Source organism: Tachysurus vachellii, chromosome 4 (assembly GCF_030014155.1).
Source record: "Tachysurus vachellii isolate PV-2020 chromosome 4, HZAU_Pvac_v1, whole genome shotgun sequence".
In the NCBI taxonomy this organism is placed as follows: domain Eukaryota; kingdom Metazoa; phylum Chordata; class Actinopteri; order Siluriformes; family Bagridae; genus Tachysurus; species Tachysurus vachellii.
Window position 1 is genome coordinate 19,019,660 of NC_083463.1, and position 121,896 is coordinate 19,141,555.

General features: G+C 39.4%; 1 protein-coding gene across 7 annotated transcripts; it reads left to right on the forward strand.

Moving 5' to 3' along the window:
* Positions 1 to 16,662: 16,662 nt before the first annotated feature.
* tox2 (TOX high mobility group box family member 2) lies at positions 16,663 to 119,439 on the forward strand. 7 transcript variants are annotated; one of them, XM_060868213.1, is made up of 10 exons: positions 16,663 to 16,975; positions 57,725 to 57,814; positions 70,360 to 70,419; positions 87,710 to 87,970; positions 103,986 to 104,219; positions 108,259 to 108,489; positions 113,081 to 113,161; positions 115,448 to 115,837; positions 116,354 to 116,490; positions 117,434 to 119,439. In XM_060868213.1, exons 1-10 carry the CDS (start codon positions 16,874 to 16,876, stop codon positions 117,474 to 117,476), a joined length of 1,629 nt encoding a protein of 542 aa, XP_060724196.1. In that variant the 5' UTR covers positions 16,663 to 16,873; the 3' UTR covers positions 117,477 to 119,439. The 7 variants fall into 7 exon arrangements, with proteins under 7 accessions (XP_060724196.1, XP_060724197.1, XP_060724198.1 ...); XM_060868214.1 differs by having other exon boundaries at positions 16,664 to 16,975; positions 87,713 to 87,970; XM_060868217.1 differs by having other exon boundaries at positions 16,840 to 16,975; positions 57,730 to 57,814.
* The last annotated feature ends 2,457 nt before the right edge of the window (positions 119,440 to 121,896 follow it).

A 121,896-nucleotide genomic window follows, 5' to 3' on the forward strand; every position in this document is an offset into this window, starting at 1 on the left:
AAAATTCCTTCTGTTTCACCCCTCTTAACCATAAAGACTGTTGAGAATCATCTCTACTTCTAGTGCATATTAAATTAAAATGGATATATTCACACGGTTTCCTCTTCTTATATCATTCTCTATGTTCGAGAGAACGTTGCTTGCTCTCACAAGAAACCCACTACATTTCCAACTCCCTTTCTTAACACTTAATCACTTGATATCTGAATATCTGTGGTGTAATTGTATTTATTGTGTTTCTGCTGTCCAAATGTGAGAGAGATGCTGGGATTGTGGTGCTGCTCTGTGGGTGGTAAGGATTGAAGGGTGGTATTTTTCTTTCCGGTGTTGATTAGGGCAATTCTTCCTAATTGTGTACAGAAGAGGGTAGTTAGCATCTCCTTTAAGCATGTTGAAGCAGGCTTCCATGAGATGCTGCATAAACTACAGTTTGAAAACATGCAACTAGAGACCCAAATGATGACAGATAATAATTGAAATAATAAAAAATAGCCTTAAAACTATTTCTGTAACTTATATTTTAGATATCTCACATAAATACAAACTGATACATGTCTTATGCTTGACTGATGCCTGAAATCAAATGCAGCATGAATTTGTAACAGCTTTCCTTTTTATGGGAAGACATTCCACTAGATTTTGCGAGGACTTCGGTTGTAGTAGGCTACATAAGAGGTTGTGTACTGATGTAGGTTGAGAAGATCTTGGGTGTAGCCATCATTACAGTTTATCTCCAACATGTTGGGTAGGGTTTAGTCAAGGCTCTGTGCAGGCCACTCGAGTTTTCACACAAAGAAGACAACAAAGAAGAGTCTGGATTCATACATACCTTGTACCATGTGAGACAGTGGGACCAATGGAGCAGTGCTAGAGGATCTGAGGTAGCATGGTGTGGTGACGTGCATATTTCCTAATTACATGTATCCTGTTGTTGTTTAAGCGATCTTTCATTTTACATATTAAATATAGCCTTATATCCTATATCTTAACTTATACCCTATTTGTAGCCTGAAAGTTGCCGCTGTCTGATCTAGTACAGATGAAGACGATCACTGTGTTATTCCTCCTTATACCAGCCCCACCTTTCAATGTCAGTCCTGTCCATCGCAGGAGTTTCCAACCCCTTTTCCAACTGACATCACAATAACGATTCAAATATTATTATAGCCATGAGCCTTCGACCATTAAATGACTGAATGGAGTGACAGAGGTGAAGGGAGTTAGTTTAAAACTCATTAAAAATGCAATTTGTGCTACTTCACATTCATTTTATTCTTTAACCAAACATTTTACTCTGATGTGTTTATCATTTGCTGTTAGTAATTTGTTAGTCATACAGTCTGGTGTAAACAAGTACATGGGCCTGATTAAGCATCTGTTTTAAGCTCTTTATTTAGATTTAATGGGGTTATGTTTTGTGTTAAGAGTCTTTAATATGATTTGCTGCTGGTTAGATTCAAAATATTCAAAAACCAAAATAATTGATAGATTCAGGTCTAATGGATATCAAGCTTAATTTATTTAGGAGGATTTAACATTTTCACACAGGACATGGAACGTTTGTTTCAGTAAGAAAGGCTCAGAGGACTCGAACTGGCTCGTTTAGAAAATAGGAGCATCGATCTCACAGATAAATCAGCAGCTGGTTTATAGAGTGACCCAGCTGCTGAGCAGAAACACCTGATAGTGATGAAGAGGAGGAGGGGAAACCCAATTTGCCTTTTCTCCACTGTTCAGAGAGATTTAACCAGCCACTAACCCAATAGCTGGGTTAAGAAAAAAAATGCTTTATCCTAGTGTTACTGTGCATTTGGGAGCACTGGACCTGAGGTGGATGGGACAAATACCCCAATAATAACTGTCCTTAGAAATTTCTCATGTCTTACTCTTGAAATGAAATGAAATGAAATGAAATGAAATGAAATGAAAGACTGTATCCTGCTAAAGATTTAATACCCTCCTTTACCTTGACTGTAGCATAATTGCAGAATGTTATGTTCTCTGCTCTGAAAAATAACAGCCCTATCTTATGAATATTTATGATAAATATAGCTATTTGTGATAAATATTTAATAGGAGCTGTTTCTGAAGACTCAGGCTTTGCACACAGAGAGAGAGAGAGAGAGAGAGAGAGAGAGAGAGAGAGAGAGAGAGAGAGAGAGAGAGAGAGAGAAAGGGGCTTGCTTACCCTTCTCAACCATTAGCTACCAAAATTAGGGCAGACTATTTCGAATTACCACTGACTGAATATCAGAGATTCAGCTCACAGCCCTCAGTTAGTACTTAACTCTGTCTTCATCAGTCTTATCGGGACAATGCCTTCTCCTATGAGATATGAGTTTTAACTGGCTATAGCAGAAATTAGTAATTCATAAAGACTTTGCACTTATTGCTTTTTCTATTTCTTGTTTAGTGTACCTGTTTGTTCAGTTTTAGTCCCTGCTATTTTCTGTAATGTAATGCATTTTCTGTGCTGTGTATTATCTTGCACTTTTACATGCACCTTACTTAACTGTCTGTGTTTTCTATGTCTATGCTATGCTGTTATGACACACATGAAAGCAGTGGGAAAAAAAGGGTCAGCGAAGAGTGAGAGAGTAAGTAAATGAGTGTGTGAGTGAGTAAGACTAAGTAAATGAGAGTGTTAAGAAAATGAGTGAATGAGTGAGTGAGTGAGAGTAAAGGAGTGAATTAATGGTTAGTTGAGGGTGTGAGTGAGTAAATTAGTGAGTGGTTATAGTACTAATAAATGAGTGAGCTAGTGACTGAGACAGCCAGCAAAGAAGTGAGTGTATAAGTGAGTGAGTGAGTGAGTGAGTGAGTGAGTGAGTGAGTGAGTGAGAGAGAAACAGTAAGTAAATGAGTCAGTGACTGAGTGAGTAAGAGAGAGAGACAGTAAGTAAGTACGTAAGTTAATGAGAGAGAGAGAGAGAGAGAGAGAGAGAGAGAGAGAGAGAGAGAGAGAGAGAGAGAGAGAGAGAGAAAAGGGGTGAATTAATGGTTAGTTGAGGGTGTGAGTGACTAAGTGAGTAAATTAGTGAGTGGGTATAGTACTAATAAATGAGTGATCTAGTGACTGAGACCTGAGACTGAGCAAAGGAGTGAGTGTATGACTGAGTGAGTGAGTGAGTGAGTGAGTGAGTGAGTGAGTGAGTGAGTGAAAAACAGCAGCAGAGAATGTGAGTCTTAAAATAGTGAGAGAGAAAAGTAGGGGGAAGCTGATGTGGTAATATAAACACACAAGATAAAAGGAAAATCCTGTAACATGTGCTGACACACAGCTAAAAAGCAGTGGAAGAAATGGGGAAAATGTACTGTATATGTATAATAAGAAAGCCTTGTTACTTTTAAAATATTAATGCGTCAATGAAAGCCTTGAACACTTTTGAGCCCCATCCTCTCTGAATCCTTAAGCAGGGGCCTTCTACATTATGTTGAAAATAACACTGCCGACCCATCCCACCCCCACACCCCCTTCTGTGTCTCTGCTCAGTGTGCCACCAAAATATTGTAGAGTGTTTATCAAGGTGTTTTGCATTTTTGTTGTTATTCACAGTGCAATGACTGTTTGAAACTCTATTTTTTTTCTCACTTCTTTCCTCCTCTTACTTCCTGTGACTCAACCATGAGGGAGGAAATGCCAGGCAGCTGTACATTATTTTTGATGTGAAAACATGTCTTAATGTGGGGCTCTGAACAAAAGCAGGAATCTGCTCTGACTTTTTTTTTTCTCTCTGCTGCTCTTAAAAATTCCTGTACACCTACTTAATTTGCCTGGGCTATTGAGTGGCAAAGTGCAGTGAAGGGCTTTGTGTAATCCTTTGGTTATTTAAGTGTGTCAGGAGCTTAAAGTAGCTTATATAACTTTACTAGATGGCACAACTACGTAGAGTGCTCCTATTGCTTTTGATCTAAAATTTAATTCACGTACAGACTGACCCTGAGAGCCTTGATGTAAAATTAACTGACTTTTCATTTTTTAGGATAATTGTGACTTTCATTTGTCTAAATTATCAAGTAGATTAAGTGCCTTTAAAAGAGTTAAGTGCCTTTAAAACAGTAGATAAAAAAAAAACAAAAGTGACAAGCTTGAAATTCACTCATATTTGCAAAATTCATTTTACTCCTGAGCTGCACTGAGTATTTTGTTTAATGGGAATGGTTGAGCTGGATACCTGTTTTTTTCCTAAATGTGCCAAAGGAGGTTGGCGTGAACAATGAGAGCTTGAGGCTACGATTTTCCAAACACTTGCCATGCTCTATAGAGAACACTGTGTGATATGATAAACTTGTTTGTTTTATATTCTCCTGGATAAACTGTTGGAACTTTGCCAGCATGTTACGCAACCCAGAATGGCATTCCTTCAAAACAGAGGCTCTTGGATCAATCTGACAGCACTATTGTTTATACAACATTGCAATTTTTTTATGGAAAAAAAAAAATGTACATAATGTAGCACTTTGCAGGACTGAAATAGTAATTTATGTTAGTAATAAGCATGTTCGCTATGGGTGCAATGCTATGCCGCAATCTGTATCTGCGTTAGTTTAGTGTTCCAAATATCGGTATCTGTGTTTGGATTTAAGCCTAAATTTGCACCTGGTAGGTCTCAGCTACAGCACTTGAGTTTGAAATTCTCAACTAAAGATATGAACTGTAATGTTTTTATTTGTATTATCCAGCCATTCTTCTGTACACTGCTTATCCTGCTAGGATACCTGGGAACCTGGAGCCTATCCCAGGATACTAGGGTACAAAGGCAGGGAAAAACCTGGACAAGATGCCAGTTTATCGCAGGACACAATCAGTCGACAGAGCATGTCTTTGCCTGGGGGAGGAAACCGGAGTGCTTGGGGTAAACCCCTGAGGCACAGGGAAAACATGCAAACTACACACACATATATCAGAGGCAGGAATTACACCACCAAACCTGGAGGTGTGAGGAACCTTGTCCCCCACCTTTTGTATTATTATTATTATTATTATTATTATTATTATTATTATTATTATTATTATTACTATTATTTGTACCTACCAATGTTCATTTGGAATGACTTGTCAACAAAATAACAACAAATCAGTAACCTAATATAATCCACCGCTAAAAATGCATGGCAGAGTGCTACACAGTCTTATTAATTAATGAAGTTTTACTTTGTCCTGTGAATTTCATATCTGACCACCCACTGGCACCTGCATGAGCTTTCTGTTCTACAGGATCCAAGTCTTAAAGTGTGACGCACTATGAACCTTAATGGAAATGTGTACAATGTACAATTCCTGATAAGTGTATGCTTGAATAGTAGAGTGGCTTGACGGTCTATCGACTGTCCCACTCTTACACTATTTGATCAAACGTATGCAAATATCTGACCATTACAGCAATATTTGAGCCTTCTTCAAACTCTTTCCTCAAAGTTTCAACCACACATTTGTCTAGAATTCCTCTCACACAAAGTGAGGTCCATAACACTTGGTTTTCCAGTGTTAGAGGAGAAGAACTACCTGGACAATCCCTGACTTCAATCCCACTAAACATGTTTAGAATGAACTGGAACACTGGATGCACCCCAGGCCTCCTCACCAGACCTCACACATGCGCTTGTGTAATCCCTGAAGCGGCCATAATAATCCCCAAAGACTTCCCCAAAATCTAGTGGAAAACCTTCCCAGATAAGTAGAGGTTACTATAACAGCAAATCTGGAATCAGGTGATCAAAAATCACTTTTTGTTGTGAGGGTCCGGAACTTTTGTCTGTCTAGATATCTTCTTGCATGTGTATACCATGCTAAGACCTTCAGCAAAGTCAGCAAGTAACCTATGGCACAGTATTTGCAACCACTAACATACATTTGTTTTTCACACCCTTGAAGCAAGATAGACTGCATGTACACTGTCTGCGTTATCGAATGAGCCTTTCCTACTGTACTGTGTGTTGTTTTCTGATGACTGTGATATCTTACCTACATCCAGCAACGTCCAACCCTAGGGCTGGTGACATGTTTCCCTGTGTTCACCAATCTTTCTTCCTGCTTTCTTCCTTCCTTCTTCCTACGTTTTTCTGCTGTTATTTACAATCTTCCAATCCTGCCATTAACTGACTTTAACAGGCTTTACCAGCATGGTCAAGTAAATGTCAAGTACACGCTGCATGCTAGATATACTAGAGCTCTGTTTAAGCATGATTCTCCACACAGGGTCAGATTCTCACGTTGTGGTTTTTAACACTCAGGTTTGCATTTGCACCCTCGATAGCACCTGCAGAAAGATGCAGTACTGTCGATGATGGTGTCTTTCAGACAAGCAAAATAGTGTGTGTGTTGTCTGGTTTTGTGAACGTTTATGAATTTGCAATTTGGGGCTTTCTACCAAAAATTGCAAAACGCAGGTTTGTGTCTGGGTAAATAGATTCATTTTGTATCTACAGTGGGATTTGCAAAACTTTGCTAAAGTCCTTTTGCATAAACAAATTAATACGTCCACTTGTTTGATTTGCAGAAATTCATTTTCACCAGATGAAGACAAAATGATGATTAGTATTTTTAAAAATAATCAAAAAGCCAAATGAAACGATGTCTTAAATAAACTGCGGCAAAGTTAATTTCAGATTAGGGCCTGGTGAACTACAGCAAGCAGAATTATACTGTATGATTAAACTTGCATTTATAGAATGTTGTTATTATCAATTGTTTATTAACCTTAAGGCCTTTGACCAAATGTGGGAAAGAATAACATACAGGTAAATTATTTTTATATAGTTTTGCTGCCTGAAGCTCTAAGGCAGCAAAACTATATAAAAATAATTTACCTGTATGTTATTCTTACATTCTTATTCTTAATATTCTTATTCTTACACTCTGATAATGATAAAAAAAGACTTTAGATTGAAATTTAGCTGAATAGCCTGATTGAGGACTCTCGCATTCAGAGACTCCTGAAGCTTTTAAGTGTATCGAGATTTTGTAAATAAATGTAGTAAATATTGAAAGATTGGTCACTATATCTGTTGTCAGGACTGAGAAGCCTTTCTCATCAATGCTATTAAATAACCAAATAATCAAATACAGTTTGGTTATGCATAACAAAAAACGTGCAAAAAATGTGTATTTAACTAATAATAATAATAACAATAATAATAATAACAATTATTATTGTTATTATTATTATTGTTATTATTATTATTATTATTATGCATTCATAATATTCAGGAAATATTCTTGAAAAATTTTAATGCATACCCAATCTGGTGTGTATGTGTGTGTGTGTGTGTGTGTGTGTGTGTGTGTGGGTGTGTTTGTGCAGGCATAATGAACAAGCTAATCATGGTGAGTGTCTGTAGACCCAGCAGATGCTTTGCTGAGCTCTACATTTAGCTTATTAGTTTTAGTGAGGTGTCCAGTGATAAGCCTCACTGCTTTTACCATCTGATAAGTGGTGTGTTCCTGCCTCTGTGTGTCCTTACCATGACTAAATGCTTTAGCTTTCCTCTGGGGACAATGGGACAGAAGAGGAACCATCTCTGTTCTTATTAGCTACACTGACGAGAGAGAGAGAGAGAGAGAGAGAGAGAGAGAGAGAGAGAGAGAGCGAGAGAGAGCGAGAGAGAGAGAGAGAAGGCAGACAGACAGACAGACAGACAGACAGAGGGAGAGGGACCGAGACAGACAGAGAGAGAGACTGACAATCAGACAGACAGAGAGAAGTTTGCTGGACAATATATGATGCTTTAGAGTTAATACATTTTTAGTTTTTCTGGTTAAATTCTGTGATGTAGCAGGAAACGGCACTGCAGATAGAATGACATTAGCAGAAATGTGAACTCTCATCTTTTCCGCATGATAGCTTGACAAAGGCAACTGATATGAAGCATAATAACTGATACAGAATCTTTTATTCTGCATGTTGTAGGCTCTTTGTTAATGGCCTTACGTCCAAACATTTTAATATGGCTTCAGGACTCGTGCTTTATGCTATCATGAAGGATTTTTTTTTTTGTAGACATTTTCAAGATTGAATAAGATCAGACCTGGTAATCTAATTTAGCAGCAATCCAATCGGAGATATATATGGGTAATTTGATTGAATTCCAGTGAGTACCATCCATTTTGTCCATAACACAATTACAAATATCATAATTCCGATTTTCTGTGCCTCTTCAAATAGGTTCACATAAAAAATGTAGAGATGTTGACTAAAACAAAACCTTATAAATATTGTGAAAAAAAAGTTGTTTTACTGTGAACAAATATTGTGACTGAGGCCTAACAGGTACACCTGCATCAACTTATTTTCAGCTATAATTTCAGCAAATATTACTGGAAGATCACTTAAAAGACAGTAACAGTATGCTAACACTATAAACCCCATGCCATCTCCCCACCACACACACACGCACACACCAGTTTGATGAAACTGCGTATTACTTATTAAGCCTTCAATGTTTACACCTCTGTATTTCCTTTTCTTCCAGAATAGCCTCTAAATTGCACGACTGCCAGCTAACGGATTATTTGTGCAGGATGGTGGCTTCTTTTCTCTGGCGCTCCCCTCTTCTCATGACCTTTACTGTTTAATACTCCATGTTTGGTAAAGGTCAAGCTTGTTGTGGCTCCTCACTGTGGGTTTTGATGTACAATTGAAAATGCGAGGAGAAGCACGCTGATGTATAAATATTTCCCTGATTCTGTCACAAACACAGAAAGGCCAAATAATCATGATGAGATTTATGGCTTTCTACAAATCTAGCTCTCATTCCCTTCTCACAAAGGAACTTTCTATGTCCTGAAAAAAAAAAAAAGAAGACAAAGCAATTGATTATGCTTAATATCTTTAGAGCAAATCTCATAAAATAACACACCTGCTCGCCCCTGTGCTTTTCGGTTTTGCTCGGAATTGTGAAACTTGTGCTATGTTTAGAATGCTTACAGTGTGCAAGCATTGGTTTGCAAGTTACTTTAATATCACTGTACACCAGCAAGGTCTGCTTCAAGCTGAAAGTAACAGCTAGAATTGTTCTCTCATGTAAACCTCAGGTTTTTGTTGAAATGCTCGGTGCTGCTTGCTTTATGCTTCCTGTGCTTCCTATATGACACTTTACTAGCAGTCAAAGAAAGTCAGTAACTTACTACAACATTAGACATTAATGTAACGGCCTGGGGATTTGTCATCTTGTTATATTACTGCCAGCTGATCAGAAGAAACTTCAAAGAATAATATTTTACAATGAAATATTTTAAGGCCAGTCTTGTAATGTCAGAGCAGCACTAGCTCTCTGTTTGCTAACTAGCTAAAATCACTATTTCACAGCTAGTACTTAGCTACAAAATCCACAATTAGGGAAAGCTAACTTACTATTGATTTTTGAAATCAATAAAAACCTCCTTGAAAACATGTTTTGAAGCTGTAGCCATTTCTCTTCCATGTCTATTTATCTTAAATGTTATATCCTGGTCATGCTGGTTATACGCACTGATTTGAACACTGTAAACTGAATCTAAGTGCGTGCACACACACACACACACACCACAGTGAATATTTACAATTACAGTTGTGTTATCTAGAGAAACTTCCAGAAGTTCTGTGAAGTCTTTAGCAATAAAAATATTCTTACACCGGTTCCTTAGCTCATGAACAAAGATTAGAATCAATCTTATATAAAACATAACAACAAACAAAGCCAATCTATTATACTCCTTTTTTCAAGGCATAACACTTACGTGCTATGTTATAATCCTGGTTTCACACCTTCACAACACTCACTGATTGTACTGATCCTTCTACCTTCATGTGTGTATCATAACATCTGACATACAGCATAAATCCAAACAACTTGTTCCAACATCTCTTACTTTAGTGTTTCAGGTTGTTCTTGCTAACTCAATGCAGTAGAAAACACTGGGCTTTACGATTCCTCTTCTTTAATTAATGTATGATAAACTCCTGAGATTAGCTCACAATAAAGTTGAGGTTGTAATTATAACAGCGGCGGTTCATGGTTGTCACATTGTTATGTAGGCGCAATTTAACACAAATTTCCTGTACGCTGCACTGGTCATCCTCTGTAGAATGTGTGTCACAGTTGTACTGAATTTGTATTCAATTTGTGTTGATACTCATTTAGTTGATAGTAAAAAATGCTTTCCTGTTCTACAACATTCTGATAATTATGCTGTTGCTTCATGATGTGTTACAAAAGGATGCCAGACACAATGTGTGTGCATGTGTGTGTGTGTGTGTGTGTGTGTGTGTGTGTGTGCGTGTGTGTCATGCTGTCAACTAGAGAGGTGTTAGTAACAGTTGCACTGTTAAAAAAAAAAAAATAAAAAAATAAAAATAATAGAACCTAATTATTTTCTCACCATTGTACATACTGTAGCCATGTGTATAACATTAAAATGTACGATAATGAGAAAAGTATTTGAAGGAAACTTTAATGCCATATTTTAATGCAAATGCCCTTAGGAGAGCATGAAAGGATCCATTTGCCTTTGATAAAACTCCTCTAGCAGTAAAAGCACTTTTTATGAGAATGTAAAACTACGTAGTTTTGAAGTAGGCAAAAAAAAAATAAAAAACTGCTTTTGTGTTCCATTTGTATTTAAGACTCTGTCTGCTAACAGAACTGGAATAGATTTCTTCAAATAAACTCGAATTATCTCCCAGCATTCTCTAAATAAGGAAATTAGATGAGCACCAAAGAAATTAGAAACAGTGGTCACCAAAGTATACTGTATATTTAGAGAGAGTTGAGTTTGAGTAAAAATGGTTCCGTTACAAATCAACACATAAATTCAAAAAGTCCTTATGTTTTCGGAAAAATATTTACATTTAGTTTTATCAAAGTCTATCGATAATCCATTCAGTTACCTGTTTCTTTCTTTTCTAAGAGATTTCTAAGTAACGTGTTTATCAAACATACAGTACTGCAACAAGAGTTCTTGCAATGTGCCTGTAATTCACCTCTCTTTCTCACTGTGTGTCTTTCGCACGCTCTTTCTTCTCGTCCTCGTCTTCCCTAGTTTAAACACGAGCCCGTTGCTTGTGTCAAAGCAGATTTTCTCCAACTTCTACTCAATAGAGTGAAGACAGTCATCAAATACATGAGGCTTGTGAAAAAAAGGGAATGATACGTCAGTCTTTAATTCTTTCACATCAAATTAAATGCACCGTCGCTTTTTTTATAACACCCTCTCTATTTCCTGTTTCCCCTCATTCTATCTGTTACACAACTAACAAATGGACTTACTGCTTAGGTGGTGTGTTAGTGTGGCAAGCTTTTGGAAATAGAGAGAATGTCTTGGGGGGGACTGAAGGGAAGACAGAATGGCAAAATAGAGAGAATATGCACATTTTTACCCAACAGCAACTTTCACTTTCAGCCATCTGAATCTGCCACCTTTTTCTCAGGTTGACAGAGTCGAGTGGATAAAAGGCAAATGTAAAATGGCAGAAAGCCTGACAATAACCAAACTGCTGATCTTAGTCATTTCATTGGCTCTGAGTCAAAGCTTTTGTTGAGGGAAAATACGACTCTTCAGTGAGTGGAGTGCACTCATCTTGATTTTTAAATGTCACAGTTATTACAAGTAAGCAAGCCCCTGCATTATTATTCATAATGCAAACAGTATGAGTGTTATTTAGAGGACATGAGAGTACAGACTGAGACTGAGAAATGTGAGTTATGAGACATGTCTTCAAATCAGTAATTTCAAATCGGGTTTGTAAAAAAATAAAATGATTCAGAATCAAACTCTTGTCAAGCGGATAGAAAAAATACTAGACTTCATTTAAATACAGCAGGAGCCTAGGTTTTTCTAATTCGGCGGTGTTTTCATATTCTTCATGCCTTAAATAATAGAAACTGTTGCTTTGATGGTCAATTTTTGCATACAATGTTTAAAGAATATTTTTGACTTGTTTATAATACATGAATCATTTGCAATATTTCCCTTTTCTGACTGTATACGTTGTTTAGTTTATCATCATTTTCACTTGCTTAGACCACACTAATATTCTTGCACGTTATTTTTTTCTAATTTCAGTGTTAACTCTTAAAATAATATCGTCTCCTATTCTACAGGAGACAATATGATGAAAATCATTATCAAATATCACACAATTTTCATAGTAGTCTACTCAAAAATGTCAGATTTGATCTAAAACACTGGCTTTAATGACAATTAATAATAATAATAATAATAATAATAATAATAATAATAATAATAATAATAATAAAAAGACTCTCATCCTCTAGTTTCCCCAAACTTACCATCTACCATTTTATGATGCTCCGTTTGACACAATGCTTTTTGGAAACTTTAGGGGAAAAACCCAAAAACTGAACCAAAAAAAGTGACATTGGATGAGAATGGTTAAAATGGTATATCATTATCTGGCTGCTTCACTTATTCCCTACTGCCAGAATTGACTGCAGTGCTTTAACGCACCCACACAGTAAAGCGGTTCACGGCGTATCCAAGCAGAGCAGCTCGACAAACTTCTTGAGCTTCTAGTTCTTGGAGGAACGGCTGCAAAATCGGTCTGTCGGTATGAAGAAAGTTATATTGAAAGTATTGAAAGGATTGTTCGTTTTTCTCAAATTATTTTTGTGGTTAGTTCTTAACTAATTTTTGCAAGCTGCCTATATTTATGCTGATGATTAAAATGGTTCAAACTTTTGGCTTTTTTCTCAGAAATTAATTTCATGTTTTATAATTCAAATTTTTCTATTTCCAAATTCTGCAAATCTTGTATTTAATTCACACAGGTCCAAAAAAAAAATAAAACAGAAAAAAAAAAGAAAAAAATTGGAATGCAGCTAATGATGAAGCACAATAAGTGTAATGTGAACACTGGATGCTTTTGTTCTCTGAAGCGAACTGTGATGGAGTTGACAAGCTCAGCTCAGATAAAGCCGGACTTCCCTGATGCACTCATCATTCTGACGTTAAATAACACTTGTGTAACCTTTTTGTATGTGTTTGTGTTTATCTAGGATGTACAAACCTGGAGAGGAGTCCACGCATGTAGACACGGACACAGAAACACTAATCTATTCACAGAGGTAGAGAAAAAAATGTGCAGATCTAAGCAGGGTGTTTATACTGTATGTTTGAACAGAGAGAGAGAGAGAGAGAGAGAGAGAGAGAGAGAGAGAGAGAGAGAGAGAGAGAGAGAGAGAGAGAGAATAACTGCATTAATCTAAAAAAGTTCATTACTGCCATTTTAATTATTTTGGAAAAAAAAATTTGTCCCCTAATGTGGTCTGTTTCCTTTCATTCAGGCTATAAAAGGCGAAGCTTCATTTGTTCTTTTAATTGGCTAAATGGTGGAGTGATTAAGGCAGACTAAAGCCCGCTTGTAATTGGTTTCGGTTGGCTGTTGCATAGCAGCCGATCCATTGTAGTAAATAAAACAAATTTTTTGAATCCCTTTGCCAGATTTTAATTTGTTCTGTTTAACAGATGGATGCAGGGATTTAAGGAACCATACATTCCAATCCCATGATGATAAAGCACCCCAAAGCTTGTTAAATCCATTAATGTCAGCAAACATGCAACATGTAAACCATACAAGACTTACACGACAACACACACACACATATATATACACACAGATATAGTAGATATATGTAGATTTCAATGCCATTGTGTTGTAACAACACAGTATGGACTTCTGTTTTACTGTAACTGACTAATGTGATGCTTACCTAACACCTTACTAAAGGTTTTTCACATTAAAGCTTAAAGCACACACACACGCACACACACACACACACACACACACACACACACACACACACACACACACACACACATCTAAGCTGTTGCTTCTGGCTTTGACTGGCTCCACACACCCATGGAGAATTCCATCTGTGACTCTTATTAAGCAGGTTCCCACTCCAGGACCATGTCTTACACAGACACACACACACAAACGAACCCTACATGCTGCATAAAAAGAAGCTTGATACACGAGCACTATCCTAGAGAGAACACAAGCATCCCACTGTGATGACAATGGCAGCTCACACATGCTGCCGTACACACAAACACACATAGAAATACATTACCTTTGCAAATATTCACTACTTTTAATAGCTGGTTAGCCTTAGTTTGATTAAGGTGAAACATTTTACCATTTTATTCTGCACCTATATCTTAAATATAGAATAGGTATAATGCATTTGTATAGGGAGTGGTGCACTATTTCAGGCACAGGGCAGCTGCAGATGATTATCCTAGTTTCTCTGTAATAAAAGGGGATGTGTATTAGCTCCTTAATAATTGTGTAATGACATACACAGGCAAAATTGACTAAAAGTCCATTGCACATTTGCTGGAGCCAGATTGCTAACACATCAACATGGGGCACAAATCGGTTTCCCTCCGTTTCATCCCTCATTCTGCCAACTGGTTAGTTTCTTACCAGAGTTTTTTTTTTGCTCAGAGATTTCCACACCCCATCCTCTGGCTGACTAGTGAACCCGTGCTTACATACTGCTCAAGTGTTTAAGTGGCTTTTCCCTAAACCACAACAAGTACTGCATGATTAAATGATCCAATGTGCAAAACACACTCAGGATGTCAGTGTTTGAACAATTCAGATGCTGCGCTCAAGACCTTGGTATTGGCCATCTTAAAGAGGCAGTGTTTAGTTCAGACATTCCCTGTGCTGACTGTGTGACGATGCTGATGCATACACGGTAGACCATCTGAGGGATTTAGACTGATTCAGCCTGACTGATTAGACTGATTTAGATGATTGTTTAACGATGACTCAAACAACTTACCAGTCATAATGGCCACATACAGCAATGACTGATAATCACAGTATGAGGTTAAGAAAGCAAAGTGTATTTCTGGATGAGTCTGGAACTGAGATAACACAGCTTGGAAGGTCCTATTCATCTTCAGCTCTTCCTTATAACTTGCATATCCTTAGGAAGAAGTTGTTCTATTGTTGGCATGCACCGCATCAACTAGCATGTACTTCCTGATTCCTAAAACACTACTCTTTCTTCACAGGACTGTTAGACAAGGGCAAGTCCATCTCTACACTATGATATACAGTACTTGGCGGCCATTGCAATACATGTGGTCCACTGTTGTAAGATCACAACCCATTAAACAACAGGAAAGCACTGTAAAATTCCATAACACTATAAAAAACCAGGAAACTCAAATTCCTCTATTACACAGGCCTTTCGTTTCAGCATGCACCACATTGACCAGATCTGGTAATATTAACCAATTCCATAAACCAATCGATTAACCTTGCAGCCTTCTATGGTAGCAAACCTCCAGAGAATTCTTTGGTGTACCCATATTGCATGCCTTATGGTGCTGCCTAAAGAGCATCTGATCCTCAGACCAGCGCTCAGTCATGAAGGAAAGGAAGAACCACTACCAAAACAGAGGTTGGGTGCCCACAAGGCCCTTAACATGATATGCCATATCTGGACTGTCTCCTCTTTATGACTATTACCCTGCTTCAGGAATTCTGCTCTCCTGCTTCCTGATTCTACATGTTTAGCATGATTGACTGCCATCTTTCAGCAACACCTTTCCAGTCAGTCCAGCGACATTGTTGCGTGTGTTATTCAGACAATTGTTACCACTCCGGGTTGTTACAACGTGGTTATGCGAACTGAAACCATGACAATACAACAGTAGCTAGTTTTTCAAATGTGTTTAATCAATAAGCTCAAAATCCAGTCCAAAAGCAGACCTCACGTACACACGTACTGTGATATTTAACGTCGTAATAATACACAGTTAAATGCTGTCAATCATTCTTTAAAATGCTCTCAAATTATTATATTGTCAAAAAATAAAGTATATTGCCTGATACACATGTGCATGAATAATACTGCGAAGCATATAGGCATGTATTTATAAATATAGATATAAGACGGGGCAGTCTGTAGGGGTTATGATTTGGGCATAATTCATTTCATTTTCTTAACTGTAAATGAATTCATACATAGAGGACTAATTGAATGAAGGCCAAACAAGAATCCATTGAAATAATAGAAATCCTAGAACGTTATCAGTCTGATTAGGGAAATCAAAGTGTAGCCATATTGTCTTGAGCTTGTTTAGCCGATGCACTGTCCACTTCCGGTTTCACCTTCTGCTAATGATGTCTGTCAAACCGATCTCTCTTTCTCTCTCTGTATCTCTCTTTCTCTCTCTCTGTATCTCTCTCTCTCTCTGTATCTCCCTCTCTTTATATATCTCTCTCTGTGTATCTCTCTCCCTCTCTGTATCTCTCTCTCCCTTTCTGTTACGTTTCCCACCAGCAGGGGTCGCTTGGCGTTTCCCATGGAACCTGACCGCATGGACGCCGGTCTCCTGCTTCTACACACCGAGTGCGTGAATTAACACCAAAAACCCAAACACACCGGATGTCTGCGCTGTGTTTATGAAAAGGACACACGCAGTAGTAGTTATCAGGGTTGCAGTGGTGCTTTACATCCACTTTGATAGCAAGGTGCAGCATCTCTTAGCTTCTAAAAAGTGAACTTCAATAAACACTTAGCGTTCGGTCCGAACCTAAACAAGTCAGTACAACCTCCTCATCCTCATCATCCTCATCCTCAGGCACAACCGATGTGTTGATCGTGCTGAAGTGAAAAACCGCGAACAGAGAGAGAGAGAGAGAGAGAGAGAGAGAGAGAGACTCAACCCCTTTTTTTCTTCTTTCAATCGTTCTGTTTCTTTTTTGTTTGGGTTAACAATAGAGCAAGCGCGCGCGCTCGAGAGAGAGAGTGAGAGAGAGAGAGAGAGAGAGAGAGAGAGAGAGAGACTGAGAGACTGACTCGTAGACGCTGAACCTGTTTTCATGCCTTCAGTGGAGCGGAGCAGGCGATGGATGTGAGATTTTATCCTGCACCCCCTTCGAGCGTGGGCTCCTGCACGTTATCCACCGACTCCAGCTTCGCCTCTCTGGACTATTACCACTGCAACAAGGTAATAACCAAAGTGCAACAATGCTTTGCTTCTTCTTTTTCTTCTTCTTTTTTCTTCTTCTTGCGCACCGACTTACTTTTTATTCTCGTTCGTTCCCGGAGCCTCCATAACCGCGCGAGCCGAACTCTTTGTGCGGAAGTTGGAAAGCTACTCTTGTCCTTTTCTCCCCTTATTTCCAATTGTTTATTTGCGCATTTCAGGATTGCAAAACGCCCGCGAGACGCGTCAATATAGTTCCGTGTAGGGGAAAAAAAAACAAAAACGCGTGGTCTGGGGACGAGTAACAGAACACGGGATGTAAGGAGAAAGCATGTCCAAATGTCCATAAGTTGGACTTTAGAGGAATTATGTTGGCGGAAAAAAGCGAGCGCTCGGTGCTCTCTGACTATTGGCTAATTGGTGGCACAACAAAAACAAGCGCGCGTGGCTGAATTTGACGTCGCGTCTCAGGGGAAACGCGGCTCCCCGAAATAAGAAAATAATCGCAGGGTTTTCGAGCTACAGCATTTCCACGCGTCCGGTCGTGTCGAAACATGAAACTTTCTGTTTTTGTTTTTTTCTTAGAGGAACAGAGTTGATGGAAACGAAATTTACAGCAAGGTTTCGGATGCTTAAAATGACTTGTCATAAATATCACGGCACTTTTTTATTCCCGGGTGATTTTTCCCTTTAGAACGAGGTATTTTACGGTGCACGTGCATTACAGTGTCTTCATGCAAACGATTCCTTTTTATTTGTAGTTTTTAAACGCGTCGTGTTTAACGCTATTCTGTCTCTCCTTTTGCTACAGTATCGTGAGTTTAGTGCTGATGCCACTTTAACCCTGTAAACGGCGCTGCGGTGACGTAGTCGTAGCTCCACGTGCTACACAGAGTCCAGCAATTAATTAATTACCGCCCGGTCTAATTCGTTCCTAATCGGATTCAGTTATTGGTCAGCGAAAGGGCGATGTAGAAAACACGGGACTACGATGAACACAGTTCAAGCTTCAAATAAACAACCATAAGCACGCGTTTCTCACCAGATCCCATCATCTTATTTAGTCTGGTATGGTCAAACAGGCGTGCACGCGCGCTCCTGCTACCTGTATGTCACTAGGACTAAATCAAAACAACACTGAAGTTATACATGTGTCGTGTTTGGCACGTGCGTCCCGGACAGATGTATAGTCACAGGGCGTAATAGTCTAATACATGTTATTATACTGTATCAGATGAGAATAGGTGTGTGTTCCAAGTGTGTATCGCCGCAGGTCCTTTAAAGCCGAACAGATACACGGCTGTGAGACAGTTAGATGTTAACACGAGTGGGATTTTTACGCATTGTGTTTATATACTATATGTATATATGCTGTTTTGGGCACTGTTAACTTCGAGTGAATTCAGCTTTCACTTCCAACCAAAACACATCGCCATACACAGCGTTGAGACGTGTTTAAAATGTAGTTTTAGGCTCATTTGGGCTTTAAAATCGGATAATACGCTTGTACGTGATGGGGAACATTAGTTTAAAGCTGGTTTATGTTTTTATTTTACTTTACTTTACTTTACAGAGCTCTGGTTCCACTTGTATTTACTGTCTGTCTTTGACTCGCACTAAAACTGTCTGTACCTGTAGATATTTTTAACAGAATGAGGAAAATAATGTTTTTTTTTTTTTGGTTTTTATTTTGCATGCAGATATTAATAAAGATTTGAATGCTTTTATTATGCTTAATACATTGCCTTAGTTTTTTATTTATTTATTTATTTAATGATGTGATGAAATACAGTAATACATATATATACATTTTCCCCTTGGGGATTAATAAAGTACGTACACTCTACTGTTACAATTCATATTCATTTGACCGAATGCAACCAAAGCCCAGATTGTGAGGATTGTACTTACTGTTGTTTTAAGACCGATCGCATGTTTTAATTAATAAGCCGAATGATTCAGTGGTGAAATTGCATTTGAACGTTTGAGGTCAGTACATTAAGCAGAAAGCCATCTGAGATCGATATGCCACCAAACCAATCATGTTGTGTCAGCTGTCAGCGGTTCATCCCGGTGCTATGTAACGGTTATTCGCAAGAGAGTTTCTAGAGTCGCATCCAAGCTGAAGTCTGATACATGCACTGGACATTTGTTAAAGAAAAATCAAGGCTGCAAAACATACTTTAATAATATTAGCATATTTAAACTTCCCTGAGCAAATAAGATGTGAGCAAACATATATAGTCTCTTAGATAAAGGACAATAAATAAGTCAGAAACATGATGAGAGAACTGTAAGCAAAGTGATGTACGATACAAAATGGATGGAAGGTTTTGACGTACAAGTCGTATTGCTTTGCTCTTCACCCTGCGGTACTGCACTTAAAACTCCCCATTTCCCCTGTAAGTAACTCATAATTTGGTGATGTGTGTTTATAGAAGTGTGTCGCAGAGTTTAGCTTGTGGGTTGGAACATATGGAAAAGATCAGCCGGCGAGCCAAGAGTGGGTACAGTATGCCGACTGCACATGCTGAAAAATGATCTTTTTCAAGTGGACATTTTGCAGCAAATTTGAAGGGAAACGTCTGCTCTCTCTCGGCCACAATAGACCCTTTATGCAAGCCTGCATTAATAAAGCAAATGTTCAAATGTGGCCGGGAGGTTGTGCATCCTATTGGAGCCCGCATGTGCATAATAAGAACATCTAGATATGCATTGGGGTTCTGTGGTATCCCTTGAACCGGAAATGGTTCTGCAAAACTAGGCCAACCATAATAGGTGGCTCTCATTTCCTGTTGCTAATGTTAATGCACTAGCTGCTGTGTTTAAACCTCTACACATGAACACCGAACACTGGCTCTTGCAGTGGAAATGGCGGTTATGGACGTATAGAAACCCAACACTAGCAAGAGCATGCCAGTTTCTCATTTTAAGGTAGAGAATGAAAAACCTGGATTAGTTCTAGCTCACCTGAAAGCGATGGATGTTGAGGAATAAATAATGTCACACTTATTGCTATAGTAAATTCAAAATACCTTTCTACAGCAGCATTTGGATGGAAGTGATGGTAATTGTACACAAGAACAGATATAGGCTTGCACACTCTAATAAAGGCCTAGAACAGGAATCCAAAAACGTGTGCATTACATAAAAAAAATATAGGAAACAGCTTTGCATGCACATAAGAAGCTTAAACTGCTTGTATTTCACAAACACAAGAAAATAAAACTTCTTTGTCGAACTTCTTTATTCTTTATAGCTTCGAATATACCAAGTGCAGTGTAGCTCACGCTGACTTCCGTTACACAGAAGACCCAACACAGTTAGCATTACAGGACATCAGTATGCAGTAACTGAGGAACTGATCGAATAGACAACAAGCAGTCAAATGATCATTTGATGACTTATGTCATACATCCTGTGAGGTTCATGCTATGAGACAGCTTGTATAGCTTAAACTGTAAGATGCTGAAAGCAAAAAAAAACACAAGTTTCTAACAACAGAGTCACATAGATGAGCTGGATTTTTCAAGTTGACACATATTTCACATTCAAGTCATGTTTGTTCCTGTGTAGATTAGCCTAAACTGAAGGAGTTTAACTGTAGGCACTCTTCTCTTTTTCTGATCTGTTCAGTTGCAGTTTATCTATGCGTTCATGTTGAACTCAGTTTTGCTGGAACTGAGATTAGCTAGCAGCTATAACAGAGTGGCAACCATTTTGTACAGTGGTAATATAGAAAGCTATTATCTCTCTCAAATGCACAAATTCATTTTATATCTACTCTCTCTCTCTCTCTCTCTCTCTCTCTCTCTCTCTCTCTCTCTCTCTCTCTCTCGTGTGTGGGTGTATTGTTTGTTAAGCATACTCTCTATGCATTCCTCCAGTAAAGGCCATCTCTTCATAAATGCATGTTTTGTCCAGAGAATATTTGCTGAATGCATTATGATTTGTGCATATAGCCTCAGGCTTGTTCACTTCGCAAAAAATACGAAGTTGGAAAGTTTAGGAGAGGCGCCCCCATAACAGCCTCCAACCCAAGCAACTGCCCCCCCAACCCTCCTCAGCTCCCAACCTCCCCTCCCCCCACTCCACCTCATACCCCACCGTTAACCTTATTGTATAGAACCCGAAATGCACTACAACCCAAACATTCAGATTAAATGAGACAAATCAGGCAAACATAGCATGAATGTAATCAGCCCTACCAAGCTCAGCAATATCGTTACGCAGTTATGAGCATGCTAAAGCACTTTTGGCCATTAGCAAGGATATTTAGACACAAGAGTGGCAGTACAAAAGTTTTTCAAACATTTACAGTAAACAATAGAACCTGAAACCTATTTTGAGATATAATCCTCTCTATTATGAAGTGTAGGAAAACAGTACCATATGGGAAAAAAAGTGCTTTTGTTTCATGTTATGCTGGATATAACGAAAAGAAGAAGTTATTAACCAGACGCAAACTACGAGCCCACTGTTTAATTACATACCAGTGTCCAGCTGTCAAAACTGAACCTAAAGCATATGGCCCAAGTTTCTCCCATCAATATAAAGTTACGCTAAACTTTAAATGACAGACCAGATTTTTTTTTTCTTTACCCCGTTGTTCAGTCTGAATCACTAATCAGAGTGTGGGTGGGATTGACAGGTTCTCTGTTACCTGTCTGATGACTGTAAAAGACCTTGATTCATTTAAGGATACTTTGAAGCCCCATTAGTGAACTCAGCACATTATTCAAACCCCCCCCCCCCCCCTCTCTCTCTGTCTCTCGCTCTTTCTCTCTAGCTTTTACTTGTCCACTTAAGCAACTAAAAATAACTCCAAAGCAGTGCAATTACTGGAAAGGGGTAGCAGAGCACTGAATCTAGCAGCATGTATATATGGCTCCTTCATATAAGATGTATGTAGCAACTGTAAAATGACAAACAACCAATAAAAAGCATCCAAAGCACCCACACTACATTACATGATTTAATAATGGATCTATGACATCAACAAGAACAATTTAATACTAATAATTATTATTGCTGCAAGGAGTGATTTAGGGGTCCAATCACCTTGTGCAAATGCTAATTCATAATTGAGTGTTTTTGAGACCAACCTTATGACGATACACCAAAGATCCTAGGACTTGCGAAGGATTTGCGAAGGAGCGTTCTCATATTCTGCAATCGAGCTGAAAATAGAAATAGGCAGGGCTTAATGGTCCAACTTGTAAGTTTGTTCCCATTAAGTCAAGATATCGGAGGAAAAAAAGAGTCACGTTTCTCAATAAATGGGCTTAACGCTAAAACTCTGCCTGACGGCACCACCATGAGACTGATCCAGCATATGTCTCTTTGCTAGACTAGCTATTAGCTACTGGTTTACTTCTGCTTGGCTTGCAGTTTGATCTGCACAGTTCTTACTAGAGGAGAAAAATCCTTTTAAAAATGTTGAAGAAAATTCTCATGGAAACTCAGAGGTTCCATGCACCTTGTGTTTAACCCCCTAATCAGAATAATAATGCACACTGCTGTGCGTGTGTGTGTGTGTGTGTGTGTGTGTGTGTGTGTGTGTGTGTGTGTGCATGTGTGTGTAATGTGCTCACATTGATAATACACCCTGAGGCAAGATCTATGGAGCATATGATTCAATCGGAATAAGCCCCAGGTGTACAATCGTACTGATTTAAAACACACACACACACACACACACACGCACACACACACACAAACACACACACACACACACACACACACACAAAACATTCCATTTTCTATAGTTTGATACCTTCTTCTTTCCCTATTCTATAAAATCCAGGAGTCTGTTTTTTTTTTTCTTCTTCCTGCTCTACATCCAGCCGGTTGCACTCGCTATCAGCTAGTAAACTGCTGTTCGTGTACAATTAATGTGCTTGTTCCTCTTTTCCTAAACTGATTGCCTGCAACCATGTTTACAGTCAATATGTCCCCCCATGACTCAACCATAGTGGAAAATAAGATGGCATTTATATTTAGATACTTTTGCCAGATCCTTTCACCTCTGAATGAGGCCGATACAATGCAAGTGCGTATAAAATGAAGTGTTGGCCCACAGCTCTCCACTTTACACATGGCAAGGGTAATTAGGCAGAAAGAAGCAGTCTAACTGACTGAGAGACAGACTAACTGAGTGAAAATTGAGGCTGCTTTGGGTTACTCATTCATTCTGAGTGGAGAGAAGCTTGTTATGCTCACCAGGCAAAGAGCTAAACCACTCATATTATAAAGCGAGGAATACACTACTGGATAAAAACGGTAGAGACAGAGCACAAAAGGATCAGCTCTGTTAGGAATATTTATGAGTTTGAAATGATAGTCATCAAATTCCTCTTTTCGTGTGAAAATGATTCGGTGGGCCTTCGAGAATGTTAGATAAAACGTCCAAAATACTTGTGAAAATCTCTGTCTCTAAGCCAAATTATATGTTGTCACGTATTTCGCAGTGAGCAAATTATACCTTTCATACTTCTATAAAAAAAGGAAACCATAAAGGTGTTTTGCTTCGAAAGGAGTAGTAAACCACATAGTGTGCAGTTAAGGGGAAAAGTGAAATGTTACGATGCGTATCCTACGTCTGGTGACACTTTTCCCATGGTGAGAACTCTGCATTCGGCATGAGTCAGAGCCATTCACTAGTGTGTGTGTGTGTGTGTGTGTGTGTGTGTGTGTGTGTGTGTGTGTGTGTGTGCGTGCGCGCTATGCCACTCGGCTGAGATATGCAGGGCCATAAAGTTGACCTTACGGGTCCTAGAGGCTAAAAATGTCCACTTCATCGATCCCCTCTTAATTTGATGCATGCAGCTGACAAATATTATCAATATAATCGATTATAGAATTATTTAAAAAAAACTTGTTCCTGTTGATATATTTTCTATATATTTTTTACTAATGTACTCTTAAAATAACTCTAATTTTCTGTTGTAAAACTGAAGAATTTTTGTTGCGTATCCTTTAAAACGCTCGTCTACCCTGCCCAGGGGTATTAAAGAAATTACTGCCTTCTCTAACGACATCATAGCACCCTGAATTCGCCCCCATTATGTGGCTTCTTTCCTCTGAAATCTCCTGCTGAGGTAGATGTGAAGCTGAGTTTCCTTTTGACAAACGTATAAAGTTGCTTAATCGATCCGCCCAAGCTTAACGTTTCCACTCGCTCAGCATAAACTACTTTGGAAGTCGTTAAAACGAAACCTTTCAAAATGTTCTAGTTTGAAGGAAAACAATGACCAAACATTATCTAATTGCTGAGTGTCGCGCGAAATCTCCGCTGTTATCGTTCACCTTGTCGGCCACTCAGACATTACAGAGTAGACGTACACCTTCCACCTAATATCACTTAATATTAATATACAGGACGAGGAACATGTTGAACGTGATATTGTGAACATCATCACAGCGGAAACTTGACTCCGGTTTTAAAGGTTTTGAAGCTATCATTTCAATAAATTAGTGTATAACCTGTGGGTTTTGTTCATATGTTTAATTATATTTACAGCAATACACGAACAAACCGTACATGCATCTAAATATTGCAGCAACCTTAAGAGATACCTTTAGTGTTTTTAGCATAAATACATTTTCTTCTTCTTCTTCTTCTTCTTCTTCTTCTTCTTCTTCTTTTTATTATTATTATTATTATTATTATTATTATTATTATTATTATTATTATTACAAAGCAATCAATGACCAAATCTGTCATAAGAAAACTTCATTTGAAAAGTTAATTTATTTCATTAAAGTTTAAACTTTATATGTTTTAAATTATTTTGACATTATAATATTTATATAGAATTATATTCATTCATTCATTCATTTTCTACCGCTTATCCGAACTACCTCGGGTCACGGGGAGCCTGTGCCTATCTCAGGCGTCATCGGGCATCAAGGCAGGATACACCCTGGACGGAGTGCCAACCCATCGCAGGGCACACACACACACTCATTCACTCACACAATCACACACTAGGGACAATTTTCCAGAGATGCCAATCAACCTACCATGCATGTCTTTGGACCGGGGGAGGAAACCGGAGTACCCGGAGGAAACCCCCGAGGCACGGGGAGAACATGCAAACTCCACACACACAAGGTGGAGGCGGGAATCGAACCCCGACCCTGGAGGTGTGAGGCGAACATGCTAACCACTAAGCCACCGTGCCCCCTAGAATTATATTATTTTAATATATTTTAACAGTATTTTCGATGTATAGGGTGGAATTATTTTCTATGGTTTATGCTTCAAATATCACTTTTTAATTGAAAGCTATTCGTTATTGTATTGTGAGCTACTGTACAGTCTTATCTAAAGACACGCAGCAGATATAAACTCTAGCTATCAGTAAATAAACATTTGAGACTTTAAACAAAATCACGCAGTCGTGTGTGTCTCAGTCTTAACACATGGTCACGCAGTAATTTAGCTCAGTGTAACAGTACGTGATTCAGCGCAGAGAGAATTTTTCCACCCTGACTGTACACACTGAGATACACACTGTACACCGGTGTGTGTCACTGGGTGAGCTTTGAAAGGTGAGTTGCAAATGAGGTCGATCTTAAGTTTGATTAAACTTTAATTATAGCTGCAAGGTGTAAAATCCAAGGCAGGACTCTTCTCTCTCTCTCTCTCTCTCTCTCTCTCTCTCTCTCTCATTTCAGTGTATCCATTGTAAAGTAATTTGGGAGCTCATAACTATCTGTGAGGAAGCACAATATAGTTCCTGTTACCTTAGCTAGTTAAACAAGATAACTCACCTCCACACCACTCTGTTATGAAACTAAAATTGCAATGGATAAAGGCTTAATAATGTTTTGAGGCTTATACTGTATGTGTGTAGATGAAGGATCAAATATTCAAATCGATCACTAGCCCAACAATGAAATTAGGGTTGATTAATGAATTATATCACAATCTCTAACAATTACACACACACACACAGACACACACATTTGGAGACAGATAAGTCTGAAAGAAATCTGCATTCATGATTTCTAATTTTGTTTTAACTCTCTAATCCCCCAACTGGCTTCATGCCAGGTTTCCTCCACATACCAAAAATGGTGAACGGAAAAGTTGTAACTGTTAAATAAAAAATAAAAAAAAATAAAGAAATCCCCCAAAAAAACCCTCACTAAACTGTTTTGTCATCTGTCATTTTGAGTAATTTGTACTTTGACTAGACAATATGTGCATAGTCTATCTGTTTTTAGCTTCTTTTCCAACGACATTTGAGAATAAAGGATGATAATAATCCACCTCTTTCACGTTCATTACCCCATGACTATATTTTACAAGCGCCTTCTCAATAACCGCTGATGACGTGTTATGGATGCAGAAGCAAAGCAAACTACAGGGCGTTTCACTCTGTGTAATCTGTCACTGATAGGATTGATTTATGTCACATTTATGTAACCTGTGGCCTCGGCTAAAACAAATCAGTCGCAGCCTCCTTTCTTCATATATTTTTATGTATTTCTTATAAACATGTCGTGCTGTTGTGCTCTTTATTCACGTTAAGAGATTTGGTGAACAGCAAGTAATCTGATGTGCAAAGCCAGAAATGAAACCCTAGAATGGATAGAAAAAGTCTTCACACCCCCGTTTAAAACGGTAGGTTTTTAAGATGTAGAAATGAAACCAAACTGAATCAACTGATTCCACCTTTAATGGGAAATTGCAAAGTATGCAAATAAAGCGAAAAACAATCAGACACTTTAGGGGAAACAAGTACAGATAATAAACGTTCAATAACCTGGTTGCATAATTGTGCACACCTCTAAACTAATACTTTATTGAGCGGTTAAAACTCTCGGTTGTTGATCAGAGGATTAGGGTTTAAGCCGCAGCACTGCCAAGCTGCCACTGTTGGGCCCTTGAGTAAGGCCCTTAACCCTTTCTGCTCCACAGGTGCTGTATCATAGCTGACCTTGTGCTCTGGGATATGTGAAGAAATACATTACAGCACAGTGAAATTCTTTCTGACAAAATAAAGGCTTCTATTCGATCAGTTTTGGTTTTTATTACACCACCCAGTGGTTTTGGGTTTGAGTCTATCAGCATGGCCCATCTTGACTTGGCAATATTTTCTCAGTCTTTCTGTGAAAACATTCTATATTCATCAAACTGTCATGGCTTCTGCACACAGCCCACTTCAGGTCAGCACACAGAGTTTTAGTTAGATTCAGGTCTGGGCTCTGGTTAGGACATTCAGAAACATCGATCTTCTTTTGGTTAAGCCGTTCCTTTGTTGATTTGTATACTTTGGGTCATTGTCGTGTTAAAAGGTGAAATTCCTTTTCATCTTCAGCTCACTAGCAGACACCTGAAGGTTTTGAACTTAAATTGACTGGTATCTGTATCTATTCATGATTCCCACCACCTTGATAAAAAAAAAAAAAAAATCCCAGGTCTGACTGAAGAAAAGCAGCCTTACAGCATGATGCAGCCACCACCATGCTGCACCCAAAACACTCCTTTTGTAATTTTGGATTTATTAAACCATTTGGAACATGAAGCATTGTGCCATGTGGTTTGGGGTGATGTTCTTTTGTGAGAAAGAGCTTCTGTCTAGTCACCTTAGCCCTTATCCCAGACATGTGAATAACAGGAGATTGCAGTCACATGCACAGTAATCAGTTCTTGTCAGATTTTCATGCATCTCTTCCTTTAATGTAGCTGTAGGTCTCTTGGTATATTTTTGTCTTGTTCTGTTATAACCTTTGGTGGGACGTCCTGTTCTTTGTGATTTTACTCTGTTGCTCCAGTTTCTCTCTTTGTTGATGCTGATGGTTTTCACAGTGTTTCTCTGTATATCTAATATTTTGGAAATCCTTTATACCCCTCTCCTGATCGATGGCTTTCAACAAGTGAGATACTGTACTTGCTCTGTAAGCACTGTGCCATGGCTCAGGCAGTCAGATAAAACCAAGAAGATGTAAAGTAAATCCTACAGAATCGGCTGATCTTAATTTGCGATTACTCAAAATAATTGAATTGATAACAGCTGTATGATAATTACTGAGAATGAGAACATGAGAATGAATATGATTGGTTCATTCTGAACACAACCGCATCCACTAGTATAAAAGGATATGAGCATACTGTATATAGGGATGTGGTAGCTCAGCGGTTAAGGTGTTGGACTACTGATGGGAAGGTCATAGGTTTGTACCCCAGGACCAAGCTGCCACTGCTTGGCCCCTGAGCAAGGCCCTTAACCCTCAGTCACTCTGGATAAGGGTGTCTGCTAAATGCCGTAAATGAAATGTAAAATGTTGTAAAAAAAATATATATACATATATATATGTGTGTGTGTGTGTGTGTGTGTGTGTGTGTGTGTGTGTGTAAAATCTAGCGCATGTTTCTGCTGTTTTGCCAAGGCTCACCAGTAGCAGTAGGAGTGCTAACCCAGCGTTGCACTAATTGGCCTTGGCAGAAAGACAGAGTTGGAGCCCTCGTGTGTGGGGCTTGGGTTTTGAATGGCTGCTGGCTGGACGCTGAATAGCACACTGATTCACTAATGCACACTGTAAATAATAATGATTTCCATCCATGGGGAAAAGAACACCATGGGCTTCTGTTGAAATTTGCTGAAATTGCAGAGGTAAAAAGAAAAGCCTTTGAATCTGTAGAGATGCCAAGGCCAACTGAGAGAAGATCTCACAGCTCATAATCTAGCACAGTAGCTCCTGGTGCCACAAAAGCAGAATACATTCTGTCTTGATGACTGGGAATGATTTGATTGGTCAATTGTGAATCTAAGCGTTTGCATTGTAAAGGCCTTATTGGCAGTTAATGATGCTGTGTGTGAATAGTCCTTGTATTTCGCGAGGTAAAACTCCATTTAAAGGATCAAGGGAAATGCTTGACCCTTGTAGTTTCACTCATAGTTACATTCCGCAGAATGAAATGGGACACGAATGGGATGCGAAGGCTGATGCAAGGGCAAGCAATTTATTAGGTAAAGTGCAAACAAACAACCCTCCAAACAATACACCTGAAACCAAGAGCTGTAAACATGAACGTAGAGGAAATACAAGATACAAACAACAACTACAAAGACAAAAGCTCGACAACAAGAATATAAATAGTGCTGCTAACTATTTATAATCGACACAGGTGAACGAGATTGGTGAGGCATGTGACATTCAGCGGCTGATGGGTAATGTACAGTAGTTCTGGTGCTAGCATGATTAGTAATGAGTTGGTTCCTTCAACAGCCATTTAATCATCTATTCAGGATTTTGCAGTGATCCAGTGATGTTTACACTTTTTATTATATAACAATATCTGTCCAGATTAATGCTTTTTTTGTGTAGAAGCACTGCAGGTGAACATATAAAGGCAAGGGAGCACTCTGAAGAATTTTCTGAAGAGGAGAGGAGGCAGGTTAAAATATTTGCGCAGCCGGAAAAGACAATGAAACCTTTGGTTGTAAAATGTTGTAACAGGATATTAAAAAGAAAAAATAATAATAATATGATGTTATGATTTAGTACGGTTTGCTGCACGTTACTGCAGAACCGAGCAATATTCAATGAACAATATTCACAGCCCGACAACATTCCTCAAATGGTGGACATCCACATTTTCCTGTCTTCTTTTAGCATGTCTGCTTTAGGAACAGAACATTGTGAGTGAAAATTCATCTCGCTTAGTAAGCTTAGTAATTTGCTAGAATATGACCCCAAAGTAAACAAGTCAACTAAAACAAGGACAATTAATTTTCGGTCCCCTTTCAGTGTTTTAAGGCACTTTGATCAGGATCAGTCAGTCCTTGATGTGGGCCTGCGTTTCCTACCCATTCGTCTTACAGCTACAGTGGTATGCCATGGGGCTCTAACACACCCCCACCAACTCCAGGAAGTGGTGATGGGTTCAGCAGTAGCTACAACAGCACCCTTAGCCACCCCCCCCAACCCTGCAACCTCCCCCTTGCCACCACCTCCCCCGCATCACATTTCCCCTGCTCCTCATTATATCAATGGGGGAAGGTGAACCTTGGCGAGTAAGGAATTTTATTTTTTCATAATTTTTCTGCAGTGTCAATCAGTGGGGTGAAAACCAAAGAGGAAGAAATGGCGGGTCATAGACTGTAGGGCGTAACAGATATTTTTTGGGGCACATTATTTTTTCCGACGACTATAATGTCAATCAGCGGTGTGGAAACCCAAAATGAGCCCTGCCACCAGATGTTGCCACACTCCGACTGTCACTTTAAAGACAGAGGTTTATTGTTCTAGTCCACCCAGCGTGGTTAAGAACTCAGAACCCATAAAGTGCTGACTGATGTCTCTTCTCTCTACAGAGGAACAAAAAGCTAAAGAGGCTTTAACTCGTTTGCGCCTCAAGAGAATCTCATGCAAAGCTGCCGAACACAAGTGTTGCTGTTTAATAGTACTGACACAGGTTTGTTTGATATTCCTTTCTTTAGTATTAAAAGCATGCAGCGTGTCAGTCGTGATGAACGAGCAGACGGGCGGCGCTGTTATTGTGCAGCCTTTCAAACCGGTGCCATGGACATGAAAAGCATTTATGTGTGCTGGTTTCCGTTATAGGCAAAGCCATTGTTTTGGACCGGCTGGTACATATGGCTTCTTGGCTAAGTTTGAAATGGGAAATATCTTTGTGGCAGCAGAGCCTCAACCAAACAGGATGGCATCTCGCAGTTAGCACAGTTTCTTTGTCACCCACGTGTATGTGGCTTTCAGTATTGCACTTCTTGGTCAGGAAGTGTTTTAACCCCTGCACAAGTGTGCGTGTGTGTGCATGTGTGTGTATGTGTGTGTGACTGTATGTATGTATGTATATATATATATATATATATATATATATATATATATATATATATATATATATATACAGGTAGGTGTGTGTGTTTGTGTTGATGTATGTATATACAGTATAATATATACAGGGGTGTTTGTGGGTGTGGGTGTGGGTGGGTATGTGTGTGTGTGTGTTGAAGGCATGTAGAGCTGCTGTAATTCCAGAATGGGCATCAGGGATGTTGACTTGGTAGCAGATAACTGAGGTTTCTAATGGCCTTCCTATGATTTACGGCCGTCGCTATTCCACCCCGTGTAATCCTCCAGTTGTTACAGTTCTCTTTCACAATTCCTCTAGGGGAAATAAATAAAGGTAATGAAATAAAAGTCTATATAAAACTAGGCAAGGAATGCGAGTATCAACTTCTCACGAGTGAATATTTTTACATAATCGCCCCCATTTCACCATAAACATAATGGCATCAGTATTAGCCTTTAAAAAATAAAGGAGGAAAAAAAATACTCAAATTTACCACTGTATACACTAATCGTGTGTTTTCTTCCCAGCAAATGATTGGTAGTTCTCAGTGTTGTGTTGCTCTGATGAGGGACTTTTTAAAGGAAGCGTTACATAAATACAATGAAACTGCTCGCCTTATTTTAGCCCACCCGCTTGCAGACCTTTCTCATCTGTGGCTTTTTCAGCGAGACCTGCAAACTTGTAGTTTAAGCTTTTGAACAGTGTTTGCTTCAATATCTTTGCTCAGTGCTTTTTTTTTGTTCTGCATTTTCTGTATTTTTTTTTTTGTTTTTTGTTTTTAAAAACACAAGCTTACTGCTTTCTATCCTGAAAAGTTCAAATTGTTTAAACCTTTGTTAGATGTAGCTTTTCACATGAAGAAGGACTACATTGTTCTGGGACCGTGTGTGTCATGAAGTCATGAATTCAAAATAGAAGATTAAACATAGCGCAAGTATGCTAGCTCATGTTTTTCATGCTACTGTTTAAGCTGTAGCTTATCTTTTTTTGGAAAAATTAAAGATCTGTGTCTGGTATTTAAAAAAAAATAAATAAAAATACTTCTTTCAAACAAGGGATTTGTTGTTTACGAATAATTCCCCCGCCATTAAAATGTATTTTTTTTAAATGATAACATTTATATAATAATAATAATATTGAATGCTGTGTTTGTTTGGAGTTTTATGTGCATTAGCCTGATGAGTGAAGTTCATGTTTTCATTCTGCTAACAACAGTTTTTGGTTTTTGGATGTTTATTTATTTATTTAAATTATTTATTTATTTATTTTTAGATGATGATTGTGTTTTATTAACCATGAGCCTTTTCAATATAAAAAGAATAGGTTTAGCCCCGAACGAGCTGCGTGCAGCATTAGCATGAAGTAATCGCAGGCTTTGGTACTGTTTTATATGGAGGAGTTATTTCGGTTACTCGCCGTCAAAGTGTACCATAATAGAATGTAGCTGAACAGTGTGAAATGGACTCTCATCATCCTCTTTTATCAGGAACTAAAAAAAGGAGAGGAAAATGTGTCTAGTGTAACGAAAAAAAGAGTGAGAGAGACAATTTCATGGAGGTTTGACTACCTGTAATGTAGCAAAAAGTTTGACATGAGTTGAACGTTGCTGATAGTCTGTCTATCTCTGCGGATTATCAAAACATTTGACCGGGAGAAATGTGAAGGACATGTGGTAACTGTTTGACATGTACCCAAGAGAGCTTGACCCAAAACATTACACTAATAACTAACAGGGAACAACCAGAAAGTTTGCAAGTTAAGTTGAACTGTGACCAACAAGTTTCACATGATGAGGTTTGCGCTACTCTAAGAGGTTCATGCTACATCCAGGGCGTCTCCTTCTTCTTCTTCAAATGATTGCAACATTTGTGGCACATTAAGAAGACAAGGACCTCCAGAAATGAATAAACGTGGAACTTCAGTGCTCTCGTTTCTTCCCAGTGTTTCTGAGAAGTGGACAGACAGCTGTGGAGATTCCATAGGCTGAGCAGGAGAATATGGGATAAATAAACAGAGCGGGCAAGTGGTGTGGACGGAGGGGAGGAATGCACTGCCGAGCTTTATTGAGGAAAAGAGAGAGAGAGAGAGAGAGAGAGAGAGCAGGGTTTGGGCAAACACAGGCAGTTGTCTTAGCTTCCTATGGCATGTCCTGAGCAAACAGTGGCAGAGCTGACTGGCTTTAAGCCTAGCTTAGGATCGCCTGGGGCCTCCAGGAGGAGCTACCCCCAAGGCCACACACACACATACACACACACACACACACACACACACACACACACACACACACACACAGTCATGCAAACATACTTATTGTAGCTTGCTGGCTTACTGTACTGTACATGCTATTGACTAACTAACTTGCTTTGTCATCTATGATCCTTTTTCTGCTAAATGTTCACATATACAAAATTTACATTTATTTGCTTATGGATAACTCTGTCACGGTATTGCTCATGTTATCACGTTTATAGACTGCTGCCTATCTGAGACTCCAAAATGAAAATCCCCTTTACGCTATTATTAGTCTATTCACAGATGACTGTCCTGCTGAAGTGTGAACTTTGGGCCGTGCAGGGACCCTCCCAGGAACACACAAACCACCTCAGTGTGCCACTTACAGCATGAGCATGGCTATTAATGACACACTTTCTGTACATATTCTCTCTCTCTCTCTCTCTCTCTCTCTCTCTCTCTCTCTCTCTCTTTCTCTCTCTTTCTCTCTTTATGCCCATGTACATATCTATTCTTTTCAGTGTATCACAGCATTGCATTAGGAAATAGAAGGTTTAGTTCTAATTTTTCTTTAAGTTTCAGCCCATCAATGCTGTAGCTCTCACTGTGTGTTTTTGTGTGTGTGTGTGTGTGTGTGTGTGTGTGTGTGTGTGTGTGTGTGTGTGTGCATGCACACCGGTGTGTGTACTAGTGAGGAATGTGATGTGTTGTTGTAGCAGAGATAATGTACGATCACAGTGCAAACAGAGAGCTCTCTCATTCCAGCTCACTCCTAATCACTCCTAATCTTTGACACAAAGACACTGGAATCTGTCCTTTCTTTCTCTCTCTTTATCTCTCTCTCTCTCTCTCTCTCTCTCTCTCTCTCTCTCTCTCTCTCTCTCGTGTGAATGGCAGGATGTTGGGGTACGTGTGGGTTGGTAATCACATAGAGCATAGAGGCACTATGGCACAGGAACTGACAGCTGTCTTTATCATACGCTCGGCATCCTGGGAAAGCATTTTAGTTTTTTTTTTTATACAGTTTCACTTAATTGGCCAGTAAATGCCTTTTTGTTAACGGTGAAACAAAAAGGTGCAGAGGAAGATATTTTTCTGTAATTATTCTTCACAGGCAGTGAAGATGCATAGTTTCAGATACTGATCAGAACTATATATACTATGTCTGTCTTTAATACTAGAGCTTTGTGCATGTGTGTGTGTGTGTGTGTTGTAGAACCATATTGTCTGCAGGCTCTGGTAAAGAAATCCTGTGGCTTTTTTTTCTTAACATTTTGTTGGAGGTACAGCTCTGCTTTTATGTAAACATAAAGACAGTCAGTCAGTCTGTCTGTCTCAGGACAAATTTCCAGTCTGTGATTAAGACTTCTTTGGATAGCGGCTCCACCGTATTTCTTTTTTTTTTCACCTACCTAGATTCCAATCAAGCTCTGTTCTTTTTTCCTCCTTCATTACTGTATATTCAGACTCGACCCACTGCTACAATAGAGTAACTCTGCACGTTGTTGTTCTGTAATTATATCGAACCCACAGCCATGCATTTTTGTAGAAGGCTCTCTCCTCCGCTGCCATGTTTTTCCTCCCAGGCTGCACTCTCTCCAACCTCTGACCCTCGTGAAAACGAGATAAAATGTTTGTTTTTCCAAGTGCGGTTACAGCTCTCGGCAGCACAGGGTAAACTTCAAATTACAAGAGCCAAGCGAAAGTGGCACGGCTGCTGCTGACATCTGGTCTCAAGCAAGTCCTCCTCTGGCTGAGTTTTTTTTTCTTAACATAGCAGAGCCAAACAAACAGGTCTCTTAACACTTTTTTTTTTAAAAGAGACTAATCAATAAAGCCAGATTGTACTAGCCTGCTTTGACTTTTAATCTGTATTTTCATTCTTTTTTTTTTTTTTTGCTTCTTTTGGTCTAGCAGTTCTTTTTAAGTGCCCTTAATTTACTCCCCTGCTGTTGGCTATGATTAGGAGAAAAGAGGGGAGCATGTAATGCAGCGCAGTCGAAGCATTGATGAGACGCTCTTATTTTAGAGCCCGTCTAAGCCGAGTTGGACTAAACCACAGCACCTATGGCAGGGTTTATGTCAGGCTGGATGTTCTGGGTAGTTTTGGAGTGTTTCATGTCCAAACTGGCAGCTTGCCAATATGCATGCATCCATCTTATATACTGACTGTGTGTGTGTGTGGGTGTGTGTGTGTGTGAGAGAGAGAGAGAGAGAGAGAGAGAGAGAGAGAGAAGGAATTTTTAAAAAAGTGCTGTAGGGGGAATTGAATATTTAAATTCTTTGTTTAGGTTTTAAATGAGTTTAGAATTGAGTTAGTCTCCAGCAGTACTTTGACATTTTTAAGGTACAAAGTCAGTACTTTTTCTAATCTGTAACCCATTACTTCCTTTCCTTTTTTTTTTTTTTTTTTTTTTTTTTTTTAATCAATTATTGATGTATGGTTGCTTTATAAACTCGCTTCTGTACTGCTGCATATTGGAAACTGTGACGCAACTCTTTAAAACATTCAGTTTTTTATTTATAGTAAATCTCTATTATCCTCTTTTTTTTTGCTTTCATTCATTACTAAACATACATCCGGTGTGCGCTTCTTCAGCACTGTAATATAGCTTTACATGAATAAAAAAACACCAGAAGCTAAACCAGTTGCTGGAAATGTGCAAAAAGACACCGACGTGCTTTAATGACAGAGTGCAAGTAGCCTTCTGTAGCTGAATAGAAGAAGTCAGGTGAAGAGGGAAAATAGCAGCCCTGCTCGAATAGCAAGGACACTATGACAATGTTCAGATAGACTCTGGGAATTGTAATAGGTAAGAAGTGCAAGCTCAGATGTGAATGTGCTTTCTCAGCAAAGTCCTATTAAATACGCTGCGTTTCTTCAGGCCCACTTCGCTCTGACGCATTTAATACGGCATTTAATAAACAGATGCTCTAATATTGATTAAGGGCTTGTAAATATATTTCAGCTGAATCTGTTAGATAAAGCACCGCGATTATTGAGCACTATTTAGAGCATGACGTGAAAGGCTTTCTAATACAAATATATCATGTCTTTCTTTTCTTTCATTTCCAAGCTGCTCAACACGGCCTTTATCGTACGTGATTTTATTGACCACCCGACTGCGGTTTTAAGGAAGTTAGAGGCGTGTCAGTTGAAAAGGTGTCAGATAAGGACCTCTGAAAGAGAGCGAGGCACAAAGAACACATACACGTGTAAACAAATGCATTTATTCCAGGCTTTCTTTCAAACTTCTCTCACTGCAGTAATAGCATTCTTGTGTCCCTGTCCTATCAGATAAGCTCAAGCTATTTTAGTGATATAAGGTTTATTTTTTGGCTCTAAGGGGTACTGTCTATGATGCCAGCTTTCAGTTCAGGTAATGAAGAGTATCTGGGGCTGGACAATGAAATTAAAACAATTGGTTTTAGACCACAGTTATTTATTAGTATGCGGTAAGGTCTCCTTTTGCCGATCGTCACAATACGAATTCTTTGAGACTTTTCCTTGAGGCTTTAGTCGTGCTTGATTTTTAGGAGATGTCCATAGTTTGTACCTCTGCTTAGAGCTCAAACATGTACCTAAAAGCTTTTTTTTGTTTGTTTGTTTGTTTGTTTATTGTTCCAAGTTTGAAGCCTGGCCAAAACATGTAAACATACAAACACATGTTTATCTTATCGTGTGAGTATCGATACACTGAAAACTAGGTACAAAACCTCTTTTTCACCATAGGACATAACCGAAACTTTTCTGACATAACAATTCGAATACATATAGATTTATTATATGGGGTTTCTTCTAATGTGTTTTTGTTGAAGTAAAAAAACAAACAAAATAGATCCGTGTTTTTAGACATGCAACTGGCCACCTTGTAAAAGAAAAAAGTTGAAAAATAAAGAAAAAAATGACTGACATGGTGGATTTGGTGGCTTATTATTCAGAGATGTTCTGGTAATAAGTGCAACATGTAAAACTAATCCAGACACATGATGATAAATGCACAAAAACACACAGGGAGAGGTTGCACATGACTGACACTGAATAGAATGAAAATGATGGCTGGTGCTGACTTGTACGGTGTATAGTGGATCACATACAGGGACTATTGTGTGCAGTCAAAATCACCACACAAACAACTCGTGAAGCCCTTCTCTTTATTAATGTTGCGTACATCACTGTACAACACAAAGCTGCTTTTTTTTCTTCTTCTTCTTCCTTTTCTGACGGTGCATTCTCTGTATTCTGATGAGAAACCTATACTATGTCTTAATCCAGCAGCCATCTGGAATAGCATTTGAAATCAGACATCAAAAGCCATTCGCAAAGCCGGTGTTTCGCCTTGAGAATGCAGTTCCTACAGCGATCGAATGAGAGAATAGCTAGCTAATATTTAGAGAGAGAGAGAGAGAGAGAGAGAGAGAGAGGCTAAAGTGGCGTATGTTTGCCAAGGCCCTGCGGGTATGCGTGGGGTGATGCTTTCATGTGCCTCAAACACGCACCGAGAAAAACACAAACACAGAAATACTCACTAAAGTCTATGGAAGTGTTGCTATTGTCATATTTTTGGCCAAAGGACACAAAGAGTGATCATGTAAAAGAGACAGACAGGGAGAGTGACGAGGGACAGAATTGCTGAGTGAACGGTCTAGTAACAAGGCACAGCTTATGAGGAAACAGAGAGAGAGAGAGAGAGAGAGGGAGAGAGAGGGAGAGCGAGTGTGTGTGTGAGAGAGAGTGAGAGAGAGAGAGAGAGAGAGAGAGAGAGAGAGAGAGAGAATAATGCTTGAGCCCTGGGATTAGAAGCGTAACAGCTGGTGTATAAAGCCAGGATACAAAAAAACCTTCAACAAGCCCTTAGGCTCATCATTCACTCATGAAACTGTAAAACACACACATACACACACACAATATACCTATAATGTATAAATGTAATATCATCAAGGCCTTATTTACATGCTCATGACCATTTACAGCACACACACACACACACACACACACACACACAATATACCTATAATGTATAAATGTAATATCATCAAGGCCTTATTTACATGCTCATGACCATTTACAGCACACACACACACACACACACACACACACACACACACACACAATATACCTATAATGTATAAATGTAATATCATCAAGGCCTTATTTACATGCTCATGACCATTTACAGCGCACACACACACACACACACACACACACACACACACACACACACACACACACAATACACTTTTCAAATTAAAATTAATTAATTTTTTTTAATAAAAGTTGTTTATATTTCTACAAGGTCTAAACTATTACTACTTATGTCTGGATATTTGGTCTCCACTGAAATATAATATAAAAACATTATTTTATTCTTTTTTGTATTTTTTATTTTTTAGAAAATAATCTTTAGACAAATGTATAATGTTTCTATGCTTATTGGTATGTTTGGTCTCCAAAAAATATAAAACACACACACACACAAAAGGAAAGGAAGGAACCCACGCAGGATGGTACATGTGTTTGTGCTGATTGGGACTTTCTCTTTTCTTGAGCGAGTACAATACAGTGTTTATGCATTGTATCATTTGGTCTCCTGTGACTGCTGTGAATCATGACCATCTCTCTGAGGTCTCACTCCTCTCCGTTCTACTATTTTTATCACCAAGGTCATTAGGAATAAACGATACAAATACAAAATGTTCCCAAGACCCTCCTCACCTGTAGCACACACTTCTCTCTCAGTAAGTCCTCACTTCTCAAAGACATGCTAGTGCTGGAAGAAGTAAACGTGTGCGACTCGCTGGCAACAGCGCCAGCCGTCTCACGTTCTTCCAGTTATTAAAGTAATCTTCTGTGATTAAGAATGCTAATTTCTGACTCATTCTGGGAGTTTACATATTTTGTCTTATTACACAAATTAATTACACAGAAAATAAAACAGGGTGCAGCTGATTAAATCTTTTCGGAGCTCACAATCTGATTATGTTTACAAAGGGAAATCAAATATGATGGCAGCTAAAAGTGTGCGTGTGTGGTTTTTTTTTTATGAAGGTGGAATGCTACAGCCCAAGTTTAATAGAAGGGTCTTGCCTAGAAACATAATATCGGGGGAAATAGCAGAACCAATAGTTTCAACATTAATCCTAATTTCACATCTGGGATTTGAACTCGTGACCTTTGGGGTCCTGAAGGGGGCCTTAACCGAGCTGCTCTATCACTATCACCTCCCTCAATTATACTTACAGTAGACTTTTTGACCTTATCTCCCCAGAGCGTATCACACATACACACCTCTAATGTTCCTCTTTGAAAAATGAATAACACATGTTCCACAGCTAGCGACAAGGGTCATCAGAGCTTGTTCATCTCGACAGTGGTTTGTCTCCTCGACTGCAGCGCCTTCTCAGATATTTTAACACGGTCTCTGATGCTGAGGTGATTTGTTATGCCTAAACACAAGGTTCAATCCGTTCCACCTGCCATCGTATTGTCTGTTGTTCTCGTTGACCTTTCGTTTGGCCGTGCATTAGCCCGCTCGAGCTCGTAAACAAGAAGAATGCCTTACTGTAATAAAATTGGTTCAAAAGTGCTCAAGAACAATGCAACTTCTGTTTTGTCAAGAACTTTCCTGCTTAAGGCAGTCATTGTATGTGTGCTGAATATTTGTGGTTTTCTTTTTTTTTCACTCTGATTGGGCAAGAGATTCTGTTGTGGGGTTTGATACATCCTACAAATCCACGGGTGAGTTTTCATGGCCGTTTCCAGCGAATTGCAAAACGGATCTCAGACTCCTAGAGAATCAATTTTTTTTTTCCCCTCTACTAGGGTTGTTAGTGATCACAGTTTTGTTGTTAGTTACAGTGAACGTTGACTCTAACCTCACCACTGACTGATTGTTTGTTACTGTTCCTTACTGTTGGTTGCAGTAGTAATAAAGTTTATCAGAGGTGCTGCAACTAGTGTTAAAATGAACCATACTGGAGGGAAATTTAGTGTTTGCATAGAAAATTTACCAGTGTGTGTATATATGAATCCTATCGTACGAGATGAAGGACAAGCAGTAAACAAACTTCTCGTTCCCTTTACTGTCTTCACTCCCATTCGTAATCACTACATCAAGTTGCATAAAGTTCAACTGTTATCAGCTTTGTCGTGTCCCTGGACACGCCCACATCTACTCGCTGTCCTCGTGGCCCCGGATGTCGGCCGCTCTCCTTGTAAACGTGTCGCTTTGTCACTGAGAGTCACTGAATGTGTGAACGTAACATAAGCCAGTTGCCTGTGTAATCCAACACTGTATATAACATGTTACTTTGCTACTTTGCTACTCCGCTCAGATTCACATTCAGATTCCTTATTCGTTTCGATTACTTATCGATTTAGTATACTTATCGATACTTATCGATTAAGCAGCATGGGACAGCACCACACTATGTAGATTCAGACTTTTTGCTTTTTTTTACCATGCTACCTTTCCTTATAGCCACACTCTCTTTCAGCTTAAACCAGATCGCTCTAAGAAATGCTGCCACGGATCACGTTCGCTCGGCACCTTAGAACGAAGGATGCAGAAATCACGACCAGAAAGTTTTTCCCCCCCCCTTTTTTTAATTGACTGTCTGAATGATTTTGGAGCAGTAATATCAGTACTCTCCAGTGCGATCGTCAAATCAACAATTCATGGAATATCTTTTAGAAGAATCATGTTTTACACACTCTAATGAAGCCGTACAATGAATAACACATTACTAATACAATTTGTCCCCCTATTCATTTGTTACTGTTCTGTATATACTCACATTCATTAGTATTCTTTCTAGTTCGGTTTTCTCATTTTTTAAAACTACAGAATACATTTTGAACTTTCACTACTGCATGTAGAGATCTAGAGATGTATTTTGAATGCTAATTTGGAATAATCAGCTCTTTTAATTCCTATACAGGCAGATAGATGTCTGTTATTGTGTGCACGTTATTGTGTTTGACGTAACGTCCAGGTGTATTATTATTATTTATTTGTGTTATTGCTATTATATATATTTTTTTCTCAATTGCTGTAGCTTCTACAGTCTATCTCCTCCTTGTTTCTCAGGCTGCACTGCTCTTATACACCTCTAGAGGGCGCGTGTTCAAGTCACTGTTTACATGAATGCAGATGTTTGCGGTTTGGACTAAATGAACTTGCTGACTCATAAGAGTGTTGTTCTGGTAAAGCATAACAAACAAACAATCTAGGTTACGTTAAAAACAGGTAGCTGCTGAATCTGCCGTGCGAATTGCTCAGCTTTGTGTTATTAAATAGAGAAATTTAGTCGTTCACATGCTATTTTTTTTCTTCATAAAAATTAGTGGGTTGTGTTTTGCAGTTGTATCTAGCCCTATTGCACTGCCCTGGGCTTTCCAGATGTCTCACTCATAGCAGGCTCTTTTTTTGTGTATGCTCGTGTGTGTGTGTGTGTGTGTGTGTGTGTGTGTGTGTGTGTGTGTGAGCGCACTACACTTGCTGACTGGCCCCTAAATGGGTCATCCAGCCCTCACACAATGACCCTACTGTTCAGCCCTTATTACTGCTCACCAGGTGGCTGTTTGGCAAAACCATGTCCAAATCACATCCTGACACTGGATCATATACACACACATATAGAAAATTACCTGTGCTCTAAGCATGTTTTGTGCAGACTTAATTCCTGTTTTACAAATTATTACTACCTTTTCAAAAAAAAAACAAACGTACACAATCTTCGATTTTTAGACCACAAAGTTAATTTCTTCTTTTCTTAACCGAACACACACATGATGTCACACACTGGAAAATACGAGGTCACTTGCACATGCCATGGGTGTGTGCTAACTTTAGCTGCCTGCTATTGAGCTGGCATACGCAGAGACATCTCATACGGGGAAAATCACCCGAAAGTGTCTGGAGTATAGCTGTACTTTGACAGATACTTTTTGACGAGTAAAACCAGAGTCTCTCCATGACTCCGGTGCTCACTGGGTTCCCTGCCATATCGTAGTGTAGTTGTAGTGCCGTATATTTTTCCTTAGATGGAAAACACTGTTTGTTTTTAGATTTGGTGTTCAATTACTTTTGGAGTAATGATAAAATCCCCTTTTAAAGCATATCCGCTATATGTTTATATTCAGGTTTCTTTTTGTGTCATATTGCTATTTTTTTGCCAAAAAAAAAAATAAAAAAATACAAAACACTACAGCCTTGCTTTGCCCTAATAACTACTGACTGATATTGGCATTTCTTACTAAGTGTAATAGGCTGTACTTGAGTCAGCCCTCTAGTTTTTTTTTTATTGGTAGAGGAAGAGCTGGTGTCAAACACAAGCCAATTATTTCTTCTAGCAAATCAGTTAATCACAGAAGCATGACAAGGCAGGATTTTCGACTGTCAAGCGAGCCATTTTGCAGCGTTCATCACGAACGCCACCAATCAGTTTCACGCCACTCAATTCCGCACCGAAGCCGCGCTGCATCCGAGCCTCCTTTCACGATTCAAGAGGGCTGGAATTGAGATGAAATCAAAAGAGCAGAGAGGTCCTAAATTGAGAAATCCACACATGTCTCTGATCTGGACAGGGGTCATTTATTTATTTATTTTTATGGTCTGAAACTGTGTATGTGTAAAGCATTGCCAGATAGAGAGGTTTATCTCTCTTAATGGAGTTGAGTGTGTAATTTAAGATTTGCTCTTTTCCTGTCACTCATGTCAGATCTCTTGTTGAGATTGCTCGGACTTATGCGCTAAATACAATAATGCAATAATGCAGTTCACTCTAATGCATCTACCGAGAGCCAGTGTGTGTGTGTGTGTGTGTGTGTGTGTGTGTGTGTGCGTGTGTGTGTGTGTGCGTGTGAGACAGAGAGATAGAGAGAGAGAGAGAGAGCGAGAGAGAGAGCATGAGTGAGTTACAGTGTGATTATATAGCTAAGAGCTGCCATGTTGAAGAGCCATGCATACTCACATGCCTCATGCTGCACAAGTCCATTAACATGAAGAGACTACAGGAGAAAAAAAACTCTACTGAGGAAAATGGTTGCTCTCTCTCTCTCTCTCTCTCTCTCTCTCTCTCTCTCTCTCAATCTTCTTATAAGTATATAGATTTATTCGGTATCTACTTCCAAACACACATTCAAAGCATTTCTACTGGTAAAATCACAAATGTCACACACACACACACACACACACATATACACACACACACACACACACCACACTCCACATTCTCGCAGGCTGTCCAACTGTGGTCAAACTAGTTGAAGTTTTCACCACTATTTAACCTTCAACTCGCTCTTCACACTTCTTCTTCTCCTTTTTTTTAAAAATTTTATTCCACCGCAAAGGCCTTGAACAAAGCCAGCATGATTTTAGCCAGTCGCTCTTTAGAGAATGAGGAAGCTCTATCGAAGTCTTCGAGTGTGTGTTCATTGCTTTATTTACTGCGCTCAGTTCTCTACCCAACGTGTTACACATGACCAAGACACCAGCGATGACCGAATTCTGCTGTGGGTGCGAGCTGTCAGTACACGGTGGTTTGTGTGGCAGGATTATTCTGAATGGGTTTTATTAGTGAGCCGAAAGACATTCTGAGCATGAGTAATGTCAAGATTTAAGAATCTCCACATCTGCCTTGCAGATTTGGGAAAATTTGTATTGACGGATGTTCGTGGGATTAGAAGACATTTGGAGATGATTCCAGAGCAATACGAGGACATGCTAGGACTCCTACAACCTGGAGATTTTATCCATACAGCAGAAAAAAATTGGGAGACAAGAAATACAATCAGTACATGTATTTATTACAATTTCTATACCTTCAGCTTTTTTTCGTTTATTTTAGAAGTAACCGCTGCAATATTTGTTGGGTTTTCTGTGTGGATTTTCTGTGCAGCTTCTCTCCATGTTTTCTGGGTTCTGGGTCATCTGGTTTCCTCCTGTCTAAAAAAAAAAAACAAAACCATGCAGTTAAGTGGATCACAGATGCTTGTATGCCTCTAGGTGTGAAAGTGTCAAGGCATTTTTGAAATAAAGTTTAGATCCAACATGAGCCACAAGATGAATGAATGTTGGTTTTCTTTAATTCATTTTATTTTTTTATTTTTTTTTTGCTTTATCTGAACACATCTGTCTTACCAGTCGTGTTGCTCGGCGTATTGTTGATTCTCTCTCTGAATTTTCTTTCATCCAACACACTGGGATTGGATTTCAGCAGGTCAACCAGTTACTGGAGAGCTCTAAAATGAATATTTCAGCAAAACTGAGTAGTCTATTGATCTGAATTATACAAAGTCATATTTAAAGACACGTAAAAATGAGCATCTGCAGCTGTCGAACTCACCGATGAGACTTTAGCACAGAAAATAACGCAGGATCTTTTCTGTCGCTTGATAAGTTGATACTTGGCCCGAATGACACTTTTATATGCTCATGCCTATAATCCAAATAGTTACTGATGTAGGCTTTAGTGTGTGTTAACCCCTTTTTACCGTACACTGGCATTCCTTTTCAGCGGATATGGAAATCGACTTATCAGACATTTTCAATATAAACTAACGAATTCTTTTCTTGTCAAGAGTCTGATCTAAAATTAACCAGGACACTCTTGGCTTTCTGTGTGAGATTTTAGTGGTGAAAGCATAAAATGTTGGGGCATCTCAGAGATCGTGCATGGGTTTGATATCGGTATTTAATTTGAACATCTAAACGTTAGCTGTTTTTGTTTGTTTGTTTGTTTGTTTGTTTGTTTTTATTTTTTGCCCCAGTAGGCTAGGTACCACAAAACAGACTAAAGTACTTTTTAGCGTTTGGTAAAATTGATCTATGATGCCATGCTGTATCCATTAAGCTGTATAAATCAGTGCATTCCTTCCTCAAGATCGAACGATTGTTACGTCTTTGCATGGTAAAAACATTGCCCGTTTAATTGAACGATGTAATATTAGTGCTTCAGGGATATATTGAATAAATATTCAGATGGTGCAACTGTTTCTGTCATCATAGTTCAGATTAAAAACTATCCATGACCCTGAATGACTGATTCTAACGATGCCTGAATCAGTCTGGTCTCTGCTTAACGCTGAGGTTGGAGAGCACACGTGAAGCGTTCACGCTATCTATCATCCTCTCCTAACGCATTTCTTCTAGTCATTCAAATCAACAGAATCTAATGCTTTTAAACCTGAAGATTAGCTGAATTGTCTCTGGGGAGAAAAGCCTATACTGTATGTAGTGTGCTTGTGAGATCCATACCTCTCACACAAAGAGGTAACAGTAGCAAGGAATGGGGGTATTCCCGCTTGAAAGCCGGTGTCGTGGAGGTATGTCAATGGCAGGAAGTGTGTGTGTGTTAGGAGGAAAAGGCTGCTTCGGGTACTGGTAAAGGCAGGGGGTAAAAATAGGGCATTGGGCAAGCAAGCAGGAAACCAGCGAACTGTGGCCTCGTAGAGGAATGTCTTCTGCAGCCCAGAGATAAGAGTTTTAACTCTCTCGACTTCGTTCCTACACAGATGCTCACACTTTGCACATCACACACACTCGCACACACTTTGTTTTGGATCTAAAGGCCTAAATGCCACCATCACAGCTGTGGAAGAGCTCCTGTATAAAAGCTCTTAACTTTAATACCAGCTGGAGTCTGTAATGAGACGGGCTTCATGTCTTTGACATTACAAGGGTCGTGTCACTCTGTTTCTGCGCACATGTTTATGGTGGCAGATATACAACCTAGACCTAGACAGAAACGGACAACAACGGTTGCCACAGATTTATGCATAACACCTTCTTTTATCCGTCTACAAAGATCCTAAATCGTCAAACTAATCAAGTCCTGCACTACATAATCCGAGCCCCTAAAGCTGCCGTTTAATTGCAAGCGGAACATTCCTCGTACAAATAAAGCGTAACCAAAACAAACACTGCATCAGCGGAACTTGCCAATTTAAACAGATTCATTTCTGTTTTATTGCAGTTTTCCATTCAAAGGAAACCGCTGTACAATCGCATCTCGTCATTTCATCACGTCCGCAGAGCGGCATGAGACGCCGAGAAACCGACATATAAAGCTTATCGTTCTGGAGCACTTTGATTGATAAGATGCAGGAGAGTGGAGCCTTGGGCGAAGCTGGAGGTAGAGAGGAAGACATGAGAAGAGTAGACAGGAGGAGACACAAAAAACTCAGTTGTATTTACATTTTGCTTTGTTTGTGGCAAGGTTGTGAGAACTGCCAGAGAAGCACTGACGGGCAGCCAAACAAAACCTTTCACCCTCTTCTGTAGACTTTGATTGCCTCAAGTCATTGCTTTGGAGGATCTTGTCTTCCAAATTCCTATAATCATTCTTCTATATTAGCCACTTTACCCTGGTCAGGGTCGCTGTAGATCCAGAGACTTGTGCATAAAGAGTGCCTTAAGCATCTATATACTGTACAATGAAATTCTTGTGCTACGTTTCTAAACTCCTACCCAGATACAGCGCAGTCATCAAGTGGCAAAGTGGAAGATATTGCGTGTATTCAAGACTATAAATTATTAACATAATATGGGCAGTAATGCACATATATTTAGAGAGTAGTATCTGTGGATCTCAGTAAGTGATATTGTAAATGATCACGATAAAGTAAAGTACAGTGCTTCAATACCGTCTCCCTGATGGTAGCAACAAGAACAGTCCATGATATGAATACACCAACTGAGGGAATATCTACTTGAGAACGTTCTCCTCCTGTACTTCTACATTCTCCGAACTTGAAGAGTCTCATCTAGGTGGTTTGTGGTGGCGTAACACATTCCTTTATACTGTTGTGTCTCCCATGTGTATGTTACTTAAATGTCCTGTAATGATGAGCACACCAAAGCACCCACACGTCGTCCTGCATGGTGCTGTAGCTTTTTTTATTATTGTCCTATGTGGATCATTATCTCTCTGGGTTTAACGAGTGTGTGTACAGTGTCGCACGAGCTGCAGCGGCTCGGTGGTTAAAGCAAGCTGACCAGCAGTTAATAGAGATCAGTGCAGCTGGAGGATCTGTTTAGACATCCGTTTTCGTCTCCTGCAGGCCACATCCTCCTCCTCACTCCGTCCTACTGTCACTCTCCGCTTACTCCCTTTTTCTTTTTGTTTCTCAAGGAGTCCACCTTTTTCACTCCTTCCATCATCCTGTACTTGTAGCTCTCTCTCTCTCTCTCTCTCTCTCTCTCTCTCTCTCTCTCTTTCTCTCTCCCCACAGGCTCAGTGGCATGCCATTACAGGGCTAATGAGAGCTGTCCACAGGCAGAGAGCTGGCGCGGCCGACACACACTAACCAACAGTGACACACTCATTATAAAACTGGCACCCGTCGAGAGAGGGAGTCCCTCTCTTGCCCTCTCTTCTTTCTTCAAATCCTCTCCTCCAGTGGATTTTCCTCCTCGTGCCATGTCCTTCTCTCCCTTTCCCCCTGTGCCATGTGGAGTTCCTTTAACTACCTTGAAAATACCACACTGAGATTTGTAAATGGCAATCAATGGTGACATCAGCGTTGCTTTTCACATCTCGGAGCACAGCACGGTTTTAGAAGGATGATAAGTTTCTGAAAAAGAGAAGGAGAGAGAGAGAGAGAGAGAGAGAGAGAGAGAGTAGTTTGGACACAGATTTAATTGATTTAATATCTCAGTGGAGATAAATTGGGGATAAATGTTAGATAAATACTAAGAAAATTTTAAGCTTGACATTTTTTATGCCCCTGTAAAGCTGCTTTGAGACAATATCCATTGTCAGAAGCGCTATAGAAATAAATTGAATTGAATTGAAATAAGTGTGAAATGGAGCCTGCATGTTAATTTGCCCGAGTAAAATGCGAACCTGTTTACCTCACAGTGCAGTGAGACGGCTCTCATACACTAACCACACACAATGTGACAGCATGTTTCATGTCTGTCTGTGTGTTGGTTCGCTTTGCACGCTCATTTCCCATCGCATTCTACAGGTCTGTGGGGTGGAATCTTAATCTTTTCTACCTTGAATCTTTCAGCTGGAGCGATAAGGCTGTAGGTTACCTGTAGGTGACCACCACAATAAATGCTACAGTTTAGAATGTTTTTCTTTAAGCTTGACTGGTAAAAAAGTCACAAGAAACAATTGTGCATATTCTCAACATTGATAGAAATTAAAAAGCTTGCCATGTTGTATTGTGTGTTTGCATGTGTCCCCATAAGGACAGGAAAATCTAGATTTGACTGACTGTCTTTCTAAGGGCTAGGTGTGGACACTGCATTAAATCTCTATGTTAATTATTAAGGTCCTTATTAGGATAATATGACAAATGTGTGTGTGTGTGTTTGCTAGGGACTTCCCTCTCTGCGGTCTGAAAGGTAAACATGACATTATTGCCTAATTGAACTGCCAGATATTGCTGACCAATCAGCATGCGGGACGGTTGCCACGGCAAACAAATAGGGAAGGAGGGAGCAGTAAACGAGTGCAGGGAAGGATACGGAGGCAGAACAATGAAGCCTGGGCAGCAAGCCAAAAAAACAAGCAGAAACGGATGCCATATTGCTGTAGCTTATCGCTGGTGTGAGGAGATACTTACCAGGCCAGAGTGATGTGTGCATTCTGATATTTAAGAGTGCTTTCCTTTTTGACTTTCCTCCAAGCGCATGCTAATACAGCTAATAAAGAGTAACTTCTCAAGCAAAAAGCGGGAAATAAAAAAAAAGCCAGCGCAAGCAGTTCAAGAGAATCGGTTACTGTTTTACTAAGTTTTGCTCCGTAAGCTTTGGAAAGCTGCCATTTAGTTTTATAACAGGGTTATGTAGCAGGTGTAGGGACCTGGTTTCAGGGTTACAATTTGAACTGTGTAAAACACACACACACACACACACACACACACACACACACTCACATACACACACTCACTCACACACACACACTCACACACACACTGGCTGTTTGCTGTGTGTGTAGCCAGTTATGCGAGACCCTCAAGAGCAGCTGGCTGGGTAGTGTTACCTGAAACATAAGTCCTCTCATGTTGTATCATTTACACCCATCTGCATTAATGGAGTGTGTGTATGACAGACTAGGTTCTGTGTGTGTGTGTGTGTGTGTGTGTGTGTGTGTGTGTGTGTGTGTTCACCAATGAATGGAATCTTAAGCATTGCCCTGTCCACTTGTTTCCCTTCAGTAGCAGATAAAGAGCTTCTTATAGTCCTTACATTGTGTTAAAACACACACACACACACACACACACACACACCATTTATTAGCTCTGTGTGTGTGTGTGTGTGTGTGTGTGTGTGTGAGAGAGGGTGTGTGTGTGCTTGTGTGTGAGAGAGGGTGTGTGTGAGTGTGAGTGTATGTGTGTGCGTGTGTGTGAGAGAGGGTGTGTGTGTGTGCTTGTGTGTGTGTGAGAGGGTGTGTGTGAGTGTGCGTGTGTGTGTGTGTGTGTGAGATGGTGTGTGTGAGTGTGTGTGTGTCTGAGGATGTGTGTGTGGTGTTGGATGTCTATGTATGTATGATGTAGAAGAAGTAAACAGAATAAACATCTATGGCTTAAGATGTTATATGACGTATATTTTTCTTTCTCGATCTGTTCTTTTAACCATAACAACATAAATTTAACACTACTGTACCGTTCGTTCGATATATTCTCAGATTGGGAGCGAACGCAAAAATTTGAGCTTCCTTTGTTGCTTGCACAGACCACAGAATCTTAGCACGCACTTTCAGTGTTGCACAAGCCGTTTATCATTTATATCGTTGTGAAGGGAGCAAAGTGCTGACATTCAACAAGAGAGGAAAAAAAAGAAAAGAAAAGAAAAGAAAATGTGAATCATCTCTCCGAGCACAACTACACAGTGTCCCCACATCCCTCTGAACATCCAGCTGTGTGGAAGTAAAAGGTGGCTCCAGGTGTGCTTGCTGTGATCCTCGGTGCTTATGGTCAGTGTTATAAGCGTCATATACAAGCGAAGAGAATTTCATCTGCCTATGACTACAGTAAGCCTCGCTTATGTAATAGCATTACTCATAAAGTAAACATAAGCCTGCCAGGCTTCTCCTTTCTTTTCTTTTCTATTGCACACTTCTCTAAAGAGTTGTTCAAGTTTACTTCTGGTGAACTAACTCTCAGGTACCAGACACACACACATACACACACACACACACACACACACACACACAAAATCACTCTCTCTTAGGTGAATCTTCAGCAGACATGTTTGCTAGCATTCTGCTGCCTTTCTGCTCTCCATCCTGTCAGTTACGTTCAGAGAAGCAAAACATTTTTATGGAGTTGATAAAAAAAAAAAACATTTCAGTTCTTCATTACCGAATGTTTACATTCATGTTAGTCATCTTGTAATTTAATCAGGTTGCTTGGTGGACTAGAAATGATAACTGGCGAGTAATAATCATTTGTTGGTGGCACTGTACTGAAAACACACACACACACACACGCACACAAACAAAATAAACACTCTTCTTTGTTATACACGATTACTTGACACTCATGAGCACACATCCAATCCTCTTGTGTTTTTGTGTGTGTATGCGATGTTCTTCCATTAATTCATGTTTATCTCTCTTGGTCATTTTTCAAGACTCCAAGGTAGACATTTTTAAAATCCAGTTTCAAAACATATTTATCCTCCCAGTCATTTCAGCCTTTTTACTTTTTATTTTATTGATTTTTTTTTTAAATTGCTTATTCCAAATATAATGACTTTCCAATTTTTTTTATTGTGCATTTATTTATTTAGTTATTTATTTATTGTCTTTTCTTATGTCTTTATATATATATATATATATATATATATATATATATATAAAAATATTGAGGCACAAGATATTGCTTTAGAATTTCTGCGTTATTAATTCCATAAATAAACCCAAAAACATGTCAGAAGTCAGCGAATAACACGTTAATGACCTGCCGTGACTCTTTTATAGGCATGTGGAATTGATTTCTTGTTGTTTCCGTGTCCTAGTAAACTTAGTACAGCGCTTTCTGCTTTAATATTAACCTTAAGTGCACTGTAGATGGTAACTCTCTCAGACCTTTCAATCTTCTTCCTGTCAGAAGACAAACCGTTTCACTGTGATTCCCCAACCAGCGTGGATCAAATACATCTGTGGTTTCTTGAAAACCTTTGATTAAAACACCCCAGATGCCTGTGGTGGAATCTACCCAAGTCGAATCTCATCCAAATCTTCACTCGGTATTAAGGGCAGTACCAAAAAAAATCTGATCGCATCACATCGCAACACTCGATGCATCAGGAATACAATTTATTTTACAGGTTTTCTGACAAACTGCCTTCAAAAGAGTGAACAAACTGTGCCAATGTTTGTGGGTTGACAAAATGAAATAAATTGACAGCTCAATTAAGGGAGGATAGAATAGATATTTGACCGTTTTACTATTTAGTACAACATTTGGATTTGGATTTGTTTATTGCGATACCCTTGATCTCATAGAAACCTGTGACATAATTGATCGCCACGGTGATGTTATATCTTCATACAGCAAGCGGAGCAACAGGTAGCAGGACAATTCGGTGTCTAGTTTCATCACAGGAGCAAGTGTGTGTCTGTCTGAGAGCTGAGAAAGCTCACTGCTCTAAAGACAAAGCAGGAATTTAATCTCAGCACAGGGACGACAGGTCTGATAGGGTTAAACGACCAAAGTTTTCCATCTGGCTCCTGTTTGATGAACAAATAAATTGGAATTGTCAGAAGTTTAGGGACAGCGTTTGTCCTCTCGGTTATTGCAGTGCGGCTGATTACGTTTGGCAGATGCAAAATTTTTGCTTTTTTTTTTTTTCTTTTTTTCCTCCCAAGCACCATGGCCGCGATTCAGTCTAGGAACAGATGGTTGTAAGTAGATTGCTTTAACGTTTTGGGCGACTCTTTCCTTCTTTTGTGTGGCATGAGTCATGCAAATGGGAGATTATTTTAATGCAGCGTGCATGTTATTACTGCAAAGGCAATAATCCCTAAAGAAAGGAACAGAGAGCAAGGCTCAACTGATGAAAGCACCTTCTCAGCTTAATTTGTCTTGCAACTGTCGAGAAACGCAGGTGTGGTGCTGGTTTATTTTTTTTGTTTGTTTTGTATTTTTTTTTTTGAAAGAAAGAAAATGTATTTCAACTTTTCACCAGCGCAGTATTGCTATCTCAGGGGAGCGCCACCTGTCTGCCACGATGAAGGCTGCATTAATTTCCTCAAACGCAAACGCGTTTCCTTCGGATCTGGACGGTTCACACGCTCGCGTCGTACACGTGACCGCACGACACGTCGCGTTAGAGATCAGGCGTGAGAACCAGAACAGCACCAGTTGCTCCTCAGCTGCGGCCTTGTCCGATTTCACCGGGAAAGAAATGACTCGTGTGACATAATTACTTTATTTTGTCTTCCATGCGTAATGAGCTCTAGGAAAGAGCTGAAGCAAGCAGGATCCTTTTACTTCCACAGATACACACAGTCATATTAGATTCTTGTCGGCGCACGTCGTACGTTGACCTCCGGACCCAAGACATAAAAATCGCACGTTTTGTATGCGAGAATAAAAAAAGAAAAACGTGCAAGCTGAGAAATTGGTAGATATTTAGGTATTGTCAGGAATTTTGGTGCTTAGCTGTTTTGAAACTCGAAATGCACCCCTGAAAAGTCCCTCTTTTCACCGTTCTCAACAAAACCACGCCTTGTGAACACAAGTTGCAACGCTGTCTAAAAGTAGAGCTTTTGAATTGACAGATAATCTCACACACTAAAAGAGAGACACACTCTCAATAATACCTACCCATCTCTTTAGTTTTCTGTCTTTTTTCTCTTTTCTTTTCGTTTTTTTTGCTGCTGAAATCTAAGCACAACTTTACTAAATAGTACAAAATGTGTTCTGAGTGTCAAAAAAAAAAAGACTAATCTTTAATTGGCTGCTTCACAAAGATTATTCTTTTTTTTTTCTCTCCCTAGACCTGAAGGAAGAGTGTGCTATTCTTACACTCCGAATACTGAATCATTCAACAGTTCTTTCTTTTAGAGTGATGCAGACAGACACAAAGACAGAGAGACAGATTGAGGAGTCGAAAGAGACGAAATCTCTCATTTATACCACATCATTACTAACAAGCTCGACACGTCTATTATTCTTGGAGCCCAGAGCTTGATTCCTGGAGAACTAGTGTGTGTGTGTGTGTGTGTGTGTGTGTGTGTGTGTGTGTGTGTGTGTGTGTGTATGTGAACGACAAGGCCTTATTACTCTTATGCTGTACAACAGAGTACTAATTTATGCAACTTTCTCACCTTCACTTAACTGCTAACCTTCAGCATTAGAGAACGTTGTTGAAGGTGCTCAGCGTTTTTCAAACCGAGTCCAAACAGCAACCACATCCTGGCCACGTTTTTTTTTTTTTTTTTATGGATATGTAACCCTGGGTTACTTGTTCGTTCCTATGGCAACGCCCATCAGCAATGTGTTCCAATCAGCTATGGATCCAAATAGTGAGTGCAGTGGCCTGTGTGCTTGTGTGTGGGGGCTCTTTAGAAACTGCAGTATTGAATTGCAGGTGCACTGCTCAGTAGGGCCCCTCCTCCCACAAACCCAGCACCCTCATTCCCTGCGTTATCTTAATTAGAACCCGCTGACACACACACACACACACACACACACACACACACACACATACACATACACTGAGCAGCTGAAATGCAATTTTCTCAATTTGCATAATGAGGATTCACTGAGCCTGGGAAAAGCTGCAAGAGAGAGAGAGAGAGAGAGAGAGAGAGAGAGAGGGTTTTGGTTGCAGTTGTTTTGATGATGCATATTTTCCTGTTTCTCCCTCATCTGTTTTCGTGTGTGTGTGTGTGTGCGCGCACATGCTAACAGGTCACACGCTCCGAAAAGACCTGTCTTTACACCAGAACGACACCCTCGCAAAGTGTGACATACACTCAGAGTTCACAGCTGTTCAAAATCAGACTATTAAACCTGAGCATCGCTTTAATAACGTGAAGCTCGACTGCTCCAAAGTTCTTTACTTAATTATAAGAAAATCTGTTTGCGTTTAACATAACACAACAGTACCTGTGAAACCTCCCTCCCTGTTTTTTTTTTTTTCTTCTTCTGTGTGTTTGTGTAAAACGTGTAAAACCTTCAGTCACGTCGCATAGATGATGTTTATGTTGCCACACACACAGGGAGATTTATTACACCTATATTACAGTGTTGGATTTGGCACATAGCCACACACACACGCACATATATATATGTACATGTACAGGTCCATACATGCCATTTAACTCTTGTGCAGACCATACACAAATAAAAACACACACTTACGCACACACACACACACACACACACAAGTTAATACATGCATTTTACTGCTTGTGCAGACCAGACACAAATAAACACACACCCACACACACACAGTTTCATACATGTACTTAATTATTGTGCAGACCACACACAAACACACACACACACACACATATGCACATTAACGCTTACATAGATCACACAGCACACACACAGCCTAATATCTCAGTATCACAGAGGAATCTGATAGCACTAAGAGCTTCATGTCCCCGTCGTGTCCCTGCAGGCAGAGACTCTGAATATAGAATAATTCCACTGGCCTCCATGGCTTTCAGACCATAATTGCAACTTAATCTCTGGCCCTGTGCAATTTGCATGGTAATAATATCCAATATTCAAAATGTAATAATGCTCTTGTGGTCGAGGCCTTGCATTTGCATCCGAACTCGAGCAGCTGCTGTTCCACTGCACTTCTCTTTGATGCAGATGTTTCTCTCTCTCTCTCTCTCTCTCTCTCTCTCTCGCTCTCTCTCTCTCTCTCTCTCTCTCTGTGTGTGTGTGTGTGGATGTGTGGATCGCTTGTCAAGCGACTTCACTGTATTTTTATTTTATTACATAGTACCACAGTTCCACAGTGCTGCTGTTAGTATGCTTTATAGAGTTCTGGCTTACCGAGTTTTCTCTGTAGAGGTGAACTGGGCGTGGCCTGGGGGTACGAATGGGGCAAAGATTGTGATTGGCACAAATACGGCAGCATGTTATTTCCAGCAAGGTTATTCCTCTCGTTGTATTAAATATAAGACTGCTCCTTTAGCGGAATCATTCATTCTTTACTCATCCTTTTTTTTTTTTTTTTTTAAATCTGTATGTACAATTTCCTTTGAAAGAAGTCATTGTGTGCAGCTTGTGATAAAATGCCATAGAATTAATAATCACTGAAATCTAATGATAACTAAGTAGACAAGTGTAGCTAATTTCACCATTATAATTCATTGTGACTAGGTAGTAAATAAATAAATAAGACAAAAACGTTGATTGTGATTAAAATGTGATTTCATCGAGCAGTTCTGATTAAGACAATCAGCATGGGTGTAGTGATAAACCTTTCAGGATGATCTCTATCTGTCTCCAGTGTATTTGTGTGTGTGTGTGTGTGTGTGTGTGTGTGTCTGTTTAACTCTAGAGCTGGTCCTTTGTTCTCTTGTGTGTGATTTTCTGTCTCATGTATTTCCTAAACTTAGCAAAATCTCCTGTACGACTAGTTCAGACGACGTTTAGTCTCTCTAGTAGTGTAAAGCTACAAACTAGTGCGCATTTGTGTGTGTGTGTGTGTGTGTGTGTGTGTGTGTGAGTGTTTGTCGTAAGAGTGGCTGTTGTTGCACCGAGCAGTTACTGTAAACGCCTTGGCCTTACTGACACGTGCGGTGGTTAACAGGAGGTGTGAGGAAAAGGTTACATTTCTAAGTATAGAAGCATGTAAAACTGCGAAAGAGTCTCATAAGTTGCAAGCAGTGACCACATTCGACAATGAACACCGTCAGACTGTTAATAACAACACATTGGAGATGTTTACTTCAGTTTTTTGTCGAGTTCCACTCATTCTTGGATATCACTTAGGTTGATATTTATATACAGTATATATTAATCAGTCAGTGAATCATTACACAAGCGTGTTGTGTTTCTCTGTCAAACATGAAGACTTTTCAGTGAGGGGATTTGAAATGGGCAATTCCACCACATCATGGTTCAGTCATTACGAGCGGTGCAGCTTTAGACCCGGACCGGGTTTGTATTTTTTCCCCTGAACTCCCACTGCACTCTGTTCCAGTTCTTTCCACAACCTTTAATTCGGAGTGTTTACTGGATGTCTGCATTGTTTGTTTCCTTTTGCACTTTGGCACAAATCGTTACTTTACATAGACACAGAAGTATCTCTGCGTTCGTATTTATTTGCACGTTCACCGAGCGCTTTAATACTGTAGGGACACCTAGACGTCTCGTGAACGCAGTTATCAGATCGGCACAATGCATAAAGTCGTGGAGATACAAGTCGAGTGCTTCGGCTAACATTAAACATCAGAAGGAAGAAAAAGATGCAGTCTGGCATGACAGGGTTGTTGGTGTTGGCTGGTGGGCTGGTTTGAGTTTTTCAGAAACAGTTTACAGAATTCTGCGGTTGAAACTCGTCACTGATGAAAGAGGTCAGACGAGAATTGGGCAGACTGACTTGAGCTGGCAGGAAGGTTGTGGTGACCCAAATAATTACTCTGTACATCCATGGTGAGCTGAAAAGCATCTTATATCTCTGTTCACTCTGGAGGTTTTTTCTTTTCTTTTTTTTTCTTTTTTTTTTCTTTCTTTGTTTCACACCATTCTTTGTAAACTCTAGAGACCGTTGTGTGTGAACCTCCCAGGAGATTTTCTGAAAGTTTTTGAAATACTTAAACCAGCCCATCTGGTACCGACAACCGTACCACCATCCCATGTCCCTGAGATCAGTTTTTCCTTTATTTTGATGTTTGTGTGTTTCGCTGACTGGTTATCGTTTTTCTACTGATTCATGCATCGTTTGAGTTTATTTTCCAGTAGATAATGTCTTAATCCTAGTTATTTAAATGACCTCATGACATTCTTTGAGTAAGAGTTTTCCTTATTCTGTCCATCTATAATAGACAAACACAAACAGACGTCTACGGAATGGACAGAAAGAATAGGATAGAGATTCTTTAAAAACTTTTGCCACTAATTCTTGTACAGTGCATTTGCAATGAGCAGAAGTGGACTGTGTGTGTGTGTGTGAGGGAGAGGGAGGCAGAGAGAGAGAAAGAGAGATTGATACTGGGCAGACTGGAGGCTCTAATTACTTGTTGCCACAAGCATCTGTTAATCTTTTACACTTCAATCTTTCTTTAGTTGGCCAAATAAGAGAGAAATACAAGTTGCATGAGATATTTCGAAGCCTCTATGCAGTGTGTGTGTGTGTGTGTGTTTGGCACAGAGTGCTGTGTGAATCATTAGATGCTGGATTGCTCGGGCTCCCAAACCTAGTCTGCCAACCCTCCCGCCGCTAGTGTTTTCCCAACCCGTCGTCACTCACGGCGCGATGTTGAGGAGATCCCTCAGTGCGGGGCCGTGCCTCAAGCTCCTCCCGTCACTCGTACCATAGTTCGAGACGTCGGGATACACACCGGTGTCATCATTTTATTTGTGATTGAAATGTCTAGAGCTGTCAATGGACATTACACTGAATTGTCCCTGTTCTTGTCCTCTCTTTCCTTCTGTCTCCCTTTCTCTTTCATTTTGCATCATCCTGTCTGTCTGCGTCTTGTCCATCCCAATGTCTCTGTCTTTCTCTGTGTCTTTCTGTGTCTCTGTCGCTGTCTCTTCTCTACAGAACAGATACAGTGTAGGAGATCGTGCTAGGCTGTACAGCGGTTTGCCCGTGAGGCCCAACCCTGACGGGAAAAGACTGCCCTCTTCAGGGGTGAGACCCTCCATCTCTTCCCCCCTCTCTCTCTCTGTCTCTGTTATGTGCCCCGTGTAGATGGTGCTGCCTTTCTTGGGTGGTTTTGTGGTTATAAAGCTGCAAGGCAGAAGGGTCATGTGATTGACTGACAGCCACCACCAGGCGCGTCCCCATGGGGTCACACTTCACACCCACGACAGGTTCCCTAACTCCCCATCTACCACCCACTCCAAACACACACACACACACACACACACAAACACACACACACACACATTTCTAGCTTGAATCAGAAATAGAGGATCTCCTGAATATAAATAGCATCTGAATAGACAGTAGTGGACATAGTAAGTTAATGATAATTCAGTTACACCAGTGAGTCCACATGTTCCAACCTTGTGTGCTTCTTCTATACTGTATCTCACAGCACACTAGGTCACGTGACCGTTTGTGACCAGTCCCCGAATTTACATCCAGTTTCAGCTTCAGCTTCACTAACTGTAACATTTCCAAAGTGGATGCTCTGTTAGATAAAAAAATCTTTCGCTCTTCTCACAGAAGTTGAATTCCTGGTGCCATTTTGGCACAAGTTTAACAGTGACCGTGCCTCCATTTTATATGTGAGCAACAATGCATGAGGCCGAACACACATCTTGGCACACACACACTTTGTTTATAGAGCAGCCAGTATAAACAGAAATCCTGTTTTTCTCTACCTGAGCTAGAACTCCTGAGCATTTCCCTTCCCCCCCCCTCTCTCTCTCTCGCTCTCTCGCTCTCTTTCTCTCTCTCTCATTTTTTTATGCATGCACACACACTTAGCTTTGTTAAATATTTCCATTCACATACTCTAACCTTCAGGACTCTTGGTTCCTTTCACCCTCTACAGCACATACTGTAATAATGATCCGTCATCACTCAGAAAAGTTGTAAAGTTAACTTTTCTCTTCTCCTTCCTCTAAACAGAAAGCTTTGTTTAAAAAAAACAGCTAATTGGGGGAAAAAAAACAGACGAATAAAATGTGAAGCCGGCAAGATCTTTTTTTGCGTTATGAATTTATCAGCATGCCGTACATATAGAAGGACAGACAATGGGAATAAAGAATTCCTTTTTTTCCAAAAGACTTTTTCAGGACTATCGGAGCTTTCTGAATTATCTTTTCACTTCGCAGTTGGCGCCGAGTCCTGCCAATGCTACTTTGTGGGTGGCTTTTTTTTTTTTTTTTTTTGTAATTATAAAAGAGATTGTATTGATGTTTCAGGCGCCTTCTTAAATCATTTATCAGCAGGAGAGTGCTAACAGAGCACTTCCTCCGAGCCCACCGCTCCGCACCACGGCTATCGGTCATACGCTATCTCAAGCCAATATTGTAAATGCAATCTGCAGCACGATACGACACAAATCATTCCAATGAGCTGTGTGTGTGTGTGTGTGTGTGTGTGTGTGTGTTTGAGAGAGAGAAAGTGACAGAAGGGGAAGGTATCAAAGGTGTTAGAACTGTGTGTTTCAATAAAGTGGATTATTTTTGTCTATTAAGTTGAAGTTCATTTTGTCTTAGATCTCTCTCTCTCTCTCTCTCTCTCTCTCTCTCTCTCTCTCACATCATTTCATCTCAGCCTTGGAGGAACAATCTAAATAAAGTTTCCGGCACGCACATTTGCATATGAATGCATATGAAATTATCTCCCTTTTATCAAACATCTCCTCTTCCTTCTTTTAAGAAGTCTAACCAAAGCGGCACATGGTTCAGCACAGAGCAACCACTTAAGCAGCTTTTAAAGGAAATGTGTCTCTTTTTTTGTTTTGTTTTTTCCACTCTATGTCAGGTGTTGTGGTGGAGTAGAGGGGAGCTGAGGGGAGGAGCATGAGCTTTAAGGCCTTTGTTCCGTATCTGTACATCACTCCACACGGGCTTCGGTTAAATATGGGTTCAGCTGAACATCCGCTCCTTTGCCAAAATAACCTTCTCCTGCACGTCCCACCCGCTCATCTGTTCACCTTCATCACACACACACACACACACACGCACACACACGTATAGAGATAGAGATACACAGCCTCTTGCAGAAGCATGCACACATAGTGAGTTTATTCCATTATTTTATTTCTCAGAACTGTGCTTTTCTCTGTCTTTTTCTTTTCCCCCATTTATTTATTTATTTATTTATTTATTTATTTCCATAAAGGGCACAACCTAATGCTTCATGCTATCTCTATAGCAACTACAGTGGCCTTATCCTGAGGCAGAAAGTTCAGCGAGCAAACCGACGGCTGACAATTGCGAGCCAAAATCACAGAAATATTAGTTTTCTAGAATATAAGCTCACATTTTTATAGTCTCATATATATCGCTGGACTGTAACGTGAAATTTCACTGGTCTGGATGTGATTGGACCTCTTAAAGCGGCGATAATAATCAGATATCAGCTTTCAGGCTTGCTTTATTAAATATACATTCGAATAAACAGAATGATTTGTTTTTTTGTTTTGTTTTGTTTTTGTTTTTTTTTAACCACAATAGATTTTAACCACAATAGATTTTAACCACAATAGATAGAAAGCGACGTGGAAAATATCTGGAACGTTCCCACAATGCACTGAGATAGCTTAGTATCCAACAGATGACTATTATAAGCTTCCCATAATGCGTATTGATATTTGTAGGGAATATTCAGTAGGGCACCATTTGAGGCCAAGCCAAACTGTATTAAGAATTAAAATTTGAATCTACTGCCATATGATTATGTGAGAATCTATAAAGGGAAATAAAACCCTCTGTAGTTGTTAGCGCTAACCTGGCCTCGCGTCCCATGACGATTTTTAAGGTTTATGATACAATCAAAATGAATTATTGATAGGTGCATTTGTTTTGCACCCCCACACTCGCTGAGAATTTAGTCACGCCTGTCTGTACTGAGACACAGTGAGAGTGGAGTCGTGCAAAGGTTTTCGCATCCACTGACCAATCACAGCAAAGCTTAGGCTCACCGATGACATACTGTACATATGGTCCATTCAGTGAGCTACTGATCCCCAGGAGGAAATCTTTAGCTTCACCAGACATCATCTAAGACTAATGCTCTCTTTAATACCCAGCCATGTCATTTAATTCCACATCAGTCCAGTGTCTTGATATTCTAGCCCAAGCTACCACTGTGGGTTTGTAGGCACTTGTTTCTGGGTTTCAAATCATTTTCCATACTGGAGTTATCCCATTGTTTAATGGATCGTCAGAAACGATGATGGTTGGGCTTTTGCTCCACCATATTTGTGACGTCTTTCTGCCAGTGGTCTACCTGCATATGGTGCGCATTTACAGTATGTATATCAGCCATTTAAAAAATATTCATCCCTATAAAGTCTTCATTGAGGGAATGGTGGCTTAGTAGTTGATATCTAGCTACACCATTTCCCCTTGCATCCTTGGTGTGTGTGTTTGTGTGTGTGTGTGTTTGCGATTGTTCCATGCGATTTATTATCACCGTGTCCAGGGTGTTGGCCGCCTCGTGCCCCGAGACCCCTGAGACAGACTCCGGGTTCCATGTGACCCTGTGTAGGATAAACGGTACAGAAAATAGATGGTAGGATGTCTTCATTCACAACTGCATACATTTTAACTTTTGTGAAATTGGTGGAAATTCTGATTACCTCTTTTGAGGAAAGAAACTTTTTGCTTTTTGACAGATATTTCAGAAAAAAAAAAGATCCCGAATCTAGCCTTTTCAGACGTTACACAGTCGTAGATGTTTTTATTGCAAAAATGGAAACTAGCCAGCGTTAATTGAGGCGCAGTGTGGATGGAATCACCGAACATCAATAGTGAATGATGGTTGATGACAGGGTTGCCAGGGTTAGTGTTTTTAAATCAACTTGGTTTAAAATACTCCATAGCTGCCAAGATCTTGTTTTATAGCAAGTAATGTCTAATGTGGGTTAAACATATTTCTGCAAACTAAGACATACAGTACAGTCAGCGTAGACAGGATGTCTATTATATACCATTTATATTGTAAGAATTATTGCAGAGATTGGAAGATTATGGGATGGAATGGGATTATAGAATGGATAATGTCTGTACATGAGAAATGTGAGTGCCAGCAGTGACCTTGTTTTCCGTGAGGAAAAGAAGAAGAAAAATGAGTCTCGTTTTTCCAGTGCCTTAAATTTTTTAGGCTAATTTCAGGGTTTTTTTTTATTTTTTTTATGTGTTTTTTTTTTTTTAAATGTAGTCAGACTGGAAATTATGCTAAATCTGGCAACCCTGGTTATTTATTTGAATGACTTTGTCTCTTCTGCCAGCGATGAGAAACACACTTGCTATGTTGAACACAGCTGAATAAAATGTGTGTGTACCTGTGCCGAAAACAAGCCGTCAGACCGCACGGATGATTGTATGCTGACGATTCTTGACTGTCTGTTAGTCTAAAAATTCACTGGATAGTAGCCTGTAGTACGAGTCAAGTGTGATTGCCTCTTGAATTTGTCAGTATTAGTGTCCTCTTGCACCACCAAATCTGAGGTCACGAGCCACTGCTGGTTTCTGCTGTCACCTCTGTGTTGATGCTGCACTTATATTAGGACATATTCTGCACACACACACACACACAAACTCACAGGCTTGGCAACGACAGACAACCTGCTTTTATGTTGCCTGCATTATAAGGTTTTTGAGCTTCGGGCCAGTTTTTTTTAGACCAGGGAGATCTGAACCTGTCTTGCAGACACAATAACTCGCACTTCTGGAAATAAGATTGATGTGAGTTACGGTTTGTTGCCCTACAGAACTCAGTATCCTCAAGTTTCAATAGCGTTTAAAACCTTTATTGGCTTTTACACGCCACAACTAGAATCCATATGTCCGTGCATGAACAATGAAATGTAAGTGACAGATTAAGACGGTAATGGAGGATTTTGTTAAGTCTCACTGGTTGAAGATTAAGCCAGGCTTCAAGGTTTTGTCTCGGACAAAAGCCCACAAACTTACAGTTTAAGTTTAAGCAAAAAAACTTAACACAGGTGTTTCTGTCTTTGGTCTGAGAGTTGGCAATATTCCTTATCTAAAGCTAGCAGGGTCTGTTGTTTTGTGGCTACTGTATGTGTGTGCGTGTGTGTGTGTGTGTGTGTGTGTGTGTGTGTGTCTTTAGGGAGGCCAGCACCTTTTTTTTTTAGTTTCCGTGTTGCCCTGATACCATCAAACCAAACATCTGCTATTCGTACCTTTATTTTCTGCTCCTACTGCCCCTCTTCTTCTTCTTCTTCTTCTTCTTCTTCTTCTTCTTTCATGACATGCTCCTCATATTCAAGTAAAAATCCCTCCCCCACCTCTCCTCTCCTCTCCTCTCCTCTCCTCTTCTCTCCTCTCGGTCTGATTTGGAAAGCTTGCATAGTCAATTGCGTTAGAGTTTGAGAGATGGAGTGAGTCGGAGTTGCCATATTTTTGTGTAATATTAATATTTCATAAGCGCCATTCTAGGCTGCACATCTAAGAGAGAAGGAGCCTATTAGATTCTGCAGTGCTAGGACATTATTCAGCCTGCACGGAGGATACGGCAGCTCGAGTGACTGTCATTACAGCTACTGCTCTTTATTTTTATCCTGATTGAGGTAGAAAAAAAAAGAGGAAATGATGAATACAGTACTGGCAGCCTTACTGTTGTTTGATGTGTGGAGTTGAAGTTTGCCCCTTGAGTGTGTGTGTGTGTGTGTGTGTGTGTGTCACCAGATTGGCACGTGCAAGACAGGAGGCTTGTTGTGAATTAAGGAGGTTGCCAGGTGTAATACAAAGAAAGGCAAATTGATATTTGAAGCCAGTTTAATGCAGGACATTGCCTTGAAACAGAAATGATAGAAATGTAAAAAAAAAAAAAAAACAAAACAAAAAAAAAACCAAACACCCAAATAAATAAATAAATAAATAAACCACAGCAGATGAGTTCGGATAAGTGGACAGTGAAAAAACGGAAAACCAGATTCATTCGCTCGGCATCATTTCTCAACCAAATGAAACAGAGGTATGCATTACCAATCATGCGCGTTTGTGGAAAGACAAACACACACTCCAGTAAACACACAAACACACCCACACACACAGATATATAACAAACACACAAGTGCACACACTAATGCATGATGCGCAAATGTATTAATGTAGTCTCTCAGCTTTGTCTGAAATGGAGGGGGCCATCATTATCATCTCTCTCTCTCTCTCTCTCTCTCTCTCTCTCTCTCTCTCTCTCTCTGTGTCTCTCTGTGTGTCTCTCAGAAAAAAACTGTCATCTATCTATTAGTGTACCGTAAATATTACATGAGCATTGGATCTCAATGGCTTTGGCATGATACCTAATGTTTGTGTGTGTGTCTTTGTGTGTTCAGAGAGAGAGAGAGAGAGAGAGAGAGAGAGACAGAAGGAAAAAGAGAGCATTATTTTATTCCAGCGCAGCTTGTTTACTGCTTCTGCTCCTGACCTACTTCCATCCTTCCCTAGTCAGCGTAGCACACACTCCGATCTGCCCCTGTCTCAAACGGCTGTCCCCACAGTACAATTACCACGTAAAAGAGAACCCGAATGGAGATGTTTGTACTAAATAACACATGTGTAATTAAGACCTAATGAGCTCTTGTCACTGCGGAATGTGCAATTAGACTGGTAATAGAAAATCTCGCCACAGCATGCAGCGACAGCACGAGCGAGAGAGAGCGAGAGAGAGAGAGAGAAGAAAAGCAAGTGGAATACTAAAGCAAGAAGAAAAGAGGAGAAAGGATCAAAAAAAATGATATGTGAGAGGTTGCAATAGAAATATCGAAAACTACATTAGAAACGTCTGCTATTGATGTCTTCCATTCCGTTCTCCAGAAAAAAAGCCAGCAGGAGCCTAAAAGCCTGGGTCACACTTTTTTTTTTTTTTTGTTTAGCATTCCTTTGGTTTTTATAAACACATAGTGCGCCACATCCGTTGAAACATTTGAAATGAAACGCTTCGCATGCCTGCTAGAATGGAAGCTAATATAAACCCATTATGGCCAATGAGCTCAGCCGCAGTAAGTGAACTCCTACTGCGATACATTTACTCCTACAGAGCTATATTTGAATACATTCACCTCCGTCGGAGTTAATCAAAGCAGGACGAGCCTGAATTCTCTTCGCTCCGGCCGGTGTGAGGAATCTCAGCTATTCCAGCAACAGTGTAGAGTTTAATATCATTAAACATTCTCACCAGTCTGTACATCAGAAAGATGTTTATGCAACATTACACATTATTCATGCAGGTTACCAGGCGAAAGGACCGCTAAGGATTTTACCGGCATGCAAAAGTCATCTACGCAAAATACAAAACGTAACGGACGATCATAAGTAGTCGTGCACGGTGCTCATGCAGGGGAGCCATTACGTTAAACATGTGCAAGGAATGAAATGGATGAAAAGTTCACACACACACAAACACACATGTGCACACACACACACATGTACATAGGGAAAAAAATAGAAAAGAAATGCACTTTCCATCAACTCCTCAAAGGGATTGATGCTCTTGATGCTCTAAGCTTCTCGTCACATACATATGAAAGAGAACCATTCTGTCTGAAGTGCCTCTTTCTCTCTCTCTCTCTCTCTCTCTCTCTCTCTCTCTCTCTCTCTCCTGACTTGGGTACATATGCTATATGAAATGGTTTGACATTTGTTGTCCTTATGATCTAATGTATGCAGCTTTAATCGAATGATAGCAGCTGAAAAAGCTTCTACACACACACACACACACAAACACAAACACACACACACACACACAGTATAAAGAATTTTTGTAAATGACTTTTTCTTACACCTTCACTAAAAACTCTTCGTGCCAAGATTTATTTTTTCTAAAGTACATTTCCTACATTTACAATAAGGCCATCATTTTTGAAGGGAAAAAAAAAAATCCTCATTGCTTTGACCAACCAATCAAATCAAGCCAAATGCAAATACGTACTGGTTCAATTATGTAAATGCTGCAAGCCATTTAGATAAAATAATAGCGATGGTGCGTATGAACATTAGTTCCTAACATATTTAGGAATACAGTTTGCTCTGTGTTTATGCCATGTTAGGACAACACCTTGGTGCGACTGTGTGTAACTGGATGCAGGATGTCGTGCAGGAAACTGTAAATATTATTGCACTTCATATCTGCCAGTCATTATTAACATCCCGACTATTTACGATTAGCTTAAGGGGAGCCGAGCATCCAATCCAACCTCTCTCTCTCTCGCCGGCAAGTTCACAACATGTTTTGGTGATTATTTATTATTGAGTAGAGTTGTGTCGCTCTCGCTACGTCTCCTACGTTCCGGCGTCGGCGTCGAAACGATGCCCTGCGGTAGCTCTCATGTCAGCACTTTCATGTAATCACTTGTTCCTGAAATTAGATTTCGGGATTCTCGCTCCTTGAAATCTCTTCTCACTTTATAAACCTAGTTAACTTGCGCCTTTGTTTTGTCCCCTCTCACTCAGCGCTCGAGCAGAATTGGGGAAACAGAGCAATGAATGAGACGCATGAGTGTCATATCCAAACACTGAGGACTAATTAAGACCAGCAGACGATACCGAATGGTTCTCCAGCGGTTCACTTGATTGCTTGTGCATACGCACATGCACACATACGTGCTACACACACACACACACACACACACACACTCTCTCTCTCTGACTGTGGAAGAGAGTGTACTGTGTGTAGGTGTCTGTGGGTGTCTCTGTTCGGATACATTTGCATGTTAATTAGGGAGGCAGTTCAGCTGTTCTGGCTCATTTGTTCAGGCTTTAATCCATAAAGAAACAATGATCCTTCTCCCCAGCAGCGTGTGTGTGTGTGTGTGTGTGTGTGTGTGTGTGTGTGTGTGTGTGTGTGTGTGTGTGTGTGTGTGTGAAAAGAAATGACAGTTTTGACATTGCTGAGGCATATGGCTGAGAAAAAGATTTCATTTGAAAGAAAGATTTCGTTTCTTATTGGGGTTATGTACAGTAGGTGTGAATACTCCATAAAGATTGTGTATGATAAAGGTGTGTGTGTGTGTGTGTGTGTGTGTGTGTGTGTGTGTTGACTATTGAACCTGAAATCACCTGTGGTATAACCAAGCTATCATTGTTACATTTAAATTTTACCAAAGTGCAACAAGCACATGCACACACATACACACACACACACACACACACACACACACATACACACACGCAGACGGATATTGGATGGCTGCCTCTCTCTATCAGTTGTTGGATTGGCACATCATTAGGCATAGTGCAAACGCACAGTGAGGTGTAAAATCCTTACTGAGAGAGAGAGAGAGAGAGAGAGAGAGAGAGAGAGAGAGAGAGAGAGAGAGAGAGTTGGAGCGGGGGGTTGCTCTAATTTCCATCACTAAATTTAAACCAGCAAAAGCAGATACACACTCTTATATACAGCATTTTATATAGCTCTTTTGTTTGTGTGTGTGTGTAGGGGGGTGGGATAGCCTCCATGTTTGTCGCTGTTGCACTCAGTGTCACAGTGTGGAGTGTGTTTCTGAGCTGCCTCATGAAACCCAACTGTCACAGTCACTGAGACTTAACACACTCACACTCTCTCTCTCTCTCTCACACACACACACACACACACACACACACACACACACACACACACTGGCCATGGTGCTGCAGTGTGTCAGACAGAGAAGTACTGCATGAGTAAAAGACTCTACCCTGGCAGCTGGAGTCTCATCTTATGCCCACACATGTAGACAGACACACTCACTCTCTCTCTCTCTCTCTCTCTCTCTCTCTCTCTCTCTCACACACACACACACACACACACACACATACATTTAATAGTTTTCTCATATTTTTCTCGTTATACTTATGTTCTAAATCAAGTTTCTATAGTTTCCTATGCTTATATATGTATATGTATATATATATATATATATATGTATATATATATATATATATGTGTGTGTGTGTGTGTATACATCAAGCAACACCAAGCATTTATGAAAGAATTACCGTAGTAACTCTGAAAATATGAGAGAGCTTCAACTACGCTGTAAGTGTCAGAAATAAACTCATATCAAAAATATTTTTGAACAAAACCACAATTAGTGAAATTCATATGAACAAACTGTTCCTGAACTTAGTTCACATTTCTATATTTTTTAACTTCGCTTGAGACGAAAAAGATCTTCTGCGCTCAACTGGAATTCGACCCAATCTCAGTGGTACTAAGCGGATACATCAAACCATCTGCTCCTAGAAAATAATATAATATTTTATTTTTTGCTGCCAGATTATTATTTTTTTTTTCTTTTTTCTTTCTGAATTGGATCAGTGACAAGACTCCTTCGATTAAAGAGTGGCACGAGGTTATGTTTGAATTGATTCCACTAAAACGCCTTACTGAGAAAATCTTAATTCATTTAAAAACAGATCAATTCTGTAAAGTTTGGACTCCATATCTGGACTATTTACGAGCACGTCTTGGTGCTGTTTTATTAAAAGGAGGATTGTAATAATAACCTCTGCATAATTAAGATCTTTGCTACTGTTAATGTTATTTATCATTCAGCGTACCTGTCTGCAGCCTTTGTGGGTTTCTGAGCTATGTGTGTTTTTTTATTATCACTGTTGGTTTTCCTTGTAAAACTTGGAGTATACTGAAATGCTCAATGAATATAATTATTAAAAAAAAAGGTTAAATGAGCTTTGAGAAACCTTTAAGCAGTCATTCATGATGTCTTGTTTGTCTGTGGTATAAATACGAAGTAACACAGAGGCCCAGGTCACTTATTCCCTTTGAAATGACCAAAAGATCGATTGACTGATTGATCGATCGATCGATCGATTGATTGATTGGTATAATGCTTTTAAAATGGACATTGTCAAAAAGCAGCTTTACAGAAATGTATTAATTTGACATACATTTTACATTTAGAAATGTATCGCTGATGAGGAAGAAACTTCCTCATAAGGGGAACCAGACTTAAAAGAAAACCCATCTGCATCTGGTTCACACCGGGGAACGTAAATATAATTCATTACCCATCTATAACTGAGAAAGTGAGAAATAACCAAAAAAGTGCAATTATATCACCAGGAAATTTGATACTAGTAACATGACGTCTATCTAGCGAGTCGTTTTTGTGTTGAAATGCATCCACAGCAATCCCATGTATCTTGGGTCTTTCCGTATAAAGCCGTCAGCATCAGTGAGAAGCTTCCAAGTGATAAAAGGAGAGTGTGTTTGGTGTTGGTGTTGTAAGGATTTTGGTTAGAATTAGACAAAGACAAAGATTGTTTTTTATGGTTCTACAGAAAAGAACCTAATCCTCATTGTTGTGTACAGGCTGCTGAGGGATCTGTGATGATGTGGAGCTGTTTTGACACTGAATGCTCTCTGTATCTTGTTAGGATCCATGGCATCATGAAGCAACAGGAGATTTGAAAGGAAAATCTGGCCATGAGACATGACTGGATGTTAGACCAGTGCAATGATCCAACACATGCATCCCAATTCGCACAATAGTAGTTGAGTGCTAAGAGAATCAAGCCGTCCACATGGCCGTCCCAGTCTCTCGAGCTGAACCCGAGCTGTGAGCTGATGAGGAGAATCCACAAGGGAGGATCTGATGAGATTCTGTATTGAGGAGCAATCGCTAATCTCATCAGGCAGCAGAGAGGATTCAGTGTTATGATGTTGGCAGAGGGACTTTATACAGAGTAATAAATGCAATGGAATAAATGTACTTCATTTAATGGTTTCATTTTGCTCTGATTTTTACGAGACTAAAGCTATTCAACTACAAAAAAACTTTTTCTCGTTACCATTTTGCTCGTATTGACCAAAGGTATCAACAATTCCCGAGGTGACTGAAAGCCTAATCCCCAAACGGTGAAGGGGCTTGCTTCTGGAGAACACACACTCACACTCACACACACACATACACATACACAGTGTGTGGGTAGACAGACAGAGTCAGAGGTGGCTGTGGGAGCGGGTGGTAGTGCCAAAGGCTGTTCTACCCTTTTAGCTGCACTATTTGTGTGTGTGTTTGTGTGACACATGACATATGTGTGTGTGTGTGTGTGTGTGAGAGAGAGAGAGAGAGAGAGAGAGAGAGAGAGCATATGACAGTAAGATCTGCTAGTATAATTATCACTTCCGTGTTCTTGACACCCTCTGTGACATGTGTGTCCTTGCCATGTACACATACACACACAGACATTCACGCACACGCATATTGTGCATCCACATCCCTAACTGGCCTAATTACCCCTTAGCTAATGAACTGTAATTAATGAACTGAGAAAGACTCTCTCTGTTGGGTTCTCTCTCTCTTTCTCTCTCTCTCGCTCTCTCTCTCTCTCTCTCTCTCTCTCTTTCATTCTGTGTGTGTTTTATGTTTGTGATTTGTTGTTTGTGACTCATGGCTTTTCCTGTCTTATGTGCCAGTATATTTTTTTCTATTAGGTGTAATTTTGGGACAAACAGGAACTCACTCTCTCTCTCTCTCTCTCTCTCTCTCTCTCTCTCTCTCTCTCTCTCTCTCTCTCTCTCTCCAGTTTGATGGTGAAAACATGTACATGAATGAAAATAACCAAGAGTTCCTTTCCCCAAGTCAGGTAAGAGTCACTTCCTGTCTTGATCATTGCCTCATATTGTATAGTATGACATTGTGCATTGTACAGGTGGGCACATGTGTGGTGATGAATAATTCTCTACCCGATTGTCTAAAAAAAATTGATGAATCCATTATGTCAATGACAAGGACACACAAACACACACACACACACACAGAGCTGTGAGGAACATGTCGTAGGCCATATGGTAGTGTTTGTGTTTGGGGATTTGCTGATTGGTTTATGTGCCTTCTCCCTATTAAGCAAACAGAAGCAGATAAACAGACAGAGCACTCCCTCACTTCTCTTATCCCATCTCATCACTCCATCCTAATATGTGTCACTCTGCTCAACCTTTCCTTAGAAGCAGCACTTTCCCAAAGTCAAAGAATTATTACCAAATCGAGTTCTATGTTAGTTGCCATACACACACAGTACAAATACTGCTGCTACATTCAGTCATACACACAAGAGTGTATTTCTTACACTGTTGTTCTCTTTAGAGCACTGCAGTATGGGTAGATTTCCAAACCTGTGTATTTGCTGCTCTCTGTATGAGTGTGAGTTTATATGTAGTTTCAAAAAGAGTGTCAGTTATTGGACAGCTGAAGGGTAAGTAATAACCTGTTTTTATTCTCTCTCTCTCTCTCTCTCTCTCTCTCTCTCTCTCTCTCTCTCTCTCTCTCTCTCTCTCTCTTTCTCTGTCTCTCTCTTTCTCTGTCTCTCTCTCTCTCTCTCTCTCTCTCTTTCTCTGTCTCTCTCTCTCTCTCTCTCTCTCTCTCTCTCTCTCTCTCTCTCTCACACACACACACACACACACACGCACTCACTCAGTCATACAGTGATAATAAGATTGTGTGAGAATCAGGCCAGGGTTAGGACTCTACTGTATTTATGTCAGATCATCGTGTGTGTAACTGGGGCACAGGAAGAAGAGGTGTTGTACCGGCTAAAATAATAAGAATAAGAAGAATGACAGGTAAAGAAGTGTTAAAAAATAATAATAAACCTTAAAATTGAGTAGTACTTGAGATTTCTTGAGCAGTACAACAGTAAAAATGAACAGTAACCTATGACATTTGTGGTTGATGTGCAGTCACGTGAGGTGGACGTTTGGTGCCGTGACGACTAACTACAGTACCTAAGCAAACTGCAAGCATGGCACAAAGGAAAATATCTGATTGTTTTTCAAGAGCCTGATCGAAAATAACTGATGATCTAGCACATGATGTGATAGCACACACCCACTGTAAAATGCTTTCCCACGTCCTGTTTGTCTGCCCTCATACTAGTAGGTTGTACGTCACTTGAATGTGTCCACGAGGAGGCAGTGTCTGAGATTCATAGCAAAATAAATGGAGAAGACAAAGCGAGTCAGGAAAAAATATAGTATATATTTTAACAGATACCGATTCAATATCCATCCATCCATCCATCCATCCCCTGTACTGATTATATCCTACACAGGGAACCTGGAGTCTGTCCCAGGGAGCTCAAGACACAAGGCAGGTGGCATCCTGGCACCCCATAACACGGCACATTCTCACACACACACACACACACACACACACACACACACACACACACACACAAATACACACAAATACACACAAACACACACTCATACACTATGGACAGTTGAAAGATGCCAGTCAGCTTACAACAAGTGACTGGGGAGGAAACTGGAGTACCCAAAGAAAACCCCTGAAGCAGGAGGAGAACATGCAAACTCCACACATACACACTCTCACACACAATCACACACACTCACACACTATCTCACACTCTCACATGCTCTCACATACTCTCACACACTCACACATTCACTCACACACACACATAAACACACAAACACACACACAAACAAACACACACACAGGGAGGAGGCTGAAATCAGTCCTGGGGCTGTGAGCTCCCATGACTCCCTTAGTGAATCATCAAGGGGTTAAAACTCGATCAGTAGTGAACAATTCACTTTCATTCAATTTATTGTAAGACAATATTTAATAAGCCCCGCCCACTGCATCATCTCTGTAGCATCATCTCTCAGTTTTCTTTCATGTTAACTATCTCTAAATGAAATGCTATTTTTAATATTTATAGATACATATACTAAATATTGCGCTATAATAAATATATGAAGTATAATTCTGTGTAAACATGCATCCGGTGGCTTTCTCTCTCTCTCTCCCTCTCTCTCTCTCTGTCTCTCTCCCTCTCTCTCTCTTTCTGTCTCACTCTCTCTCTCTTTCTGTCTCTCTCATTTGCCCTCTCTCTGTGCCTCTGCCCCCCGTCTCACTGTATATCACCACTTTCCTTATGTTTTGTGCTCATCATAGTGCTACGTCAAAGCAGGTTTGCTGATTAAATAACGTTACTATAAAACACTTTATCAAGCCTCCAATAGAAAGACGATAATGTTTCCAGGAACACAACCTGATACAGCTCCCCAACTAAACCAGCTTTTTTTATTCTTTTATATAATGTAATATACAATGTAAACAAGTGTTGAAATGAGGACTAAAAATTATCAGCATGTAGAACACTGTAGGCACTGGAGATGCTGCTGCTAATAATAATAATAATAATAATAATAATAATAATAATAATAATAATAATAATAATAATGATGCTAATAATAATAATAAAAGTAGTAGTAGTGTAAATATTATGATTATTATGATTAATAACTATAATATAATATATAATTGTTATTAATAATAATGCAATAATAATAACTATTTTTGTTATTAATAATAATAATAACAATAATAATAATTATTGTTATTATTATTATTATTATTATTATTATTATTATTATTATTATTATTATTATTAAACTGGTTGAATATTTCATCAAAAGTAAAGAACTTCAGAAATGAATACTCTCTCCACTATATTGCAGCATTTCATTTAAACGTAACACTGTCTCTGTGACTTCTGCTGTCTTTATGTCACTCATGAGGGTTAGAGAGAAAGACTAGAAAGAGAGTTAGAGGGAGAAAGAGAAATGGAGGTAGAGAAAGATTCTAATCTCTCTTTCTGTCTCCTTTTCCTCTCCCTCACTCCCTTTGTTTCTATCTGTTTACTCAGGGTCTTTTATATTTGACATCTGTCTTCCTCTCTCCTCCACTTGACCAGGCTCAGACTTTTTTTGTTTTTTGTTTTTTTTACCTCTCTAATGTTCCTACACACACACACACACACACACACACACACACACACACACACACACACACTTCCTCTTTGTGATGTACTTGACAGCACAAAGTAAACAATCAAACATGTTACACTGACATGCTCAGTAAACCTGGGCTTTTTGTCATAGCATGGTTGTTTACCATGTTGGTTAAACACCTTGGTTTTGTAAAACTTTTTCAATCAGAGATGCTCTTCGTAAAAACACTTCAGATGATATTAAAAAAAACTCTGCTATTATATCGTAGCACCCGACGTCCACACACTGTGTAATGACAGAGCCGCCACAATTATTTGAGATGATGTTCAGAATTAAAGGGAATCTTTGTTGTGCTTTACAAATGTTTATACGAGGTTATAACAAATATTTTCAGACATCATTTTACTTTAGTACTGGATAAATGAATCTAGTCTTGCCTGAAGATTCATATAGCGATCACATGATCTACACACATACACACACACACGTCGTGTCTGTCATGTGCTAGTTCAGAGCTCACTTTAGGTACACAAGTAGTCCCCGGAGTCTTCACATTGACCCTTGGCTGTCCTCTGGTGACCTCTGACCTTGTCTGATTGGAGGAGAGAGACAGACAACACTTGGCCCCTAACGAGCCCTCAGTGTGTTTAAGGTCAGCGAGGATCACCGTGCCAAGAACAAAAGAGTCCGGAGCCCACTGAGGGGCTGACCTCCCACTAAGAGGCAATCGATCGCAGGCAAACAAGAGAGAGAGAGAGATCGAGATGAATTTAGAAAAAAAAAAAAGGACAGAGACGATACGGCCAGAAAACTGATGGTGGTTGCTATGTATTAGTGGTTGATTTTATAATTCTACTGTGACTTACTTCACAATTCTAAATGCAACTGTTTCTATTTCCTTTCGATTATCTCTCTAAACATAAATCTCGATAAATACACTAAAACTTTCAGAGTCCACTATGGGAACATCTCTGTAATCTGTGCCTATCAGACCAGACAAATTTCTCCCCAATGATTAATTCCGACCTAATTGAATATATTAAAGACAATCCCATTCGCTCGGCCCGTGCTGCTGAGCCGGGATCTCTGCTATCGACATGGAGAATCAACAGTAGCATTAGTATTAGCATTAGCACGCTTGGCCTCGGTACACAGAAGGAATAATTCTCTAATGGCCTTGCTGTTTGGACTTGTAGGAGACGCAGAGGCATAGATTATAATCTCGCAATTAGCGAAACAAGGTTTTATTGATTGCCGTTCTGGGTCCTCGGGGCTCCGGGCTAGTGACTGAGAAAGCAGAGCACAGAGAGGAGAAGGAGAAGAGCGAGCAGTTTGTCCTGAAGAAGAATTGGTTAGAAATAAACTAAGACTTTGAAAAGGGAAAGAGGAAGTACTCTGTAAAGCTAACAACTAGCCTGAGCGATTGCGACCGATGTATCATCTTAAGTGTTTTGGCAAGCTTTTACCTCACCTATTTTTTTTATTTTTTTTACTTTCTTATAAATTCTCCCAGCGTTAATCATAACGTGCTGGTCATCTCTGTTCAGCTCCAGCCCACACCGTCCCTTTTATACATGAAGCCATTGACCACGTCTTCTCCAGCACCGATATATACGAGATCATAAATACAGTTTACGTGACCTAGCCGATATATATCAGTGACGAGGGAAAACCACGCCGATGACATCACTGTGAGCTGAAAGTCCAGGGGCCTCAATCACTTCAGTGCTGGAAGAATTCAGACTCATTCTGCTTCCAGAAGGTCACAGGAGTGGCGAGTGCTCACAAAATATTTTCCGAATGTAAATACACCCTGTAATGTTACATACAACATTCATCACCAACACTTTCCAGCGCTTAATATCTTTCTTTAGTTATTTAATATTTCATTACAGCCCAGAGGTGATGAATACGTTGCCATCAACACAATTTTTACTTTGTTTCTTTTGTTCATACACGACACACTGAAATAAAGGAACCAACATGCAAACAGGAACCAGGAGTAAACTGGGTTCTACTCCATTTCTTAGTGAGCAGGAATTCGAAACGATTTTTTTCTTTTCATTATGGAAAGTCTATGGTACATTGAGAAAAAAGAATCTTGTTGAATTGACGTAAGTCAAACGCGTCCATCGGGTTCACGTTAACACAGATTGTTTTCATGTTTTGTTTAGAAACTCTACGTAATATAGTTTCTTAACCCGAAAACCTGTATTTATTTATTCATTTATTTATTTATTTTTACAGGTATTGAGACTAAAAATTGGGAACTTTTCTTGATAGCTAAAATGCCTTAAAATCACATGGAAAATACAGAGACTAATCGATGGAAATATATTTTCACTCCGGACCAATTTAGAATGATTTTTTTTTTTACATGGGAAAAAAAATTGGTTTTGATTCTTTAGGACCATTTCTAATTGCTGGCTGTGGCACTAATGCATTTACGCACACCGGAAAAAAAACATTTTAGTGTTTGTTCATACTGTGTTCGTGACACACTTTACACATACACGTTATGTACTCGTTATGTTTTTCAATTTTTTTTTTTACTTCATTTGTCTCTTCGGTAGTTCTTGTCGTATGACTTTGTGTGTGTCTTCTCAACCTCGAGCGATATTGCTCACCTCATCCTTAAAAATCATTTGTTCCTTCTTGAACAGCTAATATAAACTCTACACTTGTTTGGGGGAAGGACACTGAAGGGCAGTGGAAAAGAATTCTGCTTCCTGGTTTCTGGTTCCAAAAGGTGTAGTGTGTGAGAAAAAATAAATATATATATATATATATATATATATATACAAACACAAGGCTGTAAATGGCTATGTATTATTTTCCATTGAAATAAAGAAAAACTATGCCTTTTATACCTGATATCGATTTCCCAGGTAGCTTTGCATCACGAAAGCAGCCCAGACCTGAATCGACTGGCGTCTTGTATGACACACACCTAAGGGACGACAGGATCATATAATTTGATCAAAGGCAGGACAGCAGGTGTGTGTAGACAGACTGGACTTAACTCATTTTACAAGAGTCTGATTGAAGTTTGCAGTCCACTGTGACTGACAGGAAGCCTGCTGATTGACTGTGATTGGGGATTTTATATCATTGGCTCATTTTCACTGATTAAAGAGTAGCCATGCTGCCAGTAAACTCCTGCCTTTGTGTGTATGTGTGTGTGTGTGTGTGTGTGCTCTTGTGTTATGTGTACATATGCGTTCTGTGTGTGTTTTTTCCCTGCTGGTCTGAATTATAGCTGAGTGCATTACCGTGATTTACAACTTCCTCCCGCTGTTTAGATTGAAAAGAGAGAGAGAGATAAAGAGAGGAAGAGAGAGAGAGAAGCAGGCAAATATGCGTTCAACCCTCTAGCCTACCTCTCTCCATCTTTTTTTTTTTTGTGAAACAAAAACAAAGAGAGAGCCTGCCAAAATATTTCTATAGCCCAATCGCTGACCAAGCAGAGAAGCAGAAGACAAAGCAGAGAGAGAGAAGGCTGGCAAGTGAGATTTGATGTCACAGCAAAAGCACTCATCCCTCTCTCTCTCTCTCTCTCTCTCTCTCTCTCTCTCTCTCTCTCTAACTGCCCCACAACACTCCCTACCCATCTCCGGCTGTTTAGAATACCTCTCTGACACCGGATTGCTAACAAATGCAGCTGGGTGTTTACTTAAAGGGTTCAGGTTGCCAAGTCTGGCCCGATCCCTTCTTTAATACCATTATTACAGACTGGAAATGAATGACATGGCTCAGTTAAATGGGCTTTTATTGGGCCACCCACTTAAGCGTGGCTTTTTTCTTTGTATACATGGTGTTATCAATCTCACAATGTCCTCAATGTTTAAAAAGCCATTAGATAAACATTGTTGCACTTCTCCATCTGCTGTGTGCTCAGCGTGATGAAACCCACAATGGCACTGTTTTCATTTTGCCACTTTCTAAAACGAACACTACTACTCTTCTTTTAGGAATAACATTCAGACAGAAATCTCCACAGCAGAATATCTTTAACGCTTATTTGCTAGTGATAAGAGGAGAGAAGCTTGTGTTTGAAATGAATTAATGAGGAAGTAGAAAATATCATTTTGGAAATAAAGAAGTTTAATATCGTAGCTCACTCCTCGTGTGTCGTTTGGACCTGCAGTTTGCAGTGATGACCTTCTAGCTAGACAAATGCTTTTGGTAAGTGTGAAGTCTGTGGACAGATATAGACTAAATTGACAATGTGTCTGTTCACACTGACAAGTGAGTGAGACACACACACACACATACACACACATACAGCTGGGAAGGACTGATAAACACAGAATTGGGCATTGAATTAGTGTTTGCAGCAGACAGACAAATACTCTGTTTATTGTATCTTTTGTGTGTGTGTGTGTGTGTGTGTGTGTGTGTGTGAGGAGAGAGTGAGAGAGATTTGATAGTAAAAAGAAGAAAAGAGAAGCAAAATCTTTACAACAAACTGTTACCATGCACGGCTTACACACACACACACACACACACTATTATTATTATTATTATTACTATTATTATTATTCAGATTCCACACTATGTGATGGCCAATGACCACATTTTTCTGTGCTACTCAGTGACAGATAGTTGTTTTTTTTGTTGTTGTTGCTGTTGTTTGTTTTTACATTTTGCCACATATCTTAAAACCCCTGCACTGTACAGACAGAATTTGAATTACAGCCAGTTCTTCTGGTTTCTTGGCATATAACGTGAACATATTTTCAGAATTTGGAATATTTAGCCTTCAATTCAAATGTATTCGTATAGCTCTTTTAACAATCGACATCAAGAAATATGTTACATAAAGTTTAATATCATAAAGAGATTAGACATATATAAATGTGTTTGTATTTATCCCCAATAAGCAAGCCGGAGGTGACTGAGGTGACTGTGGCAAAGGAAAAACTAGATTTTTTATATTTATAATATTTTGTCCCTTCTACCTGCAACATTCTCTTGCAGACTAGATCAGACTAGGATTTGCATGAACCTTCCAGGCGTGTACAATATACCGAGGTGGTCTGGTGAACATCAGTACAGAGTGGAATAACGTTCTAATAGCATGTTTCAGAAAACAAGCTGAACTTTGGTGTACTTTGTGTACTATTTAGTGTTCTGTTCTGAATCTATTCATGATTGGGTCGTATATGATTTCTTTAGAGTTAGATGCCATTTAGAAAGAACTTGTGAAGACATGATGCTTGTGCCTATATATTCAGGTCTGGCAGCAGATCACACACACACACACACACACATACACACACACACACACACACACACACAAAGAGAGAGAAAGCCCACTGTCCTGTCTACTTGTGTAAATGTCTGGATAATTCTGATACGTTGATCGGGACTGCATCAGTGTGTGTGTGTTAGTGTGTGTGTGTGTGTGTGTGTGTGTGTGTGTCATACTAAAACCAGAATATATAGTCCAACTCACCTTCCTTCTGGCCTCTCTCTCTCTCTCTCTCTCTCTCTCTCTCTCTCTCTCTCTCTTTCTCTCTCTCTCTCGCTTTCTTTCTTTCTTTCCTTCTTTCTTTCTCTGTCTTTCCTTCTTCTTTTCTTTCTCCCTAACACACACACAAAAGACATTTATTCCCTTGAGTGATTTGTTGATTATTATGAAAGATAATTTGGCAATTCATTATCCAGTCACAGCATCACAGGCAGATATTATTGAGTTAGTTCTTGAGTCATCTTTAGAGAATAAACTCATCAAATCTGCAATTTAATCACCCTTTATTTATTTCAGCTAATCTCTCTCTCTCTCTCTCTCTCTCTCTCTCTCTCTCTCTCGCTCTCTCTCTCACACACACACACACACACTCACTCTCTCTCTGTCCCCATTTCCTTATCATTAATTCCATTTTTCTCCCCCACGTCACCTGACTGTCCTCTGTAATGTCTTGTCTTTTCCAGTCGGCCGTGCAGTTATAATGACCTGTTAGCTCTGACCCGACACAGTTCAGCCAGCAAGCTTCTCCTGTCCAATGTAAGAAAGAAACAGAAACAGAAAGACAGATATGAAGCAAGACTGGCCGTTTTTGACCGGACAAAATTATTCCTCCTCTATGCTCCTGTCATTTTATTTATCTTAGCATTGTAAGACTCTGTCCTTCAGATAACAGATTGAATGGCAGATCAGACCTGATACTGAGGTCAAAACATATCTGGTGTTTTTTTTTTTTTTTTTTTTTTAGATTTGATGTGATTATAGCAGACAAAAAGAAAATGCTTGATTTCTAAAAACTTATTAAGGATCTTAGTCAAAGGGCTGTTGTTGAATTCTTTGCCTTTTTAGAAATGGTACAATAAAACCCATTGGTAAAAAAAAAAATAAAACCCATTGTCTTTGGTAAAGTATATGCAGTGGTTAGGGATTAAGTGGAAAATCACTTGAGTATCCCGTTAATTGAACTGATATGGAGTCATCAGTAGTGGGGCATCACGTCGATGGGTGAAGCGGGTAGCGTTGCTGCCTTACAGCTCCAGGGTCCCGAGTTACTGATGTGTTTAACATGTTTCTCCCTGCATGGCTTTCCAAAAACATGCTGCTAGGAAGACTGGCTATGTGACTGCCCCTAGGTGTGAATGAGTGTGGGAATGTGTGGGTATGCCTGTGTGTGTGAGTGTGTGAGTGAGTGTGTGTGTGTGATTCAGAGCGTGTTCTCAACCTCACACCCGGGGATAGACTCCGGATCCATCCTGGCCAGGATAAAGAGCCTACTGCAGCTAAATGAATGAGCAGTTGTAGTCAGAGGGTGTTTGGTGATATTAAATCTTGCTAATTGAAACCTGGGCCCACACTGGCATGCCGTGAGTCAGCGTGAAGCTTGAAGTGTGGAGATGCAGCAAAGTGCCTGAGAAGCACTGTGTGCACACGAGTATCGTTGTAAGAGTTTATAGTTAAAGAAGCACATCACACGTCCTCACATTCACCGCAGAGAAGCATTAATTGACCTTACAGTTATAGTTTCATGGCAACGTGATCACTGAGGCATGTGGAGTTTTTTGGTGTATTTAAACGACAAGAGATCGTTCTCCACGTGAATTAAAATGATTGATTCATGATCTAACACATGTATAAATAATGAAATCCACTAAGCAGTAACTTTTAAATTTGATTCTTCCTGTAGTCAGAAGTAGCCAGTGCCACCAGCCAATCAAATCAATCCAACCTCAGTGACATCACACACACACTTAATAAAGCCTGACAGAAATGGAGTTGGCCTGGTTTATGAGGAGAGCGACTAGAGGCCAGGTTTGTAAAGAGATGTAAAAAGGCAATTGGTAAAAAAAAAAAAAATAAAATAAAAAAATCCAATTTCGGCCATATGAAAGAGAGGCAGTTAAACTCTTATGTCTGTTCTTATTAACTCAGACTGGTCAGACAAGGCTGCTAATCTAGTGCTTTTCTTTGTGTATGTTTTAAATAACTTGTGTAGGGGTGTTACAGAGGCAGAAGAAGAAAGAGAGAGCGAGAGAGAGAGAGAGAGAGAGAGAGAGAGAGAGAGAGAGAGCATTGCTGCTCTGGTCTTGTGTTACAGTAACATGAGTCTTGTGGCTTTGTTATGTCTGAAAAGCCTGATATTATTTCAGAGTGTAGAATAGATACTAGAAAGCCTACATATGTACACACACACGCACACACACACACAATGCCACAGCAACACATGCACAAGCACATTGGAGGGTTAGATATTTTAGCCTAAGCCATGTGCTGTAAGAGGAATATGGGGATGAGCAGATGGTGTGTAGGCTCCGTGTTCACAGCTATATTTGTGGCTTGATAAGAATCGGTGTGTACAGTAAGTGGTGTGATGGGCTTTAACTTCCAAGTGTGATTAATTAATTGTTTGTTGCTGCTGAAGATCTGAACCCATTTCACCCGTGGAGTGTGGAGTGGTCACTGCAGAATAGGTAAATATTTGCGTGGGTTGATTTGACACACGCAACCTCCATTCGCTCTCATACACACACACACATACACACACACACATATATCCAGTCACACTGAAGTGTGCGTCTGGTCTTAGGGGTAATTTATGATGGGTGCCTACTGCCAGCCAAATAAAAACAGATGACTCTCCAAAACGTCTGCTTCGATAAAGGCACACACACATACAGACACACACACACACACACACTGGGATTCTGAGATAAGTGGCTTGCTTTGTCTGTACTGTTTGTGTGCAAGGTTAGGGTGCATAGACATAAATCATTTGTGTCACTGCACTAATATAAGCAGATAAGTGCATATTAGAGAAAGGAGGAATCCGTCACCACACACTCTCCCTCTCTGTCTCACACTTGGACTTATTGACACACCTAATAAACACCAAACCACAGCTCCCCGAATCACACTAGTGAATATTTCACAAATATTAGGCCTGGACCACACTGACGTGCCGTGTGGTCCAGGTTAAATGAGCATAGTTGCCGACTAAAACCATCTCCAGAGGCTCCTAACACTATTTCTAATTCTAGGGATTAGTACAGAGCTGTACTGTTTCACACATATATAAGTGCGCGTGTGTGTGTGTGTGTGTATTTTTAGATAACAAATGTTAATATCATATTTCTCTCTTTTTAAAATCTTCTTCAAGGTCAAAATCTTTCCGAAATTCTCATCCAGCTCTAAGGAAAGTACTAAATAGTTAGAGGTTTGTGGTTCCAACTTGCAGAACAAGCTTCACGTTAAATCTATTTGGATTAATGAAGCTCTTGGTGTAATAAACTAGACAAAAATAACTTTATGGCCAAATGGCATCTGTTGTGTTAAGACTGAAGCTCACATGGTCATATGGTTGGACATCTAATCAGTCTGCCAGCATACAATGGATTAGATTAATGCCAGAGATGCTTGGAAACCTTCCCAAACTAGACAGATTTTTTTTTTCCCCCGCTCATATTTACTTTTTTTTTCCCTTTTTTTTTTTTTCTTCTTTTCAGTCTCTCATTGCTCTCCATCTTCTCACTAACTGTCTCTTCAACTGTTTCATATAAAAGGTGTTTTGTGCGTGTGTGGGTGTGTGTACTCGTTCCTCAGCTAATAAAGCGACAGCAAACGTGTTGAGCGTATCACGCACGCGTTCTAGATATTCTCAGAAATTTGATAGCATTCATTTTAGAGTGGCTCTTCTGCTCCAGTTAATGAAGGCTCTAAATTGAAACCCTTAAACTCAACACGGACACCATCTTGCATCCAAATTGAGTTCTAATATCCTTGAAAATTGAACTGAGGGACACAATGGAACAGTTTGCAAACAGAGAACGAGGAGATCAGCAGAGTCAACATGTCTTCTGGTCGCATAGGTGCTATTTTAAAAAAAAAATTGGCCAAATTAAGATAAAAAACACTAAACACTTTTCTTGTTTAGACTTAAGGAGAGACCACAGACACACACACACACACACACACACACACACACGTTACATCTGTAATGCACACAATTACATTCTGTATTATGAATTATGCATTTGTCCAAATCGTTCAGCTGGTACATCCTTCAGATTTACATTTCATCATCAAGGACGTTCATTGTGGCTTGAGTTTTATGCTACTTACAAACTCACTCACTCTGTCTGTCTCTTTCTCTCTCTCTCCCTCTGTATCTCTCTATTCTGTTTCTGATGTTTTCTGTCTATTACTGTCCTGTGCAGCTGCACCCAAAATATGTTTCCTTGGCCTTGGTTCTGCTCTCTGAAGCTATGTTTTTAGCAGGATTTGATGAATCCATGCGTGTACTGAAGTGAAGTGATGAGCCTTGTTTGTCCATGACAGTTTAGAGGATTGTTGAAGCACTTACTTTACATTTTCTAACAAGTAAACTGACATCTTAACTCCCAATCAGCAAGGAAGCAGTTCAGCATGCTTCATTACAAATTCTGCACACAAACGTTATATAAGACTGTGTAAAGACTTATAGGACATGGCAGTTTAAGGAGGAACAGACTAGAGTTATTAGAGTTGCTCGCTGAAGATAGGGAAGTGGTCTTCTGAAGTGAGAAGACAGATGGACCTAGTGGTTAAGGTGTTGGACTACTGATCGGAAGGCCATGAGTTTGAATCCCAGGTCCACCAAGCTGCCTGTCCTGGGCCCCTGAGCAAAGCCCTTAACACTTAATTGCTCAGCTGTATAAATGAGATGAATGTAAGGCATAAGGGCATCTGCCAAATGCTGTAAATGGAAATGGAAAGCTGGTGCAACATCTGGACAGCTGCTGTTACAGGACAGCTGCCTTAAGAGTCCAGTTTGTCTGGAGGGAAGTCGATGTTGGATTAAGCATACACCGACTATTGCAGATTGCATTTAAGAGAAAGGGTTCTTGCTGATTTGAGCTTATTTGAGGTGATGCACTAGAACACATTAACCGTCTAATCAGTCACTTGTTTATGAAAACTCCTAATACATATACTCACTATTGAATACTGTGCTTTACTATAATAAACTGTGGGACTTAATGCTAATTAATTAATTAATTAATGCTTAATGATTTTTATGCTGTGGTGCGTCATGGGACTTATACTGTTAGTAAATATAATCCTGGATATGTCTTAACATTCTTCCTTATTTCAGTTACTTAAAGCATATCGATAGCAAAAGACTCAGAACTCTATATTCAGCACAAATTGTTTTACCATAATGTGTGATTAGCATACAATGGTGTAAAAAAGTGTTTGCACCCTTTTTGATTTTTTTTTGCATGTTTGTCACATTTTAATGTTTCAGATCAAACAAATTTAAATATTAGTCAAACATAACACAAGTAAACATAGTTTTTAAATGAGGGTTTTTACTAAGGGAAAACAAAATCCAAACCTACATGGCCCAGTGTGGAAAAGTGCTTGCCCCTAAACTTAATAACTGGCCCAGTCTCTTTCTTATGGTGTAGTCATGAACACTGACGTTAACTAAGGAAAGTGAGGCCTGCAGTTCTTTGGATGTTGTTGCTGGGTCTTTTGTGACATCTTGAATGAGTCGTCACTGCGCTCTTGGCGTAATTTTGGTCGGCCGGCCACTCCTGGGAAGGTTCACCAATGTTCCAGGTTTTCACCATTTGTGGATAATGGCTTTCACTGTGGTTCACTGGCGTCCCAAAGCTTTAGAAATGGCTTTATAACCTTTTCTCGACTGCTAGATCCCAATTACTTTCTTTCTCATTTGTTCCTGAATTTCTTTGGATCCAGGCATGATGTGTAGATTTTGATGATCTTTAGGTCTACTTCACTTTGTCAGTCAGGTCTTATGTAAGTAATTTAAGTGAAGAACAGGTGTAGCAGTAATCAGGCCTTGGGTGTTTTAAAAATTTAAAAACTGCATGTTGTGTTTACTTGTGTTATCTTTGACTAATATTTAAATTTGTTTGATGATCTGAAACATTAAAGTGTGACAAATGTGCAAAAAAAATTACACCACTGTATATGTGCACCTTTAAACTTGGCTAGTATTAAATATTTTTCCACAAATGAGAAATGGGATTTATAATACTAAATATACTTTTACAAGAGTTTTGAGTACTGGATTATGCAAGCCAGAGTCTTTATTACAGCGTGTTGCTAAATTCGTCCTGTTTATTCATTCATATTAAACAACACACTGATTTAAGGTTTGTGTGACATTGTTTTCTTTTAGAAAGGCTGTACAGTATGTGAGGGAGTGTCTATGGTCAGGAAACTGTGCTTTCTGACTTTAGTATTTGTTTAACTATATTACTACAACAGCTTTATATGGTGATGTTATACATTTACCATGACATTGGTGAGCTTTATGTGCTAAATTGTGTTGTATAAACCTCTACCATGAGTTTCTAAATGGGTAAAAAGACTGTGATGATTGATTAAATGGTTCCAAATCCAAGCATAAAAACAGTACAAAAATGATATTCATTACAAAAACTCATGTTATGTTGGATATACATCTTTATTGTTCAGTATGGCCAACATACATCCGATTATTCAGCTGCTTCATAATAAATAGTGTTCTTATCAAAATGTTTAATAAAATGATTAAATCTGGTTCTTGAACATTTATAACGCAAGTACAGGTTTCTGGATTGCACTGCAGCTACAAAACAGACTCAAGAATTTTTTCAATTCTAGTAGACAGACAGAGAGACGGACAGACAGACAGACAGACAGAGAAACGGACAGACAGATAGAGAGACAGACAGACAGATAGATAGATAGATAGATCGATAGATAGATAGATAGATAGATAGATAGATAGATAGATAGATAGATAGATAGATAGATAAACAGACAGACAGACAGACAGACAGATACTTTATTCATCCCAGTGGGAAATTCACAATTTCCAGCACTATCCATAAACCAAGGCAATAAGACATACAATAAGTGCTAAACATTTTAAAAGTAATACATTTAAATGAACCCAGGATAACACAAGGATGAATGCAACATTAGCAGCAGTCGTAGTATAGACTGTAAAATTAGTAGAGATTGTTATCTCCTAAGCAAAGTAGCAATTCAGGCTCTTTTTGTCTTTAGAGAAGTTACCATTCTCCATTCCCACATTTAAACAGACCTCCTGGTAATCCAGAGCCTGGTTGTCAGAGATCATAGACATGTGAGAACTCTCCAGAGGACGTAGCAAGAGACTCTCTTCACACAATGGCTCTCGATGTTTACAACAGACAATTTAGTTTCCTTCCAACAATTATGAGGGAAATTGAATCTCAGGAAATGTTCGTTTTCGCGTCCATTAGACCAAACAATAACAGGGAGGCCCCAAAGCTTTACAAAGACATCTGTCTTCAAAGGGACCATTTAGAAAATTAATATCCAAACCCTGGCAGGAAAATATCACCAATGAGAAAATCACATTGAAGCCATTGGCATTTTTTCCACTAATTAAACTTCGGCCGGGAAAACAAAGGTATTCATAAGCAAAAGTGGGAATAGTGGCTTTAACAATTGCTTTAAAAATAAACCCACTGCATTACAGAACTAGAGTCAAATATAGTATTAGAGTAATAAGGCTAAATATAGAAGCTGCTTCTATTATTTGTGCAATATCTGGTGTAACACAAAGTCTAATACCTGGTCTATACTTTAGGCAGTTCTTTTTTCCATTGTACTTTCCTGTATGTCAAGTTTTATTATGTTACCTCATGTTAGTGGTGTAGCAATGCCATTTGCCAAAAATATTCCACTTGACTTCTCAGCCTTGGGGAAAAGGTGAATTATTGTGACATGCAAGCAACAGAGGTCTTTTATGTAAGAAATATACACTAGTCAGGTAAAATCAGAGGTCCTTGAATCCTTGTCTCTGTCCTCTTGCTCAGCCGTAGATTTGCTAAAAGTATTTGTTTGCAAGATAAATGGCCGTTCGGTGAGAGAAGATGACAGGCAACACAAAGATGATATTGAATTGATTTCTGAAATGTTGCAGAACTGACTGTTTGATGTATATGGGCAGACATGAATCATAAAAATTCTATTAAAAAAGCTCTTGAATGGTTGACAGCAGAATATTATTTCTGATGATTAATTTGACTCAGTCATTATGGAAGGGGCTCCAGTCAGATCGCCTCCCACAAAATTGCTTTTCATTCCCCCTTGAATACCCCTGCTGCTCCCCTCTCTCTCACTCTCTCTCTTTCTCTCTCTCTCTCTCCCTTAGTATGAGTTTTCCATTCTTGTACAACGCAGAGTCATATTTTTTTTTTGTCTGGCCAATCCGCATTTAAATGACATAGTTGATCAGAGAAAAATTCAGAGGTGTGCAGGAGAATGTACAAGAAAAGAAAGACACGATAGCAAATCATTCTTTCATCCAGGGACGATGTAATCTACTGATACAGTAGCACATGCTGATTGCAACCACGCATAATTCTATGTTCCAACCATCTTGGAGCAATTTGGGGCAAATTCAGGATGACTAATTACTAATCAGTGCCTGCTTTCCATAAGCACCATAGCGTCATCTTGACTGTTAGTCAGACATCACAATAAAATCGCTAAAGTATCAGTTTCATTTGTGATTGAAAAGTAAACTTGGTCCGTTTATGTATGTATGTCTTTCTAATAAATTTTTTTTTCCTCTCTATGTTCCTCTCTCTCTCTTTTTTCAGCAGAACTACTCTGGGCAGGGAGGAGGCAGTGGGAACGGAGGAGGTGGTGGTGACGAGGATTATGAGATTCCTCCTATAACTCCACCAAACCACCCTGAGCCTCCTTTGCTGCATCTGATGGATCCAGAGTCCAGCTATTTGTGTCACTCGCTGCCCCATAACGGCCTGATCAACCCGTACTCATACCCCGAGCTGCCCGCACTCATGATGTCCAACATGCTTGGACAGGACGGTCACCTGCTCTCAAGCCAAATGCCCTCGGTGAGTCTCAATCACAGGGTTCTTTGGGCGGGAAGACGGCAAGAGAACTGAGCAAGACTGGACGAATAACCTTATTAGCTCTCATATAGCACCGTATTGGCCTTTTGCTATATGTGAAAAAGAGGGGATGTTGCGAGCTACGAATAGTTACTGATAGATCAGTCATACAGGTGTGAAATTTATTACTCCTTCCATGGTTTTGCAATTCACTGATAATTCACTGATCAGAAATGAACATAAAATCAAGCAAACTCTGTAATATTCTGCTTGGAACTTTTGGAAATTGCCACAGATTATCAGCAGATTTGCTCCAAGACAAGATTAAGGTTTGATGTCATCACAACATGCATTTAGCCATCAGAGTAAACGTTACATGAAAAATTCTGTGGTTGCAATTTTGCCAATTCTAAAAATAAAAAAAAAATTCTCCTGAAAAATTCTGGATGAACAGATTTAATGGATGGACAGCTCTACATTGCAGTCAATTTTTAATCATATCCTCTGCAGCTCATCTCCATCTGATCTCAAAGCAAAAGGGCTGCGGAATAAATTCATCAGTGCCTGTTTTGCTCAAGCATTTTTCCTATCACTGTTATCAAACAGTACAGTCCATTCCTCCTGGTCTTGCTCAGGTATTGAAATGTCAGTTATAAAGAAACTACACTATCATGTAAAAGCAGGCAAGCCATAAATAATAATTGATTTTTATTTTCGAAATGATTATTTTTTTCTGCTGCTTACTTGAAATATTGAGGGGAAAATAGAATATTTTGGATATCTGTAATGCCAGCAAGCAGAAAAGAGAGATTACAGAGTCTTGTGTTGAATGGATGACAACGGATTGTGAAAGCAACTTCTCGAGGAATTTTCTCTGTTGAAAGCTATAGACTGATAGCTGTAGTGATTGCGAGAGAGTTACTCATGACTCCAAAACATCGACCGGTTGATACTACTAATAAAAGAGACACTGTGAGAAAAAGGATAGAAATCACACATTACTTTTATGCACTACAAATGCTGACATTCAGCTGTGGAACCTCTACAGCTTAGTTTTGGTCTAGTACAGACACATATAGACACAGCAACTCAAAGCTAGAGAGTATTTTCCTGCACAGACAAATTAGTAAGAAACAGTAGGTAGCTTTGGTGTGTCATTTGGTCCGACATGGTGTGGTTTTGCTGAGGATTTATTTGTGCTGGCTTGGCTTTGACGTGCACAAAATCTGTGGTGATGAAATACATCAGACACATCAATAGGTCGGTGCATATTTTCCATCATCAGAAAAAGGAGGGAAAAAAGCCATTAGGGTTCATCTTCCTCCCAACGCTCAGCTGGTAAAAAGAGAGAGAGAGAGAGAGAGAGAGAGAGAGATCTGTTTTCATTAGATGTGGTTTAGAACAAGGGGAAAGGGAGAGAGGGAGAGTTTGTGTGTGAGAGAGAGAGAAATAAAGAGATGAGAAAGAGAGAGAGCGGGATGGAAGAACGAGAGAAAATGTGGAAGAAAACGCAGGCTGAGTGAATGAAGAGGAAGAAGGAAAATGAGTTTGAGTGGAATGGAATTGAATGTCTTCAATACTGAGAGAGATTTGTTTGTTTTGTTTTGTTTTGTTTTTAAGAAGGGACACAGCTTCCATTTCACAAGTCATCAGTAATATTAGCTTTTAAGCAAGAAATTGTCTTGCTCTCATTCCTTATGACAGTTTTTATGCCAAAAGCTACTTTCATTTTTAAGATGGCCATAAGAGCAAAACAGTACTATTATAATCCACCATTGTGTGTTATTGTGTGTTATTATGTTTTATTATGAGCATCCAGCAATTGAATTGTTTTCTTCATGAACACGATACTTTTAATTCTGAAAAACTCAGAGGTTGTGAACCGAGCTCAGTAACCAATATAGCTCAGTCCCTGGTGGAGCTCTGAGAATAGCTAAATTGTGTGTTGGGGATGTTGAGCTCATCACCTTGCTGCATTTGTGCCTTGAGGCAAAGTTTTTAGCCTCAGTTTTTTAGTACAGTAAATATAATATGAATATGCTAGCAGTAATTTTACCCAACCTCCATTCCCTCAAGTTGCGAATAGGTTTAACCGCCAAACTGTAGCTCCAACCATCATGCCAGATCAAAATATCAATAATTTACATTGAAATCATTTTAAAGCAACTATGGAATTATTCACAAATATATTGTGTATTCAAATTGATTGTGCTGTACAACTAGCCTAGCATTAATTTTTCAGCTGCCTTATTAGACCCCGATCCACCAGCTTCATCAGTTGATTGAAAGCCATTTGCCCATTTGCCAAAAGGCCTAAGATTCCTTCAGGAGAGAGTATCAAATATTTCCAGATGAACATGATATCTATTCTTGATGCACTGATGCAGTTGGCAGGGCTCCCACTCGTCTCGCTAATGCGCTACCTGTCATAGCCTCTTCCAGTGGCCCCAATGCATTAGACATCCAATATCCATGATCAAGTGGCAGGGATCTTATCAATCAACTTCAGGAAGGTACTGTACAAATTTTCTGAAGAAGGAAGAGGAGATTTGATCTAAGTGGAAGTACTAGGTACACAAGCATGCGGCAAGCAACAGTTAACAAACTGTTACAGGTTATTGAAAACACTTCCGTTAATGCAGCTTTCTCCATTTTAGTGGCAGGAACTTTTGTGATTACAATCATGTTATTGACAATCATGATAAATTTTTATTCCTCTTATGTCACCCAGAAAATTTTCTCACTGCTACTCAAAGAATGTTCCTGTTTATTTAGTATTTACACTCACCATCCACTAGGAATACATGTACACCTGCATATTCATTTAATCACACGACAGCAGCACAGTGTCTTAAAGCATAAATATACAGATGTTGAGCTTCAGTTAATGTTTACCTCAAACACAGTTTTCCGATGTGACTTACATACACTTCATTTATAATACTGAGCAGTTGGGTCTTGCTCAGGAACACAGCAGTTTTAGCAGCTTGTCAGTGGTGGATTTGAGCACTTGGCCTTCCCATCAATAGTCTAAAATCCTAACCATGGTCATGTTGATGAGAGAGATCAGAGGAGAATATGAGCAGCCTGGAAGTCTATTGTAAATCATATCATCACTCTTTACAACTGTTGTAAGCAGAAAAGCATCAAACCTTAAGGTGGATGAGCTATAACAGCAGAAGACCACATCAGGTTCCACTCCATTCAGCTGAATTCACAAATCTGAGATTATCAAAGCACTGATTCCTCCACACTCGGAAAAAAAATCACCTGGTCTTTCTCTTGTCCTCAACCGTCCAGTCTGAATGAGCCTGTCAGTAATGATATAGGAACTCATATGTCATGAATTGCACTGCTGTAGTAATGTGTGTAAAATGTGAGTCGTCTCGAGAATAGCCCGAGCTTTAACGAAGATCCGTTATTAGTTTCAGGTTTATCTCAGTATTGTCACTGAAACCGTCTATTAGTTTTATTGCTTTTAGTAAAGCAGTAATATTCTTATGTTCATCTAACACGTTTCCTGGATATTTTGCTACTTAAACGTGCTGCAAATGCTATAACGCTTATTCATCATCATAGTTGAAAGATCTAGAAAAAGCTAGAACACAAAGCCATTTTCACAGCTCATTTGCTTCAGTGCTACTGTATGTCCAGACTTCATTTCTGGACACCCTGTGACATTCCTCGCCCGGCTTTTATTTCATTCTTTTCATTTCACTCAGCATTCCGTAAGGCTCAATTGGAAGCATTTGCTTAGTGAACCTTTAATATTTGCCTTTATATTACTCCTCAAATACTGAACCTCCTGCTGTTTATCCAATGGCGTGAAAGTCCTGGCTCAGGCTAGATATCGCTGAAAGATTATATATTTTACATGGACTCGCTATACATCTGATATATCTGCTACGTGCCCACACTAACATACTCAGAAATATCTGTTGGCAGCAGGAAAGTGAGCAGAGACTTGAATGTGTGAAAATCTGCTGATTTTTTGATTTGTGGTTTGGTTAGAAGCTAACAAGGGAATAATTATTTTTACATATTGCTAGCAATATCGTTTCTGTACTTTACAGACAAAGCTACAAATACTGTATGAACGTACATACGAACCTGCCTCAATACATCAAGTCTTTAGGCAATTAAGTGTCAAATATGCAAATTTTTCATTCGTTTTTCACACAATTATGCTCAAGGACAGAACCAATGTCAAGAGTGAATCTGGGTACAATCTCTCTCTTTATAAGACAGCGAGGATATTGCTGACAGTCTTCTCACCTCCATGTTGATTTGCAAATTCTCCACCATCTGTTCTTTACGAGCAGTTCTTCTTAAAGTGTATTCCTTATGCCAAGCCCACAGGATACAGATTCTTTGAACCCACTTCCATAAAATAAGTGCAGTGGATAAAGCAATGCATCTGCAGCCCAGCTTGGGCCTGGTAAAGCCATCGCAGCTTAAATTAACTGGACTGTGGTTTGCGCCATGCCATAAATAGTCTCAAGATGATGGCCTACCAAAAGTAGGAGGCAGTTTGTGGACATTAGGACTCCAACCAGCTTTAATCAGATATTATATTTATGTTGAATTTGACCCAGGTTTTCTAAATGAAAGTCTAGAGAAACAGCTTACTTCATCCATCATTATGTTTCATATTTGTGTTCAGGGCTAGGAGTGGAACTTCTTGCTTGTGTGTGTGTGTGTGTGTGTGTGTGTATGTGTGTGTGCGCACGTGTGTGTGTTTTCAAATGCTAGAAAAAATGCTAGAAAAAAAAAACAGCAAACCAAATTTTCTCTGAAATATTGTCTTGATTAATCATCACCAATCCAAAGATATTTGCATCACCACACAATCTCGGAATCATATTCTCGGCAGAAATGCTTTATAGAACTATTAATAACTTTGATATTTTTCCCCCTTGTGGCGGTTGAAAAAGCATGATAGAAGGCATTTTTCTGTAAGCAATATTACACAGATGATTGATGCGTTCGCCAAACAAAGAACAATCTTTTTGAAATTTGACTATGGAAAAGAGTGAGGAAAGAGAGCAACATCAAAAAAAAAAAAAAAAAAAAACATCCCTGATTTTTAAACAGCTTTCTTTTCACCTTTTGCGATTATTTATTTTCAAATAGTCCTTCAGGGTAATGTACCATTTTCTTATTTCACACTGCTATTTCCCATAAATGAGGCGAAGGCGCTATAAATCAAGAGCCAAACAAAGACTTGTGCAGAAGCTCGACGAGGTCTAAAGATTTATGTAACACATTCATGTTTTCCACTTCTTCATTTTAGTGCTGCACTGTGAAAGCCTGCCTAATAAAAGGCCCTATTAATATTTCCTGTTGCCTAGCAACCGCAGGCAGCAAGTAATAGCATTCCGCGGAAAAATAGATGACCGGGCCGATAAGGAAAAATTCAATTCTTTTATTATCTCTGGGGAAAGGGGTGCCTTATTTCTTTCCCCAGCAATATGATATGAGAGTGTGCTTGTGTATTAAGAAATGTTTTAAAGAAATAGAAGTTATTTTCCAATTTCATTATATCACAAATGAGGGAAGGGGGGGAGAAAGAAATGCTTCTTGTTTCCATTTTGAAATAAATTTAATTAGTTATCTAATCAAGGATACGCTTTGTGTACATAAGGTTTCTTCATATAGATCTAATCATCCGTAGATGACTCTGTTCTTATAAAAATAGTTGTACCATTTACTTGGATGATGAGCTTTCCGCTGTTACGAACGTCTTACTGTATCTGCTAGTTTTGCTAGTTTGTAGTGTGTGCAGTAGCTTGGAAACCGAGCTGGGATTCGATTGTGAGTCAGCATAGCAGTAGCATATCCACAACATCCTTATCTCAGCGCAGGAGAAGCAGAAAGAAGCAGAGAGTGGAGGACCTAGTGCTGCTCCGTTACTAGCTATTACTACTGCACTAGATAAAGCCCTGTTTTATGTATCTCATTTGGCCACCAGCTCCACCATCTTATCATAGCATGAAATCATGTCCATATTACTGTGCTTTATATCTCCCGCATGCATCAGCTGACTGCAGCCTTCGAAACGACTACTTTTAGCTCACTGCCTGCTGTTGTGGGTGAGAGAGAGACAGAGAAAGAGAGAGAGAGATGAGGTGGGATGATAGAATGAGAGGTGATTGCAAAGAAAAAAAAGACAGAGAAGAGAAGGAAAATGTGATGCTCTTTTCTCCCATTCGGTCTCTTTATTTTTTTACCCCCCTCCCGGCTCTCTGATAGCTCTTAGAGGACGCTGTGGATGCTGCTGTAGTAGAAGCGAGCTCTCTGTGTCAAACTGCAGGCATCTCCACTACTTCCTCCTCTACTGAAGTGAGACCCGTGGTCAAAATCGTCCTGGAGCATGGTGCCGAAATTATTTTGATAAACAATTTACAGCAATGCTTTCTTTTGTAGTGTAGCACATGCAAAAAAAAAAAAGAAAGGTTTCCCATTAAAACAGTCACTTAATGCCAATATGGATGTAACGTACTGAACGTTCAGTCAGCAGCACAGGCCTACAGTACAATCGATGTCCAATTCAACACTCATTTCCTCAGTAATGCTGTTTATAACCGAGGATATTTGTTTTGATGCAGCAGGCACGGTTATACAAGAATACCCCGAGGGGGACTTTAATTTAAAAATATATTTTTTCATATGTCAGTTATATTCTGGAAGAAAACAATAGTTTTTTTTTTTTCAGCAATAGCAAATGGTTTTGCAACAAAAAGTAATTTACAGCCTTTCCAATGATGCATTTGGACAAGCCTTAGGAGTTTACGAATGCTTTTTGCTTTCTGTTTGTTTTAGAAAACTTTCCTCATTTTGGCGTGCAATGACTTCAGAATGCATTCTGAGCGACTTCAGAGCCAGTTTAGAGAGGATAAAAACGTTTAGTGATGTGTGCACTATGCGTGATATAAGAGACTTGATGCAGCAGTAAATCTTATTTCTCAAAAGATAAGACTTCTAAATGTTCTATATTTTCGTCTCTACTATCTCAGCTACATAACCAGCTTGAACATGAATCGAGACAGATTTGCAAAATGACACTCCTAAGTATGCTTCCTCACAACTAGCTGCCAAACTAGATCAGCGAAAATAACTGATAATAATTAATACGGAATTAAATCTTGCCAAAGTTGACTTTAACTGCTTGTAAAAGCTCACTTTATTACACCCGAGTGATTCTCTGTGGAGTACGTGAAGCCTGTTTAGATAGAATAGTGCCAAGGCAGATGTGTTTGGAGTTAGCAGGGGGTTTTGGATTGACTCTTGGAGAGATGCTTTGCTGTCACACACACATGCAGCGCATGTGCGAAGAGTTAACACACTCGCTAATCATTCTCAAATGAACCTAATTGTCGCTTCGACTCCCTGCTGAGAAATGTGTGTGTGTGTGTGTGTGTGTGTGTGTGTGTGTGTGTGTGTGTGTGTGTGTTTGTGTGTGTGTGTGTTTTGGCGCCAGGCTCCACTTCTCATTAGATGCAGAAGAAATGTTCTGTCTTACAGTCTGGATCATGTGGGGAGTGCGCTGCCTCTTTTCTTCCAAAGCCATTTCAGAGCTGTCATGTCAAGCTCTGCTCCCAACCCCTATATAATGCCTCTAGTGGTGGGAGAGGAAGAAAAGAAGAAAGAGAAATCCGTGTGCCCTTTTAACTGAACAGTCGAACATAAATTCATGCTGGCGTTTGGAGAACATTTCTCTTATTCTTCCATATATATATATATATATATATATATATATATATGGAAGAATAAGAGAAATGTATATATATATATATATATATATATATATATATATATATATATATATATATATATATATATATATATATATACATATATATATATATATATATATATATATATATATATATATATATATATATATATATATATATATATATATATATAAAATTTGTTTTCAGTTAACTATCAGATATTTCCTGTTTCTCATTAACTTTCACTTAGTATCTACAGCTAAACAGGAACATGTCAATTCATGCTTCCCCCATACTGTAATTCATTAACAGACACAGTGTAAATAGCTGATCAAGCAAGACAAGCACGCATTTCCTGCTCTGTCTTTTCTTACATTGAGAATTTATTTTTTATTTTTTTAGATCAGATATCTTATGACACTTCTAAAGTTTAAAACAGGGCTGTTAAAACAAGAGGCTGAAGGCTAACACTGCACATTCAGCTGAGCCTATTAACATTAGTGTCTTGCAGGGTAAAAATTCATTATTTAAAATTTTTGTTTTGCAAGAAATGAATAAAATAGTGTGCTATTGTACACAGCATGCTCATTAAATATCAGTAATTGCAAGGGTGATTAATTTTGTATTTTTTTTTTTGATCAGGTGCCAATACTTCTGGGGTTAAGGACTCTATATGGTTGAAAGAAATGTTTGATATTTAATATAAAGATGAAAAAGTGGTATTTTTTAATCAGCTTGCACTGATTAAACCTGCTTTGTTACATCAGTAGCTGTGATCTTGTATTTTTATTATCCATGCCTCCATCCATTCAGCCATGGGTCACAGGGAACCTGGAGTCTATCCCAGGAGACTCAGAGCACAGGGAACAACAAGGTTTTTGTTTCCATACAGGCTGGAGCCAGTGGTTGGATACATGTGGCATGAGCATGTTATACTGAGCTGTACATCAGCATCCTTACAGCATCCTTGGTAAATTGCTGGTCAAGGTCACAGAGGTTAAATTTAAGCTAATACTTTGTCGTATTTCGGGAAGCTCAATTGTTTAGAGCAGGTAGAAATCAAAGTTGTTATAACTGTAGAAGCTGAAGATTGATTTCAAACTGAGACCAATTACAAACTTCTATGCTGTTACTGAGCTTGAGGAACTGTCACAGCCAGAATATGCATGTTTATCTAGTGTTTTGTAGGCTTTCTGTGAGCATTGTTCATATTTAATGTGGAGAAGGAAAAAAAAAAGCCATGCTTGGGATTTAAGCCATGTCTATGCACTTCACGGTTAAATCCAACAATGAGTTGGAGTACTAAAGACATAACGATGGTGGTTATAGTCTTGTCGATTATATCTCATTCAGTGTTTTTAGTCTGTTTAGTTGTTTGTACGGGAGCAGAGAAGGAGATACGGTCGTAGAAGTAAAACTTTGTCAGTCATGCAAAAGAAATGCATTCTTCATTTTCTTTTGTGTCAGAAACAAAAACAGGTGGAGCCTGATTCCTGTGGTGTAAAAGTTAATGATCACAATTCTGTTGATCTATCTGCAACAAACAGAGGAAACTCTGTTTAGTGTTTAGGACAGATATAAACAGCTGATTAAGTCCTTTTTGGTAATGGGACAGGTTAATATTGCCTGTGGAATCAAGAGTTATTGGTCTTGGTGTTGGTCTTTAGTAAAAACCTGTTGGTTTTTCTCTGATAAAACTGGACACAGCTGAATTAGTCCTACCCACGTGCCCCAGTGTTTTGTTATTGCAGAACGCTCTAATGTTACTTATTTTGTTAAGTGACATTCAGTAGAAAACCCTTCGCCTTTTGCGCGTGTGTGTGTGTGTGTGTTACAGAATCTTGCCATATTACCTGATATAACAGTGTAAAAAGAAGGTCCACCATGCTTACTGATTAAACCAGTGTGTGATTTATAAATCCACTAACTTATTAGTGCTCCTAGCAGGGTTATAAATGACCCTCCAGCATCTGCACCCAGCCAGAGAGACAGAGACAGAGGAAGTATGGAGCAGTGGTGGGTTTTCATGTTCTGCCCTCAGGGTGAATGGGGAGTTGTGGGGAGGGCAAAGCACGGCGAGTCTCCCTCTGTTTTCTCCCTCCCTCTATCGTGCTCTTTCGCTCTGTTTACAGCGTTTGTGAAGGATCAGTCTCTGGCGCTTGGCTAATTAAAGCTGCCATGGCCGTGAGCCTGCCGGGATAATGTTCTATTATTATAGTCATTTGTTTCAATTAAACGCTCTGTGATTTTACAATAGCAACTGTGAACCTGGGCCGAGTGAGCCATCACTCCCAACAAGATGTCTCCAATCAGAGAGAGAAAGAGAGACTAGAGAGAGCGAGGGAGAGAGAAAGGGGGATGGCCGAGAGCTAGAGAAAGGGAAGGACAATAGAGCCGCCAAGATGCCAAGATACACCACATCTCCCCTCGGCTATTAGTCTTGGTGAGTTCACTCAACCATCCAAAGGTGTCATGAGTCAATCTACAAAATATTCCTGCTGCTGATAAATTGTTTAATTACCATAAATCCCTTTTTCCATATGTAGTGAACATATTAGTGGCTTAATCCTGTACAACTTGAACAGATTGCTGGAATTTCAGCCTGTTTCAGACAGGTTTGTGTTGTAATAATGTATTTCATTTTTGGAATATATGTAAAGAGGAAAGTTTAAGGGGCCTTAATTGCCCTAATGTTTAACAGTTGGTTCAAGAGGAAAGGATATATGTGCAGACAACTCTCTCCTGACAGCAAGTCTACACTAATTGAAGGTCAAACCCTAGCAGTCAGGCTAATACAGGAGAGGCAATACTCCCAAACATCACAAGCTCTCAATAGTCAGACACTTACAAGGGACACAAAAACATTAGGGTATCTTTGGCATACTAGAATTTGAACTCAAAACATTTGGGCCACTGACACGAAACTTAAACTCTTTTTACCAGAGGCTGGAAAATGTAATTTGTTTCTGTTTGGCTCTGCTTTTGTTCAGTATTGAATTTCTTTGTCATGTCACACTCCACAGTGGTGCTTAATGGCTCATATGAAAGTAAACACTCAGCGCTTTAAGTATTTCTGTTTTTACCTAGCTTACTAGGGGCAATATATTCATAGAAAAGTTTCACCCAAATGTTTATATCTTCAAAGTAAATGGTGATATCAAATCCATTTCTGCTCTCTGAAATGCCCCAGGTGCTTCTTCATAAGCATCTAAATCTTCCACCACTAAAATCCGTGTAAGGTAAAAACATGCCAAAAGCCAACAGCGTCCTGACTAATTTTATATCAGACATGCGGCAATAAAATAATTTGTTTGTACTGATTGAAAATGTCTAATAAGTTGATATCAGTGTCCTGCTAAAAAAGGTTAAAGAAATTATTAACGATCTGATCTAAAGTGAAATTATTAATAATATTTGTGATCTCTAGTGATTCTAGCACTAATTTGTTAGTTACTCCAGCATTTCTGTTCTACTATTACTTTATTACTAGTTACATATTTCTGTTGTGTCATTCCTAGTGCGGTTACAATAACATTTAATAAGAGAAAACATAAGTAAGTTTAGAACCAAAAAAGAAAAGAGCAAGAGCTTCTTTTTTCAGTCAGTGATTTTCAGTCAGTCAGACTTATTGTCATATAAGTTTCAGAATGCAGTTCAACTGTATCACATATGCACAGTTGTCCCGAGACTCAGCTAGTTAGCAAACTATGAGATGAGGCATGATACTGGTGTAGATTGCAGTAATTGTTTGAAGCTGAAGATTTGAAGCCTTGTTTTTGAGTATAAACAGGGAGACTGAAGGATTAAAGTTCTGCTGCGTCTGTCTCTTTAGGAAAGAATAATTCCCACTAACTGTAATATAAACCCGTAGCAAAATGGCATTATGGGTAATGCAGACCTCTTGCCAATGAAAGAAGTTTAAGCCAAAAGTCACCTATGTGTTGCACAAATGAAGACGGCATTAATATAAATGTTGATTTGCCATGTTTTTGTCTTCTGAATTATTTAACGATGACAGAACTGGTCAGGATTCTCAACAGAAACTGCTATGATTTTAAATGTTGTACTGATTAGATGGTGCACAAGACAAGACAATTTCCCTGTTTGATGCTGACCCATCTTAGAGCAAGAGCTTGAAATTGTCCTTCAGCACCACCTTTCCGGGTGCATTGTGATGGTAATGAAATGGTGCCACATCACAAATCAGCAATCATTACTGTTTATAAGTGCAAAACCGGTGTGTTGCTATGCTGATACTGAGAGGTGGCACACAATTCAAGTAAGCCTTTGAATTCTCTACGGAGGAAAAACTCTGCTGATCAAGATATTAGGTTTATGTGTGGGGCTTTTTCTTTACTATTGTGTGCTTTATCCTGCTAGCGTGAGCCCAGGGTGAGCAGCTGGGAATTGGCCAGTTATGTTAGTCGAGTGGACAAACAAGACAGTCATGGTGCATGTGAAAGAACGTGGGTCATCGGATCACTGGAGCAATAACACTTTGATAAGCTTTCAGTTGTCAGTCTCAGACATATATAAACACATAAAACACACACAAAAACACTACAAACAATTGAAAGTGCACTTGTTGTTTTGGTCCTATTTCACTGCAATGCACACGGCAGGACCACAAAGAGCTCTCGTTGCGGGAGAGAAACAGGAAATGAATCAGAGAACTTTCCAATGTTTTTGAACATCAGGTCCATTAAAACAACAATATGCCACATGGGTCTGTGTGTGTATGTGTGTGTGTGTGTGTGTGTGTGTGAAGCTGAAGGTGTCTCCTGTCACATGGCAGAGGTAATTTAAAATGCCTGTTCTACATTTATCTCTTTGGCCAGAGAAACCTTGAATAAATATATATTTATGGATCTGGGCTTGTCATATGTGTATATCTGGATAATAGCACCGCTGTTGACCTCTTATATTAGAATGCAGAGGGGAGCAGAGCCGTTTGTCTTGAGCTCAGAGACAGTAATGGCCAAATAAAGGAAGTTACAGAGATCCCCCACCACCCCCACAGTGGAGGATACCATTTAGTAATTAGCATACAGTACCTATGGCAACCGCTAACCTTTGTAAGACTCTTTCATAATGTTTGTACAGCCGTGCCCAACCTGCTTTATATAGCCCAACTGATGACTGTTAGAGATAGCAGTCTCTCTCTCTCTCTCTCTCTCTCTCTCTCTCTCTCTCTCTCTCTCTCTCTCTCTCACACACACATTTACCTCTGTCTCTCACTGTCTGTCACTATTTCTCTCATAACAGTCTCTCTTTTTCACTCTCTCTACACCGTTTGCTTTCTCCGACTGTCTCTCTTTGAGTGTGTTCATGTCTCGGTCAGCCACTTCACTTTTTCATTCTCTCTCCCCCCCATTTTCTCTCATACACTTTCTCAATCTGTCTTTTATTTGCTACAAAACGCCAGAACCTAGCCCGTACCACCCCTCCCCCGCCCTGTGTCTGTCAGAATGGCAGACAGCAACGAACACAAATATTTGACATATACCTATGCTAAACGTATGGGAAGCAGCAGCCGCTGTTCCAAATAATGTTTGTGTAATGATCACATGGACCAAAAATTGCTAGTTAAGAGAGATGTTGTTCTGGCAGAGTGTGCCTTTATTTCTCTCTTACTGTTTTTTTTTTTTGTTTTGTTATTTTTTCTGGCTACATTCATGACTGAAAATGAATTGAAAGCAAATGAGACACTAAACAAAAGGCTTGTGCACATTGTCATGAAACACAGCTTTGTTTACCAATTCGCCTGCTTCGAAATTGCTTATTTAATATGAAATATCGAAGTGATGGCTTTGTAATATGAGAAGAAATAACGGATAAATGTGCTTGTTCCGAGGACAGTGAAGTAATGCTGTCAGGCTTTTTCAGGGTTTTTTTTTTTTTTGACGCGAGTCAATATAATCCGAATCCCTGATTAGTCACAATATTTAATATTCTGTGTATTTTATTGATTAAATGTAACCATGTATGCAAAGCAATCCTTCATTTTAGATATTTAATTGTCTCAAATCTTTTCCTGATCAAATAAAGAGAAGACTGTATCTAGAATAGTACTAATAGTATTATGGATATTAGTGGTGAAAGCCTCTATTTATTTATTTATTTATTTATTTATTTATTATTAGCCTTTATTATTTTTTTTTTGCATGTGTGTTCCACTTCCTGCAGACCATCCAGCAGGCAATGGGAGCTGTAATTCTAGTCAATGCCATTGAAATGATATTCAGAATTTAAATCATGGTGCTTCTATGCCAGTTTTGAAACAAATACCATAAATTATTCAGATTTTTTTAGAGAGAAAGAGGGGGGGGTATTTTGCTTGTTGACAATGGAGAACTGAACATACCTTTTGTCCTCATGCCAAAGAGAGAGAGAGAGAGAGAGAGAGAGAGAGAGAGAATGGGCTAGAGTCATGGGTCAGAGCAGGAGCGCTGAGTTGGTGTTAGGTGAGCGTTGTTCTTTACTGTCCTGCTCTCTTGTCTTCTTCTGTTGTTTAGAAAAAAGCTCTAGTGTGCCCAGATTAAAGAGCACGGCTGCTGCTTCTAGCCTGAGGCTGTTGCTATGGAAATAGGCTTGCAGTAGCTATGATAGGCCATTCGTGTTTGATTAATTGGTTTTTCAATGCTTCTTGGTTTGTGGAAGTTCTTAAAGAGCAACTCCACTGAAGATGGAAAATGAATTGATTTTCTCTCTCATTCTCTCAACCAACCATCCAACCCCCCCCCCCCTTTCGCCTTTCCCCCTCTCCTTCTCTCCCCCCCCCCATCCCCTTCTCCAATGCAGAAGCTATTTCGTCGTGTTTGAAATTTGAAGTGATGGTGGTTTTGAAATATGATTTCAGGTTGTGTTCAGCCTCAGAGGAGGTGAGGGAGGAGGGTGGAGGAAGATAGAAAGGGGGGGTTCATGAGCAAATTTGAAATGCAAAAGGCACTGCTTTTGTTCAGGTTTTCCTCTTTGTTATCAGCAGCGAGGAAACATCTAATGTCCTGTAAATACAGCAAAGCAGAACGACCGCATACCACCAGCACGGCCCGCCCGGTATCTGTGTTGCTCTTAGCGGAGACTCTGCTGAGGCCAATTAACATGATTACAGGCCCCGACAAAGATCACAGCACCTCTAACTAGTGTGTACGCACACCAGAGTCTGGAGCCTTCGAACTTCATCGATCATTTTAAGTTTCTATCTAATGTATTATTCAGCACATGAATGTTGCATGCCACTAATAAATGCTAGTTCATCAATTTTTTTTTTTTTTTTTTTTTTTTGGGGGGGGGTGTCTGGGCTTGGTGCTGCACTAACTATTCCTATTTATGTGTAAATGAATAAAACAAATGCGTAAATGAATAAATGTGCTGTCTACAGTAGAATCGACAGTTTCTTACATGCCCAGATGAGCTGAGGAGGCAGAATTAAAGTGCTAAAAAATGTTCGATGAAACAGATACTTGTCTTTTATGCTGCCAATAACTGTTGCACTCGTTTGTAGTTTTGTCAAGGAGTTCTAAGGGTACTAGCTCATGACCTGTTTCTGTTTATACGTGTGTATAAAACTCAATTATTAGATAAAGCTTTTCTTTTGCGGTTGCTGTCAGATCATCTTAAGATGAGCTTTGATGGTATAGCGGTACCTTTGACAGTCAAGTCGAAAACATGTGTGGTAAATGACTTACTGTAAACTTGCCATTTATCTATGTGATCTCTGTGTTTGATTTATCAGATCAGTCAGTGTGAAAGTAGAATTTCTGCTACAACATAAATTCAAAATGTTGAACAGTACATCCCGTGGTAAATGTTACCTTGCGACTTAACACGTGTGCATCCTTTTATGGTTTTTGAGGACTCATTTGATAATAAGGACATCACTGATTTATTTTTTTATTTATTTTTTTGTTTTATGAGGACTTTGAACGAACACACACACAGTATTGGTTTTGCTCACACCCTCATCCTTTCCAAGCCAGCCCTTGAGAAAGTGAGCACTCTTGACTTTCACTCAGATACTGATATCATCTCGTATTGAGAAGTGGTGTGGAGTGCATGTTAGCTTGTACTACAGAATCCTGGATAGTGCCAGGAGCATAGCTTTTTAGCTAGGCCTCTTTGCCAAGTGAAGAATCATCATCATCGTTTTCCCACCACTGAGGAGAAATGGTCATTGTTGGATGACAGGCATGACTGTAGTTAGGCTTAAAAAAAGACTCAGGGTGAGTTAAGATCTGGCTGATTAGCTCTTAGTAAAGTGTGGTTTCTTCTCTTGCCTTTAGATGCAGGCTCTGGCCGGGTCAGACAGCGGGCACTACCCCCGTGCCCACCATGCCCCCAAGCTAAACACTCCTACTTCGATACTGCCCCATCCCATGAGCGCTCTGTCCCAGCTCAGCTCTCGGATTGGCCGAGGCTCCTTTACCTACGCTTCCCCTTCGTCCGTGGGAAGTCAGTCAGCCACGCCCTCCCCTTCGAACTCCACCCAGGAAGAGGAAGCAGATTACCACGCAAAGGTACAGGAAGGAAGGTGGAACGCTGTTTCTCTTTGAAGTGACAGTTGCCTTATAGGGTTGAGGAATAGGATTTAGCAGAGGCAGGATGTACAGACTTATGTGTTAGAGGATTGTTGTTTAAGCAGCTGTTCATAACTTTAGGTGATTTTTTTTCTGTTTTGTAAAGGATTAGGCTTGTTGTTTTTGTGTAGTTTGTGTGCAAATAATTGTGATTGACAAATGCTTTTACTGCAAGAGGCCTCTTTTAGATTGTTTACAAATTACAGCAATTCAGCCTCACATACAACTGCCTTTTGTTCTTTTCTTTGCCAAAGCATGCTGGCTGTTTTTTTTTTTTTCTTCTTTTTTTTGGTCTCCCACTCTCTCTCTCTCTCGTTCTCTCTCTCTCTTTCTCTCTCTCTCTCTCTCTCTCTCTCTCTCTCTCTCTCTCTCTCTCTCTCTCTCTCTCTCTCTCTCTTTGTCCTCTCTATTTTTATTGTCCTAGAAATCCGATTACTCTTGCTTGTCCGTCAGTCTCTTTCTTTATTGAAAGTGTCAGTTGGAATTTAATTTAATGCACTGTCTGCTAGAAGTCCCTCATTATCGTGATGCGTCGTGCTTAATTTGAGCCCAGAATAAAAAGGGTGAATTAACTCACACAATGCTTAAATTACATTGTTTTAGACCATTTGACTCTCCCTAATAAAAAGTTGGTGGATTGTAGGTGTATTGCAGACTGTGGAACTTTTCACATCCTTAATGTTCTCTATCATTTGAAAGCAGCTGTATTGTTTCAGTGGCAAAGAATCTCTGACAACAATAACAATGCAGCTACATTGTCTGCTAATCGCATGTTATTTACTGGAAGGTAATGTTGTAGTGGATCCACCCTAAACACACACACTCACATGAATACATTACTTCATGTTTTTTGTTTAGCCAAAGGGGTTATTTTTTATTTATTTATTTTGTTGTTGTTGTTGCTTGTGTGTGTGTGCGTGTGTGTGTAGCACCTATGCTCGGATATGTGTCTGTAAAGGATCACAGATTTTAATGAGCAAAGGTCCATCTGTAATAAGGTGTTTGTTGGCTGCTGTTCTGGCTTCTTTCTCAGCACACATGCCTCACTTCTATCAAAACAATAGATCCATAACTCAATCGGGGGGGCTTTACTTTTGCATATTTATCTGAAGGTTGCGTGTGTTTATAACCATATTGTTCATATCATATATCTATGTGAGAACATACAGGCTTCTGCATTCCATAAGTGATGTTTGTACATTGTACACACATTCAAACTGTAAACAATATATTTCTCTGTATTTCACCGCCCACTTGTCTCTGCGTGTGTGTGTGTGTACACATATAGTCATTTTTGCCATGCAAATGTGTATTTGTATTTTAGCTATAAACTCTGTGCCAACAGAAATAATTACTTTCAGCACCCGGTTGCCAACACTCTTATTTCTACTTGTGTCCTATAAGCGATGATGTTGGTATTTCATGCTAATTTCCACCAGATTTATCCACAGAATGAGTCCAGCCCTTCCTTTCAGCTCCATTCCCTCTAGTTCTAATTTAACATCTAACACAATGTAAGGCTTTGCAAAAAAAGAAAGAAAGAAAGAAATGAATAGAAAATTCAGCTTTTCCGATCAATCAGAGTTTTATGCTACTCCACCTGAATTAATCCTGTAGTCGCGCTGATGAGTATAACGAGGACTGTGTAGTTCTTAAGCCGCCCTAAAATCAACTGCTGCCCCAGAAACCTCTTTCACTCATTGGTTTGTATTCTCCACTTCGACTGAAACATGTCATTGCATCTCTCTCTCTCTCTCTCTCTCTCTCTCTCTCTCTCTCTCTCTCTCTCTCTGCACTTTCATTCGTTTGAATAATGAAATTGTTTTTTTTTTTCTTTAATGTGCAACTGCTTCGGCAGAAGAAACAAATATCAGCGTGCATCAGACATGAGATGAAGCCATGTAGCACTGATTCAAATGGGACATTAACAATGCCTGCTCAGCCCGGCCTATGGTAGAGAAATCAATTTTGCCCTGAATATTTCAGATCTCTTTTTCCAGGGCTTTTAACTGTGTGTGTGTGTGTGTGTGTGTGTGTGTGTGTGTGTATTGTGTAAGAGAGAGACAGATAGACAGACAGACATTGTCTATAACCTGTCAGAGCAGATTACTCAGACAGAGGCTGAGTGAAAGCACTCTCTGGGTTCCAGTGGATCCCATTTTTATTTCATAATGTTTGCAGATAAAAGACGTCTCACGTTTGCATAGTCAAACACCAGCTTAACTAGAACCTCATTATCGCTTTCGGAAGCAGGTACGAAACTAGGACGAGCCGATCTTTATTTCCTTGCTCTTATTTTCTTTGTCTTGAGCTCGATAGAAATAGCCTGTGAAAAATCAGAAGTACATCATAATCCTGAGTACACCATGACAAACTGAAAATCGCTTTCTGTTCATTTGAAGCTTTTTAACCGAAGGTCTGTCATCCGAAATAGCATTATTCTTCTTTATTCTTTCCCTTTTTCATTTCCCTGACCTCCATTAGCTTTGTTTCTCTGTTTCATTTTTCCTGCAAGGTGGTAGATCTTTCATAAAATAATAATAACAAAAAAAAATAAATCCCAACTCTATGCAGAGGAGATTGAGTTTGTGTTTTAAATAGACTTGGGTGAATTCTCTTTATAATGAACACTGTAAGAATGATAAATGTTGTTTATTGTCTGACTCTCATAACTCTTTCTTCATCTTTCATCCATTATGTGGTACAGCAAGAACAATGCAGTGGAAATTAGTTTCAGATGTTGCATGTAGCAGAGTGAATTGCACAACACCTGCCTATTTGATAAGGTGGATTAAAATGAGAACTGCTATGGAGTTTACTACACACCCTTTTTATATCAAAGAGAGAAAAAAAATCAACCAGGATAAATCATGTCAGAACTTTTTCTATCCTCAATGTGAATTTTCAGTGTATAAAAATACAGTGGAAAACAATTAGAAACATTTCTAAAGGAAGAATAAAAAAGTTACAATAACTTTGCATAAGTGTACACACCCCTAAACTCATGCTACCTTTGGATTTTTTAACAAAACACTGTTTCTTGCTAAAACACTGATAGATCCATCGAATCGTAAGGGGATCTCGTGTGCACAGCCTGCTTCAGGTCACTACACAGATTTGTATTTATGATGTACTGTGGTGTGGTGTGGTGTTCCCATGGTGATTAGTGCATCAAACACTCATTTTGTAATAATGGATTTATTACGTTATATTACATTTACAGCATTTGGAAGACTCCCTTATCCAGAGCGACTCATTTTTCATGCAACTGAGCAATTAAGAGTTAAGGGCCTTGCTCAAGGGCCCAGCTGTGGCAGCTTGGTGGATTTGGGGTTCGAACTCGCAACCTTCCAATTGGTAGTCCCAACACCTTAACCACATCCCCTTTGCAATGGAGGATGATGAAACCATTTGGAATTGGTCTCGTCAGAGCGTGAAGCATTGTGCCATGTGGTTTGGGGTGATGTTCTTTTGTGAGAAAGAGCTTCTGTCTTGTCACCTTAGCCCTTATCCCAGACATGTGAATAACAGGAGATTGCAGTCACATGCACAGTAATCAGTTCTTGTCAGATTTTCATGCATCTCTTCCTTTAATGTAGCTGTAGGTCTCTTGGTATATTTTTGTCTTGTTCTGTTATAACCTTTGGTGGGACGTCCTGTTCTTTGTGATTTTACTCTGTTGCTCCAGTTTCTCTCTTTGTTGATGCTGATGGTTTTCACAGTGTTTCTCTGTATATCTAATATTTTGGAAATCCTTTATACCCCTCTCCTGATCGATGGCTTTCAACAAGTGAGATACTGTACTTGCTCTGTAAGCACTGTGCCATGGCTCAGGCAGTCAGATAAAACCAAGAAGATGTAAAGTAAATCCTACAGAATCGGCTGATCTTAATTTGAGGCTAGACTTTTAATTTCCATTGTATATTTGTGTGTGTGTGTGTGTGTTCACGTCCTTACACTGTTTCTCTTGTTCCCCAAGATCACTGGGGAGAAAAGGCCTTCTTCAGACATGATGAAGCCCAAACCCAAACCTCAGAAAAAGAAGAAGAAGAAGGATCCCAACGAGCCTCAGAAGCCCGTCTCAGCCTATGCCCTCTTCTTCCGGGACACTCAGGCGGCCATTAAGGGGCAGAACCCCAACGCGACGTTTGGAGATGTCTCTAAGATTGTGGCTTCTATGTGGGACAGTTTGGGAGAGGAGCAGAAACAGGTGAGGGGCTAAGACACTTTCTAAGACACCTTAAAATCAGGTCACCATTTGGTTCAAAAAAGGGTCTTGAACTTTTGTAAAAAGGTTTTTCTCCCAAGCTGGAAAACATGTTTCTAGCTAAAGGACAGATGTTGTATGGACTTAATGAAGTATGCCATAACAGAACAATTCTTACTTTGCAAATGTGTTTATTTTGTTTAATGTTTGACCGTACAAATGCTGATGGTAATAGAGATAAAGGGTCTGTTTAAATGGTAGTACTGGAAGTTGATTTACTATGAATCAGCCTTAATGTGTGTGTGCTTTATATGTCCCTCAAGTATAATAATATCTAACAGTTTTGACCTTGTGGGAACATTTAGCTGGTCCTCACAAGGATTTATTTTTAAAACAAAATATGCAGCTTATTATTTAAAAATTAACAACAACAACAAAGTAGCCAAAATGATTCCTGCTGGTTACTGAGTGTCTGGTTATTGCTAGATTTAGTTGTAGCATATTGTTAATTAGCTGCATTAATTATTATGTCAGAAGAAGGTCCTCACTAAGACAAACTGTGTGTGTGTGTGTGTGTGTGTGTGTGTGTGTGTGTGTGTGTGTGTGTGTGTGTGTGTGTGTTCGTCAGTAATGAGCTGCACATGAACCAGAGTGATGATGTGTGTGTGAGACAGAGAGAGAGAAGGGCCACAGTATTTTTAGAATATCCTCCATAACAAAGGCCTGCTATTGCATGTCAAATAAAAGCACCTGTCTCCATGACAGAGTACAGACCACTCACCCCACTGCCATGTGATATTTCTCTCTCTCTCTCTCTCTCTCTCTCTCTCTCTCTCTCTCTTTCTCTTCTTTTTCTTCTTCTTCCTCCTCTCTGAGAGCTGCTGTGTCCTTTTATGTGCAGTTAATTTTTGCCTCCTTCCCTTCTCCCCTCTTCACCATGAATCTTCATTTTGCTGCTGACACCCTTGAATGTGAATTCCTCATTTCCTGGGCCCTTTTATTTATATCTGTTGCCTGGTGATTTGATCATGCTGAGAATACGAGATTAGCCATCGCCCAGCGCCCTTCTTTTTCTCCCTCAAGGACATCTGCTCTCCGAAATGTTATTGTTTGTGCTTCTTAACCCTTTGTCTCCCATGACATTTATATATATATATATATATATATATATATATATATATATATATATATATATATATATATATATATATATATATATATATACGTGTGTGTGTGTGTTTGATTTTATTCCTTTTTTTGTGTTTTTTTAAATGTCATCACAATTTTTTAATGTCATGATTTTACACAGTTGCCGGGAAAGTGGTGGAGTTGTCCTTGGCCTGCTGAGCCTAATGTTTTTTTCCCCTAAAAATCATTACAATATATACTTTTCATCACAATAGGGGATTTAAAATTTTTCTTTTTGTCCTTGACTTCAATTTAAAACTTTTCTGAACACATCTGTTTGATATCAGTGGAACTGCTGAGGTCATCCGTGATCTGATCTCCAGAATGATTAAACTGAGGCCAGGTCACCTTCTGATGACATCATCACCTACTGCCAATCATCTACAGTGCCCAATAAAAATAAGAAGACGATGAAGAAGAAGAAAAATTCTTTCCGTTTTGTTTAAAATATATATACCATAGTAACACAATATATTATTATTAGTAGTAGAAGTAGTAGTAATAATGTTTTGCTGTTGTAAAAGAAAAACTTATTAATCTACTTTTCTACAAAATCTTGTATTTATTTGTTATGTTTTTGTATCTGAAATATTTCGGTTCTTGTATTGCCTTTCCAGAAGTCTTACGAAGATATCTTTCGCACACCTTTCTGGAACACTACTTATATTTTATACTTGCAATATATTTGATAACCAACATCTGTTTCTGAAATAATCTTCAGCTGGATATCATCAGGGAGGGAAACATTGTGTAGTTCATGCGGTCTGTACGTTTCTATCCTCATTATCCGCATCCTCCAGGAACGCACTAGTGAAGAGCTGAGCAATGCATCTCTGAGAGGCCCATTAACAGAGAGTTGATTGACGTCATCTCCGATGCAGTACAGTTGCTTTGTTTAGTGTTAACCCTGACCTGTCTCTTATATCAATGAGGAATCAATGACATGGAAACATGATGACCTATAAGGAAGCTATAAGGCAGGCTCGGGCTGTCTGTGTTTATACTGTGTACAGAAGCAATTAAATGCGAATCAGAGTTGCAGCATCGTTAGACTGTAAATATGAAGCATGCAGCATCTGTGAAGCATATAAAGTAAAAATGTAGTGTTTATGGAGCACAGTGTCAAGATGTTCAAAAAGAAGCTTGTTTTTGTTTTGGTGCTTGACACGTTGTCCTTGAGCCTTACCACTCATGGTTTAAAATGTTTGGTAGCTTTTTTTTTTCTTTGCTATCTTACAGTAGTTTAACAACCCTGCCATTTTCATTTGCTATTAATTCCCCTGGGATTTAGTGCTTTGAGCGTTAAACGCTGCCTCATTAACTCTCTGTGCTTTTAAGAAGGTGTACTTGTACTACAGTGACGGCTAACGACGCAGAATAGTCTGTCATCAAGTTTACCCTAGCGGCACGGCCGAGGTTATGAGATTAGTGAGGTTATGAGAAAGGAGGAGGGGGATACGGCGAGAGATCCCCGTCTTTCCTCAATGGCATCCCCTGAAACAGAGCTCTCCAGTGCTCTACACTAACCCTAAGTAGTGGCGGCACAAATCAAGCCCTCTGTCTCTTTAATTTTCTCATTCTGTCTACCCCAAACCCCCCCACCCCCAGAGGGTATACGCCCCTTTCCTCATGTCAGGAGGTTCCGCAAGTTATTGTCTTCCATAATTAACCGGTTATCAAACAAGAACATTTCATTAAGATACAATTACCAGCTAATTCTGCTGGGGGGCCACCTGCCATGTCGGGATTAAGAAGGCAACATGGTGCTCGTTCACGCCAGCAGCAGGCCCCCATTCGTTAGTTCTAATTCATTGAGACCTCTCTCTCTCTCTCTCTCTCTCTCTCTCTCTCTGTGACGGCTTCAATTGCTAATGAATCCGCTCACTTTGGAATAATTAGAAATCCTTAGGCGTGTTAATTTATTTAAGAGTCGCTGTCGTTAGAGCCACTCATTAGCTCGGGTTAAATTAATTTGAAACCCGAGCTGCCGGGAGCTCCTCGAGAGTTCATTATTACAAAAGCCATACAACCTCGTTCGGTATTTAACTGTCAGCAACACAGGGACTCAAACTTCTAGCCGGCGTTATCAACGCTTAACGACTAATAATCTCGTTAGCGCAGAGGTTGCTACGCCATTTGTTTGCTGTTTTTCGCTTCAGTTTCAGGACGCTAGTATGAAGCGGATAAAAGAAGTCAGTAATTGGATGGCCTTTAACTTAACCTCAGCAGTTGCTGTCCGCTACTTTCAGCTTTCTGATTCTTTTCCATAATCAGATTAGACAGATGTTGTGTGTGTGTGTGAAAGAGAGAGAGGTAGCTATTATTGTGAACACTGGCCACTGTGTGTGTGTGTGTGTGTGTGTGTGTGTGTGTGCAGTGTTCTGTAGCGAGGTTGAAGTTCAACGCTGGCGTCTGTTTGGGTGTGTTTACATCTCGTGTGTTTGTGTCTCGTCGTGCGTTTGTGTGCATTTCCCTGTAGCAGTGTGCATGACATTAAAGCTTAATGGTAATTCTATCTACAGTATAGCAGCCATACCTAGCCATATGTAAATGTTTAAATCATGTTGCTCTCTTTTCATTTACTTGCACGCTGTAACAAGCTCCCTGGAGAGAAACAGCACCACATTTCCCCCCCCTCATCAGTTTAAACGGTGTTGCAACTCTCATCACTTTAATGCTGTTTTTCTCATCAATTAAACCACCATGCCACTTTTGCTGCTGCCCTCAATATAACATAGCATCACTTTTTCAATAACTTTTGTTCACATTTTTTCTCATCATTTTAAAGTCATGCTGTTGTCCTGCTCGATTTCATAGCAAAAAAAAAATTTTTTTTTTCCTTTTTGTGCCAACAGGCAAAATGATTGACATGCCATTACATTAGCCTACATTCCAATCTCACTATTTCTTTGGCTTCATTCCTTTGCTATAGATTGCCTTCCCTGTTAAACCCTGCTGCCTTTTCTTCTCTTTCTCTCTCTCTCTTTCTCTCTTTGTGCTGTTCCTTTGATGTGACACCCACTCTGATAGAACGATGTGCCTCCTTAATGGACTCTCCAGCAGAAATGCTGAAACTGATTTCCTTTTGCATTGTCTTGGACCTTTTTTTATTTATTTTTTTATTTTTAGGGGGTTGGATGAAATTACACTCATGTGATGAAGTTTCATACAATAATCCCAGACAAAAAGAGAGAAAATAGTTAATCTGTCTTATTTATTAATTTATGGGCAGGGTTAAATATTATAAATATGTTTGACACTGCATTTAATGTGGTTGACATGACACTGACCATGGCCTTGGCTCAGGTCACATGGCTGAAGACTTGCTCTGTGCATGTGATAACCTCTGTATGTCTAACCTCTCTCTCTCCCTCTCTCTCTCTCTCGCTCTCTCTCTCTCTCTCAGGGGTATAAGAGAAAAACAGAAGCAGCAAAGAAGGAGTACCTGAAGGCCCTGGCAGCGTACCGAGCCAGCCTGGTTTCCAAGGTAACCACCGGAGGAGGGGGTCATGTCTTTGATATGTACGGGTCACTGGTGATGGGGGGATGAGCCATATTATACTTTAGATGGAGAAATTCAAGAGAATCCTTTGGGAGGGGCTGTCAAGGGAGTGTGTGTGTGCGGGTTTGTGTATCTGTGTGCATGGATGCACCACCATGCAAAATTAGACCCCAAACAATCCCTTTAGTGTGCGTGTGTGTGTGCATTTGGAAAATAATCCAGCATTAGCTTACATTAGTATGCAATATCCTTCTCTCTATAATAATAATATACATTATACATTAAGGTTGTGGGAGAAGTTTTTTCTCTTTTAGCTCATCCATTAGATTTCATGACCTGATCTATCGCTCAATTTCATAATGGCAGAACTATGCATAACCCATAGATCGATAGCTGATTTCTAATTTCTGAAAGTGTTTCATCTCAGGATAGTTCCGAACTGTGCAACGGATCGTTTTATTGCATATTTTCATCTACATAATAAAACACACCATTTTCATACCCCTAATTTCACAGCCATTGTTTTCCTTTTCAAAAACGCAAATTGCATTTTCATGTAAAACACCTTCGCCCTCACTCCCTCTGCGGATCTCTCTCTCTCTCTCTCTCTCTCTCTCTCTCTCTCTCTCTCTCTCTCTCTCTCTCTCTCGCTCTCTCTCTCTCTCTCCCCCCTCTCTCATTTTCTATACTTTTCTCTCTCTCTCTCTCTCTCTCTCTCTCTCTCTCTCTCTCTGAGCTCTTTGGCCCAAAACAAGAGGCTTGATTAAGCTATGAATGGTGTATTCATCAAGCCTCCTCCCTCGGCAGCTCCTATTAAACGCCTTTCTCGTCCTTCATCTCACATAATTAAATATTTCGTCAAAATCTGTTTCTTGCAGACACTTTGATTGATGCATCAGTGAACTAGCAGGCTCTGAAAAGAAAGAAAGTATGGAGAAAAAACATGGGGTGGAAACAAAAATGAAATAACCACCAAATTCACAGCACATTCAAAGTCTTCAATGCTCGAAACATATATTTATGTAGAGAAAATCACTGTTGTTCTTAAAGGATGTTATTTTTCATATATCTCTTCAGAGAGGTTGTAGAGAGCACACTCGAACTGAACTGAAAGAGAGACGTGATTGTGCGCAAGCTGAAGAAGCTAGCTTTTATGCAGCTCTCGGAATGGGTATGCACCTGGCGGCATTTTGTACGTTAATACGTTATTGTGAGGGTTTTGTCTCGATAAATGTATGTTGGGTGATTATGAGAGCCAAGTGAAAGCAGCCATTTTAAAGGAGGCCCTCCTCCCTCTTCAGGCATAATACAAATGTCAAATGAGATATTAGCATTTCTTCCAGACACATCAGCTAGCTGTGAAAACTCCGATTGCAGCATGGTCTTTCAGCTTGCTTGTAAATATGTGAAAAAAGGAATGTCTATGAATTCGGTGAGACAGTTTGTCAAAAAAATTCTTGTTTGCAAAATCTGTTTCGTGACACATGAGGTTCTTAGACGAATGAAATGAAATGTATCCTCTGTCCATATATCCATCTATCTGAGGTTTGTGTAAACCTGGGGTTTTAAAGTGACGGCATGGTGGAGCGATATTATAAAAATGACTTCCTGGAGCACTTCCAAGTGCCGTTGTTTAATTTTAAGATGGATTTGTTTGGAAATTTCTAGAAGCAGGTGACTTCTGTCAAACATACACGCACGAACACACACTCAGCCTCTCTGGCATAGTTTCCCTATTTCTGTTTCTACATGTTTTTTATTTTTATTTATTTTATTTTGCAAATGCATCACTTTGTTCCTCCAGCTAGTATTTTCATATCGATCACGTCTGTCGCACCGTTCTATATATTCGAGAGCTGTGCTCATAGATCATGCCAGTTACTGTGACAGCTAATGAAAGTACCAGCTTTTCATCATGCAGTATAAATGCTGACAATATTTAAACAATAAATGCCAGTGATTTGGGACACACATTTGCTGTGCCTGTATAGTTCTCTGTTATAGTTCTTATCAGCTTATCAACATCTGGTTCATCTCATCCATGTCTTTATTCTCTGCATGCTTATGCCATTTTGTCTATAACTGTTAGAACATTATTATGACTGCATGCATTATCACATTTGATGCAGTCTCTTTGCACTGTCTGTTTTTCATGACTTTAAAAGAAATTGTGCTATATCTCCTGCCTTTAAAATATTAAAGGTGTCCTCCTTTTATTCCTGTTTTAATCTGATTTTATTTTTATATTTATTTTCTCTCTCTTTCTCTCAGACCTACAATGACCCAGTGGAGAGTAAAAGTGCCCAGTCGAGCCAGCCCTCATCCCACATGATGCCCCCTAACCCCCCGCTGTACAGTGTGCCCCCTCAGCCTTCCTCTCCTTATTTGGGCCCAAGTCCCTTCCCTCTGTCTGACCTACAGAGTTATGCGGCGTCCGGAGCTCCCCGGCACGCGCTGCCCCGCTCGGCCATGCTGCCCGCACTTAGTGCCTCCCCTCCGGCTTCATTCCAAATCAGCCCCCCTCTCCACCAGCAGCTCTCCCTGCACCAGGGTTCGCTCCTCAATCAGCCAATCCGCATGCAGCAGGTCCAGTCACAGCCAATCATCTCTCACCAGATGGGCCTCCAGGCCTCACTCCACTCCCCGGCCCCAGGCCAGCAGGTCAGTTCCTGGAAAAATCCTTTATATTAACTTTTCAAACCAAAGCAGATCACAATGTAACCTCAAGCAGCACCTCATACTAGCTAGATTGAAATGAAATCCAGCTCTCCAATGGTATGTGATTACAGCATGCTGTAATGAGGTGTGATGTTTTTGACTTGGGGCAGAGGCGTGCTCGGTTGCTGTGTTGTTTTGTGAGATGAAGGTGTGTAGCGAGGTGTCATCTGAATCAGCAGAGACCTGCAACGTGTGAATCCGAGTGAAACTGCCTGATTTTAGAAACTGTCTCTCTGTGCTTAGCACGTTTCTGCAAAACCGCTAAAGGAAAAAAAAAAAAACATGGGCCCAGAGAGAAGGTTACTGTAAACGATTGAATGTCAAACTGTAGCTGCATTTTCTTTTGTGTTTCTAAATTGCTTATCACTTTGGAGAACTTAATGATAAAAAAATAAAAAAAATGTAAGTCCTTTAAAGGTAATAGTTAATGAGGATGTCTCTCGCTGTCTTTCTTTTCAGGGCTTCTCTCACTTACAGTCAGAATATCAGAAGACTGTGGGAGGCTCTCAGTCTCCTGGAGCTCCAAACCCAGTGGGACAGAACCCTGACTGGGACAGTGAGTACTGCAATCGGGAGTGTGGAGGAAACCACTGCAGGTGTGTGTGTGTGTCTGTGTGTTTGTCTTCCCTTCCTAACCCTAAACCAGTATGGCCGCTTAATATCTATAGGGTGTATCCTCCTTTTCCGTGCTGGACTATCTGTCTATTTAATACATTTAAGCTGTGCAGAATTTTCAGAGATTGTCCATTCATACCTAGATGGCATGCTGGCAACTACTTCACCTGTTGCTATCAATAATAAACTATTTAGGTCTGATGGTGCTGATAAGGATACTTTACTAATATAATGGACAAAATGTTGTGGTGTAAATGGAAAGACATGATTTGCCATGAAGTTGAAGTAGAAGAACTCAAGTATCCTGATCAAACCCCTGACGTCAACCCCACTTAACACCTTTGCTCCCCCAGACCTCCTCAAATGAACGAGTTATTAAGTCTGAATAGCATTACGTTAAAAATAACGGCGTGCGTCTTTCAAAATAACATAACGCTTCAACCTTTTATTAAGTTTGCGGTTCAGGGATTCCGTACCTTTGGTATGCTAGAACTGGACAGATTAAAGCAACTGAGCTAAAATCCACACTGTGCTTATTCAGCATTGCAGCTAATATATTGAAGTATCGAGATATATATATATATATATATAAAATATATCTGCTTCACCATTAATGCGATAGAGCCGCAGCAGCAGACCTCAGATTGGCATTGCAGCCTCGTCTGTGGCCTTTTTTCTGTTCCAATGTGCTCTAAAGCCTGGATGTGAACTGTGTTTAAATGAATGACTGAGAAACCGAGAAAGTCCAGACTGATGTGAGCGCTGAAGCCAGAAGAGGCACATTTTATATGTTCACATCTGGAGCAGTTTGGACAGCATTAAATATGGATATCAAGTTTTTTTAGCTGGATGATTATTTACTTGTGTGTAAGAACTCTGAATGTTTTCAGATAATTATGTCGGTGTTATTTCTTTATTTTGCAGTGGCAGCATGATAGGCAGGGACAAGCCACTCTACCTCACTTGAAGTGAATGGAGAAGAAACAAAAAGACGATGTGTGACAAAAAAAAGTGATGAATCAACACCAGGGAGTACCCTACACCTCTCCACCCTTTCCCCCGCCACCTTCTGTTTTTACTCAGTGTCATTTTCATTTGTTTTTAGAAGGATGTGTACGCGTGTTCTGAAGACTACTAGTGATCCTCTCATTTTTTTGCCAAGCACTTAAAATGTACAGGCCTCCCACTGGAGACCTTCCAGAGCACTCTTACTTTCTCTGAATAAAAAAAAAAAAAAAACAAAACATAGATATATTAAAGGAAAAAATAAACAAACTACCATAAAACAGGCCCACAGGGCAAACAAGCTTTAATTAAAATAGAGGAAAGCTTTCCTCTTCTTGATTACTTTCTCATGCCCTTGTTTTGTTCTTTTATTTATTTCTTGCTTGCTTGTTTTTTTTTGTTTTTTTTTTTGTTTTTTGTTTTTTTGTTTGTTTGTTTTATTTTAATCAATAACAGGTCCTGTACTGTAGAGAAATACTCTTATGATGAAGTCATTAAAGACCAACATCCTACTGTAGGTCCATCTGATGCTCTGTGAATTTTAAAAAGATATTAGTAAGGTCAGAAAAGGAAAAAAAAAAAAAGAAACAGGTGAATAGATTAATACATTTAACAATGACTTTTTTTTTTGTTTGTTTGTTTTTGTAATTTTAAAGACCTTAATAGGTCTTTAATAAACTGTCACAGTGTGATTGTAAATATCACTTTTTTTGGGATCAAATTGGAAAAAATGAAGTTCAGATATTTTTTCTTCTTTAATATGACTTATAATTCATTAATTTGTATTTTAAATGGTATCCTGTGAGCGTGTGCTGGGATGCGAGCAAATGAGTTACCAGTATGTATGTGTGGGTGGGTGTGTGCGGTGTGTGTGTGTGTGCGCGCGTGTGTTGAAAAATTGATCAGCCTGTGCATATATTAGAGGAGTGTTTCACACAAACACAATCTTGCATTAAATCTGTGCTCACTGGTGGATTGTCAACTAAAGATTGATGGTTCAAAACCGTTACGAACGTTATGACCCACGTCTCCATTTGGAACCCGCAAAAAAGAAAAAAGAAAAAACTGCAGCTCCAACCGTGTCATTTAGCAGAAAACCCGGACACAAGCCTTACTTTTCCAAACAGGCTTGTTTTAAGAAGCAACATTCGTTCGGGATTTGATTGGCTTTGTTTGTTATCTCAGGTTGTACATGTCAGCTGGATGGAAACGGGGACAGCTTTTACAGGAACTGAACCCTGGGTATTAAAACAAAGGCCTTCATTTAAAGGCAATTAAGAATCGTTCTTTTTGCCTGGTCTGACTGATGAATCCATACCAGTGCAATGTTTAGAGGTGAACTAAACCATGCTCAATGTGAGATAATTCAGCACACGTTTCAAACAACAGTGGGTCTATAGTTTTCTAGTAGCTTTGCTAGGTGTTATATTGTGTTGATCTCATCCTTATGTTTTGTGAGAAAAAAAATATGTTTGATCATTTAGTCAAGCTTTTCTTTCTTTCACTGTAGCATAATATTTTAGTTTGGTAAAAAAAAAAATAATAATAAATTTAAGACATTTTAATTTGTGTACAAACCTGCCAATTGTAGTTATTTTATTTGTAAAGCCAGTAATTATAATTATTTTAAATTGTTACCAACTTATCTATCTTTTTTGCAAGTTGCCCATCAGTTATTTAATTGTTTAACAGGTTTCCTATCTATTTATGAACAAAATGAGATCATTTTTTGCATATAACTACATTTCATTTGTCTTTTTTTTTTTTTCTTTTTTGCATTTTTGGTTTGATGAAGATTGCTTTTTGTTTGTTTGTTTTTTACTTTTTGATACTGGCCTCTTCTTTCCTTGCAGCCAGGTAATTTTGTGTCACTATACCTTTTTGGTTTCATTTGTCCGTAATAAAAAAAAATGTTAAAGGTGAAATCATTGTCTTTCTTTCTTGCTTTCTTACACATCTCATACAAAACATCATAACGCAATTACACACACACACACACACACACACACAGTCAAATATCTTTGCACCTCAAATAAAGCCTTACAGCATATACAGTCTGATTAAAGGCCGGTACGTTACAGATGTATAGAAACTGGACTTAGACACACAATGTTGACGTTCTATAAGTAGCTGTGCTTTTTCTAGGCAACACTATAGCAAAATTAAACCTATACTGTAGGATTGCTGAGCACCCCACTTCCCCAAACGCCATTATATGTTTTATTCATACTGCACCAGGCACCTCTGCTAGTATTGAATTGGCAAATAGATCATTATTGAGCAATTGGAAACCTGAAGCACCATTTCGTGCTATGACACACATTATGTGGAAATCGCAGTCATACATTCTTAATGAAACACAAGATAATGGGGGGGGGGTTGGAAGGCAGAAATGCTCGCTGTGTTCTCAAGCCATTTGTGTTTGTGGCTCCTTTCATATAGACTTACACATATACTATGTTTCTGTAGCGGTTTGCTACATATGCTGCACATTGACACAATAGATTTAATAAGGTTCTTGGTGAACATTTCTGCTTTCAGAGAGAGGTGTGTGTGTGTGTGTGTATGTGTGTGTGTGTGTGATAGATTTCATGAAAGACCTCGAGCTTATCTCTAATGTTTACCTGCGAATACACCCATGTTTTACTGTCCTTGTGTTACATGAATGAGCCTGCTGTCTTTAATAGCAAACAGTGCTGCATGATTTTGTACCAACAAACCAACCATTTTAAACCCACCCTCAGAAAGTGTAAATGTAAAAATAGCGCACACAAGAGATCTGGTCATATGAACCAATCTAAATCTAAAGTAAAGAGACAGTTAGTTACTCGGTACACAGGAACTTTCCACTTGTGCAGCAGTTGAACTTTGTGGTACAACGTGCACTTAACTCTCTTTGACAGGAGATGGATCTATAGTGTGTTTTTTTTTTTTTTTTTGCTCTCCCGTCTGGCCATTTTGTTTTTCATTCTTTGATGTGGTCATGTAACGTATGGGCTATAGTTTCCACATCAACAATTTAATCTTAGCCACATACTGTATGTAACTCATCTGCAAGTCTAAGGCAAAGTACTGATCCTGTGCTTCAATTTTTTTAATTCTTCTCTTTAACAATAGGCCAGTCAGGGAGAGAGAGAGAGAGAGAGAGAGAGAGAGAGAGAGAGAGAGAGAGAGAGAGAGAGACTGAGAGAAAGAGTGAGAGAGAGAGAAAGAGACTGAGAGAAAGAGTGAGAGAGTGAGAGAAAGAGTGTGAGAGAGAGAGAGAGAGAGAGAGAGAGAGAGAGAGAGAGAGAGAGAAAGAGACTGAGAGAAAAAGTGAGAGAGTGAGAGAAAGAGTGAGAGAGAGAGAGAGAGAGAGAAAGAGAGAGAGAGAGAGAGAAACAGTGCAAACAGGCCCAGGAAACGTGGGCGGATTTGACAAGAAAAGAGTTTCAGTTTCTTCCTTTTATAAGATGTTTCCTTTTCTGTTTTTTTTTCTTAGATTCAGCAAAAAAATAAAAAAAAGTTTCAAAAGACAGAATTTGCAGCCTGCATGATAACTGTGGTAACTGTATACGGTGCCAGGTATTTTGGTTCTGAGAATCTTTGCACAAATGTTCGTTGCTTAAATCTTTTTTTTTCTTTTCCACCATTATAATGCTGTAGCTATTTTGCATGCTTTTGTTTTCAAAAGATATTAAACCTAAGAGATAGGAATTAAATCAGGAGAAGTGAAATGTATAGTAAAAAAAACGTCAAATCCGAATGCTGACAGTTATACGTGTACGTATTAATAACGAAGCTTCAAGGAAGATGGAGAATCTGGGTGGATTTCACCTTGTACACCACCTGTATTTGTTAAACACAGAGTAACTGGGACACAGTGGGTGTCTAGATTGTGTAGATAAAGCCATAACACTCCGAGCTCTAAGGTGGCAGGAAGTTTGTTAGAACAAAAAAACGAACAAAAGCCTTCTTAGTTCATTAACCTTACTTTTTTTTTTTCCAACAGCCCTCATCACCCTGATAAAGTAAACCAGTGGCCATGTTAGAACTGAAACAACAGTGTTCCAGAGCCTCAACTGATTTCTCTTAACTCATATCATGAGTATGAGTCAAAACCATGACAATACAGAGCTAGATCTGGTTCCCACAGTTTGAAAGGACATTACAGAAATAGAAGCTTCTCAGTCAGTAAGTCACTAATAATGACCCTGAAATATATAGACAGAGTTCAGCATGTGAAAATACATATACATGTATTATGTCATATATTATAAAGCTGCAGTATGGAACATTTCTATTACAATTAACATCCATTTTCATTTCATAGAAAGTAAATATATATATATATGTGTGTGTATATATGATGATAAGATGTAGCAATTAACAAAATGTTGTGA

Coding starts and splice junctions, on each gene's coding strand:
- tox2 (XM_060868213.1), top strand. CDS start 16,874: ATGGATGTGAGATTTTATCCTGCACCCCCTTCGAGCGTGGGCTCCTGC. Junction 57,815..70,359: donor AAAGACTGCCCTCTTCAGGG/GTGAGACCCTCC, acceptor CTCTCTCTCCAG/TTTGATGGTGAAAACATGTA. Junction 104,220..108,258: donor AAGCAGATTACCACGCAAAG/GTACAGGAAGGA, acceptor TTGTTCCCCAAG/ATCACTGGGGAGAAAAGGCC.